The 121896-nt window shown below is 48.4% G+C and overlaps 6 protein-coding genes, 2 long non-coding RNA genes and 1 other non-coding gene across 26 annotated transcripts; 2 read left to right on the forward strand and 7 right to left on the reverse strand.

Annotated features, from left to right (window-relative positions):
- Nucleotides 1-29133: 29133 nt before the first annotated feature.
- On the reverse strand, nt 29134-32095 carry LOC144388307 (uncharacterized). The gene is made up of 2 exons (XR_013452632.1): nt 31372-32095; nt 29134-29196 (listed from the first exon to the last, which is right to left on the reverse strand). It is a non-coding gene; the product is annotated as an uncharacterized LOC144388307 (long non-coding RNA).
- Nucleotides 32096-40457: 8362 nt separating this feature from the next.
- Nucleotides 40458-76947, reverse strand: fcho2 (FCH and mu domain containing endocytic adaptor 2). Of its 15 annotated transcripts, XM_078088864.1 has the most exons (31): nt 76676-76947; nt 70863-70954; nt 68533-68607; nt 68299-68440; nt 66584-66736; nt 66251-66355; nt 65282-65380; nt 55250-55346; nt 52753-52797; nt 52580-52649; nt 52469-52493; nt 52200-52256; nt 51915-51974; nt 51601-51774; nt 49791-49815; nt 49425-49463; nt 48984-49023; nt 48787-48872; nt 47747-47830; nt 46725-47144; nt 46236-46351; nt 46025-46157; nt 45786-45869; nt 45522-45581; nt 44955-45066; nt 44155-44310; nt 43544-43676; nt 42916-43115; nt 42770-42834; nt 42487-42651; nt 40458-42394 (listed from the first exon to the last, which is right to left on the reverse strand). In XM_078088864.1, exons 1-31 carry the CDS (start codon nt 76706-76708, stop codon nt 42372-42374), a joined length of 3168 nt encoding a protein of 1055 aa, XP_077944990.1. In that variant the 5' UTR covers nt 76709-76947; the 3' UTR covers nt 40458-42371. The 15 variants fall into 15 exon arrangements, with proteins under 15 accessions (XP_077944990.1, XP_077944991.1, XP_077944993.1 ...); XM_078088865.1 differs by lacking the exon at nt 49425-49463; XM_078088867.1 differs by lacking the exon at nt 47747-47830.
- LOC144388308 (uncharacterized) lies at nt 58331-62073 on the forward strand. Its single transcript, XR_013452633.1, has 5 exons — nt 58331-60129; nt 60316-60462; nt 60582-60729; nt 60913-61014; nt 61342-62073. It is a non-coding gene; the product is annotated as an uncharacterized LOC144388308 (long non-coding RNA).
- A 686-nt stretch (nt 76948-77633) lies between the features above and the next one.
- tnpo1 (transportin 1) lies at nt 77634-96938 on the reverse strand. 2 transcript variants are annotated; one of them, XM_040197086.2, is made up of 25 exons: nt 96758-96898; nt 96505-96621; nt 95404-95479; nt 94909-95058; nt 93513-93619; nt 89115-89248; nt 88623-88704; nt 88271-88393; nt 87827-87945; nt 87497-87557; nt 87181-87349; nt 86832-86984; nt 86532-86757; nt 86156-86327; nt 85977-86063; nt 85775-85882; nt 84381-84539; nt 84193-84280; nt 84020-84118; nt 83828-83923; nt 81984-82059; nt 81001-81100; nt 80852-80926; nt 80527-80668; nt 77634-80424 (listed from the first exon to the last, which is right to left on the reverse strand). In XM_040197086.2, exons 2-24 carry the CDS (start codon nt 96607-96609, stop codon nt 80561-80563), a joined length of 2673 nt encoding a protein of 890 aa, XP_040053020.1. In that variant the 5' UTR covers nt 96610-96621; nt 96758-96898; the 3' UTR covers nt 77634-80424; nt 80527-80560. The 2 variants fall into 2 exon arrangements, 1 of the variants encoding a protein (XP_040053020.1); XR_013452634.1 differs by lacking the exon at nt 81984-82059 and having other exon boundaries at nt 96758-96938.
- Nucleotides 96939-97686: 748 nt separating this feature from the next.
- LOC120831569 (lysosomal membrane ascorbate-dependent ferrireductase CYB561A3) lies at nt 97687-99921 on the reverse strand. Of its 3 annotated transcripts, none has more exons than XM_078088879.1 (6): nt 99817-99921; nt 99215-99412; nt 98651-98859; nt 98392-98546; nt 98091-98247; nt 97687-97989 (listed from the first exon to the last, which is right to left on the reverse strand). In XM_078088879.1, exons 2-6 carry the CDS (start codon nt 99399-99401, stop codon nt 97963-97965), a joined length of 735 nt encoding a protein of 244 aa, XP_077945005.1. In that variant the 5' UTR covers nt 99402-99412; nt 99817-99921; the 3' UTR covers nt 97687-97962. The 3 variants fall into 3 exon arrangements, with proteins under 3 accessions (XP_077945005.1, XP_040053025.1, XP_040053026.1); XM_040197091.2 differs by having other exon boundaries at nt 99695-99854; XM_040197092.2 differs by having other exon boundaries at nt 99761-99821.
- A 539-nt stretch (nt 99922-100460) lies between these two features.
- LOC144388309 (uncharacterized) lies at nt 100461-101766 on the reverse strand. Its single transcript, XM_078088880.1, has 2 exons — nt 101464-101766; nt 100461-100953 (listed from the first exon to the last, which is right to left on the reverse strand). The coding sequence occupies exon 2, from the start codon at nt 100932-100934 to the stop codon at nt 100587-100589; it is 348 nt and encodes a 115-aa protein (XP_077945006.1). The 5' UTR covers nt 100935-100953; nt 101464-101766; the 3' UTR covers nt 100461-100586.
- Nucleotides 101767-103435: 1669 nt separating this feature from the next.
- On the forward strand, nt 103436-105980 carry LOC120831567 (uncharacterized). The gene is made up of 2 exons (XM_040197089.2): nt 103436-104632; nt 105226-105980. Exons 1-2 carry the CDS (start codon nt 103436-103438, stop codon nt 105535-105537), a joined length of 1509 nt encoding a protein of 502 aa, XP_040053023.2. The 3' UTR covers nt 105538-105980.
- Nucleotides 105981-106100: 120 nt separating this feature from the next.
- On the reverse strand, nt 106101-121331 carry tnfrsfa (tumor necrosis factor receptor superfamily, member a). Its single transcript, XM_040197090.2, has 10 exons — nt 121029-121331; nt 112975-113143; nt 112451-112582; nt 109986-110097; nt 109473-109612; nt 109284-109385; nt 109161-109207; nt 108783-109076; nt 108667-108703; nt 106101-108281 (listed from the first exon to the last, which is right to left on the reverse strand). Exons 1-10 carry the CDS (start codon nt 121059-121061, stop codon nt 107980-107982), a joined length of 1368 nt encoding a protein of 455 aa, XP_040053024.2. The 5' UTR covers nt 121062-121331; the 3' UTR covers nt 106101-107979.
- On the reverse strand, nt 116524-116597 carry trnan-guu (transfer RNA asparagine (anticodon GUU)). Its single transcript has one exon. It is a non-coding gene; the product is annotated as a tRNA-Asn (tRNA).
- Nucleotides 121332-121896: the final 565 nt, after the last annotated feature.

The following is a 121896-nucleotide window of genomic DNA, read 5'->3' on the forward strand; positions in this document are numbered from 1 at the left end:
GAAAATATATTAGGTGCCGGGTAAACAGATGAGAATATAGGTGAGAGAGAAAAAAGGCCCCCGTCTGGTTCCTGAAGGTCATCTGAAGAAGGTTTCCCGTAATGAGTGATACGCTGGAGGGGATCTTCAGACTTTCTCCGAGGCTTAATTGATTCACCGTCTCCATCTGGTGGTCTCTCCATCGTCGCCCGTCAATCTGCACTCAGGTGGGGGGACGGGGGTTCCAGGTCGGGGTCTCGCGGGCCGCCGTGAGCACATATGCTACACAGATCAGCGTGTGGGGGGGGGGGTGGATGTGGTTACGGCGTGCCGATGGAGGAGGAGAGGTGAGATCCGAGGGCCGGGTGGCGAACCCTGTAAATCTGTGCATCTGAACACTGGTCATTTGTTTAGCTGGGGAGCTTTTTCCTCCCACGTGCACCTCACACTCTAAAGCTCCTCTTCTCAGATGTCGCCATCTTGGATTTTGGTCATCTGCATTTTTTTGGGGGTCCCGCCCTAAAGCCTACCCTGCTTTATGGTCCATCTCTCTCTAAGTGGGACTATAATTCGGCCAATGGGGCCATCAATCTCTATTTCATCGTCTTCTCCAATAGGGGATGACGTTCATTTGGTAATCGATGGTCCACTTAGAGTCAAAGACAACAGAAGGACGAGTATTCTTTAGGGCGGGGCGATTGGGATTGACAGGTAGCAGAACCGAAAAGGGACCATCGACTTCCCTCCTTCACAAGCCGAACAAAAAGATTATGGCGCAATAACTACATACGGAGTGGCGCCTTTCTTCTCCCCCTGAAGGCGGACTAACCTGACCCGTGTTTCCCTCGGTGCAGAACGGAGCATCTCGTACAAACCAAACAAGCGCCGACGTTTGAGCGATTTCCACCATGTTGGCGGTTTCTTGTTCGATGTACCTGCAACACTACGTTCCCCTCCCTCTGCTTTCTAGGTGAGCGTGAGGCCGCCTGACAGACTGATTCGCCCTTGTTAACGCCTAATGACTCTCTGAGTCTACACAAATAGTCACTCTCTCAGTAGCCGAGCAGAGGGATCAATTCTCTCTTAAGGGGTGAGGGGGTGTGTGGGGGGGGGGTGTTGGGGGGGGGGTGACGGGAACGAGGGCTGACGGGCAGTGGAGGAGCAGAAGAAGGGGTTTACCAAAGAATTTATCCTCCCTGTCTTCGTCTGCTATGAGGGCGGTCAGTGTGGTGACCTCTCCCCGGCAGGGGGGCTCCACCGGTGACCCCGGTATCCCCCCCCCACCAGCCCCCGGCTCAATGCGGGCCATTCATGAGTGCATGTTTATTCTAGTGATGCTCCGCAGGGACGGCCCGCTATCCGCCGCTGCCATTTTTATGGAGCCCGATGGGGGGGGGGGGCGGGGGGAGAGAGAAAGGGAGAGCAATGGAAGCGTTTAACTACCTCCACTCACACTTACTCACAATAACATCACTATTCACGCCGTTCGCTCCCTGTTTGTTTTTCTTCTCCCCGCTGGAAAATGGCGCCGCCATGCACTCGGTTCCTGATATTCCCTCTTTCAGCGAGGCACCCTTTGGCCCGCTTAAACGTAGAAGGATTGATATGCCCCGAAGAATAACACAAACTTTCGCTCTCTCACACTGCCTAAGACAAACATACAGTGGAGCCCCCCCCCACCTCCCCGCCTCCCCACCACCTATGGAGTGAGAGAGTGGAGGGAGTGCTGAAATATGTCTTACGGCGCTCAACCAAGTGAACCTTGAAGTTATTCAGTTCCCTCCATACCGAGCATCTGGGGTCCCCCCCCCCCCCTACCGTTAAAAACCTGGATCCCGCAAACTCCCCCCTCGCCAGCGGCGCCCCCCCCTCCCCCCCCCCCCGGGGGGACCGGCCCTAGGACAGGGCGCGGAGGAGGAAGAGTAGATGAGTGCGCGCTCTGTTTGTACAGCTGAGGTCGGTGAAGTTGTACGTGCGGGAGCAGACGAAGAGGAGGACGAGGCTGGTTTGCATCATGTTGTGAGCGCAGCGTGTGTGTGTGCGCGTCCGTGTGTGTGCGTGTGTGAGTGAGGTAAGGGTGCACAAATAGACCATCCACACTTGGATATGTGCCAGCGCAGGTGATTTAATGCACCATGAATCCTGGAGCACCACTAGTACTACTGCCAGTGGACAGGTGACGTGTGTTCTGGTTTGTCACGTTTCACACTCGCTCGGACCGTTCTGATTCAGTGAAGACGGGAGGCGAAGCCTCTAGGAGCCATGTGGGTTCCAGCGTCTTGCTAGAGGACACCTCAACGGGCCGATTGTCCAAGTTGTCCACATGTCCACTGGGGCTGGTTTCAGGTGATGAATAGAACCAAGTCCTCTCACCGGACGTGAATTTCAAAAGACCAAAATGAAACCTACGGCTGTGTTGTGTGTGTGTGTGTGTGTGTGTGTGTGAGTGTGTGCGTGCGTGTGTGTGTGTGCGCACCACCAACAACGAACATAAGACTTTTGACAACATAAAAAAAACAGCCTGATCATATTACTCACTCTCATTACACTGGCGCCAGCTCCATATTAAAATGATTTCTTTAATTATTTTAAATCACCATTTCTCAGCAAAGCCCCCAGAGTGCATTTGGTCTGTGGTCACCTGACGCAGGACTCCGAACTGTCTCACCAACTGAAGGAGCTTTCTGCGGTTGCGGCATCTGAAGCGGCTCATCTTAGAATTCTGTTGATCTAAATCCAATTAAAAATGTCCCTTTTAGTGGAGTTTGGCCCGTGTTTGTTAAACTGTATTCAGCTGCGGTATTGTGTATCTTTCATTCCTTTTCTCCTTGGATATCTGTCCATAAATTAACATTTATTTAGAATTTATATTGTACTGTTTTATTATTACAATTAGGATTTTCTTTCCTTCCTTTCCCGTGTTGTTACTCATCGTGGGCTGTGTGTAAGTCACTGAGGCGTCACCCGTCGCCATGTGGTGACAACGTTTTGAAGCATCCATTTGGCCATCTTACAGTCTGTCGCAATTTTATTTTTTGCAACCGTACATGTTAAAACCTCAATTCGCTAACCAGCAGTTGCTTAAGCCATTAATCACACAACCGATTAGGAAAAAGGTGCATTTTTTTTAATTGTGAAATCATGTGTTTTTTCCCGTAAACATCCAAAATTGTCCCATAACAATCAGGAAGGAACAACGTGGAAACGTTCTGCTCCGTATGAAGGCGCTGCGGTTAAAACGATGCCCCAGGACAGTGGTTTTAAAAGCCCCATAAGTGAGGAGAAACCACAAACAAAGCAGAGCAACCTGCACTTTGAGGACGTTAAAACCCAGAAGCAAAACACCCTCACGACAAAGTGTAAAGTCGGGATGCTTGTTGTAACGTCGAGGATTTTTTTTTTCCTCCGTTTTCTCCTCGGTGCCGACAATATCCACTTTATGTGACACCAGGACCATTTTTACAAGGTCACATAATCAGAAGGTAATAAATCAAGGTAAAAACAATGGAACAGCCCTGATATTTTACGTAGCTTTCTGACGTGCCGGTGCTCAGAGCTCTGGGCAGGTCTTTGTTGTGCTCGAGCCTTTACAACCCTGCTATCTTTAGCTCCTTTGGGAATATCACAGGAATGCCGAAACTGGCCACTTCCATAAAAGCTCCTGGTAGAGTCCTCCCACGTTGAGGTTTCTGGCTCTGACATGCTGACACGCTTCAGTGAACGTACTTTTTATTTTTTATGATTATTTCTATACCAAGCCTTTGCACTTCAAAAAAGGTTCAAATCGTGTTTGCCAACCTCTTTTTTTAGTAGTTGAGCTCATTGCCAGGGAGCAGTGACCTCATGCTGCAGTTTTAGTCTAATTCCATTTGGGGGGGGGGTGGCAGGCCCTTGATTCAAGACCAAAAAGGTTAAGAAACTACCACTGGCTAATAGCAGAAGTAAGGATGCTTAAGAAAATGGAGATCACTTTTTGACCTTCTTTACTTCCTCTTTCAATTGAGGCTCTCAATCATTTTTTTTTCCCCATCTGAAGCTGCATATGTTTTTCATTTATGAGAGATTATTTCGAGGTGGATTCTGCTGCAGTTCAGTTGCTGTAAAAGAATTGTTTTGTTCAGACAAGTAATTGATACACATAAATAAAGACAAAATGTGCACTAAAAATGAACGTATACAGCTGTCAGCTGAGCGTTGGCACCGAACAGCAACGTCTTTTTGGAAGGCAAATTATTATTATTATTATTATTAGTTTCAGCTAAGAGGCACATTGTTAAAGTGTCTTGTGGTTGACCTTGGTTTTGTGCAACATAGTTGGACATTTAATTTATTACCAGTACATATGAAGTTTAGTTATACCAGCCATTAGGTGATCTTATACACATCCATATATTAAGCTACGCTTAATTTAACAGTTGCAAGGAGGGTAGAAAATTACTCGGAATGAGCACGTTTCCCGAAAAGTCGACCCTTCCTTTAACAAAACCAGCAGATCGATAACACTGACCTACAAAACCAGAGCATTCCAGTGGAAATGAAAAGCTCTCCCCGGGGTGGACGCAGCACAAACAACCTGACAGCACTTTTAGGAGCGGGTTTTATTTCCTGCTTCAGAGGTCACAGACAGGAAGTCTCACACCATCATGGCAACAGCAAAAGAAGAAGAGGAGGAGTGGGGGGGGGGGGTGTAGGGGGGGGGGGTGGCGAAGGGGGCTGTGAGGTGTTCGGGTTGAAGTCTGGGTGTTCGTCTGCTGCAACCGATTCACTGGTAATGAACCCGCCGCTCGGACAAAGTGCCAGGGAATCTGTACCAGCGCATCGCCCCACCCTGGACCCCCCCGAGGGGCTGCAGAGGGGAAACCTTGTCATTATCAGGACACATTCTAATGCCACAAACATTTCGTGCTCCTCAGGAGCGCAGTGACTATTGCCGGGGGACACGGAACTCCCCTCTGAGCGTTGTTGTTGCCCCGGTGTGTGAGCTTTCCCCCTTTACCACTCCGGTTTTCTAACCTCCCTTTAGCCCCAAATCATCCGTAATCACATAATGTGTCTGCTTGTCTATTTCCATCTGAAAGACACGCACACACACACACACACACACACATCCAGGACGCAGCCCTCCTCCCTACTTGTCAGACAGCCAGTCCTCCCCTCCCAAATCCATTTATCTCATTCCTTTGTCACTCCTGTTTCTCATGCCCTCTCATCAATCGCATCAGGTGCTATTTCAAAGGCGTTTTCCATGGAGGAGAATCCCTTCATCAGCATGATGCAATGTATCCATTCTGCAGGACATCAGCACGATGATACAAATGTATCCATTCTGCAGGATATCAGCCCGATGATACAAATGTATCCATTCTGCAGGACATCAGCACGATGATACAAATGTATCCATTCTGCAGGACATCAGCAGGATGATACAAATGTATCCATTCTGCAGGACATCAGCACGATGATACAAATGTATCCATTCTGCAGGACATCAGCAAGATGATACAAATGTATCCATTCTGCAGGACATCAGCAGGATGATACAAATGTATCCATTCTGCAGGACATCAGCAAGGACAAAACAGCAGAGATCATGTGAAAGATGCGTTCGAGTGACATCACGGACGTTCACGTGGTCGTAGCGTTTATGTTTACTCGACTCACAGGGCGAGCCCCATACGAGGCATCTCGTGCGGAGAGCACTCTGGGACACTAAAGCCACACGCAGGGTTTGTGAGGGATTATTAGAGCGAAAGATATCGAGTCTGTCGCTCGGGGAGGAGGTTCCTCGAAAGATTGAGCCAATGAATGGAGACGGAGCCAGTATGGGTTGAAGCGTGTATGTGTGTGTGTGTGTGTGTGTGTGGGAGCATGAGGGGGTGGGGGGTGGTAATAGTATGGCATTCAGATATATAACAGTAACAACACATACGTTTCCATTGTGACAATATGGTGGCAGTGATAGATTCAGTACCATTAAACTACATAAACATCCAGCTGATGCACTAATAAATCACTTGGTGCAGAGCAGCGCCTGCTCAGCTTCATCCTGGAAAAACATCACAGTGCTGAATTCTAGTTTCATCGTTGGGGTCTCAGCTTATCTGAAAATTCCAATTTTGGTTGAAATGATTTATTCAAATAAATCAATAGTGGTCAACACATGAAGAGAAACAGCTCATGAACAAGTGCTATCACATATTGGGGCGAGGTTAATCTTCATAATGTTTTTTTATTCTTGCTCTTTTTTTAAATTTATAAATAAGCCTCCCAAATTTGTTTTAAAAATATTTATTCAGTTAAAACGGTTGTGGAAACAATCTGTAAATTGTATTTTTGGGACGCTTTTAATTTGCAAACTTCTATATATATATATATATATATATATATATATATATACACACACATATATTTATATATATATATAATCGACAAATGTAAGATTACCCTTGTAATACATATGTATATATATATTACAATATTATATATCATATCAATAAATAAATACCTTTGATGTAGATTTGGAGTTGATTTAAAATACTGTTTAATCCAGTGGTTTCCATAGTTGTTGTTGTTGACAAAGTGACCCAATTCATTCCGACAAGGTTGGAACCACTTGTTTAATCTGCAGCAATATGTTGTAAGATTATCATACGTTGTAAATGTAAAATATCCCAAAAATGTAATAAGTAATGTAATAAGTTGCTGTGAAATAAATATAGTAGAAAAACAAAAGTTATATATATATATAAGTCAAACGTGGGCATTAAATGGAAGTAGGAGTAGCTTCAAATTCAAACCCAGCGGGGATTTGACTGTTTACGCTGATTTTTTGTAATCAGTTACTAAAGAAAAAAGTGTAATTCAGTGACAGTTGGTTTTTGTGTCTCTTGTATTCGTTTCTCATGTTTATGTGTCAAATAAAACATTCATGCTCTCATGGCTCTGATGCCGACTTAAATCAAGTTATATTTAAGACATTTAATTATTAGTTTGACAGCATCATCATTGAAGACACATAAGTAGTTCTTAGAAATATAAAGCGTTAATCATTAAAGTGTTTACCTGTGATACTGCTGGTGCAACACGAGCCTCACTTTTTACTCCAGCTGGGGGGCTGGAGGAGCAAAGGCAAAAGTACATCAGTAACACAGCTAAATACACAAAAAACAGCCTTTGTCTCTTCCTGCGCGCACACACACACACACACACACACACACACACACACACACACACACAAACACACACACTCAGTCTGCCTGCACAATACTGGTCGACATCTGTTCATGTAAAACCCGCTGAACGTTTGTTTCTCTCAAACCAAAGGGTGGTTTGGAAGAGGAACTACCAATGAAACCCAAAAGAAAAGGAAAACAAGGCCAACTATGCTTGGAGGAGTGGGTGGAGGTGGACGGGTGGGGTTAAACGAGCGAAGGTAAACGACATTGGAAAGCTCGGTCCCGATTCCAAGGGCCCCCTGCTTTGAAAAGTTTGCGTGAGGCGACTTAACGGAACGTCGGGTTGTTTTTCCGCTCCGCTGCTCTCTGGACTGGACTACAAACCAGAGACGACATCCTCTCATTAGTCTGCGCTCTGTAGCAAAGCCAGGCCATTTAGTGTACCCAAAATCCCATTGTTTAATTGCGCGGGTCAAGTCAAAGGTCAACCAAAATATTGATGAACTTTTTTAAGGAGGGGGGGGGGGGGCGGAGGGGGGGTGCAGTGAGGCTTGAAGCGGCGGGGAAGGCAGGCGAGGGCAGGAGGTGCAAGGGCCACAAACACAGCTGTAGTGCATGCAGAGCCAGCACTGGGGAGGGAAAGATACAGAACAACCAGCAAGTTAGGAAGCAGGAAGGGGAGGGGGGGGTGGTGGGTGTGGGGGGGGGACGATAAGATTCAAAAGTCACTGCTGCACATACACTTCGCAGTGAGAAGAGGGACGGCGGCCGAGTGTTCTGGGTTACACTGTTTGTTTAAATCCATGTTAGGTGGCGGATTATGCTCCTTCACTAAAGAGGGCCGGCCCGGGGTCAAAGGTCAGTGAGGCAAAGGCTGCTAAGAAGGTCCTCAAAACACAGCTTTGTCTCCGACGTGAGGGAATTCCTGCAGACACCCATCTTTGGGACTCGTGACACTTAAACCCGGGGCGAGAGAAGGAGAAGAAGACGGAGGTGCGTGATGCACCGGGATGGAGTTATAGGGCTCATGGGGGAGGGGGGGGGTTATCAGATGATTTAATGTGAAATAAATTTGTTATATTGTGTGAACAAAAACCCCACATTTTGATGAACTTTAAAAACAGCACGAGAGGTGAATAAAAAATACTTTCTAGTTTGTAAAAATTCGAAAAGACTTTTGCAATAGTATTGATGATTAAAGTAAAAACGTTCCTCCAGACTGCGCCGCGCTGTGACGTCACAGGCCTCGTACAGCAGAGAGGCACTGAACAAAAACAACGTGGTCAGTCTTTGGCCCCCGGGCGCGTTCCTGGGGACATTTAACAGCGAGGAAAGCGATTTCCTCAAACATTCAGCGACCAGCGCTCCTAATTGCTCCAGAAGTCTGCTGGTTCCAGAAAACACTTTGTGATATTCCCCGAGCTTGATCTCTGCGGTTCACTCGAGTCTGTGTTTATTCCTGTGTGGAGAAAATTGGTTTACTCGAGTTGTAATTTTGATATGACACTAAAATATGCCCTCGAACGCGCACCATTTGGGAGCCTTTGTAGTCCTAATGGCCGCTCATTATGGGCTTTTCAAGATAAGTTGATGTCGTCATTAAATGTGACTAAACGCAGAAACAAACATTTCCCGAACGCACCTTATTCCGCCGCGGGGACCGACGCGCTCCGGCTGCGCGCCCGCGGTCACCACGGTCACCGGGGGCCCCGTTCCGCCGATAACAGCCATGGGAACAGGATCTACAGCGGATCGCTCCACGCGAGGCTCCCACGCTGCGGGGCTCCGCGCGTGTAGCACCACGTGCACGTGCACGCAAGCACGTGGGAATACATTTAAAAAAGAAGCGCATGTTTACAAGTTATTTTAACGTGTGACCCACTTTTAAAAAGACAAAAGGAGAAACCAGCAAGGTCGCCGCTTATTTTATGCGTTTTATTTCAATTAGAAAGATTTAACAACGTTTAAAACCAAAACTCGCCAAGAATTTCAATTTTCTTCTCAAAGTTTGAGAATATTACAAACCACCAGAGACTTTTCCTTGACTGTAAACTTGAATCTGTAATATTTGAAACGATCTCCTCACACTGCGTGATAATTATTCACCTCTGACCCCGTGAGGCGAACCTGCTGACTGGACTCATTCCTGGATGCACACTATTATTTTGAAAATCCTCCACAACTTAAAAACATTTCTTTTGAAACGATTTTAATTTAAACATTTTGGGATTTAAAATTCGTTTAACCAAACGTATTAAAATCAGAATTGTTATCACACACAAACATTTGATTGACCCGACAGACATTTGAGGATGCAGCAATTACCGATTAGTATTTAAAATACAGGCATTTAATTCGCGCTCACTCGCAGTGGTGATTTGTGTACTTCTTTAAGTGGGAAAACTTTTACTTTTGCATTTAAGTGCAGCCTTTCTGACGCTCCTCGGGTCATTTAATGAGAATAAACTATTGCACTGATCGGCTTATGCACGCTGTGCATTCATTATTGATCGTTGCAGCTGCAATATGGTTTATGGTCTGGCATCAGCGCAGGTCTCTCCTGGTGTCCCCTTCAGCAGGATTGTGTGTTTGGACTCCATTTATTCATAATGCCCCTGAAGGAGGAGAACAAAGAGAGAAGGAAACAATCCTTTCCGTGCAACTTGTTTGGCAAAATGTTGCAGTTTTTTAATTAATTGAGGAAACTCGCTTCCCGGCTGATGAGATCTGACTCTTTTGTTTCTCCATCGCACCTCAATTATTAATGCCAACCGTCGAGGTGATGAAAAATGTGTTTAAAAATGGATGTTTTGTTTTTACACCAACTGTACTAAATATATGTGTGTGTGTGGGGGGAAGAGGAGGGGGGGTCGGTAAACTCCGTGTGGGGTTCAGTCGTGGTGGGAGGTAATTGATGAAAGAGACGAGTGTGTTCTGCCCCAAAGTTCCCCTTTCTTTCACTGCCAAACACGATATACATATATATATATATATATATATATATATATATATATATATATATATATATATATATATATATATATATATGCAGTAAAATATATGCATATATATATATATATATGCAGTAAAAATATTTAATTGAAAAATCTATGCGGTAACTCAGAAATATTTATTTTGTGTTGTTTAAAATGCTTCACACATACATATATTAAAATGAGCATTTTGCAGAAACCTTTCGGCACATGTGGCTGGCTTGTGTACCTAGAATACAAACTGTTGCTCCTCTAAACAACAACATAATGGTTTTCAAACAGAACGAGTCAATCAACAATAAAAAATAAATAAATAAATAAAAAGCTCTTTCATGAGCATGAGGCGAACAGGTCAACAAGTAAAGCCACATGTTATTGATTAATAATAATTTATTTATTTAAAGCAATGCACCAAACAAAACAAATCATGGGAACTTTATGGAAAAAAACCGTTTTTCGTGTTGTGAATTATTTTGGCGGATGGTGCTTAACTTTAAAGAGTTAAACTTTTAACTTTTAACATATTTGCATATTAATATTTTCCACAGGCGGAAGATTGTCGGATTCTTTTTTTTCCATTTCAAACTGAACTTTTTTAGCAGAGAAACCATTGACGGATAATCAACATCCCGAACACCCGCAGGGGATCGTGAAGATGCTGTTTATCCGGACGGGAGCGCTCGGATCATTATTCGCGCTTTATGGAGTCGCTTTCTTTTCTTTTCTTCAACGCGATGGAACGATGTTTGCCGTAATAAACTCGGCGTCAGCAGCAGCATCACGTCACGTCACATCGGGCACGGCGGGATCATTGAAGCAAAGAAAACAATACGCGAATCGTGGTGAGTAATATAAAAGAAAAGTGATGCAAATAGCACCAAAGTGTTGGAGACGCGCGAGGAGCCGCGCTGCGTTTGTTTGTTTGGCTCCAAGCGGCTCGTGTCTGCAGCTACTCTCTGTTTTCTCTCCCATAACTGACTGTCAGGTTCACACACGGCCCGGTGTCCGCAGGGGAGGCTGCGAATGTGGGCCAGGGCCACAACCCCCCCCCCCCCCCCCCCCTCCCCGGAGCCTTTGGGGGGGGGGGGGGGGGGGTCGTCTGCTGCAGCTCTGAACGCGTCTTTACAATTCATTAAAGAAGTGTTAACAATGACAACACATAAAACTGTCCCTCCGCTGGGGCTCATAATGTACATATGAATATATAAACACAAGCTTACGACGTAATCAAGCATTGCACACCTCATTTAATCATTTGTAAATTCACATTTTAGTGCAGGGTCGTATCGCTCATTCAAACTGTAACTAAGCGGTGATTTTAGGTCTCGATTAAGCCAAATAATTATTCACCTGGTCTACAAACCCATAAACACCCAAAGTGCGTTCTAAAGGTCACTGAGAGGAGGAAGCTGCAGTTGTGATACTAACGGATGGATGCATTTATGATAATCCTTCCCTGCGTCCTCAGTCGGCCCTCAATATGTCGGCTTTTAACGCGTGGCTGTATAATGTTAGCAGGCGGACGGAGCGATGTGTTGGTGTTCGGTTCGCAAAGCGATCGCACAGCTACGCACACACCAACGAAGGCCGAGGGATCGCATTAAAATGCTGGGACCAAACACTCATTGCACAAAAAAAACAAAACAAAAAAAGGGGGGGAAAATGGCGCTTTAACCTCCTGAATGAGGTTGGAAACATGATGTCAGACTTCCACACATCCAAATTAACCTCCAGCCGCGGGCATTGATTCGCAAATCGCTGGCGTATCCACCTCCGGTGACTCCTCGTGCCATTCAGCGCATCCAGTTCAACAAGCGCCACGGTGCTCACCTGCCACTGCTTTGACTGCTGCCAGCTGCCAATTAACACCTACGGCATGTTAATTAGGCCGCGGAGTCTACCACTTCAGGAGACCTTTCAGACCCTTCACCACAAGTGCCTTTATTTTCACAAGAGCTCATGTGCAATCTGCATATGCATCTTGCATGGGGAACCGGGAGGAGGCCGGAGGGGGGGGTTCGGAGGCGAGGAGCTGCATCACGCGCACCTCAAACCGCTCGGGCCAATTAGACAACTGCGGGCACCGGGGGTAAAGTACACAAAACGAAATGCAAAGTATTGCACTGACCCACGTGATCAGCGTGCAGCCGCTTTCACGTAAATCCCTTTTGGCAAATCCTCCAGGGGGGGACAGGCAAAAATATTAGGTCAAACTTGTTCAGAGCAACATGTTTATTAACAAGGGAGTTTAGAGAATACACACATGCTGATCAGATTCTGCTGCTCCCTCACACACACACACACACACACACACACACACACACACACGGATGAGTAAGACAAACAAACCTGGCAAAGAATTAACAAACGTCTGGCGCTTCTCACGCACCGGCGCGATTCCTCTTTCCGGAACTCCGAGCATTACGTACAGAAACCTGCTGGACGGGTTAGACAATGCAACACACGGCATCATTAGTGCCAAAAAGGGGATGCTGGAGGTGAAGTGGGTGTTTAGGGGCCGGGTGGGTGTCTCTGTTGGAGGGGGGGGGGGCATGAAACGTTACTCAGAAAAAGGAGAAAGCACCTAAAAAGGCTCGAGCAACACAATGACACATCAAAAGGAATGAGCTGAACACCGCGGCATAATAAGACTCATGAATAAGCGCCGATCCCAAAGGAACAATGTGTGTTTAAGTGTGTGTGAGGGAGCAGAGGAGGTACTGGAGTGTGTGTGTGTGTGTGTGTGTGTGTGTGCGTATGAAGCCGTCTCTCCCCTCTTAATAAAAGCCATCGCTTCCCGTTACAACATTAAACATGTAACGTTAAACGTGTACTTTTGTGTGCGTGGCGACGTCGAAGCATCTGTTTGGGTGCTTCGGCAGTAACTCCTGATGTCGAGTGTGAGATTATCATGGTGTCACACGGGGAGGCGAATTTGCAATTTGATGATGCACAGCGGCCTTCCGTTTATTTTTATTTTCATGATTAAATCGCAAAAGCCGAAGACTCCCTTTAACTTGGTGTAGAAGCACCTTCAAAAAGCCCCAGAAGGCTCTCCGGGGGATCGTTTTTGATCCGAGTGTCGGCGCCCTGAATAAACACTTTTGATTAGACGTCGGTTGCGCCAGATGCCGTCGAGGAGCGGATGCAGAGCTGCAGAGGAGAAGCCGTCATCTGGGTTCTGTTGTGTTCTCAGGCGGCGCTGTGACTCATTAGCCGCGTGCTTCATTGTGTTTCTCGGCGTTCCTTCCCTCCGTTTTATGGTTCTGTCCACAAATAACTTGTTCGGAGTGGCCCTTGCCTATTGACCCCCCCCTCCCCTGCATCGTATGACATCATTTTCCCCCCATTGTGGGGCGCGTTGTGCTTTGAATCCAGAAGGAAAGTGATCCTGTGGCAGAAGTTAAGGGATAGCACTTCGCTCCCTGCTGTAAACAAGGAGAGGCCAAGAACCCGTGGCCATGTCGGCTGGGAAGAGCCTCCTTCTGTTGTGCACACGGAGAGTGAAGCAAATTGCCCCGAGTGACCGGATCTTTCACGCGTTTACTGCACGTGAGCGCTGCGGTTTTGTAGAAACGCGACAAATTATGGGCGAAGATGTTGTTAGCGACTAAAAGCTTCAACAAAAGAGGAGCTGAAAGAACGTCACTTGTGTATAAACCCAAACAGAACCGTGACCTTGGCTTAAAAGAGATCCTGTTGCATGCAAACGGGACACATTGTAATTTGCTGCTGAACAGAAACCAGGAGTGTGTTTTTTGTGACACACGATAAGTTGTGGAGTCATCGCTAAAACATTCAATTTGCACGCATGACGCAGCTGATACGCATCTGTTCTCCAGCTTTGTTTCATGTGTTTCAGACTGTAATTCACAATTGGCTGTAAAAGCAAACGGGGGGGGGGGGGTCAGATTAAGACCATTACCTGCAGGGCCAGTGAGGGCCGTGATGTCAGGTGACCGGCACTGAGGAAAATAAGGTTGTTGCAGAGCCGGAGGGAGTGGCTTTAAAATTCACATTTTAAGAAGCGATAAATGTCCAATGTGGAGTCAAGCAGCTCAAGTGACAGTAGAGTGAAAGTCTGTTGGCAAAAAAGCTTGATTTGATGAGATTCGCTTCGATAAGTCGCCCGGTTGGGTTTTTGAAACGTCCAGACGGTGATGTCACGTCACCTCAGGACCTTTTCTATGCACATCTGGACTTTAGGAGGCTTCTGGCCGAAGCGGTCCAGCTCCTGGTGGACTAACAGATCTGAGCTGGAGCTGGAAAGCAGGTCTGACCGAGCTCCAGGAAACCTCGTCTCAAATTCAAGCATAAAGCTAAAACCGACAATTTAAGTAATTGGCAGTGCAATAAAATCTCAATAGGGTTTAAGCAATTCTAGACCTCATCCACCTTTAAATGTGTAGCAAATTGGTACGTACTCATTCCCATACTTTCATCCTTCCCAAAAATGTATTCCAGCTGGATTTTTACCTCATTTAGAAGATAAATTATAAATACCTTTTTGTTGTTATTGTTACTTAACACGATTGAAGGAGAAACACTCTTGAAAATTGGTTTATGTTACGCTCTGAGATCTGACAGCATGCATGGTGTGGAGTTTCCATGTCCACGCACACACACACACACACACACACACACACCTCCGAAGCACAGCACCAGGGTCTTAAGTGGCAAACACTCTGCAGGCCTGCCCAATTTTCAAGGCGATTTCCTGACTTGAAAAAGAGCAGCCTGTGAATAATCGCGGCGCTCTTCATGCTTGTGATAATAATGTTATTCTAACGGGGTGAAAGTGGTACCAATAGTGGAAAAAAACACTTACGAAAAAAAATTACTCATCTATTATGGGGTTTCATTTACTCTGACAATTAAAGCAAAGTAAGTGCTTCAGTCACACACAAACACACACAGGCCAAGTGGGGATGAACGTTGGTGACCTTGGGAAAAGAAATGTTGTGTTTGTGGGGTTTGAGCACAACGTTATGCGTAGATGTTCATTTTTAGAGGACTACAGTAAGTCAATGAAGTGTTCGATAATTACTACTTAGATAAAACACACTCACTTTAAATATGTGCTATTAGTCATTCATGTACTGCGCTCTAAAACCCCCAAAAGTAGTCATTTAGACGTGTAGACGTTTAATAATCTGTGCCCTTATTGACAATTAAGTCCACGTGGTTGTTTATGTCGAAGGCCGCTGGCTTCTGCAAGAGATGCGAGATATTCTTCAGTCAGTTCATATGTTTTTGTCGAGCGGAGAGCTCGCGGCACATTAAGATGCTGCCGCACACGTGAGCACGACGAGTCGGCGGCGACTGTTGATTTAGTTCACAGGTTGGATATTTGAGTGACGCCTCAAACGTTCAGTTTGACAAATCTGCTGCAACGTCATCTTCTAATCAAGTGATCCCACGACACACAATCACATCCTCTGATTAACTGTGTGTGTGTGTGTGTTCATCACATCCCCTGTTAGTTAATGCTTTCATTGCACTGAATGGGTGAACAAGCGTGTTGCCCTTTGTGTTGCTGTGAGCGAGTGTGCGTCTGAGTGTAGCTTTGTGTGACAACGGGAGAGAGGAAGCATGTGTGCAGCCTTACAATGTTTTGTCTGTGGTTTGTGCGCCCAGACTGATCTCCCACCCTGTCTGCGCACTGTACGCCATGTGTGTGTGTGTGTGTGTGTGTGTGTTACCCCAGGGAGTGTGTGAGCTGAATAATGCATCAGGAGATTCCCTTCCTCTCGTCTCGTCGGCGTCACTCGTCTTAACCTTTAAAATCTCTCAACCCGTCGCTTGTTTTCTTCTAATATTCACCCGGTTACACCACCTTTGTTCTGTGTCTCATCCTCCACCATCAATCTACACCCTCCCCCTCCCACCTCCCCACCTCTCCCCTCCCTCCATCACTCAGCCCCTCCCGAGCCTACTCATGCGTAAGGCAGCGGGGTGAAAACGCTGTGCCCTCCGCACGCAATAGTGCTGGGATCGTGTGAGCAGCGCCCCCCCCCTCCTCGCCCCCCCCCACACCCGGCTGCGTGGTGCAGCCACGGAAGAGAGGACCGGCGCCGAGGGGAGGGGTGTAAAGAAAAGAAGAAAAAAAAAAAGGAAAGTCCACCGCTGTTCCCGCTACTCGCGACGAGGGGTCTCGGGCTCAGCCGAAACCATGGCAACGCTTCACACTGATGAGGTTTTTTCACCGCCATCGCCAGGGTCAATCAGGCGGGTCAAGGTGGGATGGCTGCCGAGCGGCAGCAATGCCGGTCTTAAGGAGGGAGGGGGGGACGGGGGGGACGGGGGGGACACAACGCACCAAGAAAACACAAACAAAGCCGAGCGAGGCTGCTGGTGACGTCGAACACGTCGCTGTAAAGTGGCGATTGGCACGGAGGCCCGAGGGAGGCGCGGCTCTCAGATCGCACACATCGCTCATTTCACTTCATTCACGTCTCGTTTTTAGGCACCCGATCCTCAAAGCGGCCACCGTCTGGTCGGAGGTCTGGTTCCAGGGGTGCGGGTCGCCCTCCGATGTGTGTTCCTGCGGGGCGGCGGGCCGCGTGGGCCCCGCCCCGAGGCCTCTCCATCACAGACGGGTTAACGTCTCGTGTCAAGCTTTCGGCCGCCACCCTGCAGTTGTGATAACAACGTAATGACTTTCTACCTCTGATTACCGGAGTCAGAAACATGCAGGATCAAAGTAAATAAAGCAGAGTAGCACCTTTGGCTGGAATAATAAACCCCTTCAGAAGTGGTGCATGCTGGGAGGATTACTCATATTTTTTCATCTAATTGGGACAATACATCATTTACATTTCATGCGGTGGAACGGGGCCAAGTGGAGGCCCGGGTTGCTCCACATGGGGTAAGCCAAAGAAAACGAATTGAACACAGGAAATACACGGAGCAGTTGAACAAAGACGCGGCCGTTTTGCTGATGGATGCATGTAATTGGAGTTAATACAAGACAGGAAATCAGGCAAAAAGCATCGCGGCTTCTACTTTAAATAGACAACCGAACCGGGAGAGTGTGTTGTGTGTGTGTGTGTGTGTGTGTGTGTTCTCCGGAGGGTGCAGGTGTCTGTGTGTGTGTGGTCCCTTCAGCGGAGGTGCTGGCGCTGTGTGTGGGGGGGGGGGCTTTGAGTGAGGCGGCCTCTTGGGGAACCATCGCTCGCAGGGTTAATATCTGTTTCCCGTCTTTTCCAAGTGGCTCTTGAGGAACCGCGGGTTTCCCCCCCATTCCAGTTTTTCAAAAAGTGGGGGGGGGGGGGAGAAAAGGAGGAAAAGAAAGACCACTCTTATGAAATTACAAGCACTCGAAGAGATCTAATGTGGTCTTAATTGTCTTTCTGCGTGTGACAATGGGCGCGGAGGGGAAGCCGTGGCGTTGTGGGGGATGAGGGGGGGGGGGGTTCTCAAGCATGTTTCAAATTACAATGGGGGACTTCTACAGAAACCGTTGTGCGTCTTTGTTGTCTCGAGCAGGATGAGGAGGTGCAAGGCCGGGGTGAGGCACTTTTTACTCCATAAAAGAAACGACTTGAATGGCGAGCGCGAACACGGAGCAGAATCTGGCCTCATCGCGAGGTGTCAACGCGGGCGAGCTCGGCGGATGAATGGATATTCATCGCAGCCCGGCTTTAAAGCGGGCCAAGGCTGCTAACAACAACAACAACAACGCGGAGCATTTGTTGTTGTTTCAAATGAAGGATGTTCGGTTCACCCGACAAGGACCTCCGGTTTGGCTTCTTAACAAAAGTGAAGAAGCAAAACATTGTCGCAGCTCAAAATCTCACACAAAGCGGTTGAGGGCGACTGATGTCAAAATGATGCTTTAAACACGGTGGATGAGAACCAGCGTGCCGTGGGGGGTTGGATGTGCGCTCTTCTTATTTTAGTTCACTAAATCCCAACATTTTAAAATACAAATTGTGAGCGGTTGTACCAACCAAGTGGAACATATTACACCAGATTTATCAGATATACGCAAGGTAAAAAAAAGAAGAGTATTGATGTATATCTCTTGCTCCCAATCCATCACCACGAATCTGCTGGCAGCAGCGGTTCGTGTTGCAGTTGTAGGTCTGATGTTGGAGGCATAAAAAAAGGCACAAATCTAAATATTTCGTTTATCACCGGCCAAAAGAACAAACTCCTCATCATGCATCGAGCAGATGTCGATCTCCGCACCTCAAACGAGTGATCTTTCCCGAGGCGAGCTCGCGAAAACCCACAGAAACCCGAAAGCCGGGGGGGCTTTCGGGTTTCTGGGGGGGCGATCCCCAATACCGCGCGCGGCCCACCCCTGCTGACGGATTCCTCCTCCGCCAGCTGCTCGGGCCTAATCACTCATTTCAAGAATCACCCTGCCAGAGGAGTCGCGTCTCCCATGTATGTGAATTTCCCCCAGCGGTCGTTCGCTGCAACGCGTTTCCCACCCTCCACGACTGGGAATCGGCATGTGGCGCACATCTGGGCCTTCATTTCATGGCTATCCAGGGTGCTGAGGCCGTTATCTGAGGAACGCGCAGGGAAATCTGCTTACTGTGTGACCGGCTCCGTGTTGACGCAGAGACGGTTTGAGAAATAAATGTGTCCGCGACCCCCCGCGGGGCTGCAATCACATTGGTATACACAAAGTGCCTTTGTTATTTTCCTGTTTAACTGTGAGAAGTGTCGCCGTTGCATCTCGTAGAAACAACGAGGAGCCTTTGTACCGTTTGATTATTTGAAAAAAAAAAAAAAAAAAAAATCAGAGACCGGCCTTCGGTTTACGGCTCACAAAAATAAAGAGACAAACGCACACGCAGTCACTGACACACAAACAAAATCGTCTAATTGGATTAGGGCAGCTCTTTGGGCCGATTCACTGACCACGGAGGCCCTGTCCGCTGGTAAGTAGGGATCTAACCAGCGCTGCTCGTCCGTACGCCGACCTCCGCGGCCGCTGAGTGTCCGCTGACACCTGACACGGCCGGCTTATTTCTCCCCAGCGGAGCCTGATGTCTGCTGCTGATGGCGGAGACCACCATCGCCTCCTTGGTTTGGGTGCAGTGGGCCGCGTACACATGGGCCAAGCGAGCCCGTCGCCCTCCACCCGCCCACCTCTCATTAGGACGAGACAACCTGTTTCTGCGCAGATGATTATTCTATGCGGGTGGCGGCTCAGGGTTTTCCTCCCCCTCGCTGTGTCTCTCCGGACGATGGGTAATAAAATACCCTCAGAGTCTGGTTTGGGTTGGATTTATACAAGCATTTAACATTGTGTGGCTTTGAGAACAATTTAGAAAAGAATTACGCCCCACTGTTAGCGGCCTTAAGTTGTGGTTTTCCCCCCATTACGTGGAGCATGTGCACGGCGAGAGCACGCAGCAGCAGGAGGCCCGCGTGTATTAATAGTATGCACGGCAGCAAATTTGGCAGAGAGCTCAGCGACGGCGCTGCAGACTTCCCCGGATCGGAGTTCTGTTGTTTTCTCAGGGCTCAGATGGAAGGGTGGGAAAAGAATGAATCAACCTTCAGGGAAAATTGATAAAAACATTTTGAAGTGAAGTGGAACGCGTGTTTTATTACGTAAATTGAGCAGTTTTACACCTAAGCGTTAACATATCGTTACTTTTCCCTCCCCACTTTAAGTACTTTTGACTGATAATACTTACATATGTTTCTGAAAGACTCATTTTATGGAGTTGTGTTTGTTATTTTACTTCAGTAGACTATCAGAGAACTTCTTCCGCCAAGGACGGTGATGATTAACCATTTTTACTTTGGTGTTTTCAATTATAAATCTTTTTTTGTTGCTTTGTTTGAGATTGTGCGTGTGTGTTTGCACAGAACCAGAGCCGAGAAGCCTGCAAATCTCCCACCGAGATGGTGAACCAGACGGTGGTTGAGGTTGGATTCAGGTTGGTTACTATAAGGTCAATGGAAGGAAATCATTTTTGCAGCCTTGCAGACTTTGGCGTTGCCGCGCAGCGCGTCACATTTCCAGAACCGGACGCTGTTGTTGGATAAACGGGAACGGAGAGACGTTTGAGTCCAAACGTCAAGAGACAAAAGGCGGCGCGTCAACAAACCAACATCAAATGTCGAGTGTATTTTGTTGTTGAAAAAGGAAATCAATCACGTTCCCTTCATTTGTAGCTCACCAACTAAATGCCACGGTATCGATCTCCCTTTCTGCACATGCACATGTGTGTGTGTGTGTGTGTGTGTGTGTGAAGGGGAAATGCTCGTTATGATGGTTGCAGAAGTTCTCTCTTTTGGACGGATGCTATGAATCATGATGCGAGCGGAGGACCGCTGCGTGTTAGGCGCAGAGCGCAGGCCCTCGCTCTCATTCCACTTAGCTGGTGGTCCGTCTGAATTACGGCGGAGGGAAATGTTTGGTGCATGCGTGTGTGTTTTTGACTTTTAAGGGACACAAAGAACCACTCTCGGCGGATGCCGAAGGCGTCCATTACGTCCTGCCTCATGTGCCGTGTATGAGCACCACATGTTGCTGGTCAACAGCAAGACAAATATGACTTTGTAAGTCACTGGTGGCAGGTTTACGGGGTACTTCCCTCGCGCCGTGTCTGTCCTGCTCCCCCACATAAACACTTTTATAAAAATCACACACATGCAGCGGCCATCATTCAAGGAGATGAACGGACTGTCGCCGGTGGGGGGGGGCAACAGTGTTGTCTTTTTTCCCCCCCCTGTGATCGGATTCATTAAAGCGTCCAATTTGCACGCTGCATAATACATTTTTATCTGATTTATAGAATTAGAAGGGGCAGTAGTATTGAATAGTTGAATTGCCTCTAAACTTTAGATTTGATACTGAGCAAGATTTGCTTCTTTTTCTCTTAAACCAAAGGATAATATTCATATGCATTTAAACCTTACGGTTGAGGACGTACTCCTTATTTATCTTCTAGGTACATATTTTAGGTTATTCTTTGCAGGGCTCTTTTTCTCATTCGCCTTCTGTTCGAGAAAGAAAATCGGTGCCTGTTGAAAGAGAAAAACTGCTTCATGGCTCAGACCAATATGGGATTTAAATGTCCCCCCTAAAGCTGGCTGCTGTGTTTGTACTCTACTTCTGAAGAATGGATCATTCAGTTGGACAGATACACCGACGTCTATGTAATTGCAGCTTCCATTGTTCCTTAAGCCAAGAGCTTTAGTCACCTTCACTGATCCTTTCAGAAAAGTCTCTCTTCCCAGCAGAATAAGTAAAAAACGTGTGAGTTTGTGACCTCATAATTGGAGCCAGACCTGCTCATTAAACCTAAGAATAAAAGTTCAGCAGAACTGATGATTGTTTTAGTTCAATTTTCCACCTAAACAATGTTTTGAATCAATCGTATCAAATATAATGTGTCCGCAAGAGTCTGTTTGATCGGCCCCTGTTGAAAGAGAAAAACTCCACAATGCCTCAGACCGATATGGGATTTAAATGTCTGTCACCAAGTGTTGTTAAAATTCTCCACCAGGAATACAGAGCCAGAAAAGCCAGAAATGACCACACGAGTTTAAGAATCTCCCGCATGTTCTTCCCTCCTCACACTGCTGCCTGATACTCACTCGCCGACCATCATTTCCAGACAGTTCAGTTGTTGCTTATGATGCTGCTGATATGAAACCATGGTTACGAAGAGCTGCGGGATCCTGTTTGGGGACAGAAAAGTTGCCCTCTGAAGCTTGTATTGTATTTGTACCCTACTTCTGAAGAACGCATCATTCAGTTGTAGGGACGGTGTCCCGGAGCGTCCCTGTGCCTTGCTCAGCGGCACTTTGCAGCGACGATAAGGCAACGTGCACATACTAGCTCACAGAATGCTTCCTTTGTTTGCCCCTCGACTTCTTTAAATCAACCCGATCCATTGGAGGAAAGTATGACTACATTCTCATTCAGAGACAGAATCCGGGTTCAGAGTTGCTTCTCAGAAAGGACAACTGTGTGTTACTGTGATAACAAATCGATCAGTTCATGAGAGACGCATTAAGTATCTGTGGATGGAGACTAAATGTGCTCACACCAGGGACATATGTGCATATTTCCACAAACATGAACTGGAAAATGAAACTGTGATGGAGAGCAAATGAGGAAAAGGTGGGTTGGTGAAGGAGACAATGTTTCCCAGCTGAGTAACGCAAGTGGCAGATGAATTGAAAACAAGGTCCCATCTACTTGGCTCGCCAAATTCACTTACGGAGTTCAGCTTTAACCTATTGAGTCCCTGGAGCTGTTTTGGAGGGAGTGAACAGGAAAGCAAACAGTATTAATCCTCAAAAAGTTCAAAATATCTTCCTGTCATAACAAAGGATCGAGCCCTTGTTCTGTCTGCAAAATGATATTAAGTGCAGATGTGAAGGAAGATGGAGGCATAAACACTGGGCCCTGTCTTTTCTAAATGTTTAAAAATGAGCCCTAATGCAGAAGGGCTGTGGGTATTTGCCCAGCTGTTGGATAAATAAGCAGAGGGATTCAAAGGCTGGATAACCTCCGCCAATGCCCATCAAACCAAACAGATGAGAGAGCACGGTGATCTGCCCCGTTCTGGAATAGGACAACACTGACTCCAATTAGCCTCCGTTCCCAGATCCACAGGGGAAGGAGATCTGAGCGAGAAAGGCTTCCTTCTTCTCACCGGACGAATGAAAAGAACAGAATCCACTCCACTCGCTCCTGAAGGCCCTTTAACGTACAACGTTTAACTACACGGTCTGGTCATGGCTGCGTTGCCATGGAGCCCTCGCTGAATACATCTAGTTTAAATAATAAAAAAGGGGCAACAGAGAGAAGCAGAAAAGTCTGCACAGTTGGTTTGAAGGTTTTTTTCCAAAGATGTCAAAGATATTTAGCTGCAAAAAGCATTAAAAAGGATAATGGTGGAGGCTGAAGCTACAGATGTGGCTCACATGTGGATGACACCGCTGTTGTTCTTCATCACTGTTTACATTGTGTCAGTGTCAGTAGCTCTGCGCTAACGCTAGTTAATGACGTGCTTCGCTAATGCTAGCGCCAAAAGGTTCTTCACACAGACACAAAACGTTCTAGAAACGTCGGCCTGCTTTCAACCTGTTCGGGTAACAAGTGTCACTGTGACACAGCGTTTAAACCGCGACCAGATCCCCAGAACCAGCCCCGGGAAGGATTGCACCAGAACACGGCCGGTGAGATCAAGCGATCCGCCGGTTTCCTTTACGGACGCCGCGGTCACATCCGCGCTGCACCGCGGAGCTTCCTGCGCTGCGGTCGCGCGCTGCAGTCGGCCCGGCCGGCGGTCAGCAGATGAGCGACCGCACCCGCAATGTCAAGTTCGCGGCCTTTGATGTGCAGGAATAACCGGTGGCTTGGATCCCTCCCGGGGGAGACTTACGGGACGTCCCGAGAGAGGTTTCCAGAAATGTCTCCATACCGTTGAGCTGACTGCCGCTCATTCCGCGCACTATTGGAGGGGACGGAGAGGTATTTAAAGCTGGTTGGATGAAGTGAGCTGACATTCATCGGGGGCCGGGGGGCTGATGCCGAGCTCAGCGCCAAACCGACGCTCTAATTCTTCGTCTCTAGTTATTTTCTTCCCCTCTGAAGTTTGTTTTGTCGCGGCACGGCCAATTCTTCAGTCCAATCTCACACTTCCACATCTAATCCTCACTATTGATTTTACAAATACAATTTTCTAAAGTTATTATGTCATTAAATGCATGTTTTGCTGCTGGCAAACTTCAAAAGGTCCCGGCTGTTTCTGGACACGTCGCTCGCCGCTGATGTAATCATTTCCTTGGGATATTTAAAACAAACACATTAGACCCGAAGGAATTCAAAACTTGTCTCGCACTATAACGCCCGGCTTCTTGATTGGCATGTGGCGTGGAATGCCACCTCCAGTGGAAACCAATGGCCGCCTCTGAAAGCCGGCGCTTCCAAGCTCCCATGCAGTGTAAATTATAGGATAATAGGGTGCAGGCGATTGCAGACTCTGTTTATTCAATCCATTTCTTCACACAAGTTCCCATTGACTTTTTCCTACTCTCGGCAGTGTGCGTGGTGGTCCTCTGATCCCGCTGACCCTCGCCATGTGTTTTCACTTTCGGCTCTGATCTCAGCTCAGCGACCAGTGGGGAACCAAATACAAATTGAACAGTAACCATTCACAGGCCAGTCTTATTCATGCCGCCGCTAAACCCGCTTTGTCTCCACCCGGGAGGAGCTCAGGGGGGGGGGGTGGACGTCCCCGCTTTCCGTCCCGAGGCCTTTCCCCCCACCCCCGACCCCGTTTGCATGCCGTCGGGCCTTCTTGCAGACAGCGCTGCGGTTTGCTGCACTGCGAAGCGCGTTTGACGTCTTTTAAATCGCGTCATTCCCCTGCAGGAATCAACAGGCCACAAAGAGGCACGTCTCAAAAAACGGCGCATGACTTTTTCCTTCGCGGGCATCTAGAGTGACGGGACGAGCGCGGAGAAACGCCGACGGAGAGGAACAAATCGCCAGTGTTTGGGTGGTGTGCGTTTTATTATTTCAGTTAAGGTGAAGTTTTCATTACTCCCATAAGCCCCCCCCCCCCCACCAACCCCGCCCCCTTTGGAAAAGTGAACCCCTTTTCTGTGAAACTCGCCGGACAGCAGCCGCTCGCGAGTGGCGGGGTATGTTTGTTCAGCTTTTATTGGGAGACGTGGTTTGAAAGAAGTTAAAAAGAACCCTTCTGTTGTTCTTGGGGGTTCGTATTTTCTCTGGAGTTGCTCCACGTGCAGCGCTCGTCTCGCGCCGGATGAAACGGGTAAAACCTGAGTGTCGTAACTCACTTAAAGCGAAGACAAACTCTCACAAGACTCTGCGGATAATCTCCAAGATAAGACGTAAATCAAAGCAGAGCTGCGTGCTTTTATTGAAGGCGATTGCCGGAGTTCGTGTTTAAACTTCACGCTCCAAAGAGACTCGGCGAACAATCCAGTGACCCGACAGAACATGAGCCCAGACGTCAGATCAGACGATACGGCCCCGGTAACAGCCGGGCTACTGCTGCAACGTCAATCACACCGCCAAAGCGGCACCGAGCGGCTCCGGCATGTTCGCCAGGTGATTTTCAATCATCTGTCCTTCGCTGGGATTCTCTTTATTAGAGTAAAAAACACATTCATCACATGTTTCACATTAAAGTTTCACGCACGCAGCCCCAACCCCGTGTATCTTGTAAACTCTGCTTCGTTTACTTAGCCTGGCTTTCATTGTGGCCATTTTGCACGGTTTACCTTTGTTTAGTTTATTAACCCAGGGGGGGTTACTCAACCTAAACATCGCAGCCGAGGGCGTCGGCTTCGGGTTTCAACATTTCCAACAAGGAGACACGGCTGAAAAGGGACGAGCGGGCGAGGACGATGAGGCGCGCGATCCAGGCTCACCGTCGGCCATGTGGGACGGTGACAGAAACCGTCATCAGTTTGATGCAAAACACTCGGCTCGACATTTAACGCGGGACGTCTCGGATTAAACCACTAAGCTAAATGGGCCTGAAGTGTCTGGAGTGATTCCTCCTTTTGACACGGACATCCTCGTCCCATCAAAGCTCTAATATTCCTGCATCTGCATCGGCCGCAGCGGCACATGTCTAAATCTCCCCGGGGACGTTTGTTAAACAAACGAGCGCTCAGAGCCTCAGAAACCCGCGCGTGCACTCAAAGCGTCGAGCGAGACCCCCAAAAAAAACCCTCCCTGTGCTCCGCGGGCCGATGGCCGCCGCTCGGTTCCCATGCTCCGGCATTGTGTCCCTCCCAGCTGCAGCCGGGGGGGACGGGGAACGGGGGACGGGGGGGGGGTGCACGCTCACGGGTGGTCCGCCCCACATGCTCCCACACTCTGCGGTTCTTTCGCGGCCTGCGTCTGATAGCGCCGGCCCTCTCGCTCACGCTCTCGGCAGGCATTGCTGGAACTGTTTACGGCGCGACGTCTCCAGCTTCGCTGCACCGGGGGAATTCTTCTAGTTCACGTCTGTGAAGGACCTTTATTAGCGTCAATCGGACAGATAATGGTTTTTGGTTTAAGCCACTCGCGCGGCCGCCTTTTCAATTAATACCTCCGGTAATCGACACTTTTATCTACTTTCGTCACGCTCAGTTGAGTGAACATGAGCTACTTGTGCAGCGCCGCGACCATTACGCTGCAACCATTTGGCGTAAAGAGACCCTCACGCGCCTTCGGGGACAGGGGGGGGGGGGTGAAATCGGTTTCGCAACGTTCACACAAATGCCGCTGAAACATTTCAATCGGTGAAACGCCACACGGTCTAGCTAGTGAGTGAGGGGGCTGTTAGACCATTTAGGTTGAAGTGGATTTATTCTCAAGCCCGCAAATACCACATTTTATTGACTTTTATGCGCTGGCAATCTGATGCGAAGAACAGGAGCACAATTAGCTTCGTAATAACATTTTATGGAAATAATCGATATGGGGCAGAGCAGATATTGGTCGGGGCTTCGGGTGTGGTCCTCTGTGCACTTCAGAGACTTCTCAGCTCTTTGCAAAGTTCCCATGAGCAGAGAAGCCAGCATGTTGCAATCATCTTTCAAGCCAACCCACACACATGTGAAGAATGATATCATACAAGAGGGAGCCTTCGGTGCCGATTATAGGTGACACTTTGTCACTAAAACCGTATGATCATCTTGAATCGAAGACGTCTTTTTAAAGAGACGTACGTACCGTTTAGATGTTGCAATGTTTAAATCGCAGCGCTTACTTCATGGTGTTTAATTCAAAGTAATGTAAGTAGTGTGTCGTTTCCCAGGTTCAAACGTGGAGCTGGTGACATCCAGGCCAACTTCCCCCACAAAGGTGCCTAAAAGCTCTCGCTGACATTCTCTCATGGGGAAATATGATCTATAGCCGTGCTGAAGGGGCCGGAATGCAAAACAATTGAGAAGATCCAGATGCAACTGTAATTTCGCCAAGTGTTTTCCTGTTGGGTGTGTGTGTGTGTGTGTGTAACGCAGATGGGTGGTTATGAATTCCTCTGCTTCAGAAGCTGTTTTTGAAATGTTTCATGCACGGACGGATCTGTGGGATGAATTCTTTACCGGGACGGCGTACGAGGTTTGTGATGGAGAAAATGAGGCAAAGACACTGTCGGTACTTTGTGTTTTACTGCAGGAAAATCAGATGCTTTCAAGCCACCACATCAAACCGGGACTTCAGTCCCGTATCCAAACTCAGCTGTACCAAAAACAACCAATGTGGATGGATGGTTCGACAACTTGTACAAACCGGTTTAACATCCTGAACCATGTAGACACATCGGCTGCAGGACTTCAAGGGGGACCATCCAGAATCCAGTCAAACAAAAGAAACCAGACACATGTGTAGTCAGGTGACACGATGGGGCCACATGTCTCCCCATCGAGGACTGCGAAGGCTTCAACGCACCATCTCGAATATGCAGACGCAGCGACGCCGCATCTTAAGTTCTCGACTCACGACTTTGTTAGCGTCGGTTTAACCTCGGGTTTCCAACAGGCCGACAATGCGAAGGATGTCATTATTGTTTCGTGTCGAACCGATACTATAGTATGAATTTCATGTCTAAATATTTTGTGACACAGAACCTTTTAAAAGGTTTTTTTTTCCCCATAATAGATTCATACTTTGTCTCTCAGAGTACTGGAGAGACTCCCAGCCAGCCAACACAGAAAGGCGGTTGGGTGGAGTTGAACACGGTTCCGGTGCCAACAGCCTCATTACGGGGAGAACCCTGATTGAAGTTGCTCCCTAACCGATCAAATAATAATGGAGCGACGGAAGGACAGACAAGTAAATGTCTTCGGCCACGGCAGATGAAACGCCGGCGGTGTTAACGGAGTTCCATGGAAGCGTTACGGCTTGTATTCAGTTTCACTGCCTCCACCCAGTCAACCCTTCAATGATGAAGAGTGATGTCATGCGATGAAGGTGTTGTTGTTAGCACCTTCAAATTTGGGTTCCAAAACGACAGCAATAGAGGAAAATTGGAGAAAAAAAAACAGAAATCACCATAGAATTGACTTTTGGTACTTTGGGTCCCCTGACAGACGGACGTGTTTAAAACTGTGTGAAACTAAGTGAATTCCACATCTGACAGTAATCAATGGAAGAACGGAGGAAAGTCAGCAGTTATCACTTCTATCCGTCTCCTTTCCTTAATTCACAGGCACAGAAGACATGTGTGTGCACAGTGTGTGGGCTCGTGACGAGTTCATCGCAGGGCAAGTTCACATCGTGGATTTTCACATCCATTTGTTTCACACCGCATGACAATATGTACTTGTTCTGTGCCGGCTCGTTCCCAAATGTCCAAACCAAAACACGCTGTCCTCGTTACGTTTCCAGTGAATAAGTAAATAGCAGCGATGTAGTCAAGACCATCTAAAGCCCAAGCAAGTAATGAGCAAGACTGACAGTTGCTAACACGCTAACTGCTGAGTGACATTTAGCACGAACGGTTTTACAACAACACTTTGCGTGTTGAAACATTTCACCTGCTGGGGACGAGCAAGTGGATCATCAGAGTCAATAGGACGCATCCTCTGGGGATCATGAGTTTCATGACAAATCCAGTGAGCCAATGGGGAACCCAGCCGTCTGGACCAATGGGAACACGTACACGTATGTGTGTTTGTGTGTGTTTGTCAGACAAAGCTTTGTTTCTCAGCATGTGCGGGGCGGGGGTGTGTTCGATTTCAAAGCGGGCCAAATGAAACCCTAAACTGGGAAAAAAAAGCTGACTAAACACAGCGATCCCAGGTGGTTAATGGGCCCGGAGAAATGACCAGTTGACCAGCAGCGTAGACGACCCCATTCTGATGTACCAACCCCCCCCATCTGTTAGGTATTACACCCAGAAAACTATCTGCTGTTTGTCCAGCCCGTGCCACAGATGGATGGTCTTGCAATGTCTTACCTCCCGTTCCATCCCTCGCCATCGCGGCGTCCAGCGGCGACCCGGTCATCATCCCTGGAAGGATTCTTTATTTTTTAAATCTTCTTTCAAACTAACACACTGCGGCTCTTTAATCACTTCGTCAGATGCCTGCGGGAGGACACAAAAAAAAGAAAGAGCACGTCTGATTGAGGAAGAAATCCACGCTCGGGGGGGGGGGGGCTGAAGACGTGAGAAAGTCCCAGGTGTCAGGGGTGAGAGGTTGAAGGTCCTGGTAGTGTGGGTGGCTCTGGTGGAGCCCTGTTAGCAGTTAATGAGCGCTGAACAGACACGCTGATCACCCCTTGTAATTTGCGGGGGGGGGATAATCGCTGAATATTCCCTTTGACAAGAGAGATTACACGCCGGGCCCGAGGCCGGACAATGACGGGCCGCCATGTAATGTCTCCGCTATAGACTCCGCACACAAAAAGAGGGTGGATCAGACCCCGGGAGAGAGGAATTAGGGGAGGGAGGGGGCTAGGGTGGATGTGACACCGGCCAAGAGGTATCACCTTTGGGACAATGTGAAAGCGGGTGGTGTGTTGGGGGGCGGAGGGAGACATCGCAGCACAGAGCTCAGCGTCGCACTAGTCGGCGCCGCATCGTCCTGAAACGGGGGTTTCTGTTTACTTTCAGCGGATAAATATCTACTCGAATTGCTGCGTGATACTTACTCAACACGCGTTTATCTTTTTAGGACGCGTGTAGCTGTGATTACCACGTCGCTTCCAGCGAGCGCCCTCTGCAGTTGGAGGAGCGTCACCGTGGTAACCAGCGCCGACCTCACGCGAGATCCACGAAGAAGTCCACGCTGAATGAATGTGTAGCCGTCTCTACCCCACTGCATTGTGGGATAAACCGGCAGGCAGGAACTACGAACATCCAGGACGATTGACAATGACGCGACAAGTGGCACACGAGACACGCGGCTTAAATACACTGGGGAGGTGCAGGTGATTGGACACAGGTGGAAACGATCAGACAATCACAGGGGATGACAGGACCAGGCAGGAAGTGAAGTTACCCGGGGAGACAAGAAGCAGGAAACTACAAAATAAGACAGGAAATAAAACCACACCGTGACAGTTTCGACGTGTGTGAAGGCGGCGTGTGCACTTCACATTTAGAGTGTTTGGGTTCAATGTGACGAATCGGCTTCCCTGCCGTCGTTCTCATATTTCAGAGCTCAACAAATATTATGCGGAAATACAGTTGCGACTTTGAGATGTGACACAGCAACCAGGCGTTGATAGATGCCTGCAGACGGGGAGCTAATGGCTAATGCTAGCACCGCTCTATTATCTCCGTACTTGGCCTTTTGTTTTCTACATAATTTCATTGACTAAGTAGAGGAGGATAAACGCTCTCATTCAGCCAAGCAGTGAGCCCTCAGAGGGGAACACAGACGTCCACGTCTCTTCTGGAGCAGGTCACCGTCCAAAGGGGAGAAGAGGCACAGCGAGCAGCCAGCGGGCCGTGGTCTTCCCCTCCATGATCCATGTTCCTTCAAAGGTCACCGCTGTCCAGACGGCTCACTCGCGTTGTCCACAGTTCATCTCGACGCAAATAAATTTGCATGGATTTACTTGCCCCCCCCCCCCCCCCCCCGCGTAAGCGTTTTCCAGTGAAATTAATGTATTTTCTCCACAAACGTTTGGCTGTTTTAAATGCCTTTACGAGGTCTGGACGCTCTCAGCAGACAGTGAGGGGGCAACATGTGACCGAGGTCGGGCTGGAGGAGGTGAGAGAAGGAGAAATGCAAACTCACAACTGCTTGTTTCTATCTTCCTCCCCTCTTGTTTTCCTCCTCCTCATCGTCTCTTGTGTCACGTTTGAGGCTTTTGGTTTTGCCCCAAACATCCTTCGGCTTTGGCGTGGACCAAAAAAAAGGACGACGTCATCATCACGCTCACATGACTCAGCATCCGGAGGACGCTCCGGTTCGTCTCGCCTCGACCTCCAGCAGAGCGGTCTGCTGGGGGGATCCCGACATGTTGCCGGGGTGCAATTCGTCACGTTACAGGGACGCATCAAAATGTTTCTGCGTCGAGGGAGGGGCGAGAGAGAGGCGGGACGGGGACGGGGACGGGGGGGGGGATTTACATACTGAAGACTTGAAGGTGAAGATCCTCTGCCTTGATTTAACAGCTGACGTTCTGAAAGCCCCGTGTGTATAAAAGCGCTGCCATCAACACACATAATCTCTCCGCTGAGCCCATTGAAAGCCGGGTCCCGGAGGTTAATTCTCCCATCACTCCGCGTTTGAATCAACTCCTGACTCACATTGAGATGAAAGCCCGCCGAGTCCCGGGACCGAGCCCGGCCCCCGAAAAAAGGCCCGCTGATTCTGGACGACCGGAGCGGATTACTGCGTGTTCGTCTGGTCGGACCTCCGTCGGGACGGCGAAACTGAAAAGAAAAACAATAATTAGGGATAATTGCTTGTGTCCAAACACGGGCGTTAGGGCCCTCCTCCCTCCCGGCTCCTTTCGTAGTATGTGAGGTGGAATGAAAGGGACACCCCCCTGTTTTGACAGCTGGGCAGGCGAACATAATTTGTGACAGCTGAACTGAAACGTCTTTAACCGCAAGGAGCGAGAGAGCGAGAGAGGAGAGAGAGGGAGGGAGAAGATCACAAGGATGAAGATGGCATAGAAGTAAAAGAGACAGAGAATTGTGCAGAAGGGAGTGAAAAAGATGAGGGAGGTTAAAGGGGGACGGGGGCATTAGTCTCACTCCATAAACTTTGAGGTAGAATTTAAAATAACCCACGCGGAGAAGACAGGGGACGGACCTGGGACGGTGGAAAGCGGCCCAACATGGTGTCATGCCACGTTTGACACATTGGGTTAATTTGCCGCTCCCTGGAGGTGACCCCTGAACTCCGGCGGACACGGGGTCAAATTGAGCTCAAAGTGAGACAGCCAGAATCATGTTAGTCTGAGGGGCCGGGTCACGGGTCAGCGCTGAGGTTCTGGGTATACAGGCCAAAACAAGGACCATATGTGGACGGAAACGCCCCCCACATTCCCTTTGTATCCGCCTCCCGAAACATCTCGACCCACCGCAGACTTTCTGCCCCTGATTCAGTGAAGTGGTAAATACCACGGCGGCAGCAAATTGACGTGACGTCGGCCGCATGCGCTTCAAATCGCCAGTGACAGACGTTTTCCCAGAGGTGAAACATTAATGCAAACACGGCATTTCTTTTCCAAAATAACCGGCTCCCGAACGCTCCCATGTTTGCTTTTCTCCTTGCTCCTAATTTCTGTTAGTGTGAAATGTTATACTTACTGCTGCATTCAATGACAGAGGGAGGGGGGGGGGGTAACCGAGTCTCTCTCTCTCTTCCCGCTTCGCGTCACGCGACCATGCGAGCTGCTGTGTCGCCGTCCGGGGAGTTTGAGTCAATCGCTTATTAATCACCATTCGAACAGTAAATAAACCGACCAGCAGCCATTTGTCAATGTTTGCTTTGTGTCGCAGCTTCCTTCGTTAAACAGTAAGGAGACGTGATTCACCAGCCGGTTCAAACGTGTTCAGCCGGTGGAAGGGAAGCGACGGCGAGGTGAACAGGAAGTAGAATGACGTCATGGCGATAGTATTATTAGTAATGTTCAAATACAAGCTGATTTGGTTTCTGTCAATATGTGTCTAAGCTTTTTTCTGTGCTAAATACGTCATCTCCGTTATGATGTTTATTGCACACTATTTAAGCCTTGTGTGGTTATTTTACATATTGCTGGATGTGATCCTGCAGCCTACGAGACGACACATAATAATAAATAATAAATGATTGAGATGGCGTTTTAAAAAGTGTGTGTAAAGACGTGAAAGACGTCAGGTAGAACTTCTGCAGCCACAATGATGCAAGCAGTACATGTTTTATAGACGACATTATATAGTGATGTAACAAATGCAACGTAATGTAAACTGTGTTGGAACGTTTTGAAAGTAGGAATAATATCTGGGCATTTATAATTGGGGTCAAATTGCAGTTGAAATTGTTTTAAAGTGTTTTTTTTTAAGAACTGTGCAGCTACATTTTTATGTTTCAGTGTGATCTGAAGTTTGAGCAGAATGTCACAACCAAACCAATCAGACTGCAGACATTTAATAGTAAATGCTAAATGTACAAAGAAAAACACAGACTTCAGAACAAGAAGAACTTCAGTCGCCCTTTTTTCCTAATTGGCTTTTTTTTGTTTTTTATGTTTTAAAACTTGTGAACTTACGCCTAGAATAAAATAATCGAGTTCTAAATGAAGCGCCGCTCCTGGATGTCACATGACGTGTCACAAAGACCCTCAGGCTGCAGCGAGATCCTTCACCGACCAGCTGAACACCTGCTCCCCCAGGTGAGCCCCCCGCTCCTGGACGCTGCGAGGGGAAAGTTAATAAAGGGAGGAGGGGAGGCAGATTACTTTATTGTTGCAATAGAAGATAAGGGAAAGAACCTGATTGTACCTGATGTCTTTGCCACATAATAAGTGAAAGTGACAAACCGGTTGAATCTCCTTCAGAGTGTCGGTGCACCAGCATGTGATCCTCAGGGGAGCATGTGAGTTCACTGCATGTGTTTGTCTGCAGCCCCCCCTCTTACCTTTTCATGCACAGACCTGCTCGCTGGGTGGTGACACCGCTGGCGAGAGAACTGAAAACTGCCAACGACAAAAGCTGGAACAACAGGAAGATAATTCAGATTTGATCGGTTTCACGTGTTCTTCATAAACAACAAAGCTCCCCGGGGCCTCCAGCGTGTTTCCCTGAAAAACGTGGAATCCATTTGTCACCATGGCCTGCAGTTACAGAGGCAACACACACACACACACACACACACACACACACACACAAGGAAATGCCACCGCTGTGGCACGCGGATCTTTTGATAAACATACGGTCAGGAACTTATTTTGAAAACAGCCACTTTCAGCTGCTAAAAATAATGCGAGGGACTCTGAGAGGAATAATACGTGAATGGGTCTCACCAGATCAGCCTCTCCCGCCAAAATAAAGTCCCGACAGGAAGGTGGAGTTCTTTAGCGTCGCTTCAGGGAAACATTTTCATTTAAAACACAACATGTTTTTCTCTTTTTAACTCTGGAGTTTTATTTTGTTACAAATGTGAGATGTTTGTTTCTGGGATTTCACACTGTAAATGGAAAATTGAGCTTTTATTCTTTGGCACAAAAATTAATGACAAAAATTAAAAGAAATGTATATTTTCCAGAATGTGTATTTGAACTGTTTTCCTTAAACAGGTGTTTCCCAACCTGGGGGGGCGGGACCTTATAAAGTGTTCTGAGATGGTAAAAATAGTTACAAAAGAAAAAAGAAAAAAATGAATTACTGAATATTTTTATTGAAACAAAACCATGTTTAATGAGGAACTTTTCGACTATTTCTTGCTGTTTCTTTGTAAGAACTCCCGTTTCTCCTCTTTAAGCCTCTAAAAGTTCTCCAAAGTAAACAATCTGAGGAGAGGTAATCACTCTTTTCACAGAACTACTAACAACGTTTATGCATACGACCTGTGACGAGAGGTCACGAGCACTTTGTGTTACGAGGTCAAACACATAAACCATCTGGGAACCAGTAAGTCATCCTTCTTTAGTTGGTTGTTTGGGGTGGACTGCCCCCCCCCCCACCCCATAAAACAAACACATTGCTTGTATTTCCCTTAATAAGTCAGCAATTAAAAACAGTGACAAGCCAAAAAACACAACAAATTTACTTCATTTGCAATCTTTTAAGTGCACAATGGTCTATTTGGGACTTGAAGACTCGACTCAGGACACGATGATCCGTCAGACTCGCGTGAGCTAACATCATGTCGCCCGAGTAGAAACAAAAGCGGGACATTTAGTTAAAAGGTCAAACGAACACACGTGAGTCCGTCCGTTGAAATGTCGGACGATTGCTGAGACGAATGTTAATCAACTTTTTCCTTTGTGCGTTTCTTTTCCGCCCTGTCGGCCACGTGCGCCGAAGCTTTTTTGATATTTAGGCCCAATGGGTCTAAAGTCTTATTAGCACGCAGCCTACATGGTGTAACATTGCAAACACAATGGCTGAGTGAGCTCAGCGCTCGTTTACTTTGGTCTAATCATGATTCCTGGAGATTATCTGACCCTTTGGTATTTTTCATTTTCAAAAGGAAAATGCCCTTTCAGATGTAGTTTCCAAATCCGTCCACTAATGCTTAGCTGGGAGCACATGTGGTTTAGTGAGAAGCCCCCCCCCCCCCCCCACACACACACACACACACACACACACACTGCACAATCACGCTCATCCTGGAGGTAAAGACATAAAAACTCAGTTGGTTCAGTTCAGCAGAAAAAAACACCTGTTGCCTTCAGAGAGATTTTCCTGATTCCTTATTTGCAGAAAGACACATTTCCGACTGTCTAATATTGTTCTTATCGATTGTTTTTTTTGTTTTTTTTGCCGTTTATCAATAAAGGAGCTGCAGCTGGAAATAGTAACGCGGTTTTCCTTCATCATCAACCGCACAACTTACAGCTAATATCCTCGCAATGAAACTCACATCGGGACTCGCGTCCTCGTGGGACTTTGTGGGCGAACGTTTCCACGTGCAACGTGTTCCGTAATATAAAGTGGGGAAATAATGTGAAGTAATGTGAAGTAATGTGAAGTAATGTGAAGTAATGTGAAGTAATGTGAAGTAATGTGAAGTAATGGGCCCTGGCGGCCACCCGCGTTTTACTGCGCAGTAAAAATAATGGAGGTCATATTGCGCTGCGGGTTTTTTTAATCATGTCTGAAGGTCCTGAGATGTTTTAAATTGGTGTGAATCTTCTTTTTTAAAGTGCTGCTCACAGCCGGCAGTTCGTTTGGGGGGGTTAATTCCGTTGTGGGGGGGTATTCTTCAGTTATGGGGTCAGTATTTACAGAGCTCAGCACACCTACGTGTCATCAGCAAACCTCCAAATAAAAAAGCGACCAGCTGAGAAGAAACGTCTCACTTTGTGATCCGTGAAGCTTAAATATGCGAATGTCAAAAATGTATTTGCTTCAACAGTAATTTATTGACTTTTAATCATCATCTTTAGAATAATAGTTAAATCTAATCTTATCGGATCATTTTGAGAACACAAACTTGAGTAAAAGGAAGTGCAGGTTTTATTCGCAAATGTATAAACTAAGAAAGTTTATTCAGTTTCAATAAATCATTTTGTTTACATTGCTTGTGTTAATGTTTTGACAGTTAGTCGGCATGGTACAACTTTATTAATTTACTTATTTATCATAATTAGTTATCGATTTTATTTAATTTACATCCACGGACCTTAACTTCGGAAAAGAAAAATCGAAAACAACACGTGAGTTAGTTGATTATTATTAATCAAGATTGTTTGGGACAACAAGGCGATTTAAAACAACAAGGCAATTACAATTATTATTATTTTGTATCTCACAAAATATCTCTAAAAAAAGGAAAGATGAAAAGTTATTTGCAATGAAAATTGAAGGAACAATCAACATAATTCATGTAATGAAGCAAATTGCTATATTTATTATAAACAACGTAATTTTGTCATTATCAACATTACACCTGTTGTTACGAAGTCACACCTTTAACTGTAGGCGTCCATAATCCCGGTGAAACCCACCTGGCCCGGTGAGTGAAGGTGCGTGGATTCCCTCAGTGTTTCTGCCCCCGTGTGGCGCAGAAACACTTTGTCCCGCAAACGCAACAGACAGTGAACGCATCACCGGTCCAGTCTGTGTCTGAACGAGCGCGCAGGAACTAAAGGGGAAGTAAACTGATCACTTCCGCCTAATCGGAGCGGAATACTGGCCGATTGTGACCGCTTGTTATTTGTATCATTAGTAGTAGTTTTTACGGACGTTTATGCTTTTATGCGAGTGTGAGAACAATTACTACTAGATTGACTTTTGGTTAACTGTTAATTCTTCAGACTATCGATCTTCGAAATAGTTCCCCGTGCTTGTTCAAACGTGTCTCTGCGGCTGTGACGAACATCTGTCCAGAGGTGTCTGCAGCTATAGAGACTAAATGCGCGCCGATATGGGTTTTGAGATGAGACGGACAGCTGAGTTTGTCCACAAGTCTCCATTCATGCATGATGATCACACCTGTGAGCTCCCACGAGGAGTTTGTGTCGCGTGGAGTTAAGTTGGAGGAAGGATGAAGGCGGAGAAGAGGTTGCGCCGCCTCCATCAGCCTCCTCCACCAGCCTCCTCCATCAGCCTCCTCCACCAGGCTCCTCCACCAGGCTCCTCCACCAGGCTCCTCCATCAGCCTCCTCCATCAGCCTCCTCCACCAGGCTCCTCCACCAGGCTCCTCCACCAGCCTCCTCCACCAGGCTCCTCTACCAGGCTCCTCCAACCTGCGCCGTCCGAAGGAAGCCACCGAGGTTCCTCCACGTCTCCAACCTTGATGCTTCCTCCGTGTGGCGCTAACCGGTGGAAACGGGTCAGAAGTCGTGACAACACAAGTGCGAGGTGGTGAGCAGCGCACGTGCTCACTTGATGAGGGCAGCAGCTCAGAGTTATCCCGGTATATCCCGGGTTAACTGTATTATTCCCGCTGTCTGCTTTTATTAACGTGAAAGGAAAGGGAGCGCTAAATGGGATGCGGCGCGGTGTCTGTCCGGGGGGGTTCGGTTGGGTTTTTAAATGGTAAAATTCGTGGAGAGAAACTTTATTTGATGTGATAAAACATTAGAGTACCACCCCCCCCCCCTCTCCTATATAATTAACCTTTCAGGTATGAGACACGTCACCGCGGGGCGTGTTCAGGGGAGGGACGCGTGACAAAGCCTCATTCCTGCGTCTCCCCCATGGGCTGCAGCAGCCTGCGCGTGCGCGCGCGCGCGTGCACAGTAAAAAAAAAAAATCCCACCTGTGTTTATGATTTTTTGTTTTTTTTTATCCTGAAACGCAAACACGGTGACATGCAAACATGTTTTTCAGCAGCAACGTGCACAACACGTGAGTTCCTCAGAGTGGAAACAACACACACACAATGCCAGTGGCCCTTTCAAGCCGTCCCTGTGTGTGTGTGTGTGTGTGTGTGTGTGTGTGTGTGTGTGTGCGTGTGTGTCCTTGAATGTGTGTGCAGACTCTTTTCTCTCTGCATTGATGCACAAAGGAGCAGATGCACGAGGACTCTGCGTGTTTAGACGACCGAAGCTGCGCAGGTTCTTTCAATTAGAAAAATCCAAATATTTAGGAACTGAACATTTCCTCTCTGGACGGAAGGGGAGTTGTGTGTGTGTGTGTGTGTGTGTGTGTGTCCTGTAGACTCACATGGGGCGTACTGGTCCTCTGGGTTTACGCTTCGTCCGTCCAACGTCTCATCAGAAAAGCTCTCGGAGGAGCGAGTCTCACGTAGAAGCGATGCCACCTGATCGATGTCCTCATTTAAAAAAGGACGCGATGATGACGAAGTCCTTCGCCCGCCCCCTTTGGGCACATCGGGCCCCGAACTCAGCTCTGTTCTCACCTGGGTGGGGGGGGGGGGCCCGAGCTCTCAGGGGTCAGGAGACGGGACAGTCTACCCTCGTCCCTCTGAGTAATGACCTCGTCTCTTATGTCTCTCACTCAAAGGTGGAGGTGGAACATAATGTCATAAGATGTAGATTTTAAAGCCCTTTCATGTGTGATGAGAGATCATATAATCATATATATATATATATATATATATATATATATATATATTATTATTATTATATATATATATATATATATATATATATGTATGCAGGCAGTACCGTTTCCATGCAGAGAAGAAAGGATCACAGTAGGAATTAAGACCATTTCTCAGCGATCCCCTCCCCCAAAACACACAAACACACAGACACACACACACAGACACACACCCTTACCAAGACAAATAGCCTGTGACATGCCTCTGTGAACATGGCACGGAAGGGTCTGCCCCCCCCTCCCCCCTCCAGGGCAGAAGAGGCAGTGGAGTCCTCCAGCGGATGGAACTCCCAGTGTCTCCTCGCCGCGTCTGAACCCCGCTGAGTCGTTTGACCTCGGTGGAAAACGGCCCCTCGGAGACGTCCGGGGACGCGTTTCCGCGTCACAACAGGCCCGCCTCCCGGCGGCCATCTTGTATCACTCTCGGGTGCGCTGGTCCCGTTTGGGTTCGGCGTTGTTTATGCTGACGCCCTGGAACACACTAAACGGAATGGCGTCTTCATTAGTTTGATCAATTACAGCTGTGTTTAGCGCCCTGATGCGTCCAAAAGGCCGAATGGGAGCCAGATTAAAAATGGATTTCTTTTGTTCGTTTTGAGCAAATTAATGTCACCCAGCGGCCGTCAAATGAAGGCCAAAAACACACTGGGGTTTGTTGGGGTGAAGCAGTCAACCACTGACTCAGTTTGAAGAAAAAAAAGCTGTGTTCTTGTTTTTATTGCCGGGAGGAAGCAGTCGACGGCGCTCAGCCTGCCGAGTGGAAAATGTGACGGACGCCTTTGAGTTATTCTCCAGAGGTCGCCGGGGGCTTCGGAGAGAAACGGGAGTAGCGAGGGGAGAAGAATCCGCATTAACGCCATAAACTTACACCATCCGTGTTTGCTCAGGTGGTTTTCCTCGTGGCGAAGAGGGGAGATCAAATATGGACACATCCATTTGAAACTGTCCACGAAGGGCTCGTTCTCCGGACGGCAGAACAACTGGGCTCCGTGGCTCCGGTGGGCCTTTGGACAAACCAGACGGTGATGGTGGGCAACAAAAGGCTTCACGCCTCCCCTTTGGCGTTCAGACCCCCTCAATCGATACCAGACGCAGAAAGGAACGCTGTGCACTTTTAGCATTTGGAGGAATCTATTGGCAGAGATGGAATATGGTATTAATAAGAATGTTATCTTTGGTTCACACTCGCCTTGACAAGGTTGTTTCACCGACATCGAATCACGTCCAATTAAGAGATTTACTGCTTTCATGCAAACTTGAGACTCTCGTCAGTCAGGATTTAAAGGGCCAGTCCTACTTTTTACGTCAGTGCCACGTCCGTGTGTTCAGGTCACGTCGGTGTGATTTCAACAGCTCAATTCTACCAAAAGCACAAACAAAAGAAACAAAGAGTTCAGACTAATTTAGTAGATTCAAGCGTTTCTCATTGTTAAGTCTCTCAGATGTGATTTGTGCTGCTCACAGTCACACAGACGTCGCCTGAATGGAGATTCTTTGGAGAGGACGGAGCCGGCGGGTCACCGTGACGTATTCATCGGACTTATTGTGCTTCCACACGGCGTTTACTGTCCGATTAAAGCAGCAACGCGCCGAAAACAACCTAAAAGCAATGCGTTAATCCTGACACGAGATACTTCTTCATGATGAGACTAAAGGAAAGGACGCAGGACACGTTTAGTCATTTTAATATATTTGTATATATTCATATATTACACATTTAATACAAGCACGATGAAAAATCATAAAGTAAAGACAAAAGTGGCTGAGATATTGGTAAAAATGTACAATTTATGAGAATCATTTACATAATTTTGCACTATTTAAACTCTCTTCAATACAACATATAAAGAAACAAAGGATGTGAAAGTGACAAAAAACAAGGACCCCTGGAAGCTGATTTGTAAAGTTTTCTTTTAGAGGCAGCAAGAACCAGCTTGCTCGTCCCATCTGACGTAATTAAAAGAAAACCCAGAGAGACGTGCTGATTTCTAACTGTACAAATGTCCGAAGATACAATTTAAGGATTTTATGTAAACGCGTTCATTTCAAATAGCTTTAGGATTTGGCTGATTTAAGTCCAGAGCGAGATACAACAATTTAGTTTGAGCGAATGAATCCATTCGAGATTAACGTCTGCCTCGAGATTATTATCAAAGTCTTAAACTTGAATCACACACACAACTTTACAAACTGGACGACCCTCCCGGCCAGAGATGCTGAACGACATCGAATAAATGATCGAGTGAGACATCGACGAGTTTCACCCTCAAACCAGTCGGTTAAAAATGACCACCAGTCATTTTTCCGAAGCCGGGCGGACAGTAAAAAAAACAAGCAGAACAAGCCTGATGTGAAAAGTCACCTTTCTTAGTCAGTTATCCGAGAGGCCACACGACGCGCAGCGTGTGAAACGTCACAGCTTCCAGCAACTAATCGCATCCACTAATCCGTTCACCAATCAGGGATCATCTCATGGTCGAGGTCAACGGGTACAAAAACACAAAAACACGAACCTGCTCCGCCAAGAAGCACGACACAGCTTCCAGAGCAGCAGCCTTCCGTCGGGAAAAAGACACGAGAGCATCCGAGGGGCCTTTCCCAGCATGCACCGGGGGGCGAGAGGCAGGGCGGCGTCACAACAAGGCGTTTCCTCGCCGCGCTACGAGGCGATGGGGTCGACCCCCCCGTAGAAAAAGAGGAGGTGTCAAAGGAAAGCGGGACTCGTTCGGCGTTTTGGAAGACAAGCGGCTCGTAAAAAGAGATTTTCCCTTCAATATCCTGATGAAATCAAACTGGCACTTTGTTGTGTTGGTGCTTTTCTTAATAAATGTGCTGTTTACAAAAAGAAAAGAATTAGATTCAGGCACATTGCTCACAAAAGTGTGATGTAAAAAAAGGCTGCGAGTTAAAATTGGGCTGAAATCTCGATGCTTTTTTTCCTTCTTTTTTTTTTTTTTAAAGCCGCTAAACATTTGACAACGTTTTACAGTCAAAACAGCAGAGATTTCTTTTATAAAAGTATACAAACTCAAGCCATCACCGAGAGGGTCAGTGAGATTCTAAAAAAAGAGCTGATCACAGACCCACGAAGACATTAAAAAGCCTGGAGGACGGCGCTGAGGTCAGCTTCAGTTTCAAAGCACTTGGATGTTACTTTAAGAGGCGGCGGCGGCGTGAGAGGACTTTAGACAGACTCCACCTTCGCTGCTTCATTGCACGTGATGAAAAGAAGACGAGGAGGAGAGAGATCAGTGTCGATATGTAGAGATCGGAGGAAGGAACCTTTTCTTCTCTTCCACGCCGACGTGGTTCTGTTTTAAAGTCCTTAAAGGCTCTTGAAGGGTGATTATAGGAGGAAGATTGTTAGTGCATGTCGTTGTTTTACAATATAAATTGATATCTAATCCATCAATTGTTTCTGACTGTACAAAAGTGGATTGATCAGAAAGCATTGTTAGATTTCATTTCCTGAAAGCTCATCTCAGTCTTCTTCTTTCTTTCTTCTTCAGTGTTCAATACTCAGTGCTGTTTTATCGTAGTGAGATCCTCGTGAAGACGCATTTCTTCTTCTTCTTCTCCAGCCTCAGCAGTCCGCCATGTAGCGACCTGCAGAAGAAGAGCAGCTTGAGCCGTCTGGAAGGGGGGGAACTGAGGGGGGGGGACTGGGCAGACTGGTGGGACTGGGGGGGGCTACCTACCGGTGGCAAACCTCTTCTTGTTGAGGGAGAGTCTGTACCCGGGCCCCTGCAGCTCCATGTCCACCCCCGACAGGGTGCTGCCCTCGCTCATGAACTGCACCGCCAGGGGGGTGGGGGTCGACGGGCCGTCCGACAGCTCGAACTTGGCCCTCAAGGACCCGGCTCCTGGCGCCAAACAAAATAAAAAAAACGCTGAGTCGTTGAAAGAAAACAATTTCCCACGTGAACTACAAATAAACAAACCAAGAAGAAGAAGAAGCAGCAGAAGAAGAAGAAGCTTTACCTTCGTTCTCAGATTTCTCCGAGATGTCGCTCAGCTTCCACAGACTCTTGTTCTGCTCCGGGTTCCTAGAAACAAACGGAGAGAAATGAGCCGCTGCCGGGGGGGGGGGGGGGGGGGGGCACGTACGACGAGCGCCGCGGCGTTACCAGATGGAGGGGGGCAGCGACTGCATGTTGGTGACCCCCCCGTCGACGGGCACCAAGATCTGAACGTTGGACAGCGGGCCGGGGGGGGACATGGACTCCGGGTTGTAGCGGTAGTCCACCCGCAGGTCCGACGCGCTGGCCGTGCACTTCCAGTACACGGCCAGGTTGAGAGGAGTGGAATGGATCCCGTCAGACTGCACCTGGGCGTGTTGGAACGGAGCCGCTTTGAGTCTGGGCAGCTAGCGTCGTGGCTAACGTGGCTAACGTGCTCCTGAGCGCCGAGGCGTCACGGGCTTCAATAGGTGAAGCTTTTACAATATCATTTATCTGCACAATGACGAAAAGATGCACCAATGTAACAATGTGAATTAGCATCAGGAAGCAGCCGGGGTTTGTTTTATAGATGATGTCATTTATCTCGCGTGTGAGGCTCTCGCAGGGTTTTAGGGCAGCAAACTCAATTATAAAGCCAGTTAGTGACCACAAACAAATTCAATTCCAGCGACGGTGAGGAAGCGGCAGGTTTTAGGAACATCTGACGTGCATTCTCTTTTGTATTTGCTTCTTTCTCAGACTTGACGGGACTCGGGGAAACACCCATTATTGGATTTGATCTGGATGTCCTGACCTGGTATTTTAGGATGTCCACGTTGTAATAGGAAGCGGTAGGATTCTGTTCTGAAGATTTCCTGAGGTAGGACGTCAGCGCTTGCATGTTGAACCAGAAGTCCTTGGAGTTTGAGTCACTTTGGGAGGGATCACTAGATGGAAAGTAAAAAACAGTCAGAAGGAGACACAAGGAATAATCAGAGGCTCAATTATTCATCGCCGTTCCTTGGAAAGAAAACCCTGTTATTTGCCACCGGAGTTCTATTTGACCGGATGAGTCCGACCGCGAGGTCCTGGGATAACAGGCCGCCATCGAGAAGACGTCATTTTCCTTTTACAAACATGGCACATGGAGACTCTGCTTGTGGGGTAGAAGCTACTTTAAACACCTTTGGACTGAGACTGAGGAGGTGAGAGGAGACACATTGTGCGCTGAGTGAAACAGATGTTGTGTGAGGTGGGCTGCTGAGAACCTGCCTGTTAACATCTGGGGGGGGGGAAATACTGGCCTGACAGCTTAATGACGGGTTTGTGTCACATTACTAATTGAATTTCCTCCCACTGACGCAGTCCCCCCACCTCCCCCGTTTCATTCAGCCAGCTTCTGCCCCTCGGAACCGAGCCGCTCACCTGAACAGCAGCTGCTGGTTGGGTAGGACCTGCTCCAACCTGCTGGTGTTCCTCAGCTTGAAGGCGAGCACGGCGGGGGAGGGGTTGGTGGTGAACACCTTGATGATGCCCATGGGGAAGGACAAGGTCATGTCCCCTGTGATCTTCACGATGCACCTGTAGAACGTAATGATAACTGCTTACAAAGGAAGGGAGAGAGGGGCGGGGGGGGGGGGCTGTCTTTAACCCGTATAACTGATTAAATATATATAAAGATCCAACTAAGGCCCTTTTTTAGCAGGGAAATCAAACACGGTGGCTTTAGGTTGCAGGTGTTACACATCTCCATTCCCCCTTTTCTACACGCACATCTGTATGCTTTTATAGTCCAATATAAATCAGCTTCTTCGTTCAGTGGGGCTTGGCCTGGGCCGCGGTGGTAACGGGCCCACAGCGGGTCTCCGGCTCGCACCGCGTCTCCGCTGCATTGCTTATGAAATGTTCCATTTCCTAATCCCTGCGAAAACAAGCCTGTTGCACAGCAGCAATTTAACAGCAGTTAACCAATAAACGGCTGAATGTTTTCTCTGCCCCAGACTATAATCTGCCCCGCGTAGGTTATCCACTCTGAAAGAATGGTGTCAGACTGATGCAAAAACATTCCACGCACGCAGAGCGAGAGGGACACACACACACAACCGAAGGTAGCACCAAAAGAACGCCATACGTGTTGTGGTTTAACATCAAATATGGACAAAAATGTGCATGCGTGCGGGTCCACGTCGGGCCCTTTGAGCAGCAGGGGGTCATGTGAGACTCACTTAGTGGGATCAGCTCCTTTGAAGTAAGCATTAACCGACTCTGTGAAGGCCACGGCAATGGGCAAAGCGTCCAGGGAGGCCAAGGTCACCGGGCTGGGACCGCGAGACGTCCCTGGGAAGGAGAGAGGCGCACGGTTGGAGGTCTGTTGACTCAGCTGCGGATCAGACGTTTTACAGCGGAGGGGTCCAAAGCTCACAATCGGAATCAGGACGGCTCGATCATGCAAAGATGCATTACGTCATTTAGGGTATTCGTATTATTGCACGAAGTCGGCCATTCACACTTTCAGTGCATTGTTATTTTTCAAATAAAGCAAATAAGCAAAGTCGTTTCGAGGAGATCATACAGCTGCTTCAGCTCTCAGTGCTGTAGACGGACAGAATTACCTCAGGCGGCATATTGGAATTAAAGCCAAAGGACGTATCATTCCTATAATGTTAAAGGAGCTCACGGTGGTGGAGGAGGTGAACGTGGAGAGCAAACAGAAACGCAATCACTGCAAAGCCAGATATGTTAGTCCGGGTTAAATACAGAGGAGGCTCCTCTTGCACGGACTTCCACAGTACCTGCTGGTGTTTCACACCGCTTCTCAAAGGTGGGCAGCTTCCCAATGAACACGTCTTCCTCTTCACGGCCCATTACAAAGGCCCGAAGAAGAGAGGAGGAGATAAAAACAGAGCCAGAGAGAACACATGAGGGGCGAGGAGTCCTAAGATGTGCGCGTGGCAGGTGAGCCGTAAGCTGACGGACGAGGAGCTCAGAGGCTCTAACGAGGACGAATGTGAGCCGGGCGGAGGAGAAGACCGGGCAAAGGAGGGAGGCGGACTCACTGTGGCTGAGCGGAAAGAGGGGGGAGAGGGAGAGACGCTCTGGCTCTGGGGAGGAGAGGAGGAGAGCAAAGGTGTGCTGAGCTCCTGTGAGCAGAGGAGTCACAGCAAGGAAGGAAGGAAGGAAGGAAGGAAGGAGTGAGAGAGGAGGAAACAGAGACAGAAAGGTACGTGGCGAGTTGGTGAAGAAGCTGGAGAAAGAGGAGACACAATGGCCGCAGTGAGCGTCGGAGGCGGCTTACCGATGGTGGGGGTGTTGCCGGCGCCGAGCGAGGCGTTGGAGGACAAGGAGGAGGAGCTCTCCGCCCGGGCGAGAGGAGCAGTGGGGGGAGGGCTGACGCTGTTGGAGGTCTTGGGCGGGCTGAACGGCCGCACCTGAGCACAGCGGGTCACACGGGTTAACCCAACATGGCCGCGCGTATTCTGGACGGGAGATTTGCGGCGATCACTCACAATCTCAGTGATGCCGGTGAGTTTTCCCGAGGGGAGTTTGGGCCGGGAGGAGGGTCGAGGGGGGGGCACCAGGGCGCCGGCCGTCAGCGGGGTCGTCGGCCGGTGTGGCAACGGCACTGCGCGGAGAAACACACGTCGCGCCGGTTAGCGGTGGTGAACATCGGGGGACAAACAAAACAGCTGCGGAGGGGGGGGGGAGCATCATGCACGAAGGCCTCGAGCCCAAAAAGCATCAACGCAAACGGCAACAACATGGAGGTAAAATACATTCCCAAAAAGAAACTCAAAGACAAACGTGTTGCAAAGCAGGCAGTGAGTTAGAGAAGCATTTGTCTGAAAAATAAGATGAAACAAAACAAAAAAACAACAGAATTGTCAACTTGAAATTCAAAAGAAATCCACAAAACGTACAGTTAAAAAAAAAAAGACAAAAGACGTAACTCCAAACTTCCGGCACAAGACACGTCTCTGCAGCGGTAATAATGTTACCATTGAATGCCTTGCTCGATGGAGCTGCTGCCATCGGCCTATCTGACGCCCCGCAGAAGAGCTCGGAGAAGCAGGGGTCGGCGCCCCCCCCGCAGGGCTCCTCGGCGGACAGGAAGCGGCACGACCTGCCGGAGCCGGCCGGGGGCCCCGAGCGGCGAGCCGGAGCCAAGTTATCGCCGAAGGCGATCCACTGGCTCTGGGACCAGGGCGGGAAGCCGCCGCTCTTCGGGGGGGTCCCCGCGGGGTCGGCGGGCGCGGTGATGGGCGCGCTGCGGGCCCTCGCCGGCGGGGGCGCCTGGAAGGGGTCGTCCAGAGAGTCCCGGGGCGAGGACGTGGACGAGGAGAAAGAGGAGACGTCTTTGGACTGTCGGCTCGCCGCCGCCAGAGGAGGAGCGCGTTCCCGTTGTGTCACCGCCTCAGCTGACGGGGGGTCGGAGGGGGGTCGGGGGCGCGATGTGATTGAGGCGATAAATATGACAAATGCAGATTGTGAGAGTGGAAAGTAAACTGCCGTACAAGCGTTTTAAAAACGTGCGTCCCAGCAGGCAGCAGGTATGAAACAGGATGGTTTGTGTCGTCAGTTCTTCATTGGTCAAATTTGACTTTGTTACATGAATCCGTGGCCTTTTTTGGATGTATTATAATTATTGTTGTCGATAGTTTTTTACAAAAATCATACACATCCAACCAAATAACAAGTTATAACAAGAGTTAAAGGGCTTTACGGTATTGTTGCACAATCAGCACACTCAGCATGGTCCCACAAACATATAAACATCATCATTAAAACTGAAATCTACCCTTTTTCCAGCAATAAATGTGCAAAGCGATGAGCCTGATTTTAGACACTCATGACGAAACACTTGCTGATGGTTAAAGTAGAAGCCGGTCTGAATATCACACACAGTCTGCATGCATTTGAACATGAATCAAAGGAGAAATACTACTAATACTATGAGAAGCAGTAGTTGGTGAATGCGTCGAGGCGTCCAAACCAGTTGTCACACACGCGCACGTTTTACCTGATGCCTCAGGCAGAAAGACGTCGGGCTCATTCATCAGAAAAGGTGGAGATGGAGGGATTGAAAGGAAGACAGAGGCGAGGTCTAACGAGAAAGGTTCATGTGCACAGATAAAAAGAATATCACATCAACTCATTGGAATGAAACCAAAAAACCTAAAAGCAAACGTTGTCAAACACATGAAAATGCGCAAAAACAAATAAAAAAAACAAAATGTATAAAACATTTGACAAATAAGAAAGAAAAATAAATCCACACATGTTTTCATCGGGAGCTGGTAACTCCTCCACTGACGCTTTTATCCAAAGCGACTTACAATGAGTTCAACCAGGAGCGCACAGACACACAACAACAAGCGTCAAGGAGGTGGAAGCTATAAGTGAGTGCTAGCGACGTGCTACCGCGTCCAGGTAGAGTCGTAGGGGTGTTTGCGTTGGATTTAATTCCCATCACCGTATCTTAATCGGGGCTCTGGCTGATGCTCTTTTGACATTTAAGCCGGGGACCTTTGACAGTAACAAGACAATGTTTGACAACATACGTGCCATTGGGCTTTAGGGCCCGCCCTCTGACCTCGACGAGGTGCCAATTAACTGTGGATTACGCTTAGCCTAGGCGACGGGTCAGCGCTAATGTCACTCTGTTTAAGCGCCGGTGTCATGCACGTAAAGCCGTGAGATTCACTCTGCAAGTTCAGTGACACAAACACGGTAAAGAGTGCAACACGGAGAAGACAAAGCTGCCGTTTAAACTCCCTCAGGTTGAACATCAAGGGTCAGTTCCTCCACCTGGGAGGAAAAGCTCGGAAAAGGGAGCCGACTACATGATGTACAGAGACGAGATCAAGCTACAGAAATGGCAAAATGAAGGGACTCAAACGCGGGTCCCTCGTTGTAATTCCTCAGGTGTTCATCGTATCAAACACGGCCAGCGGGTTAATTTGCCGTTTCCACCTCCGTGAACCGGGAGTGAAAACCTGAGGCCCTTTAAAAGGACTCACAGAAACCATGTGATTGGTGCAGCGGGGCGGTGGGGTTCACCTGCTGATGAGGACAGGGAGGAGGCGGAGCCTGCCGCGCGGGTCGGGCCGAACGGGTCCAGAGACAGAAGGTCGTTGTTGCTCAGTCTGCCGGAGGAGAGAGAGAGAGAGAGAGATCAAACGTAAGAGTGTTGCCGTTTCCCTAAGCGGCACAGATGCTGTCAACTGAGCGAAGACGGGGGACGGGGGGGTACGTACTCGAATGGCGTCGGCACTCTGGCCTTTCCCAGCTCGTCACCTGCAGAGAGAGGAGAAGCCAACGGAAGGTGAAGACGACGCCAGCGGGAAGGAGGAGGGACTCAAAGCACAAGAAGGTTTCCCCGGCGACAGCGGTTCAATCATGTTTCATCGTGAGCTCACTCACAGTACGATTCAGGTTGGATACACTTGTTATTGCTGCTGAACAAGATGGTAACACTTTACAACTGGGGATGGAGTCGCTCGGCGACTCGCTTTAGGTATCGTGTGCCCCCGTTTCTAAAGTGTTACAGAAGATCCGTACGAGCCACCTGAAGCAGCAGAGGTAAGAGGAGAGAACAAAGAGGACCCGGGATGAAAAGCACACGGGGGGGAATCAGTGGTGTTAGCTGGAGTCGGGGAGGGTTGGAGGCTCACTACCGTAGAGGAAAACATACTCACCGAGACCCTCAGGGCTTAACGCAGGAGCTCTGGTGATCCCTAAGCGTGTGTAGAGTATACATGTATCAATGCAATACCGTGTGATTCATATTCCTCTGGGCCTCATGGAGTGAGATACATGAGCACTTTGACATGTGAAAATATAAACAGACAATAAAGCAAGTCCTCTTATTTGTTCCAGCCCTCAAGAACCAGAGGCTAGTGTGTTGGTTTTGGCCAAGTTTCTGGACTTTTCTATCAGACAACCTCTTTAAAATCAACTGGTGCCAAATAGAAATGTAGTAGAGGGGCCGTAAAGTCGCCCCCCCCCCCCCCCCCTCCCACATCATCCACATGCAGACACGGCCGAGCAGAGGAAATACTCACTGGACTGGTTCCTCCGCATCTGACCCTGAAAGCAAAAACAGACACCGATTCATCAACGACGCATTCGACCCACCGCCAGGTTTCAACTGTTGCTCGGTTTGTTAGAGACAAATGACGGGGAGGAGGAGACGCCGGCCCCCGACCCCACCCCCCCCCCCCCACAGGAAACGCTAAACAGATCAACAAAGTGAAAGCAAGTATGCGAAGAGTCAACACGAGCAGCGTGTGGAGGCTCAGACCTCCGTCCAGAGGTTGGAGACATCGAGCCTTTGATAGTGTTTGTGTAACGATATATTACGATTCAGATGTATAAAAGTAGGAGAGAGAAGAAAAGGGTGTATTATTAATTATTCCCAGTGGAAAAGGGAATTTTCCACTTCAGGGTTGAAGACAGTAAATCACAGGCCTCGCACATACCAGACGTTAAACCTAGGGTGAAGCACTCAGCGGCGCAAAACCACGCAGCTACGAGCGCGCGAAGCCATCAGCCCCCCCGATGCCCCCTCACCCCCCCGACACTTCACCAACTTCCTCTGCAGAGGCTTCTTCTCTGGACAATACTGATCTGCAGCGTCAGGCTACGAAGCACAAGATCTACTGGTAAGGGTCACCAACCCGACGGAGGCTTAGAGCATCATTTCCATAAAGAACAGGAGGAGAAAGGTGGTGTGTGTGGGGGGAGGGGGGGGGGGGGGCGTATTGTCAAGGGAGGAGGACAAAATGGGTTTAAGGATCACAGCAAAAAGCATTTAACCACCGTCGAGCTGCGAGGCCGAGGGTTCGGTCCCACAGGCGCTAAGCGGCAAATGGGTTCAATTACTGCTCCTCGCCGGCCACACACACGACTCCCAGCGCCGCTCCAATGAAGGGAAGACCGCAGAGGAGAACCCGACAGGAGGAGGAATGAAAAGGACAGAAAAATGAGCGCGGAGGAGAAAAAAAAAAGGAAGAAGAAAAGAGAGAGAGAGAGAAGGAAATCTCTCAATAACTCACACCAGATGACGCGACGTTCGTCATCACCTCCGACGTATGTTTTAACTTTTCTGTAAACGTGAAATAGGAAAAAGGTGCGGAACGGAAAGCTGGAAAGCAGCGACGATTTAATGACTTCTGGTATTTAAATGCAAATGAAAGTCGGCGCACACAAACGGCGCTGCGTGTTTTTTTGTGGGTTTGAGTCGAACAAAGTGAAAAAAAACGTCCTCTGTGAACTAAAAACGCATCGTTCATTCTTGGGGTGAAAATGAAATGAAACATTTGTAAAAACAAGCCTTTTTCGACCTCATGAAGAAATCGAGGCTGACGACGGAGGAGATGCCGTGACACTCGTCTCTCCTCCGGCGCGACACCGAGCGCAACAACAACAACAACAACAACAACAGCAGCAGCAGCTGGGTGCACACGCGCTGCGCAACGACACACCAGCCGGCTTTTAAAGTTTAATGGCGGCGGAGAGCGACGCTAAGGGCCGAGCAGAGGTCACGGACCGGACCGGGCCGGGCTCCGTGTGGCTTCCCAACCCAGAAGAGAGCGTGTGCGTGTGTCTGCACACGTGTCTCTTCTGGGTTTCTCAGTTCTTGGTATTTTTCCTCATTAAAAAAAAGGAGGAAACTTAATTTAAAAAGTACAGATAATTCATGAAAGGATGAATGTAAAAGGTCTTAAATAAGTGGGAGTGCTGTTCAGTGGCTCGCTGAGGTTACATCCCCCCCTGTTGCCCTCTTGTGTTGCTGCAGCCACGCTGGTAAGGTTTGGGATTCCTCTGTGTGTGTGTGTGTGTGTGTGTGTGTGGGGGGATAAAGGCCCTCACCGAGGCGGAGGGCGACAGGATGATGTTCCCGATGGAGGCCTTGAGCTGGTCGATGGAGGCCCGGTTCTGGGGGGGGCCGTGGTTGGGCTGGACGGGCTTGATCTCCACGTGGAACCTGCGGGGCTCCTCGTCGTCCTCGGAGTCGCTGGACGAGTAGAAGGAGTTCTCTTTGGCATGTGAGCGCGCCGACAAGGAGAGGAGTCAAGGAGGCAAAGAGCAGAGCGCAGGAGACAGGAGACTCGTTGACCGAGCGAGCCGACGGACAAACGGGGACAGATTACTCGCGAGGTGCTGAGCAGACGGTTGCAAAGGATATCGTTTTCGTTTGCTTCCGGTCGGATACAGAAACCGTCTGCGTCCACCTGAGGAACATTCTACAAAAAGAGAAACGGAACCAGTCACTAAGTGTTAGCAGTAGCTGCTACGAGAGCTACATTTTGCTGGCTAATATTTGAATAACTATTACAAGGATTAGTTGATATACAGGACAACGAGCAGCACGTTTTTCAATTAGTTTATGGATATGAATATAGAAAATACAAATGCACAGAACGTGATATCAATATTGTGTGCGTTTCTGTTTGTGTTCGCTTGCTTACTGCATTCTGGATGTCTATGGCGCCGTAGTAGCCGGGGTGAGCGCCGTTGGCAGCGTTCTACAAGCACCAACAGAGAGAAACGAACGAATGAATGAATGAGCAAATCTATAACGCAAAGCAGAGGGCGCGCACAGGGAGACAGAGAGAGGAGAGAGAGATGAGGATGTTTTCCACCTCCTACTTCTTGAGGTCAATGGAACACGGGGATCGAATATCGACTAAATCAAAGTGGAGGTATAACTGGTTCTTTGGGTGAATCTTTTACTCACAGCAGCTTCCACTTCTGTCGACTCCCTGGAAGACAAAATCATCACATTACGATGAAGTTGCAACTTTTAAACGGGGGGCGCTTTGTGGATTTAAAGGCGGTCTTCACTCACATGGAGTCGGTGTCTTTGTCTTTCCTTCGACCGGGGATTCCAAATGGTTTTCTCTTTCTGGGTTTGGCACCTTAGCAAAAAGGGAATAATGTTGTAAAACATTGGGTTCAACTTGCTTCACTGAAAAAAAAAATATACTTCAGTTGCAGCTTTTATCTTGAATTGAGACTCACCTTCAGTAGCAATGGCTGCATTGCACTCCTCAAACTCAATGGGTCCTAATGACACAACAAAAGTAACCTTTTAGGTTAATGGGGCGCAGAAAGGGTCAATGACCCACTGCTGTGAATGCACACACACACACACACACACACACACACACCCAGACGGTACCCAGACGAGCGTAAACCTCCAAAGGTGCAAACCCCTTCACAATAAGAGCACAATGCAGCGACGTGTTCAGAGACACGCGCGGACACGATGCACGTCTCTCTCTCTGGCTCCGACGTGCAAAGGAAACACACACCTGCATTAACAGATGGAACTAACAAACTGTCGCATCGGTCCCAGCCGACGGTCGTCATAACAACAGCGCTGCCCGTCATTGAGATCCATCATTCGAGTGACGAGGAAGAAAAACAACCAAGTTCACACCTAATTTTAATGCTCAACAATTAATACAGATGTGCCTCCGAGGGCCCCGCACTCGGGACGAGTGTGCACGCCCCGAAATCCAGCGTGTGCGTTGTGTCTACGAGAGAGCGACGCCTCGCCGACGGGATGAAACGTGATGCAACATCTGGATCAGACGGTGGACACGCATCACAGCAGAACCAACCGCCACTTCCTCCTTCACGTGACGTGCAGTCTGTGCTATCAGACCTGATGGATTTAACTAGAAAGCTTAATAGCTTGTAAGATGAGAGGGGGAGAGGGGGGGGGGAGGGAGGAGGGAGGAGGGGGGGAGGACCCTCTGGCCATATCTCTGATACACTAACATGCCATGACCTGAAAACAACAAAGCTAATGATATTTTAACTCAAACTGTATACAGCGGCAGCAGAGCGGCTCCCCCCCCTCCCCCCTCCCAGAGGACGGCGGTCGCAGAGCAGAATCCACGCATTGTTTGGCGTGCGCAGCGCCGAGTGAAGCGCAGGGAAGCGGCGAGTCACGAGAGGCGCGCATCACGCCAAGTGAAGTGGATGAAGTACACCAATGACTCTACTCTACTGTGCGATATCGGGCCTCTGCACACCGCCGGCGGGAAGCGAGCCGGAGCTCGACGCCAAACACAAACTAAAGCGCCACGCGTGCGAGGGGAGGGGGGGGGGGGGAGAACATTTTCTCGCAGTCATCTTGTTTTGGACATCACGTCTCGCTCGCCGCGCCGGAAAAAAAAACAAACACACGCGCCGCTGCGGGATGTTTGACGAGCTCCGTGCGTCTACGTCACGGGCCGGAACGCCGCTGGCATCCCGCGATTGCATCTGACAATATTTATGCACACCAACGGCAACAAAAAAGAAAAAAAGAGAAGTCCAAACACCAGACACATGACTTCTACCTAAACGTGGGCAGACGTGAGCGGTTTGGACGCGTCCTAAACAGACTGGGTTTAATCGGGGGAAGATGTTCCTTCTCTTTCTACTCTCTGTGAGGGAAGCACGCAGTCACGCATGAGCGGAGGATGCGTTTTTTTTATCTAAATTGCATATGCTTCACATGGCACTGGGAGTGGGAGAGGGGCATGGGGGGTAGGCAGGAGGGGGAGGAGGTGGGTTTGCGTGTCTGGCCCGCCGCCAGTTGACAGCTCAGCTGGATATCGTTGAACACTGCGACCCCCCCCCCCCGCCTCGCAGCGTGTCACTTTGAGATTGTTTCCGCAATAGAAAGTTTATTCAACCTCTCTCTCTCTCTCTGAAGGCCCCGGACCGGCCATCCGTTCAGCTATTTAATCAGCGGGCGACAGGTTATTGTCCTGACAGGGCCGGGGGCCGCTGCGTGATCCCTAGTGAACAGCTTGATGCGGGGAGGAATTTTCTGACCGTTTCTTTGGCCTCAATTAATTCTGCTGTCCAAACAAATGACGGCCACCACTGCTCGGACGCGGCGTCTGCGCTCAGGGGTCACCGTTTGTGTACACACAAACGCAGCAGAGGTGAAGCCTTTGTGTCTGCGGCCTCCTCACGTAAAGTGCAGGGGGAGAGAAGTGAAGATAGGGGGTGGGGGGGGACACGGGGGTCCCCAAACTCAGCGATTTCTACCCGTTAAAATAGTTACTAGGGAGCAACAAAAGTCTCTGCAAAAGCATCTGAGGGTCACTGAAGGAGCAGCGTGTGTGAAAGGGAGGAAGGTGGGATGGGGGGGTCGTGGGGGGGGGGCGCTGGTGAGCTAAAGGGCTCTGAGCAGTATTCCCTTGATTATTGTGGCATGGCAAAGTTTACACAAGAGTCATTGTTGAGCTCTGACCTCCTGAAAAGGCCGGTTCTGCCTGCTTAGTCTGCCCCCCCCTCCCTGTGTGTCACATGCTTAGTGGAATGCCAAGCCTGCCCACCTTTACAGCAGATTACTATGATTGACTCTGATTACTCTCCTACTTCTAATTGCCCCTCTCGATAAAGCCCCCCCCCCCCCCCCCCCCCCCCCTCTTCTCCACGCAAGGCCGGAGCAGGCGGAAGACCACAGAAAAGCCCCCCCGACAAACGTTAGCATGAAGCAGAGAAGGCTTACCTGGCCTCTCCTTGCCCGTTCCTTTGCTCTCGGACAGCTTGAGCACTAAGCTCTCCACCGACGTGTTCTCAATGTTCCTCACAAATTCAGTGTGGACCTAGAAGGGACGGAAAGGACAACTGAGGTTGGACAAGAATCAGCAGCATTTCCTCTGTGGTGGTTTCCGTGTTATTCACTGCGATCAGTTACCGAACACGTTTGTTTTGGGTCATTTGCGGTGGAAAAACAGAAGAGCTCCTGGAGGTGTTTCAGTTCTCTGGAACAACACCTGCAGATGTTGTATTGATTTGATTTGTAGGTAAAACCCGTTTATCCATATTGTCACGTGACACTAAATCATACACAGACTGCTCTATTTACCCTCTTAGTCTCCTTATTGTCATTTCTGATTTACATCATGACCATTACGTTTTAAACCACACACTGGAAAAAATCAAAATCTTACCAAGTATATTTGTCTCATTTCTAGTCAAAATATCCCATTACACTTAATATAAGATACAAATGCCTACCACATACGATTTCAGCAAGATATAGGGACTTGTTTTAAGACAATACATCTTGAATATCTTGTTAAGTGAAAAGGTCTTGAAAACATCTAGTTTTGAGTCATATGTCATATGAAACAAGCTTTTTTAACTTTTGAAGAGATTTTTAAGCTGCTGTGTTGTTTGCAAAAGATAAATCATCTTGTTTCAGAAATTAGACTTTTTTGATTTAAGAAAATATATCTTGTTTATAGGAAATCCTTAAGTTTCAACGGATTTGGACGAAAACTCATAGTTCTGGAGTCTCTGCTGTTTGCCTCATGGTGATCACAAGACTAGGGATTCCCAGAATGTTGAACTATTCTTTCAATCAAGTTTATCAGCATCCACAAAAATATTGGCTTGAGCTAGGTAGGGAACTTGTACCTCATAAGATAAATAATGATCATTCCACTCATTTATAGAGAGAGGCTGGCATTCAAAACAATACAGTGAAGAATTTACTATGTAGATGTTTTTCACAAGTCCAGACTCTGGAGTACTATTGATGACATTACAAATAACCAAAGTTTTCTCACATCTACACTTATTTCCATGTTGCATTATCCACTTTACCGAAACTATATGTTGAAGGTTCTGTATTTCTAAGAAGTCTTTAATCTTTCCTTCTACGTAGTGAACATTTTGAACCTCAGAGACTGGGCCGATATCAACTTGACTTGAAAAAATTGGATGTGTCTCATGCACATTCTGACTACATTCATGCATGCTCTTTAACAAAACCAGCATCTGCCCTGCTGACTGTTTCAGTTTATTGTCATTTGATGACAGTGTATTGACCGATATGGGGCAAGGCTTATCTCTTACATCCAAAAGAGAGTAAAGGATAACAATAATTGCACTGTTGAATGCGTCTAACTCCATATGCTCTGAAAGCACAAAATGGTTTAAAACACATTTGATTTCATTTGGGGCAACACCTTCAAGAATAATATGCATGATGTCTTGTGGAGTTTGATTATATCAAAGTGAGGAAATTCTGTTAATTTGCTTCTCCTATTAATACCATATAATACCAGAAAGTCAGTGCTTGCTTTTTTAATGTCTCTACATTGTCGATATGACTTGTCATGGTCCTTTTAACAAACAAATCTTCATTAAATTGCTCCTGCATGTCGTCAAAGTTGCATTCAAGTGTCTGCATTTACTGTAAGCAAATCCTACTCCTTCCTTAAATCCAGCCACTTCATGTTGAGCTAGAGTGTCTCCACACACAGTCATAAGCGCCCCAAAAATTGTCTTCTCACCATTTGCAGTGACAACTTTTAACACTATCATACAGCTCAATCAAGTCACAATTAATGCTCTCAAGCACCTTATCAATACCACAATCAGAAATATCTTTTGATTTTACCATGGCAAGCAGACGAATGGCAGCAAGTCTTGATCTGTATTTAGGGTTGATGTTACCTAAGGTGTAATAAATCAATAACAATTTGTTTTTGCTTGCCCGAGATCCAAGAGGATTGCACAATTCAATTTCATTTGTATATAAAATGAATTGCAATGCTGTGGGGACTCTCAAAAACAGTGGGTGTGATTTTAAAAATGTCTCCATCAATACAATCGTGAAAAAATCCATCCCGGCATGGCTGTGGCCCCTGATCAATCATTGCAAGAACTCTTGGATGCATTAACAGCTGTTCCAAACTTCAACAATGGTATATAATAAAAGTAATGGTGTTCAATGGTAAGAACTCTCATAACATACCGTATTTTTTTATATAATCGTCTCTGGTTCAACTGGCTGTAACAGTTCTTTGATTGTTTTATCCTGCAAATGTGTTGTAGCGATTTGACTGAAAGGGTCATTAAACTGGTCAAATACTCCCATCACATCACTCTTCAGTTGACCAAGGTCCCCAGAATGTGTCTGAATCATGTTATGTTATACACTCATATAGTCACTAGGACAGCCATCAATGCCACACACTATGCGAAAGTCAGGGCTGCGACTGTGTAAAGAGTTGATGTGACTCAATGTTTTTCAGTGTAAACGCCACAAAAATGTAGCATATGAAACAACGGCAGATCATCTTGGAGGAGCAAGGTTCCTAACGTTAAGGCGAGTGCAGCAAGCCAACACGTTATATCCAGCCCGGGAGAAATTACCGGTAGTTTATCAAGTTCTTATTTAGTTATCTTTACAGAATAATTCATCTGAAATGGGCAACAATTTAGTCAAGCTATACACAAATATAACACATTCCTAAAAACACTCAAAAACTAGTTGTTTTTAATTAATTTGAAAAAAATAATTAATGCCATAAACCCCTGTTTTGTAAATGGTAGCAGTCTACGGCTCAGCAGTGGGCAGGCTGTCCCGCTATTTTACGTTAGTCCTCATTAAAGATTAAACAAAAAAGAGAGAGGACACACTCCACTACTATTTCCGTCTCTGAAAAACAACGCGTTTTATTCAAAATCTGAGCATAATACAGTGAGCATAATACAGTCACTAGTTCTTTGAAGGAGTGAGACGTCTTACTCGTTTGTCGTGTCTGTTGAAAGTTGGGCATGCGCAGTACGGAACACAGACGGCTCACTGGAGGGAATGTTACAGGTGCGTAATTAAGCTGCCTCGTCCGAGACGGTTTGAATTCGTATTTCATTGCAGGTTAAGTTGTATCGAATATCTCAGTTTTTTTAGTCCAATACATTTTAAATATTATATTTAATATTATTTGTTGTGTACACTGTTGCAGCCGAGCACAAGCTAACGTTAGCTAGCTATCTTGCTAGCTAACGTTAGCTAACGTTATTTAACTTGCTAGCTAAAACTGCTAACAGCATGGACGAACTTGATGACGTCACGGTGTCGACTTTAAGAGGTAACGTAGTCAAATATACATTTTTAACGTGGTTATTAATTTTTCGTCATATTTATTTTGCACCAGTAACACCAAGAAAAATCCCTTTTAAGTAAAAACCTACTTTGCAATACTTATGATTCATCAGAGAGGTTAAGATCAGCTAAATTTAAACAGATTAAGACTTGCAGTCCTCTCTATAAAATCGGTAGTAACTCTTAATTCTGAACAGATTTGAATGGAATGGTTTTATTATAAATTGGATAAATTTAACTTTATACTGGTTACGTGTTTCAATTAAATCCAGTTACTGGGGTGGATCTACTCTGTTCTATTATACTAAAACATTCGGAATAACCACAACTTAAAATATAAATTATTTAGAATGTATGCTTTTATGAGTTTCTAAAAAATGTAGATTGCTATATACATTCAGTAAATTTGAATTAAAATTGCTTCAGAATTAAGAGAGTTACGACTGATTAAAATGTTTAATTTACCACTCTGATGTGATGCATAATCCACTGAGGTATGTCATTTCTTTATCTATTGTTATATCATGTGTATTTACATTTTTTGATGATGAAGTTCATTCATTTTCTGCTTGTTTAGTAAGTATTTATATCCAACACCATAAGGCAATCACTAAACCTACCTTCATTATCACTAAAAGGAGAATATTAACACAAACTATTTAGGATTATTGTTATAACCTTAGTGGAGTTGTCAATGCTGCATCACAATTTGTGTTAAGACAGTATAAATTAAAAGTTGCTTTTACAAATACTTAATTATCTTTTATTTTACAGGAAACTGTAGACTCAAAATCAACGAGCAGTTCTACTTCTATGATTGGGTCACCCCTATCTCAGACATCCACTCAAGTAAAAAGATGTCCCGCAAAGCACACAACACCTGAAAATGTTGTGAAGTTATCCTTCCCCGAATATGTATTGCACACTGACACCAAACTAGAGCAATGCCGAAAACAATATTTTGAGTTGGCGAAGGCCGGCGAAGAGAGAAACTGCCAAATGTCAAAGGACCTCAGATGTCGGCTCATCCGAAACACCATGACCAGTATGATCGCAATCCTGAGGGCAACGGGGGACAGAGACAGATACCCGTCAAAGCCAGAAATAACAGCTATGGCAAAGCGAACAGTGCTGTACTACCCCATGCTGCAGGGCCGAGACCTGAGCAGCAAGTATGCATGGGTAGGTCAAATGCATCCAGGTGCATGTTTGATGTTTGAAGCATTTATTTGAATTTTTCTTGTCACAGGTTACTGTGTACTCACAGCTATACAAAAGATTGAAAAATTTGAGATCACCCCAAAAGACCAATCCAAAGAGGCGCCGACTCGAGGAGCTAAAGTGCCAACCTGACTGACCCAGATGAATTTGATTCAAGTGACTCAACAGTCATTCTGGATCTCCCCTCAAAAGGGGGTAGCATTCAAGCATTCAAGACTTCCCTTCTGAAGGGAGTAGCACCCCTGACTCGGGCAACAATGCCAGATGTGAGTTCTAACATTACATTTACAAATTTACCATTGTGTGGTGTTCATAGTTTACACTTCTTTTGATTGGAAGACTAATAAACTGGAAGACTCAAACTAATTGCTACCATATTATTTATAAAGTTACTAATTTCTATGAATTAATGCCATGTATTTAATTATGTATATTTCTGTCCTTCATCTAAGATGCCCGCATCTTTGCGTAAGAAGAAAACTCCAAACCGTGAGTCCGTCTCTCAGCTCCTGGATTTGGAATTTTCAGCCAGAAGAGCATTCATTGATTCTTTTTGCGAGGAGGACAGACACAAGAAAATTCCAGAGGACATTGGACATGTAAGTCATTATTGACTAAGCATAATTTAAAACATGGCACCACACAAAACAATGTCTTGTATGCCAATTTCTGTATCCTACCCAATGCAGTCAAATGTCTTTATTTGTATGTTGGATAGGTGATGGAGGAGCTTCAACGCATTCTGGACAAAAATAACATCCATTACATTGATGAGCTGAAGGGAAGATGGGACGACTTCTGCCAGAAGGTGCAGTTTTTTGGTGTGTGGAAAAAGCTGCTGAAACCCTCAGTAGGAATGGACAAAGGTAAGCAATGATGTTTGATGTTATTAGGGTGGACATTAGGCAGGTTTATGTGCTAGTGTCTTCTTTTCATCTGTGGTGGCTATCGCATGATTTGTGTAACTTTTTTTGTATTTTAGCAGATGTTGTAAACTGTTGGTCAGATTTGACCTTGTATTACACATATTATCCTCAACAATTGAACAGGCTCTCAGTATCCTACGTGTGCTGCCTTCATTGTCCCCCTCTTCATCTGCTCCTCTGAAGAAGTTAGGACATGTGAGTGAGGCTCTTGTGCATGTCCTCAAGGTAAGCAAAATGAATGCACTACTTGGTTAATAGTTTTTATTGACCTAGTGAAGACCTAAAAAGACTGGCCTAGCCCAACAAATGTAAATACATTTATATAGATTCAAATACAGTGTGTTAAGCAACACAATGTTTTGCAGTAGACCCACAGACACATTCTGATATTCTTTATATCTGTGGTTCTAAAGCTTCTTAGACAGTGTGCCACCTCAGTAAATATTGGACTCCTCAAGTACCACTAAAATCACTGATGTAAAAGAAAACCATAGCTCCTCCTCTGAATTTTTCTTTATCCTGATGGAAAGATGTCCATTTTATGTGTTTAAGGAAAAAGAAGACCCCAATGACTATTTGAAGAAACGTCGTCTCTCCTGCCCAGTCCTTATTGTGAGTTTGTCCAACTGCCTCCTGGCTGTAGGAGATGTGCTGATAACTACGCTCCCAAAAGACAAGGTAACACAGGGTGTTTTATACCTTACGGCCTACTATTATGCTCTACACCTTACTTACCCCAGGTGCGTAGCCACTCTGCTCTCTGTCATAAAAACGGAGGTTCTCTTGGACACAATCCATGAGCGAGACCTCACACCATCTTTCAAGAAGGGCATGGCTGACTGGAAAGCTTTTGTTGGCAAGTAAAGCCGTTTCCATTCTTATTTAGCAAATGTTTCCCAATGTTAAGGTCGCAATAATAACAATGTTGTTGATCTATTGAGGGACACAGTGGTCAAATATTTATGTTAATGTTAGCCCAAGACCCATAACTTGTTGCAATAATAAGCACATTGTAAGTGTATTGAGGAGACAGAGGTCAGATGATTATGTCTGACTGTAATCCATGTGTTACACATATATGTCATGTTTTGCTATGTTTTTTTACTATTATTAGTATTTTATTACAGTGCCATACACACTGCGCCAAAACATGACTGGTGCTGCAGGCACAGTGTAACTGACTGACTGCACTGTATTGTAAGAATTGTTTGCTCCCTCCTGCATTTCAGAGCTAAAGAGGCATGCTCTTTCTTATGCAAATAAAATATTTGTTTGTTTAATGCACAACTTGTTTTCATTGAAGTATGCGTTTGTCTTAAATTTAGAACAGTATCACTATTGTAGAGCTAACATTAAGTTAAAAGCACTTGAATTTAGATTAGTTATGATACAAAAGCACTTCTTATGAGTAAAACAATGCATAATATGAGTATTTCCAGCTAACTTCAAGACATTTTTTATCCTAAAATGCTTAAATAATCACTTTTTAATCTTATTTCAAGTTGGTGGTGGTCTAAAATCTAGGACAATGTCACTATTTTAGAACTTTAAATGAGTTAAATACACTTGAAATAAGAGGGATGCCATGAACAGTGAAAAAATAAAAAGCTACTTTTGAGCATTTCAAGCTTATTATGATACACAACACTTTCTAATACTAGTAAAATATAGCTCAAAATAAGTTTACCTGGCTAATTTCAAGATCAATTCCTATCTCAAAAGTCCTAAATATTACATCTTATTTCAAGAAATCTTGACAAGCCGATTTTCACTAGTTCCATTGGCAGATTTTTTTGCTTATTTCAAGCAAAAACGTCTCGTATTTGTTGTTTTTTTACTTATTTTTGGAGGGGCATTTTTTCCAGTGCAGGACTGTAGTGAGGAAGAGTCCCCCCCCCACCTGCTCAGGTCTGAACCTTTAAATACATGAAGTGCTCGTGCTCGCTGGGGGGGGCCGACAGCTGACTTTTACCGCTTCTGTTACGCCACATCACACAAGTGAACATCAGCCTCACGCGGCGAGCGTTTAGGGCCGTTTGTTTTCGTGACGCGCAGCCGAACGAACGCTATTAATCCTCGCCGGCGCCGCTTTGCCTCCAGTTGGTGTTTTCTAATGGGTAACGTTTATTTCCTGCAGACGCACTGGCCTTCACTGAGAGGGACGCCCTTTGTGTCGGCGTTGTTGGCGCTGCGTCCAGGCCCTTGCTTTGGGTGATGTGCATGTGTGCACGTGTGCATTTGTGCACGTGTGCATTTGTGCACGTGTGCGCGCTGAGGGGGAAGCCGACGCGCCGCACAGGCAGCGGGCTGAGGAGCAGTGGCCGACTGTGCCGTCTCGCCGGAACCCATTCAGATGTTCGTGATACTGTGAGCGGCTCCACCATCAATCAGACACACATGCAAACACATACAATGTGTGCCCCCCCCCCACGCGCACACACACACACACACACACACACACACACCGGCACAGCCCCTGTAGCGAGGTGGAGTGCATTAGCCTTCTGTGCCCTGGCAGGAGAGGATGTAGGTTGGTTGTTGCGGTTGAGGAAGTACGCTCAGAGCAGCACACGCGATCAGTCGGGTGCTGTTGCCCTGACGGAGGGCAGTAATGTCGTCACACACACACACACACACACCTCGTACCGTGGAGACCTTTGACCACATGCTGGAAACATGCATCTGCCTTCAAGGGATCAACACACACAAACACACACACAGACACGCTCACTTACAAAAGCAAACACAGCACGCTGACCTGGCCGACACACCTGCCCTGGTGTGTGTGTGTCTCTCGGACCCGTCTATATATGGCGCTTTCATTCTCCGGCGCTCGCCTTTCATCCTCTCTAACCCTCTTATCCTTCATGCCCACTGAGCCGATGCCGGCTGAGCCTCGTCTCAAAATACCCGCCAGGTTGACGTGATCCCTCCTTTACAGGTGACACAAGCCCCGCCCCCTCCCCACGAGCCGCACCTCCCCGCATGTTCTGTGGACAGGAGCTCCGCCATTTTCCTGTTCACCTGGAGGTTAACTACCCCCCCCCCCCCCCCTCCCTCTCTGCAGGCCGCTCTGATCGCCGATAGAATATATATATATTTTTTTCCTGGTATTGTATATTCATTTTGTTAATTTGTTGCAACATATGAAAAAAGGCTTAATAAAACCTGAAATATGTATTAACATACACTATAAAAAGGAATTTAAGCTTAGTAAAATTGTAACATTGTAATATTAGATTAAAAATAAGTAACAGTGACCTGCTTTAATCATTTTAATGTACTTTTTTTTTCCTTCAGCTAGTCTGCACTCACCTTGCCCACAAATCAGATTCCACCCCCCGGGGGCAGCTTTGTTTACAGATGATTGTCTCTCGTGCTGCATTCATTCACTCAAATCAGAGCACTGTTTGTCATCACATTATTATTATTATTATTGAAGAGATGCAGTGGGACACATGCAGTAAGTCAGTTTAGTATTCAAAGTTTAAAAGTAAATGGCGTAACAAACAGGGATAAAAAGCCGACGAATGACACGTAGCAGGTGAACGTCCGGTCCTCTGTGTGTGTTTGTGTGTGTGCGTCTAACCAAACAACGACAAACCTCACAGTATTCTACACTTTAACTGCAAACGTATGATTTCTGTGTCAGTGTGAATGCCCGTGAGCTCAGTGACGAGGCACAATGACGCAGATACAAACTGCCCCCCCCTCCCTCCTGCCTCACCCTCGTGTGATCATAATATTCAAGGCCGGTCCCAACCTGGTTTGAGCTCATCAACCAAACCCCAAATTCTAGGCCCGACAGGCAGGAACCGGGGGGGGGGGCGGTAACCCGCGCCGGCCTGTCGCGCTGCATTCTTTTCCGACTAGCAGCGAGGCGCTCTCGGTGGAGCCGCGGCGCCCTCTGCGGGCGCTGAGAGGACTACAGCAGGCGAGTGGGTGAGGAGGGGGGGGGGAGGCACGGAGCAGCAGATTGCAGTCTGTCTCTTGTTCTGTGCGCCGCTGGTAAGTGTGATTGCCGAGTAAATAAACGGAGAGGGAAATCTCCGGTTAACCTCGGGGGCGGGGGGGGGGGGGGATGAATACGGCGGCGGATGGTGTTTGACAGCCTTCACGTGGACGACGCGATCCGCCCCCGATGCCGCTTCCTCAAAAGCCAAAACACACACACACACCGCCGGAAACAAACAGCACGCTCGGCCCCGCCGGCGAGCGCCCTCGACTCCCGGAGGTGTCTCGGATCGGCCGGGGGGGGAGGAGGAGGGGGGAGGAGGGGGGAGTTTTGATCAGCCTTTAATTGCTCGGCATAAAGGGATGACTGGAGCATTTCCTGCTTCTCAGTCAAACGATTAGCGAGATCAAAGACGACACTAATTGACGTGACGCGCGGTGAACCCGGCGAGCGGAGCCCTCAGGTCAACGGGACGCCGACTCCACCCACAGGAATGTTCCACAGCACGTGTGTGTGTGTGTGTGAGCTCGCACTCACCTCTCCTATTTGGATGTGCGTTTCGTCGACGGACTGCGAGTACGACCGGATGATCTCCTTCATGTGCACGATGTGGTTTTCTTCGATGTCTTGGAATTTCTGCAACACAAAGCCGGAGGCGCGACGGGACGCAGTTATTCGGGTGCAAACAGATCTGAGACTCGTGGAGTCAAGTGACACGAAACAGGGCATGAAAACGAGCAGAGAGAGAGAGAGAGAGAGAGGGCAGCGTAGGATACACTTCACCAATTCTGCCCCGGCCACTTCCTGTGTGTCTGTCTGGGTGGTCTGTGTCGCACACACACACACACACACACACACACACGCACAGATGCTTCCACACTGATTCTGTTTTGTGAAACACATCAGCGGAGGTCCGTTCTGCCTTTGGCCGCTGGCAGAGTGCAGATAACGACTTCAAATGAGTGTGTTTGCTCCCCACTGGAGTCTGACTCGGGGCTCCTGGGGGTTAACCGGGGAGACGGAATAAAAAGAATGAAAAGAGAGGACGCGGAGGAAGCGTCGCCACAGATAAAGAGCCGCTCGCTGCCGCCGGCTCGCGGACGCACACACACACACACGCGCACATGAAGGGAACACATGTAGTGATGTCACAGAGAACATGTGTTGGCTGTTTATAACTCACGCCGTAGACTGTGGTGTCTGAAGCTTGGCTTTCTCTTGGGAGTGTGAGGGGGCCGGGGGGGGGGGGGGGCAGCAAAAACAAACGGCGAGCTAACTAGAACCACTTCTGGTGGCGGAGCGGCGGCGGCGGCCGTGCGGGAGGATTTGGAGGCCAAACACTGGTGATCTGATTTTAATTTGGAGTTTATCTAATCAGACCTTCAGATGGATCCAATCAGGCCTTTCCACAGCGGTTTCCGTTCCAGAGGAGGAAAACACAATCTGGAGCGGATGAACACACGCACACACACACACACGGAGGCGGGACCTGGAAAGGGTTCGTACCTGAGCAGTTTCTGCCATCTTCTGTTCAAACTCCGACTTGGCCGCAGCGTATTTCTCCACGAAGGACTTGTAGGTCTCCGTGGCTTTTTTGGCTTTCACTCCGGCCTGCCAAAGAAACAAAAACCCACAAAGTCAACAGCGGTTGTCGCGTTGTGCGCCGCGCCGTGCACACACGCGCACGCCTTGTTTTTCCAGATCGAATTTTAAAACCGACAAGAGGCCGACCTCCACTTAATGCCTGAAGGCACCTCGTCGTGCCTCACTGCCCCACGGTACACAGGTGTGTGTGACCCCCCCCCCAACCCACACACCCACACACACACACACACACACCTTGTCCACATCTCTCTGGGTGGCCCCGTCTTTGCGGAGGCGCTCCTGCTCCACGGTCTTGGCGTTGTAGATCTCCTTGGACTTCTGCAGGGCCTGAGAGGTGGTCTGGATGTTCTGCACGGCCTCCAGGGTGGACGCCACCTCTTCTTTAGTCTGACAGACACACAAATAGTCGGATTTCTGATTCTTCTGTTGTGAAGAAGAATTCCCTTCATAACACATTCACATTTTATCTTATTCTCATCGTGTCTATGTATTCATGTTGAAAGACATAAAAAGAGCTGCGATGCGGTGAGTTTGGGCGTTTGTTTTGCTCGCCCTCGTCTCCGACGACATGTTACGTACACATTGTGAGCAGCCCCTCCAAGACGGGTGTTTACTTTGTGTTATTCACACCACTTTACTGCAGCAAGCGGCGCATCTGTGAGCCAGCCAGCAAACACGGAGCGGGGAGGAGGAGGAGCAGGGAAGTGATGGAGAGACGCTGTGGCAGCCTTTTTCTTACGCTCAACGCACAAACGCACAACCCGGGCTCCTCTTTGGCTTCTTTGTTGCCGTTGTGTGGCTTCATGCGTGAGACGCGAGGCGAAGGTTCCTCAGCAGAGAGGAGCAGTGGAGGAGTGAAGGGTCAGAGGAAAAGAAGCTACGCAGAGCGGCGCCGCACGCTAGCTTTTCTCAGGGTTGAAATCAACGGTTAAATCTACTCCACTTTTCCAGGGGCGTAAATCAACAGGGAGGTGAGAACGGCTTCCTAATCAAAGGCATCCATCACACCTGTTATTAAATAAATAACACTGGTTATTTATCAGTAGTTTGTGGGTTCATACATACCAATCTCAATATGTGTGTGTAGCGCCTGTAATGTAATGGTACTATGGTGATATGAGAGGGGGGGGTGTGATTTGAGGGGGCGTGTGATATGAGGGGGGGGGGGCGTGTGATATGAGAGGGGGGCGTGTGCTATGAGAGAGGGGCGTGTGATATGAGGGGGGGGCGTGTTATGAGAGGGGGGCGTGTAATATGAGGGGGGGCGTGTGATATGACAGAGGGGCGTGTGATATGAGGGGGCGTGTGATATGAGAGGGGCGTGTGATATGAGAGGGGGGGGCGTGTGATATGAGGGGGGCGTGTGATATGAGAGCGGCGTGTGATATGAGAGAGGGGCGTGTGATATGAGGGGGCGTGTGATATGAGAGGGGCGTGTGATATGAGAGGGGCGTGTGATATGAGAGGGGCGTGTGATATGAGAGAGGGGCGTGTGATATGAGAGGGAGGGGCGTGTGATATGAGAGGGGGCCGTGTGATATGAGAGGGGGGGCATGTGATATGAGAGGGGGGCGTGTGATATGAGAGGGGGGGCATGTGATATGAGAGGGGGCGTGTGATATGAGAGGGGGGGCATGTGATATGAGAGGGGGGCGTCTGATATGAGAGGGGAGGGGCGTGTGAGATGAGAGGGGGGGGCGTGTGATATGAGAGGGAGGCGTCTGATATGAGAGGGGGAGGCGTCTGATATGAGAGGGGGGCGTCTGATATGAGAGGGGCGTGTGATATGAGAGGGGCGTGTGATATGAGAGGGGGGCGTGTAATATGAGAGGGGCGTGTGATATGAGAGGGGGGCGTGTGATATGAGAGGGGGGGCGTGTGATATGAGAGGGGCGTGTGACATGAGATCCTGAACACTTCTTCATGAGTTCTTCCGTGCGTCTCCTTACCTTCTTGTGTGCTTTGGCCTGCTCCTCCACATACTTCTGGACCTCTTTTATAAGCTCCTGCAGCTTCCTCACCAGCTCCATGTGACAGCTGGCCAGCTTCTCCGTGGAGGTCTTGAACACATCCCACACCGGAGCGAAGGTCCTGGAGGGAGAGACGACAGCCTCCTCACATTCACTCGCTCGCTCACTCGTTCACGTCTTCGGGGGAACCTGCACAACGACGTTCACACTCACCCGAGCTGAGAAAAGTTGCCGGCGGACTTGGCGAGTTTGGTCATGGACCGGGCGTAGGCTTCTTCGATAGTGCTCCTGGGAGAGAGCGGGAAGAGACCCGACGGGTTATGGAACGTCAATATTGGTGAGAAAAGTCATTTATAACTTTGGTAAGTTATTTCCAAAAGGATTAGCAGGTTGACGTGCGGCTTGGCCTGGCATTTGTTCGTAAACCGTGTGTGGAAGCTATACCGTTTGGATCCGCTGCTTCACACTTTTTTTATTCCTTCGTCCTTCAGCAAAGTGACACATTTAAAAAAAACCAAAACAAATCTTTAAAAACCCGCGGTAGTGTTATAGTGGAAGCTTGAATTATGCATGACTCATTTAGCAGGCCTTCCTCTGCAGTCGCAGGATCAAGGTCAGCCAGGGGAGTAACACACACACAGATACACACACATAGAGACACATCCAGCGTAACAACGCTCAGGGTGGCAGAAGCTAGAAACGCGTGACACGCTGCATCCCTACTTCCAAAGACTTTTAAAAAGCTTCCTTCTGTTGCAGATTGTTGCTCCGCTGTTAAATATGATATATTCAGTCCGATTGTCATTCACATTAATTACAGCCCCTCTTTTGTTGTGTTTAGAAATAACTAGCAGGGTGTCACAGAGTCGATACATAATAACCTTCACTATATTGTAACCATTTTTTTGCCTTGACGACTGAAATTTGGTCAAGATATTCTTGAACGGATCTAAACCCAAAGTTTCCTACTTGCAAACCAGGAGAACTCTTTCCATGAGTAGTATCCCAAATCCATACTTTGGTACATTTATGTTTTTTGCTCAGATGGGAAGACACAATATGAGGTATAACCGTTAAAAAGCACCAGAATAGGCTGCTTCTTCAGTGGTTGTAGCCAGAAACAATCCTCCCATAATGCAATGCGTGAGTGCGGTTGCCTTGTCGTACGGATTTGGGAAAAACTGTGCGAGATGAAAGTGTCTTCCGGTTCTTTTTAGTCTTGTTCGCGTCGCTCCAAGATCATTTTTGGTCCGGAGGTTGCCGCGTTACCTCCTTTCAGAATAAAAGAAGGAGTGAGAGTGAAACAGCAGCGGCCACAGCTCATGAGCTTCCTTCTCCACCAGGGGGAGCCGACGAGCTGCTCTCCAAGAACAAACAACAACAACCAGGAGTCGCTGATTTTAAACCCAGCCTGTGAGAAGCACAACACAACCAACGCATCGGTCTCCTTCATGGGCTGATTCCTTCGTATAGTTAAACAGCAGCGTTCCTGGACGGAGGGTTAATATTTAAGCAAAGTGAAAGGCCGAGAGGTGATTGGGTTTGAAGCGGGTAGGTGAGCGCCCAGCTGCACAGACGGTTTCCCCCCCTCTGGAGCCTCCCGCTAACTGTCTGTCTGAATCGTCGTCATTGATGAGGGTTTTCCAAACACGGCGTACGGAACGCGGGCCGCGCCGGGTGCCGGAGTGAGCGCGTGCAGAGGAATCCGCGGCCGGCCGTCCATCACGCGGCAGGTTATAAACACACAGCTTCAGGGATGCGGGGAGCACTTTGAAACCAAGCTATTATTACGGTATCATCCAGATGCAGACGGACGGTGTGTAACGCGTAGTGGGGTTGCGTGTGGTTACGTTTGCAAAACGTCCTCAAACCTCCACCAAGTCACAATGTTCCACTTATTGAGTAAACCTCCGCTTTGTTTTTCTGAGGAATACGGGGAACCTCCTCAACAGATATGAATCTGCGTAGAAGCGGCTGAATTGATCAGTTTAGTGACAAAATAATAACCGGTTTAGGCTGTGTTTGTTTTCATTTAAATGACTGTGAAGAAAGTCGTGGGAAGAGCGGATGTTTGTTTTTGCTCCCATTATCACATGACCGTGTATTATCTGGAACGACGGCCAGCCGTTTGGAATATGAAAACAGTTACACATGTTAAATACTTCATAGATTGGGCCGATTCCCTCGTCAGTCGAACAAACAGAACTCATGGCGGCCTTTCATAGCTTGAATAGTATAAATAAGCCACAATTATCCAACAAATGGCACCATTCAGGCTCCCTAAGGAAGGCAGATGTTGAACTAAACACTATAGGAGGAATTCTGGGAACTTCTTGGCAACCCGTATCCCAGTGAATATGTTTCTGTTTGGGACGTTTCATCGATTCATAGAAGAAGAGGAAGGTATTTTACTCCGATAAGTTCCCGTGTTTGTTACCACCAAGAACTCCGGCGCGCTGCCTTTACATACCACGAAACAGGTCAGACGGGTGGGGAGGGAGGACGAGGCCTCGCTGCGCGTCGACTACGTGGGAGAGTCTCACCTTTCTCTGATGAAGTCCGTCAGCTCCTTTGAGGAAATCTGCCCGTGCTTCATGTTGTGGTAGAGAACGTCGAAGCCATTGTTTTTGTCCCCCTGCGTTTCACAGACAAAAAAAAACAACAACAACAAGGGATTAGTCCAAAGCAAAACAAACGAGCCCCCCCCCCCCTCCTCCTCCTCCTCCTCCTCCTCCTCCGCCCCCCTCCGGGTTCTGATCCGACCAAATACCGTGAGGGCGTTCTGGGCGAGCAGCGTCCTCGCGGCCTGCATGGCCCCCAGCTGCCGCCTCTGGTCCAGCATCCCCGCCCTCGCCATGTTGGACGGGAACGAGCGCTAACGGATACGCTCACAGTACGAGAGAGGGCCGCGGCCTGTGGTGGCGTAACCATGGCGATAGGTATCCAGTTGCAGCGACGCTTCCAAAAGAAATGCGGGCACCTCTGAATAATTGATGGCTACGAAGAATGTTCTGCCATCCAGCTGCTGATATTTGTACTGAAATATTAGATATTAGATCGCGGCAAATAAAACGTGAATTGGACAAACTCAAATTAAATCAAGGACAACAAATAATCTATTACTAAACCACTTCCTGTTTCAGAAACAGGCCATTAATGTATTTCTAGGTCATCGCAGACACGCAGGTAATTATGCGACGTGATTATTAAAAACAATCTGCAGAACAGAAAACTAGCTTTGAGAAAACGTAGAAACGTTCGGTGGTTTGTTGAATCACTCACGAGCCGAAGGATTTAAACAGTAAAACAAAGACACGAGATCTGAATCAAGATTGTCTCATAATGTCTGGTGTTTACATCATTAAGAATACATAATACTACTAGGATTCATTTGTCAAAGGAGGAGGAACCGGATCCTCGTGGGGCCTTTGGTTTGGTTTGTATTTGGGATTAAAGCTGAAACTGTTTCAGCGCTGACCTCGGTACGCCGACCGCTCGGCTGTGGTGGTCGTCAAGGAAACGCAACAAGTGTCCGACACCGCAAACCGCTGCTGTTTTTCTTCACGTTCCTTCAAGAAAACAAAAAGTCACTTTCTGGGAAGAAAGGAGAAGAAACGTTTCACTTCCTCATCGGCCTCCGTCGGGCTGAGAGGAGCTCCACCAAAGCCTCTGACCACCGGCGTGCTCCACCCAAACAAAGACCAAGGAGGAGGCAGACGTTCAGAAGAGCCTGAGGGCCACCTCTGCGTGACCCCCCCCCCGACCCAGCGGCGGAACCGGACGCCTCCTGGTTCCCCGCAGCCATCCGCCGCCAGCGGTTTGGAGTTCTGCGGCTCGCACAAACCAAAGCAAGACGTGTTGTTTTTCCAACGCTGACACAGACGAAAGGTCAGGACGTCCGTGTCAAAGCGGAGCGCAGAGGTCGCTCTTTATTTACAGAGCAAGTAGACTCTCTCTCTCTCTCTCGCTTCCTGTTGCGACGAGACGACAAAGCTATGGTCGCCCAAACCCCAAACCGCTGCCCCCCCCAGCTCATCATGTGACCAGACAGGAAAGGCGAGACGCGAGATGTGAGCAGTGCGCTCACATGACATCTGCACGGACCCGCGAGAAGCTGAAAGCGAGGCCCCTCATTGGCCGGCGGGCCGGCAGAACAGGGAAGTGACAGAAAGCGAACAGGAAGGTCTGTTCAGCGGCGGCGGTGGCGGCGGCGGCTGCTGCGCCGCTCCGGCGGAATGTGAGAACAATGAACACAAAAGAAGAAAGAATAAAACAACTACAAACACAGGAAGCAGCTCTGGGCGGGATTTTTTGTGGGGGGGGAGGGGGTGGGGGGTGTCGCAGGTTGCAGAAACACCTGAGACTCACAATCAGCCTCTTATTGGTCCAGCAGCCAGTTTGTGCGACTGCGTCTCAGGGGGAAGTGAGACTGGCTGCGTTTCTCCACTTCCTCCTCTGGACCCTCACTGAGGTCTTATTCCCGGAGCCAGAGGTGCTCGCTGCTCTTCAGTTATGATGGAGGGCTGTTGTTGTTGTTGTTGTTGTTGTTGTTGTAGTTTTTCACTCCCCGCACGACCACGGGCCAATCACACCAGAGTGAGAGAGAGAGGTCTGACTTCATCAGACAAATCCAAAACAGGGAGCATGAAAAGCAGCAGGCGCCGCGTCGCCGGGAACGAGGTTTTCACTCATAAGCAGGAGAGACGATCATCATCGAAACTCATTCATTATGAAGCAAACGGAGGCTCCGTGGACGTTTGACTCCCGTTGACTTCTTTCCCCTGAACACGACTTAAAGGGACAGTCCAGACACGACGGAACTACGGTGCCCAAAAGAGAGACGAGGGAAAGCAGGTGGGGATTTCTGGAAAGACGTGTTGCATCGCTTTGAGTGACACGCGGGAAAGATATGTGTGGAATGTTAATTACCTACAGTTCCTATTCATGAGAAACATTATTATATTATATAGTTTGTAAAATCAGAGGAAGGGGAATATCTTATATATGTTTATACACACTCTACTTGTTTAGATGATTACTAGATTCATCCTCTGCTGGATCAAAAGACGATATTGATAGTCAATAAAACATGGAAGTCATATTTCCAGCAAAAGCATCAGATGTAGTTTCTCAAACGGGGGGGGGGCTCGTCTCAGCAGGGAAGCCACACCACGGACAAAACACACAACGCAACAATAACCGTCACTATGCTCAATCTGACCTGAACACCTTAAAGGAGAGATAAAGCAAACCACAGCGCTGCAGCTTATCGGCTAACATCTGGAATCCTCTCTCTGCCTCTGGAGACCAGTTTGAACACCCACTGGCGTCAGTAAGAGAGAGCCCAGCTCCTCGGTGGATGCTTTACTGCCTTCTTCTTCTACAGAAACTGTACGCTGAGCGTTTATTACCAATTCACTCAAAGAGTCTGTTGACTTTAAAACGAAACGTCTCATCTTCAAATTACTTATTTTTTTTCTGCAAACAATCCGACTTTGGAAATATTCAGTCATCGGACACATAGGACGAGCATATTGGGAGTTAAAGGAGCTGAATCAAACGTATCGATGTGCGAGCTGCAGAGTGGAACAAACCCCTTTTCTCTTAAGAGCCAATCAAAAGCCATCATTTGCCGCGGCAGTGAAGGTCGCCACAGCACAGCACGTGTGGCGTTCTTTGGGAAGTCTTCGTCAATACATCTCCACCAACACATCAGATCAACAGGAAACGAGGCCGGGTGGGGGTGGGGGGGACGGGGGGGGGGGGGCTGTGAGTGCAGGTAGCGGCGATGGAAAGACGTGCGGCCACTAAACAGGCCTCGGACCCGGGAGCCTCGAGCACGATGACATCAGAGCGCCTGCCAAAGGGTCACGTGACCAAAGAGGTCCAGGAGCAGCACACAGGCCAGGCTTTGTTAGCGGCGTGGACCATAAATGTGGGGGGGGGGGCAGCTGGGGGCAGGGTGGACTTGACTTGACTGCCACTGGGTTCGGGGTTGTGACATCACGCGCGTGGTGATGAGATAAACCCCCGGACCAGTTACACATGAGCCATTTCACCAGAAATATAAACACAGCATGTGTTGACAACAGTCAATGTTTACCAAAACCTAAGGGGGGGGGGGGGGGGGGGGTTGTGCGTCATCATTGTCCATCTCCTCTTCTTGCTTCAGTCTTTGCGGCGTTGTTGTGACATTTTGCACGTCAGACAATAAGTTGTGGGAGTGTGACTGTGAAATCTGCACACAGTGGAGTTGTGAGAACCACACGCACACACACACACACACACACACACACACACGTGCAATGCAAACAGCCGGGAGAAGAAGGCCGCCCCGGGGCTGTTGGCTGTATCAACACTGTTTGCTTATCACGCTGCCATCTTATTTTCCCATGATATGCTAACGGCTAACAGGCCCCACATTAAACATGACCTCTCAGACGCCAGCGTCTGCAGCAGAAAACGGGCGGTTAACAACTTTTAGTCGCTCTATATTTTGAGCGTTTAAGAAGCGATGCAGAAATATGTGTGCGTTTGATAATGAGAATGTGACATGAAAGAATTGAAGCTTTGTTACAGAAAGCGGCCTAAATTCTTTGGGAGTAATCCAGCGTCGGGGACACTTGAGCAGACTCACATTCAGACTTTCATCAGCAGGCCACATTACACACACACACACACACACACACACACAGACACACACAGACAAAAAAGGGGAAATGGACATTTGAGGGTTGCACACTCAATTTGTGCGCAGAAATGCTGCAGCCAGAGACCAATCACAGTGTGTGTGTGTGTGTGTGTGTGCGCTTATCTGCCAATTCATGAAGAGCTATTATTCAAAGCAGGGCTGGATGTCACATCCAGGGAGGAGCAGCAATGTCTCCAGCGTGAGACAGCAGAGCGCGGGGACAGGTGGAGACTGGGACACGAGTGAAGATGTGTGTGTGTGTGTGTTGATTTGCAGTCAAGTCAAAAGCCAAATGGATGCATCCTCTAAGTGTGTGTGTGTGTGTGTCGTGAATGTTAAAAACACAGCTGATCCGTCCCCATCACTGGATGCTCTTGTGTCCCGCTGCAGGGCACAAAGGGCAGATTGACTAATCAAGAGTGCCTCGGCTCGCCACTTTCCCCATTTAGATAATGATGCAGTCTCCTTTTAGAGGAAGGGGGGGGGGGGGGGTCGGTGTGACAGCAGCACTTCCAAATGACTTTTGTGATTTTCAGGAATAGAGTCTCTTTGCCACCTGCAGCCAAAAGGTCTACTGAGTCGGTGTCCACCTCAGAGAGGACAGGAGCGCAACACCAATCACCGGTGGCGATTTGACGGCACTTTATACGGCCAATGCACCGCCGTAACCATGGTGACAGTAGATTAAACGTCATCCATGCAGTTCCAAAAGCTACACGGACCCTTGATGATGGCAGTAACACACTGGACCCTGTTCAGTCACGGCGGCTATCGATGGCCGCTGTCCAAAAAGTATTTGTGACAGCTCAGACGACAGTATGAGACAAATCAATGTCTCATACAAGACAGAAGTGCTGTTTTTACTTTTTAATAACAGCACGCGTCGCTTTAGTGTTTGTCGGCAGTAGCAACACAAAGGAAAAGACAAGCAGGACCTTGTAAAGTAAGAGACATTTTACTGTCCAACCTGCTGCTCACGGAAGGGGACGAGAAATGACCTTTGGTATGGAAGTAAATACACTGTGCACAACGTAGTAGTAATACACGCAGTACAGCGCTGCCTGTGTACTAATATGAGCCATGTCCAGCACAGGGGGAGGGGGGGGGTTACATGTTTGCTGTTTTTAAGGCTGTTCCATGACTTACTAAAACATCTGGCCTCTCACTAAAACTTTGTTACGGAAGAAAGAATGACGGCAACGGCCGAGCGGCTGTGAGTGACAGCTCGAGCGTCCAATGGCGTTCGCGGAGCTGACCAGGAACATTCCAAGGAAGCCCGGGAGAGCCAATTAGAGAGGCCGAAACGTGGGGGAGGGAGAGGGGGGGGAGGTGTGTGTGGAGGGGGGGGGGGGGGGGGCTGAGAGGTTTCAAGTTAACGTTAGATGGGTTCAGAGGCCCGAAACCCCGCGGTGGCAAAATAACACACGCCGAGGAAAAGAACCGATGGCCGGGGGCTGGGAAGCGGACGGTGGGGGCCGCTGACCACCGCGTCTCCCCCCCCGGTGACCGGACGGCGCGCGAGCCGTGACGGTCGCCTCCGCGCCGTGAAAGCTAACGTGACTTCCGGCTGACACGAACGTAACGTTAACAGGGAAGGGAACACAGCGGGAGAATAACAAGGAACCGCAACCGGTGCGAACACCGAGAATAAAAAGCACCACCTACCCAGAAATTCTCTAGGAAGTAGGGCGTTATCATCTTGTTTTATTCCTCTCGGCCGCAACTCTTAAATGGGTTGTAATGCAACTTTTACGGCGAAAATCATCCACCGTCCTCCCCCCTGTTTCTGTTGAATCTGCCTTTCCCCGTTTTTTCGCTCCTCTCTCTCTCTCTCTCTCCCCTTTCTTCTCCCTCCCCATGCGGAGACTCCACCTCCGCTCGCCTCCCGGCTTCTCCCCCGTCACGCGTCCAGGCGCTTCGGTCGCAGAGGAGGAAACAGCGCCGCCGACGGCGGACGACGGCGTCGAAAAACGACGCGTTCAGGGGCTCGACGTAAACCTCTGTACTCGACTAGATGGCTGGAAAAAAAAAAAAAACCGTTGCGCGGACGCATCTGGCGGTTTTACATATAGGATGAGACGGTGAATCTGCGTTTGAATTGGTTGGGACAAGATAACTAAAACTGAAGCACATGCTACACCACGTAAATAAGAGATTAAATGTAATAATGCTGTATTGAAGCATACAATGTAATATTCCAAACCGGCGGTGAACGCAACTTGGGGGAAAAAGTGCTCCCAGATTATCCAAACCAAAAATTAAGTTTATCATATGCAAGTGTTATGCACGCATAAAAGTGAGTGTATCCTTCCATGAGCCCATCTTCTGAAATAGATCAGTGTGTGTGTGATGCTCTATATGCACTAGATTCACACGCGATCCCAATGGAGAAATTATGGAGATGCGTTTGATGTTTCCTACAGGCACAGCCTGCATAATAGTGATAACTGATGACTGTCAGGTATGTGAAGTAATACGATGAAAACAGTTTTCAATTTAAACATCTTGGAGGTCACAAGAAGCACCTGAGACCGACCAAGTTTATACACCGCCTCTGGTTTCCTTGTATGTTAGTATTGTGCAGCAGGAAACCTGCTCTAGATGTCCCAAAAAAAACACCAAGTCTTAATGTAAACAGTTTATTGGAACATTGTACAGAATCAAGCAATGGTAACCAGTCACATCCACTATATCATCTTACAAATATTACAAAATTACTACAATACAATATAGATTCTTTGCATGATCCAAAATATTTGGTGGCCCCAAAAGTATTACTTTTTGTATTTTATTTTTTTTAATTCAGCAGCTTATTAAAAAAAAAGAATATTTAAACCATGTCTATCAAAATGATGTTCTTGCTTTGATTAGCAAAAAAGAGGAAGGCTAAATGCGAATACGGGAGTTTGACTACACATTCCTTAATATTGGTGGGTGCTTTATAAAATACAATTTTTTTCAGTAAAGCTTCATAAAAGTCCAACTTATATTTGCAAATTATGTTTACAACCCGACGTTTGAGTCCTTAACCCATTTCCTTCCTTTTAAATTCGGTTTCTTTAGATACAGTATACATCTACTGCAAAAACACCAACAAAACCTCAAAGTACTTGCTCTCAAGGCATCGTGTACAACTCACACTAAATATTCACCGTAGTATGATAACAATCACTTTTGACAAAAAGTACATGAAGTATGTGCAAGTTACCATTTTATTCTTCCCTCTGCATTGCAACTGTATTCACATTTCACAGCTAGCGGCGTCGCGCACGAATAAACATTGATGTAAATCAACACCCACGGCTACCCCCTTTAAACACGAAGGGCGAGAGTCTTTACTAAGCTTCAGTTGTGGAGAAGAGCTGCATAAAAGGCGAACATGTAGGGGAAATCATGACAAATAACACTGAAACACAGACAACCTGAGGTAAACACGGAGAAAACACGTATTCAAGTAGTGAAACACAACTACAATGTGTAGCAGCAGTCGAGTGGGAATTACAGCACAGTAACGGGGGGGTTGTGTCGCTTGTGTTTTAAGGAACGACCCTCTTTCAGTGAAAGAATAACAGGACTGTGTACACACACACACACACACGCGCACACACACACACACACACACAGATCCCATCGAGCCTTGAATCCTCCATTTCTTTTGCATGCCAAACCGCTGGAATGTGACAGACAGAATCCCTTCCTAACACAAAATGAAGTGGCACTTACAAGTATTGGCCTCTGTATTCCATGATGAATTATACCCCTGTTTAGCTGCTTAACAGATCCTTTACATATTGGTATGCTGAGAAAGTTCCTCTAAGACACAGAAGTACTTCTGTCTTCTAATAAGCCCGTTGCATCGGGACACTTATTGCATTAGGTAAATACATTTAAGCAGCAGTACTTTAACGATCCGTTACAACTAAGTCGTATTCTGATCGGTTTGGCTACGTCATTCATTTCAAGCGCGAGCCGTTTCAACCTGACGTGCACGTCAGGCTCTGGCAAAGGGTTAAAATACTGCAGTAATTACTCTGGCCAGCAGAGGAAAAAAGACTGGCAGGGCACAAAAACACCTAACTTAAGCTCTCCAACCCATCATGGAATACGTTCAGGCTCCTTCTAACTCAAAGACTTACACACTTTATAAAATATAACAGCGCAAAAACAACCAGAGACGATAACAACGTTGTAGTTTCACAGTATTCAAAGACAACACATCCAGCTATGGGGGTCGACGTTTAGGGAGAACACTCCAGCAAGAATCATGTTGAAGTTAGAAAAGTGTTGTGATACATTTGTAAAACCTTTAAATGAAGCTCCCCTCCCTCCCGTAATCCCCCCCCCATGCATTGGGCTGTGAGGGGCCACCAACATGCAAGAGATGAAAGTACCCCACGAAACACAACCACCCCAAACGTTACGGTCGACCTCGGGATCATGCTTCACCCCCCCGAGGACGAGGATGAGAAATAAACAGGTGACATTGTGGCTCCGGGCAGCCAGAGACTCACGACCTAAAACAGACCCCTAAGACGCCTCTCTGTGTCCGACGGTATAAAACATGGCGGCCGACGTCGGACACGCCCGCAGAGCGCGGCCGGTCATGCTACGTGACGGCTAGTCGCCGCCATTTCTCAGGTTAGACGAAAGCAAACAAAAAGATAGATAAAGTACAAGGTCAGAGAAGAAGCTCATCGCGGGGGGGGGGGCGTCAAACGCAACACACACCACTGATGTTCCACAGCTTCTCACAACGATACAAGCATGCTACCTATTCCCAGAAAAGCCTGCTGCTCTCCGGAGACAGAGCGAACAGAAGTGATAACTGTATATGTGATAACGTATTCTTGGTGATATGCAGCATTCTACAGTTAATAAGATGCTTTCTGAGCATCGGCAGCCGTTTCTGAGCTCTAAGTCTTCCTTTTATTGAGACAAAGAGCTCTTGATGAAACATCATCTCGGCTGCGTTTTAAATGGACATTCTTCTACTCAGCTGCAACTACCGGCCTGACATGGTAATGGAAGCCTGTTCTCTCTGTGCCAACTGCTCCTCTAACCAAAACGAAAAGGGCAAAAGCTTCTCAGGGTCGTGTGCGACATTTTCTTCTCAGTAGTTCAGGTAACCGAAAGAAACAGAAGTTTGGGGAGAAAAAAGCTGATCGATTGACTATTTCTGATTGAGATAACATGAATATTCCTCCTATGATAAGGTTGTTTTCCGGCAGACCCCCCCCCCCCCCCCCCCACCCCCTTGCCTGTGCATGGAGGCACTTGGCACTGCAGCTGCCACCTCCCTCCCACCCCGCCCTTCAGGTCCGGTAGGAGGGGTACGCGTCCCCTTCCCCCCAGTAAAGGGTAACATGTTCCCTGGGTAAAAGAGGTTCCCCATATTGTCTCCCATAGCGAAGGACCTGGAGGGAGAGAGAGAGGGAGAGAGGGGGGGACCTCGTTAATGAAAAAAGGTTTGGTTCATTTCAAATGTTTGCGAGTGGGTTCTCCACGAGGAGACTGACCCCTGCGATGAGGCGTGTGCTGCCGTGGAAACGGTTACACCCCGTAGAAGGTCGCCAGTCGCTCCTTCAGCGGCATGGGGAACTGATCCGAGAAGCGCCTCCAGTTGTCCTCGCCCACCTGGTTCTTAAACCCGTGGAGGATCTGAAATTAAACACCGGGAGAAGTTCACGCACGAGTAGCGAGGGAATGCTGCCGTTCAAAATAGCTCTTGTTCATCGGGTCGGGTGGGGCAGAGGGTGGAGGGGGGGGGCGGGGGTGACTGAGTGCATCGTTCATTCTGTTGGAACGCGACTCATTTAGAATAGTGACGTTTCCCTCTTTTACCTTGCAGAACATGTCTCGGAGGTCGTCGTTTGGGTTTACCCAGGAGGCCACTGCGTCGCAGAAGAATATAAAATCCTGTTCCAGAGAAGAGAAGTGAGGCAACATTTCAACGCGGCAACACGCCGAGGGCGGTGTCGGCTGCACCTCACCTGCACTACGCCGCCCGGGTTCACACTGATCATAGTGCAGATTCCTCTGAACGCAGAGTCTTTCTCCTCATTGTCTCTTATATTTCGTAGAGAGGTGCACCTGACAACGGGGACGACCAAATTCCACATCAGACAGATCAAAGAATGACAAAAAGAATGCTTGACTACACACATGTAAATAGCTATATGAATATCTACATAATACACTATAATCTATTTCCATGCTTCATACAAATGTAACGTTTAGGGTTTTATCATTAAAACATGGTAGTCTGCATTTCTACATCCATGTGAGGTGACAATTGTGTCTAATGACAACAAGTCAGGCATGCACACAAAACTGATTCAAATAAAACAAATGCAACATTTTAACTCTTAGCAAACTACTCTGAGCACTAAAATCTCCACTGTTGTCTACGAGCAGTGTGTTTCTTAAAAATCTCATGTACAGCACCTTGAAATAACATTACTTGTTTAGAGATTGACTAGAGAAGGTTGGGCTTCTATTTATTTAGGGACAGGCACATGCAGCTGGGCGACTACAGTCTGAGGAAGGGATTCAGAAATGCTCGTTTGCAGCAAAGTCTGCACCCTTTCTCTGTAGCTGAACCAGCAGCCATGTGGCAAATCTGATCCCATGCATCTTTTAGGCTAGCGACAGTTAACAACGACAAAAAAAAACAGCTAGAAATTAAACAAATCAATGTAGAATACATGAAGGTGCTACTGAGGCAAAAACAACAGAATCACAAGTAGGACCTTAAAAGAGGACAGGGTTAGTCACATGGTCGGCAATGACTACAAACTAATAAGAAACAAGAAGAAAACAAGAACTGAAAAGACTTCTTTTGAGAAGGAGAGAGGAGAGGAGAGGAGAGGAGAGGAGAGCCACAGGGGAGGAAAGGGGGAGCAACAGGAGACAGGCGAGAAGATAGGAAGGAAGCAGAGGAGATGAATTAAATAAAAGATTGAATAATACACACCAGGGTCTTATAAACTGCTGTAGCATGGGTGCCACCTCTTGAGGACAAACGTAACCAAGACGACCAATTGTTATTGCTAAGGTAACGCAATCACGGTTACACACCACCAAACGCCAACCAAGACATGAGCAATGAGGAGGGGGAGGAGAAAAAAATAAAGAAAAAACAAACAACTCAGAGACATAAATCAACAGAATCTGTGTGTGATAATAAACAGAAGATTTCACTAGTGTTGATTATTACTGCCCCTCAGTCAAGGGGGAGGAATGTAAAATATGACACTCTAAAAAAAACATACAACACGTTTAAGGGAGAACACATCGACAACTTTGACAGGACATTCATAGAAAAAAGGCAAACAATGGCATCTGCTTTCACGAATCATTTGGATCGAAAAGCTACTCACTTCTATGAGGAAAGGGATTTAAAATGAGGGTCTCAATGCGGAGACACAGGCTAGCCGTGTGCGTGAGACCGGCCTAAACAAGAGCAGTGCACGCTGAGATCTCTCCCTTAAACTCACAAATGTTATATTTCCATAACAAGCAGAAATCTTTTTGTTTCGTTGTGTTCTTTTGAAAGAAAAATGACACATTACTCCAAAGGCAAACTACATGGAGGGAGACTAGTATCCAGCACAGCAGGTTTCTATGAGGCAGAGAGGAGGGAGGACCTAAGTTTAAGAGACACAAAACTATGCAACATTCTCATTAACAAACAGGCATTTATGAACAGTCCAATGACACATGCAGAAAGCAGATGGTATGCTCATCAGAATCAAGTTCAGTGCAGGATAAGCTGACCACAGGTGAAAAGGCCGGCGTGCGTTCTGCAGCCACACCCACCTGGACGTGACGGTGGCGTCACGCGGCTGTCTGCTCCGATTTAGCTCCACTGATCAAGTTCTCTTAGGAATCACCGCCACGGGCATTAAGATTTCTCATATATTACATAAAGCCAATGAAGGTCTTGTTGAGATATTCTGTCCATGTCGTGTTTTTAATTAACAAAACATTCGACAAACGGTGAATAGAAAAAGTTCACTGGCCAGATGCTAACAGTTCTCGTGAAGCTAGAATGTTTAATGATGGTGTATCCTGCATCAAACGTTGGCCATTCTTAACAACATTAAACATCTATTGGCAGATATGCATCAACATTTAAAGAACAGTAAATTAAAGCAACAAATAAACTGACAGCAAACAAACGGGAACACGTCTACAGTTCCTAGGTCTTCTTTCATTACGGCGGGTTACACTTCACACTTTTTGGTCTCTTTGAATGATCAAATCGTTTAAAATCCAATTAGTAAAAACAAGAGCTCGGTGTAACCCCCCCGGTTTAAATGCTCTAGTCCAGGTGTCCTACATTTAGTCCGCTGAGGTGTCCTCTCAGTCATTCAGTAGTTATTGTTCAAGTGACTATGTCTGTCTCATGGTAACAATGCGAGGCTGTGGACTCCTCGATCTATCTCTCACACCGCCTTCCGTAATCTACGACACCTGACGGAGCGCAGTCCGCCCCCGTCAGGTAACGACGGAGCACTTACGCGGCTCGCTTGATTCAAGTGGCGGGCCTTTTCCAGCGGGACTTAATTTTTCTTTCATCTCTGCCCGTAAGGGCCACGTCGCAGAAATGTAAGCGGACATATTTTACATACTTTGGGGAAACCAGCTGAACCTGAAAGGCCCGCGGGCCACGGAAGGCTTCTTTAGATACACGCTAAAGGGGCGGGACTGGCTTAACGCCTGGCTGAATGACTGGCTGAACGACTGGCTGAATGGATCGCAGCGGCTCCCTGAGTGTGGCGACCTGGCTGGCTCAGAACCGCCGCCGAGTGGTACCTGTGTTCTCCAGTAGAGTCTTTGGGGTATTTGGCCTGTTAATGATCTCCACCAGCTGGTGCAGCACCATGGCAATGTACGGCTGCATGTCAGAGCCTACGGGCGGAGGAACGGCGGCAGGAGACAGGTTTACTTCATCATGACTGTTATTGCCGACATATTGTGGTGATTTGGCGAAATTGAGGCACTCACCCATTTGTATGGATATCTCTCCGATTGCCCAAGTTGCATTGTTGCACACTGATATTAATTCTGGGTTCAAGTTAGTACCCAGTATGGGCATGAAATCAGCTGGAAGAAGGAAAGCGAGTGAACTTAGCAACCTGTTTCCCAACGTGTTTGAGGGTGAGCGGCTCACAACGTACCGATGCACGGTTTGACATGTTGGAAACAAGCCTTGGTCAGATCCCCCAGCAGAGCAAAGGAACTCTGACGCACCTCCGGCATCTTGTCCTGAGCAGTTGGAGAGGACAATAACAACAAAAAAGGACAACGATGTTAGTCACTTTATCAGTTTGTCACAGAAGCAGAGTTCTGTGGTCACTGTGGTCACCTGCATGCACTGGTACATGAGGGTGAGGATGTTGCTACGGGCAACCAGCTCCTCGATGGTGCCTCCCAAACCCTCCGCCAGGCCACTCAGAAGATCCAAAGCCACGATCATGAAGTCTTTGTCAGGGGCTTCGTACTGGTCTGGCTGTGACTGATAAAGCTGGAAGAGGGAACAACCATTCATGATTTAAGAGTTGAATTAAATTAACACAATTCACTAATAGATTATCAAATTGTAATTACCCATAAAACTGAACACTAGTCCGCTCTCCATCCTAAAATAATAGTTTTCCCGGTTTGCCTGTCCATTAAACCTGCAGTCATTTGTTCTATTTGGCCACTTGGGGGCAGTGCAACAAAACGTCAACACAACGCTGACATATTGAGCCCCATCTTCCAGCCAGAACAAAGGCGGAGGCATTTTCACAGCCACTCTGTCTTTGTACATAGTAAATGTACTTGTGTCCAACCCGTGAGCCCTTAAAAAGAGGCGTGGTCAGGCGCATCGCTGCAGCACCGAGCGATCACGCCATCGACCAACAAAGACCAGGTCTGAGGGCAAAGAGCAGTATTCTCCTGCTGTGTGAAGGGCTTATCATTCAGATAGTTATGCCCACATAGGCGGGGTCATAATGTGTGTACACAGCGTGGCTACACTCTCACTACTTGTTACACACGCAAGAGTGATTTGGGGTATTTGACCACAGGCGAATGGGGGTTGTTGATGGAACAGACGCAATGTGACACAGCAACACTCACTCTCCATAAAACTTCACTAATATAAGGATGATAAAGCTAAATGCGTATTTGGAAGCTGCATAGTTTAATTCATATTGACATTCATAACATCTAAATAAACATGTATATTTGATGTGTTTGAGCCCAGTATTTCTGCAACATAATCAATATTATACTATTTGTAGAATTAGTGCCATGGGGTAGCAGCTTAAGATGGTTTCATACAGGTGTGATAAAAAATCCCAATAATTCCAGGTTCAACAGTCAGAATTCATTAAAAGAATATTTGATTATTTCACAAATCCACAACAGGAAAAAAAAAAAAAAAAAAAAAAAAATATTACATTACATGTCATTTAGCTGACGCTTTTATCCAAAGCGACGTACAATAAGTGCATTCAACCATAGGGTACAAATATATATATATATATATATCTGCTACATTATGCTTAGATCCATATTTTCTGGCGGTTTGCTCGCTCGCTTCTACAATATGTAAAATATTCCATCTAAATAGCGATGCAGAGACCGAATACATCCCTTTGCACCATGAGCCTTACTGGGAGTCTGGTTTATGTTGGCCCCGCCCTAAATGCTTTAGGGCCCACTATGACCGAATACACACGATACGTCCTTATAACCCCCCCCCACACTCACCATGTCCTGAGCAAGCGTCTTCTGCACCAGGTTGACGCAGCGTTGGTACACGGGCTCACAGTAGGGCAGGAAGCCGCTCTGCAGGGCCGTGGCTACCGACGACAGACACTGAGGAAGGACGGCAGGGGTCAGTTATCGCTGGGGAGGGACTCTACAAGCGCCAAACGATTTGTACAGCTGCTGCTTCAAATCCGCGACTCACTTCTAACAAAGGGAACAGATCTTTGTCTTCGTCTTTCAGCTGGTTCCATTTCTGGATCAGTGGAGGCATCAGCATCTGGATGTATTCCTGTTAAATGACACACATCGAATGAGTCAGGACAAAACAGTGGGATTTCTTTCCTATTCACATGAGCCAAAGTACGTTTCTGTTCTGCTTACCGGTTTGTTGAGGTGATGCCCCACCGAGTCCGCCAGTGTCCCGATGGCGTCGTAAAGAATGAGCAGATTTTTGTGCTGGTACTTGTTGAAAGCGAACACCAGTGTGTCGAGAATGAACGCAAGGTAGGGAACCAGCTCGGTGCAGGCCTCCTCCTCCAGAGTGGCAAAGGCACTAAAAATAATAAAGGAGGGAGTAAGAAAACATGAAAACCGGAAGCAATTTGTCAATTATTATTCTCAACAACACGGAGAAATCCTCTCCATACGCATTTTAAAGTGTGGTGACCAGATTTCAGGGGCCGTAAATACAAAAAGAAGACACTTTTGAATGTAGAGCACCTTTAAGAAACGGGTGCAGCGCTGCGTCGGGTCTTACCTGCACGCAGCCTCCTGCACACGCTTGTTGCTGTCCAGGATCCGTTTGAGCAGCTCCGTCATTAGAGGCTTCAGGTAGGTGTCCGGCGGCTGGCCCACCACCCAGTGCGCGTAGCGGCTCAGCGTCCAGCAGGTGATGGAACGTACCAGGGCCTTCTTGTCAGACAAACACTGCACCAGATGGGGAATGAGCTCCGGCAGGTAGGGGATCATGCCCTGCATACAGCCTGGGGGAGGTGGGGGGGGTGAGATCGCTGTCCTTCCTGCTCATTCTCACACCCTGATGTCTGTCCCCTCTTACCTTCAGCTATGGCCCCCAGCACGAGGATGCCAGACTCTTTGACGACCCACTCGGGGTGGAAGAGCAGCTCTTTGAGGAGGGGCAGAATGTGCAGCAGCAGATCGTCCCGGAACACGTTGGCCAGCACGTCCAGCGCCGCCGCCGAGCACTTCCCTAATGTTGGGCGACACGCGAGGAGAGGGACACAGAGGCGAGCGGACAAACATCGAACGGACAGTCACAGGTACAGTGGACACAAAGAAAGGACAAAGGATCAATACAGCGCGTGCTTCCTGGCTCTCGGTAAAGGTCGTGTGGGGGGGGGGGGGGGGGGGGTAGCTGGCTTCACAGTGGGGGGCGCTGGACTCACGCAGGTTCCAGTCGGAGATGGTGTCGTCGTCGTCTTCGTCATCGTCGTCGTCTTCGCCGTCCTCGATGCCGTCGCCCTCGTGCTGCTGGGCGACCGTGCGGGAGCGGTGGAAGCGCGGCCGGATGTCCTGCTCGTTGTCCGGAATGGCCTCGTCTTCCTCCGTGTCCCCCTGGTGGCGTGAGACAAAGTCACTGAAGTGACGGCAGAAATATCGGCAGATCGCTCCACGTGGTCACAAACACGTCAACTGCGTGACACGCGGCGATTCATCCCCCCCCCCTCCTATAAGCACAAATACGAGGCTACACAAACTGACCTTGAGCAGGATTATGTCAATCTCAGAGTACTTCATCCCATTGACAAGCACCGGAATGAGCCTGCAGCAGAAGGGCAAAGGAACAACGATGAGGCAAAGGACAAGGGCAGGTCAGAGCCCCCGAGCCATCACTCACACGTGATCCCTGCTGCGGGGGGCAGTTCAACGACTGAAAGATGAAAGATGTTAGAGCGAGGCCAACTGTCAGGGTTCTTAATCAGCCGTTACTGGGAAGGTTGCTATGAATCAGACGCTTGCGGTATGACCATTGGAGTGCCAGACTGTGTATTGAGTGTGTGTGTGTGTGTGTGTGGGGGGGGGGGTTCTTACTGGGAGAGGTGTCCACAGAGCACTTCCTTACACACCGGCTGCTCCGCCAGAGTGAGCCAGAACTCACAAGCTTCCAGGGAAACATTTTCATCTTGGTCCTGAGTCCTCAGCAGCATGTACTGAAATCAAACGATGGGCCATATTTATCGTGTGTACTTTATATCTACTAAAACACAATATGTTATTCTGAAAATGAGGATGCAAATACATCCAAAGCCTAAAACATGCATATGTGCCCAATGGGAGTCATCAGAGGCGCGTCATTAAAGAATACGAGGGGCAATATAATGTATTGTTTTTCTTATTCTCAACCTATGAAAAATAAATGGGAAATCCAGCGTTTATAGGATGTATTATGATTATCAAGAAGGACCCAAGAGCCAGAGTAATAGTGCAGATCACTAAACCGTGGACGTCTGTGACAAATAAAAATGCAGCTCTCACCTCCACGATGTTGTGCATGTGTGGCAGGAGACGGTCCAGGCGAACTTCCAGCAGCATGACCAGAGCTCTGCACACGTTCTTCCTCACTTCCGGTTCCTCATCCGTGGCCAGAGCGAACAGGTTCTACAAAGGACAGGATGACGCCGGGGTCAGATATCAACAAACAATAACAATAACCACTGCATAGCGTCTGAAAGATCTGATACAAAGTCAACACCGTTATATCACATGACATCCATGTGTCATATGAATGCTACCGATATAGAGCCAAGATTTGATTGTGTATTTGTTTTTATATTTCCTTTCCACAAAGAGGAGGACAAAGAGCACGGTGCGTTACGCCGTTACTTGCCTCAATGAAAGGGTCGATGTGCAGCATGAGCGCCTGAGTCCTGCTGATGATGAACTGATTCACGCAGGCGATGGCGTGAGACCTGCAACACAGTAACCGCCACTTGAGATCCACACGCACGTTTTACCAACGTGCCCGCACTATGAATTCAGCACCCGTCTTCTCCTCTCCTCCATTAACGCGGATTTGACCTCCAAATGTGAGGCAGTCGTTCCTTCTTTCGTGGCTCTGCTGCATTACGGCAACAACTATGTGTCCTTTAAACACACCGGATGTGCCTCCTAAACTACACCAAATAAACTATACTGGCAACACGTACGCAATGTTAACAGAGTTTATGACTAGCTTAATTGCAACGCTTTACGTTGCTACAAACCGACGATAACAAACGCGCTGGTTGGCCTCGTGGGGAGAAACACGTTTGCTGCTGCATGGTGGAAATTCTGCTTCATTGTCAATAACAATTGAAGGTTTGGGAATGAAGCTTCATACCTGATCTTAGGACTGCTGTGCTTAAAAAACTGCAGGAACTTGGGGATCATGATGTTCAGAGGGCGATCCAGCACGTCACTGTCCAGGACCTCAGCTGAGTCCTCGCAGATCTTCTGCAGGGCTCCAAACGCTCCCTGGGGGAGTAGAACAAAGAGAGGGGGAGAAAAACAACAAGAGAGAGCATTATGAAATGTGCACTGCTGCTGTAGACGCTGGGTGTGGAGGAGGAATGGAGTCAGCTTTTGCTCGTTTTTCTTTGCCTCTATATTGTACCAATGTTCGATCATAATGCGTTTAAACAAGTATTGGCGATTTAGAGGATCTTATTCTCACAGAGCGAGAGCTCAAAAATGTCTCCTCTCCTCCCTCATCCACGATCTTCAAAGGGTTCTTTCCCTTCTGCTCTAATAACCTTCATAACAGTTGGGGAGCGGTCACAATTATCTCACACACACACACACACACACACACACACACACACACACACACACACACACACACACACACACACACACACACACACACACACACACACACACACACACACACACACACACACACACACACCTCTCTTAATACTGGCTGCTTGATGGATGTTAGTATGCATGTTCACAATATGCTGCAGCCTCCTCTGTCTCTCACATAAAATACAGCCTGAGGAGCCGATAGGAGGGAAACAGCACGGCGCCGACACAGACGCTGTCTGAGATGGGTTTCCATGGAAACCGTTCCCATGTCGGCGTGCCTCTCAGATGACATGTACCAAACGGTCTCAAATAAAATGTGGAGGAGCCGAAAGGGAGGAAATAAGACGAGGAGGAGACTGTCAAGGTCACATAGAGGAGACAGACGCTGCCATGCTCAACGCAGACATTTCCCTCATTAGGAGACACATTTATCCAATTCCATCTTGCAGGGTGGTGTACATTAGGAAGAGGACTACATTCGGGTTCAATGACATAAAATACTCAAACAACATGTAATGTGCACCAGATTTTGCCGATTGAACCGTTATGTTGGTTTTTTGAAGCCAAAATAGCTTGTTCCACTTAATAATGCACTGCATTCATCTTAATATATCTACATAACATACATGACGATTATAGTTTATCAGAAATGATCCGACATTTTCCCAATTTATATTTTATGGAAAACAATGATCAGATAAATCCATAATCTTGGTTGCCGCCCTTAGTAGAAGTACAATGTTATATGTTCATTAATAGTTATTGTGCAGCACACGGTTGGACATGGAAATGCAGCTATTTTAAAAACATGACAAACAAAAACAATAAAGCTCCTTGTAGGATTTTAGTTTCATCTGCATCAGGAGGAATATTTCATTTAACTCATCACATGTGGCAATGTACGGAATCGTCCCCCCCGCTGCCCCTCAATAAACTGAGAATGGAAACAGAGACGTTTGCGTTCACACAACCAGACGTCTCCTCTGGAGATGTGAACAATGTCACGGAGCAAACCAGCGCCGAGGTGACAGAACGTGTTCAGCAACTTCCTCCACAGAAACCCCCCCACTGCCGTTAATCACAACAGTGAAGCCTATAAAAAGCCCTCCGCCAGCATCCCACACCTGCTGCTGTCCGTTTTAAAGAGCGCGTGGAGAGAGGGGTACAAGGTGGTGCCGCCGCAGGGGGCTTTTCCTACAACCGCTGCTCCGTCATCAACAAGAGCGGGCCGACGGTGCAGTTTAATTATGTAGAGACGGCCACAGTGAGAGGAAATACCTCGGCTGTCACTGGGCACAAATCCCATGCTTTTTATTTCAGACATTCAGGGAGAAAACCAGACCTCAGCATCTCCTCTTGGCCCTGTTTTCAAGCTTTAGAGAATCCAGCCTGTGCCCGTGAAATCGGCCAATCACAGGTCACCTCAGAGAAAGGGCCACTCTGTAATCCTTTCTCGATGCAAACGTGTGGGTCTATAAAGCTAAGAAGAGATGATACACGGGGATCCGGGGCCGGATTTTGCAGAATATCGGCCGAACAGGACGGTAATAAAAAAAAGATAAGTCCCGATAAACCGGGGTCACAATCACGATGCAGGTTTGGGATGATACTGTGCAGGTTACAGTGTGAAGGAGTGAGGAGAGAGACCAGTACGGGTTACTGAGTGGTATGAAGGGCGGTGTATAAAATGAATGATATGGTGCTGAACACTGCTTGAAGCACGTGACCAGGCCGATGCTGGTGGTCGGGGGCTTAGGACACATTCCTGCTTTTTTTTGTTTGTTGCCTTGTCAGAAAGCTTCCTGCCGTGCTGTACTGCTTTATTATTACAATACGCGGAAGGGCTATTTCTGATATTTTTCCCCAATAATACCAAAAATAAGCTCCCCACCCGAGATAAGATGACAAATTTACCCAAAGCTCACCGCAAACACGGCCGGATTCCACCATTTACCCAGCTCTGCTCCTCCTGACATCGATTAAATCACACTTATACAGCAGCAAACAACAGCAGAAGTCATCTCAGTGGGCGTTCCACGAAGAGTCTAGACGGTGCTCTTTACTAATTTGTAGACAGAAATCCCCACGATGAGCACTGGGGAAAGAAGGGCTCCATTAGCCCGTCAGCAGACAGACCGTATGGATGCACTGTAAATGCTCCACCCAGAGGACGTGCTCTATTGATCCAGTGGTCCAAGGACATCATGCATGCGCACCTTTTCCCGTCGCCGGGGCAACGGACTGCGCGCGGTTCTGAAACTGTACACTGGCAGCCGCCAAACCGGCTCCCAAAATAGGCATCCAAGTCCCGTGACAGTAATGGTGCGTGTTATTTAGGGGTGTCCATGGCGATGGTCAACGCCTTTAAAAGTGTATGTGGCGTGCCGTGGTTTTTTGCTGTCTCCGGTGATTTTACGGCGTCTTAGACATCTGCAGCCTCTCACATGCATTTGAACTTTTATAAATAAGACATAAATTAAATAAATTAATAAATTGAGTGTGGTAATTAGTGGATTGTGCTTTTGTCCACAGCAGCGTACATAAAGAGGTAGAACGCGGGCCACATCAGATCAGGGAGCAGCTTACAGGCTTACAGGTTCAGTGTAGTGAAACACCAGCTTTCCTCATGAAAACATGACCGTCAGTCATATGATTGTAGCTCCACGTTTTCTAAGTGGAACATTGTCCATTTTCCTTCATTTTAAAACAAGCCCAGCTTCACAAAATACATTTCTTATTGTACCAGTTTAAATTGATGCACAAGTATTGTTGGTGTTATCATTACTTGAAGCATTCAGATGAATTATGTCATTTTGAACGCTTTGTCACGTTGTGAAAGTTCTTATGAGACTTAATAGAGACGGCATGGAAAAGGTCCAACAATGTCAGAAGAGCCAAAACGACTGAAAGCTAAATTAACATTTTGTACCTTTAATCACAAGATTAGAAGACCCTTTTTTTCTCCGTCTGGCACCAACCTCTTTAACATCAGGCATTAAGAAGCTTTCCTGCCTTATGAGGAGTTGCCCCCGCGCTAAGCCCTGTACACACATACACTTCAAGCTCCTCTGCGGTAAATAGCTGACCTAAATCTGAATGAGCTTTATAAAGAGAAGCCAGCGCGGAGCGACATGTTGTTTTTTTCTGTCACATCTTCTCTGCAAAGAATAAATTCCTGCTGTGAGGGACGAGTAATCCTGGACCTTCTCAACACCCCACCTGGTATCACACGCAGCTGACTACATATTAATGACCCAGGAGTTTATGTGCGTGTGGGCGAGGCGGCTGATCAGATGATCCAACCCCCGCTGCAGGCTCCCGTACTGGAGCACTTATCCAGCATTTCAGTGCAGTTACAGGAGCTGATGTGACTAAGAACTCACAAATTAGAGCTATTTTGCTTGATGCAACGAAGAAGTGATAATAGGCCAAAAAAGCAAAGAAATAGGATAATATTAGACTGCTAGGAAAAGAGCCATACTGCAGTTTTTCGCTCATAGGAAATTGGGTCGTAATGATTTTCTGGTGAAAAGGATCTAGAGAGAATAAATTATTCCATGTCAAATAATCCACTGTTGTGGCTGCAGCTCCAGCTGTGAGGCTTCCTTTAGCTCATTTGGCAACGGGATGCCATCCAGATGCTGCTTTGTAGCTGACCCAGCTCTACTCCCTTACCACAATAAATAGAAAAACAAATGGGCAGCGCTGTGTGGCCAGACAGGCCTACTTGTAGCCATAAGTGTGCCACGCCACATGACCACAAATACCTCCCTCGCACACCGCAGTGACAATAGATCAAAGTGATATTTGAATCAAGGAAACAGTCCATCATCATCATCATATCCAAATATCGCCGGCCCTGACTGATGAGCAGACGTTCAATTCCCACAACCACAAGATCAAGAGGTGAATCTCCCGCGTTCCTCCTCACCTCACACGTGTTGTAGTCCTCGGAATCCAACAGCTGGCAGAGTTTGGGTAAAAGTCCCGGCCAGTTCTGTAGCTCTCCCTTGGAGGCGATGGTGGTGATGAGGATACCTGTGGACAGGGCGGATGTTCTGCTAGTCAAACGGATGTAGAAGCCACTGGGGTCCACAGGCACCGCTGACTAAACTCCTCGTTCATGATCCTACTCAGCAGCCGTCAGAGGTTTGTTTTGTCTCTCTCGCCTCTGGGAACAACTAGTTTCATACAGTAAACACTTGATTTTTGACCTTTGGTGGAATGGAGTTCATCACCAAGTTAGTTTTTTCTATTTCAGAAAGTAATAGGACCTGATTAAAGTCCAGATTGTAGATATGATACGGATGTAGAGCCATCATCCCACCAGAACAGTGATTTAGTGCATGAGTTGAAATCTTTCTCTAGATCAATATGGGAGAACTTTAGCCGAGCTTTGATTTAGTGCTGCGTGTTGTGCGCCTCAGTGCTTGTGTTATGCATCAAGTGTGAGGATAAATGTTACAGATGTGCATTGATGGATTTTCTGTTGTCAAAGTATCAACTGAAAAACAAGGGAGGGCCGTTACTGTGGAAATACAACAGCTAACAGGGGGCAGGAGGTCTGAATAAACAGGAACCAATCCAGGAAAGAAGGCAGGAATCCTTCCAGTGGACTTCAGAATCCATTTGGGGGGATATGCTGCATATAGACAAGCACTATGGTGCAAATGAAGGCTTTAGGTAGCTGTGAGTTGCACATGTTTCTGCATTGTTAATCAAACAGAAAGGATAGAAGACAAGCGAGATGTATTTCTAAATGTGTCCTGTTTCACTGAGGGCCGAGTCATTAGAAGCTGGTTTAAATATGCTCATGTGTTTTTGCCGCTCTGTGCTAATGAGACTGTTTAGCATCTCTCAGTAAAGGAGGTGCTGTGTTCAATGCTGCTCTAAGAAGAACTGACACCCACGATGCAGACTGTGCTGTTTGTGTCCAACTATAACGCTATTACATTTAAAACACACATTTACAGTATTCATCTCAAGTCATAATCAAATAGAAATGGTCAAAAATGTAATTTATTTCATGGGTATACCTTTATTCCATAAGCTGCGTTGTCTATGTCTAGTATAAATAATTTACATTTCCTCAATAATTGATGTACTCAGCTGTAGGTTCAACAGTGGGTTGAGTCAGCAAACAACTAAATCTACAGATAACTACAAGCGACACAAATAATACCAGTTACACCCCCGATAAAACCGCCTTTTTTAATCCCTCACCACAGCACGAGGGTGGACGTCTTCCTCCGTGGACACGAGCGCACGAGACGCGACGATCAACTGATGCATAACCCTAAAAATGAAAGCGAGCGCCTTCCACTTACCTACGGTGGCTCGGATGAGGGGAGACGAGTCTCCGATGTTCTGGAGGCACTCGCTCTTGATGAAATCAGACACGCCATTGGGGAAGTTCTGATAGTGGGCTTTCACATTGTTCTTCAGTATCAGCCCGCTCAGAGACCGCGTTGGTTCGTCTTGGCGGCGAAGAAGAGGCAGATTGTAAAAATAACACAATAAAAAACCTTGAGTAACTTATTATTGTACTCATCTCGTTGCATTGGACCTAAGAGCAATGGTGCAACAGCATCCTTAAATGTCTTAACACCACTTAACATTGCAGTCATCTACAGTGCACTGCGGTCCAGCCAAGAGTTGAGTGGTGCCAGGAACAGGGTTTAAAATTAGAGTGACCCATATTCAGAGTGCCACATCATCAAGACGCCATTGGGTCACTGGAGTCGCGGCGTAAGAGCCCCCGTCTCTCAGCCGTTACATAAAGGCGGCATGTCTGAGCGCGGCGGTGCCAACAGAGAGCTTACCTTCTGACTTTAACTTGGTCAAAACGAATATCAGATAGTTGTTGAAGTCGGGGTACTGGTTGAGCTGCTCGAGTCTCTGTGGACGGTGGTTGAGGAGGACAAGGGGCTGACTGTACACACGGCAGGTTCAAAGGTCATAAACGCGTCATATGACCGGACTGAATACGGTCAGTACCTAGACAGATGGCGTAGTCAGCGCTAGAACAGCAGGTTTTCTAGGAGTTAATGATGCAAATTACATAATCAAACCTTTGAGAACCATAAGGCCCGGCTGCATAGAGCCCCTCATATTAAGCGTTCTCCAATACAAAAGCACCGGCCTATTAAATGTTACGCTGCTGTAATTAGTAAACAAAGTCTCCCAGGTAGCTTTATTTTAGGATTATAACATTTGTGTGTGGAGCGAAATGCAGCAAATAATGAAGTAGTTTCAGTTTCTCATTTGTGTTTAATGTTAATTAAATGTGGATGTGTCTGATTCAGATATCGACTGAATCTATCATTATTATTTTTGCATGAACATCAGACATAATTCATGGTCTTTACACACAGACCATCCCTTTGGAGACCGATGTTGTGATTGTATGCATCCGGTTGAATGTATCATAACGGCATTATTACTAAAATCCCGTGTAGATTATTATTACATTACACATGATCTTATTTATGTATGTATATCTAAAATGTAAGGGTAAAATGCGTTGCTCATTTAGCTATTTGCAGAGGAAACCTGAGGTTTTCTTGTTGTTATACAGCTGCAACGGCTCATGGAAGCCGCTCGAAGGACCGTTTATAGACGTCACACTAACCCGGGATAAAACACAACGGTACACCTCTAACGCTATAAATATCCGCGTATGCTCCGTACAGCCCGGTAGCGGCTTCGCTAGCGGCACGTTGGGCCTGTTAATTAACCACGAAGCCCCCCGACCGTCCGGCACCTGCCCGTCGTTACCGGCTCCTAACGGTAACCCGCCCGCGGCCAGCGCTAGCTGCCCGGCTAGCTGCCTGCTAGCCCGCCGGGTGTACCGGGTGTCTAGCGAGCGCCCAACAACCGAGACACGCGCGTCACGACCCGCGCCTCGGCTTCGGGAAGGATACTTGCTGGACGGATCTCTGCGTGGACGTGTCCGGCGACTGAGACTCCTTCAGCAGCTGGAGTATTTGTTGAAGTCCCTGCTCGTCTGGCTTCCACTCGCACTCCATCTTGCTGTGCCGCTGCGGATCGAGACACAGCGTTTAACGATCCTCCTCAACGGCCGCCCCTCGTGACGCTGTCGTTGACGCGTTTTTTGTTTTTTCGGGGTTTTTTTCTTTTTTGTTGAAATAACGTTAACGTTAGAAATGCGTTCACCCGTCTCGACTGGGTCGACCGTGTTCGAGTGACGCGGAGCCGTCCGTTGAAAACGTGACCGTCCGTCCGGGCTCGCAGACGTTGGGCCTGTTACAGCGGCCACATCCGTTTTTACGCAACAAGCTGGAGGGGGGCGGGGGGAGGCGCGCGGGCGCGGGGGCGCGCGCGGGGCGGTCGCGGCAACGCGTACAGAGCCGTACATAGAGAGAGTCGCGTCGACGGAAATTACACGTGCGCTCGATCGTCACGTGATTGACGTGATTCACGCGAGCCGCTTGAGATGTCGGCGAATTCGGTTGAAACGGAGGAAGTGTTTTGCAAATTGCATTTCAATGAATGTATTGATTTGCTTTGATATTGATTGATACGACATCCACACAAACGCAACAATATGTTACTACAACTCTTCTTTTCTTTATCTACATCTTCGTTCGACACCTTTTACATTATTTATACTATTAATGAAATCATAGAAAGTGGCCTTGACTGTCGGCAGGAATTCAAAAAGGTGAATCTTGTGTATAACTGTGCAGCTAAAACCACCTGTTTGTCCAGTGCGAGGGAAGCCACTATCATCTAACCCACCTTATTATTGTCTGAACACCCACTTAGCCTTCTGGTTTTGAAAGAAAGACTTTATTTGAATGTAAACCTTGTTATTTTCCATGGTTATTCCTCTCTCTAAACCTAAGGAGGAAGCCCTGAAGTTAAACGTCTCTATGTACATTCTGTACCCTGACTTACTTCTAGTGGTCTGGGCCTCATTCAGCTGTAACAACACTGCAGCTCAAGTTCAGAGAGACACAGCTATACATTAGAAATAAATACCATAACGACGATATTAATAAATGAATCCATCGGATGAACGAATATCGGATGAGCTGCTGAAGAATAAGATCCAAAGAAGAAGTAGGTTTTGACCAAAACAAAATGATTTTCTCCAGTTTATTCAATTACACACGATAATATTTCATATTGTCTCGAACAAATCATGAAGTCTCACAAAGCCTCTTTGTGAGACTTTTACAAAGATACAGAACATGCATTTGTTAGAAAATAAAGACAGACTGAACGTTTAACACGATCAATCACCCGTTCGCTATGACGCAGAACAAATTATCCATGAAAGGCCTCAAGGAATGCTGGTACTTCAGAGAAATACGAAGTTGTCTTCTGGTGAAGAGCTGCTCACTGTCCTCCTGTTTTCATGTGCTGTTTTCATTGAGCATGATCTGTAATTAAAAACGTCTTTGTCACCTCAAAGCAAAAGCATCTCTTTGTTTGGTATTGACTGACAACAATGTGATCACTGCCCACGTCCCCCAGTACTCACAGGGACGGTTTCCCCATCTGTCTCCGGCCGCTGCCAGCTGTTATTGGACAGGAGGCCGAAGACGACCAAGACGAAGGCCGCGAGGAGGAGGCCGAGGGAATTTGCGAACTTTGCCTCCACAGGCAGCGAGCTGTAAGACTCGCCAGTGACTCCATCGCTGCAGCAGATGGAGACATTCAGTCACGTTTCTTACCAGCGATACCGATTTATAGTCATGTAGGAATTTCACGCGGCCGCCGTCCTGTTGGGAACAAAAAAAGAAGACACTGCGCCGCCACCTGGTGGATATCTGAGCACTCACAGGTTGAAGAACAGTTCCTCTGTGATCCCGCTGATGCAGGAGGTCAGACTGAGGATCAAGATGGCTTTGCCCATCCAGACGTGGACGGGCTTCAGGTTGCTGCGGAAGCGCGGCGGAGAACACGGGAGCAGGAAGCCGGCCAGGCCGAGGAGCCACTGCGAGCGGCGGGGGGGGTCAGACAAGGGGAGCGGCTTAGCTCGGAGCTTCTCGCGGTTTCCTCACCTTTTGGCCGCTGCGCTTCCCTTTACCACTGCCTCACCTGGAGAGCAAACAGTGCCACGGTGCAGAGGCCCACCCAGCTGTGCAGAGAGTACACGTCGGGGATCTTCGAGGCTCTGTGGTAATCGAACACGGCACACAGGCCCAGGACGGACAGGAGCAGGGCCGCCAGCATCAGGCCGCCGTGCACCAGCTTCCAGGTGAGCTTCCTCTGCTTCCAGGTGAACGGCAAGCGAAACACCACGGCCGCTGCGCAGAACACAGCCAAAAGGCAAACAGGCTCTTTAAATATATATACACAATTCTAGTCTAATTAAAAACCAAATCCTCGGAGCTCAGTCACACGCAGGGGGAAGTTCAGACGGGACGACCACGAGGAAGGATTCTCCTTTAGTAAACCACACTAGATCAACCGCTGGAAGTGATAAAAACTAAAAAACCTAATCCGAGGTGACTCCGATGACGTCATAGAGGTCATTTTGCTCCAGTCGGAGGCACTTTAGACATCGAGCTGCTCCTTTAAATGTTGTGTTAAAGTCGGAGGTAAACAATAACACCAAACTGCATCCTCCGAAGGACTCGTCGCCACGGTGCCGTTGCCTACCGAAGCCGTACAGAACCACCAGGCCGGTCACCATGAGGACGGGGTGCCAGTTGAACTGCAGACCCGAGCCGTCCCAGGCGAAGCCTCCGTGCCAGTGGGAGGTCCAGAAGACCACGAAGAGCAGACAGAGCAGGCCCAGACACAGGCAGGGCACGTAGGTGAACCAGAACCACCCGGACGGACTCATGTCTGGGGAGTCTGGGAGGGAAAATGAGGGAAAAAGAGAATTGTGGAATATTCAGTTGATAAGATGGGAATTTTGTTACTGGCTTCAAAAACTGATGAGCAGCTTAGTTTCTAACAGTGATAAGATCCCCTAAAGCGCCTGAGAAGAAGTGTTTCCACTAAAACACGGTGTCAAAAAGTGAGAGTGTTTAGCATTAATGAATAATGCTCTGTAAAAAAATAAAGAAAAATTATAATTGAACATTTCAGTCTGAAGTAGTTTCTAACTGAAAAATAGTAATAAGTGATATTTACCTTTAGAAGACGAGTACGAAGCTTGAAGACGAGCGAAATGAAAGATCGGCCTGACGGTATACTTACTTATTCCACCGTCCCTCTACAGCCACACACTGTCCATGAGCCTCCCTCACACTCACCCTGTGGCTCGTCCCTCTTTGTCCACTCGGAGACAACAAGCCTTCCTGGTGACGCGCGTCGGGAATCGTTTGTGGTGGTTTTTAAGTGTGACGACGTCCGGAGGCTCGTGACAAAGAAAACTTCAGCTTTTCATAACATGGCTCACTTTTTGCTCCGTCATGTTGACTCTGGATCTTTGTATTCATCCCACGGCCGCCCGGCTGTAACAATCAAAGTGTGTGCGAGACATCTGCAGCACAGCGGTACAGTGACTAAACATCCTGACCAGGCATTCAATCACATCACACCCAGATTATCATTCATTTTAAAGTGACCTTATATACACGACATGTTCTGTGGATTAAGCCGGCACAAAAACACGTCTTCCATCAGCTCCTCCCGGGCACGTGCAACACGCCGGATCACATGCATTGTTCTCACAAGTTACTACGAATGGTCTTCTTTTTCAAAGCGACCACGTGGGCGAAGAGGGACCTCTTTGCATGTCATCTAATAACGCACAGCCCTGCAGCGGGAACAAAGCCTGCGCTGTTCAGCAACAACCCTGAGCTCGGGGAGCGAGGCGGGTGATCACAGATGGCCGGTCACGCAAGGCCAGTGACGCCGCGGAACATCATTTTACCTCCGAAATGACAGACGGGAAGGCGGGAAAAGACATTTATTTCATGTCGACAGCAATGCACGAAAACACCCCACGTGTGGTTGCATCAACAAGCTTTATTTAGAGCCGCTACAGGTAGCAACGCGGTGCACGAAGGCGGCGGTGGACCTACAGGTCGTAGAGCAGCACGGTCACCGGGGCACTGGGCTCCATGTTGTGCATGATCTGCTTGGAGCAGATCGCCTCGTCGTCTGCGTCCTCCACGAAGACGGACACGAAGCGGCGAGCCTCCCAGGGCACCTGCTGGGTCTGAGAGGCCAGCACGCGGACGCATTCCACCTCCGCCCGGAAGCTGAACTTCTTGTCCCCGGGGTGCACGGCCGGGACGGTCTGCTCGCCTCCGGCCAGCGGCGCGATGAAGGCGTCGAGCGGCAGGGCCTTCTCCGTGACGTACACGCGCACGTTCCTTTTGCTGTAGTTGCTCATCTGGCACGCCGTGTTCATGAGGTTCCCCATTTCGTTGTTTTGCTTGAGGCTGTAATAATAAAATAGACATATGAGAGTTTTGTGCACTGAAGAAACAACAACCTGAGGCCAATTTTATGATTTATTATTTATAAACATTTAGCGGTGAATATTTTATATTCCTGTTCATTTCTACTCTTCTCACTAACAAGTATTGCACACCGGCCTTTTAGCAGCTACTCATCACCTGTCCCCTGTTCTCCACCCGTCATTGTATCTGCACATACAAAGAGCTCGTATCACAACATTTGAATTTTACTGCACATTACAGCCGCGGCTGTCTTCAGGGTACAATGTGGCATCATCTATTTTATTTAACGCACCGTCCACTCAAGCATTTGATGGATTGACCCTCTACATTAACGGAAATAAAGAGACATCGGCTACAATGTTGCGTTTCCATTGATAATAAATGAAATTGTTCTTTTGGTTTTGTGTGAGCCCCGTGGAGACATGGAGGGCACTGACGCAAAGGACTCTTCTTACGGTTTAGTTTGATTAAAAAAGAATGAATTCTTACCTGCTGCTTCACCGAAGGCACGGAGACAATAACGCACGGCGTCTGTCCTCCGGAGCTCAGCAGTAGGTGTCTTATAGATAATATCTGATAAAATGCAAAAACTCAGGACCCAGCCAGGGTTGGGCAACGTACTGTGGAGATGCACCTGCCCCAATAGAGCCGCCTCTCACGCCCCGCGTCCCTGTTACTGGCCAATCACATTTCTGTCAGTGAATAGACATTAGTAGTACAAATAAATACATTCCTTAATCGTTATAAAAATGGAAATTGTTTTAAAGTATTTTCTCACTCAGTTTCATACCAATAAATGCATTTTTTTATTTGAAATATGATGTATTACAACTGTCCCACTAGACGTTACACAAAAACAATCAAATCTGAGGTGGACGGGTTACAAACTATTCTTTCCTTGAGACAGAAAGTTGCCTCTTTGTCTGCACCTCCAGAGAGCAAAGGCCCCGCTTGCTGTACGGTTTGCATATTCAAAGTGAAATGAGAAAGCTGCAGTGCAGATAACAGAACTCAGTCTCAGCACGATGAGGACGTGGCTGCTGCTCGTGTTCCTGCTCGTCTCTGACTTGAGTCCCCCCGGAGAAGGGGGCCGGGCCTCGGATCACGACCGCCGGGCTTCGGGCAGGAGACTGCTTCTGATGACCCCTCTGCTGGAGATACGGGAGAGCCAAAGCAAACACCAATGCGTCTGGAGAAACGTGTGTGTGTGTGTTGCTGTGCGGCGCAGGCTGAGGACCTCCCCCTTCTACTGGACGCACACGCTCCATGATGGCAGCAGATGCACTTTGTCCCATCAGGAATTTACAGGAATAATCCAGAGGAATCATAGAACAGCTCGGGTATGCTTATTTCAGTGTTGGCAGAGTTACAAAAAAGCAAAAGGAGCTTCCATAATGCTGATTTATTAACGAAATGGCTTTCTCCCTATTGCATATATACCCTGCTCATGTACTATTGTGATTACAACCATTGCCACTGCAGTCCTCACTTTCCGTGAGCACACTATTTATTTGTTACTTTTTCCTTCGTCCTGCAGCTGTGTGCGTGATCAGAATGACAAATTTACATGAGCTAAACGCAAGAAGCCGATCGTTGCATAAACGCAAGCAGCCTGGCTTAAATACAAACGCTGTCCATCATGAGAACATCTGACACGCGGTGTGTTTTTCTGCTGTGAGACTCTCCCTCTCTCGAGCTTTAGGGCAGAAAAGACCTCGGAGACGTTCAGAAGAGAAATACTACGAAGGGAAAACTCATTTTAAAGCGCATGGTTTAACACACATAAGGGATTAAACTGAAAGAGCAACAGTTGCAGAAATGCGAATAACTCCCTCTGAGATTTCCCCGCCATTAAACCCGACATCAATGAGTGCCGCGTGGCCGACGGCGCGTGCTAACGCGCCAAAGGGAACCACACGGCCTGTAAAGTGGGAAGCTGCACTCGGAGAATGACGCGCCAAAGCACTTAAAAAGGACCATTACAAGTTGAAGGATGTAGCGACGTTAGCAGCTCTTTGGGCTAAATGCTAACGTCAGCTCGCTGCTACGCTACAGCAACGATGCTATCGCCCTGATAGTTCAGTGCAGCGGATCAGAATTTGCCAATTAGCTTGAAACATAAAGTGCAGCAGAGGCTGATGCCGTTAGCTCTGCGGATACCTGGTCATCAACCAGCGCGGGGGGGAGGAGCTTAATACATCACCTGACAATGGCGCCAGATAAAAAGCTCGCCGTGAACTAGTTCAGGGAATGACTCTGTCTTCTCCTTTCCCTCCAGGTTGTTTCTCTCCTTCGTGGAAAAGGAGTTGCAGTATTTCTGAGGTCAGACACGGACGTAATAACAGGTCGGCCCGATCCACGGACACTGCGTCCGGTGTTAAATCAAACCAAGAGCTGGGCCTCGGGCAACAGTCTGCTGAAAAAGAGATTGTGCGCTGCTAGTGTGATTATTTCCAGTAAAATGAGACCAGCAATGAACATCGAGGAAATGCCCAAGGAGAGGATCGCACAACCACGAAGGAGACGAAGAGAAGGCGCGCGGAGGCCGATGGAGATTAAAGTTCACACAAAGTACGACAGACAAGCCGCGGTCCGTCGTCACCAAGCTGCTACTCTGACCTCTGGCAGCCCTGCGAGGAAAACCCCTCATGTGTCCCAGTTCCACTCGCAGAGAACTTTACAGAAACATGAACACTTCAACTTCAACTTGGTGCCAAAAGGAGCTCAGAAACCAGACCTTTCAAAAGCTGCGTCTGGTGTAAACGCAGAGGAGCAGCTCTTGGTGGTCTCCAGAGGGGACGCGGGATCCTTCCGTAGGCCGCAGTCTCAGAAAGCGGCCTCTCGGGGGGGCGATAAAGCGGATGTCAATGGCGACGCAATCCCACAAAGAGCACGACGGCGAGAGAGAGAACGAACACATATCGATGGAAACGGGAACCAGAGGAGATTAGCAGGCGTTGTACACGAGGCGGGTAATAACGACGGCGACGGCAAACAAGTGTCCGCTGAGGCGGAAGGAGAAGTCTTCATCACGTCTTTCCTCCCAGACGCCGGGTGGGAGACACGAACAGAACCATGGTCGTGTCCGAGCGCAGGGACTGTAAAAACAACGGTGAAGTTGCTTTATCGCCACCCACCCACGGCTGAAGTTATAAAGACCAGATTTATTATGGAACCAGGGAGCTTGAAAGGAATCCTGTTTTCGTTAGGAGTGCATGTGCCGGGCGGAACAGAGAGAATAGTCCTGAAAGCGGCGGAGAGAAGAGCCAAAGTAACCACGGTGTCACCTGGTGGACATATGGGCATAAATCCTACTAAACAAGCGCCCCCAGAGGGGTCCGTCAGGCCGTCACCCCCCACGCTCAAAGCAGCCGAGACGACGACGGCGTCGAGTAGAGACGCAGGCGGGCCGGCGAGCGCCGAGACCCCGAGGACGGCAGAGGCCCGCGCCGGCGCCGAGCCCGGAGCCGCCAAATGCATCGCGGCCGACAAAGGGGCCCCGACGCCGAGCCCCTTCTCGGGCCTCCGGATGAGAGAGGACGCCCCGGCGGAGACGACCAACCCTGGTGGAGAGACCGAAGGAAGACCTGCGTCTAACAGGAAGGCGTTGCATGACGATCCAGAGGAGAACTCGGTTGCGTTTGACACGATCCACAAAGTAAGTCGACCCGCTTTCTGTGAGAATCTCGAGGAAATTAAATAGGAATTGTTTGTCCTTTTTGGGAAAACCCACCAGACACTTTGTTGCTTAAGTGTGAGGCAAGTGCCGGCGGTCGATTAGCTTAGCTTAGCACAAAGACAGTGGAAACAGCCAACAAATGGCCAGCGCGCAGTTACCAGTTTACTTATTGTGGTTTAATCTGTGAAAAAACAAGTTAAGAACCTTTTTTTAACACGTGGAACAAGACGTGTTAATGAGTGAGCTCTCAGATACCTGGACTTTCCATGTTTCCAGTTTGCTAAGCCAAGCGATGCTAAGCTAAGCTAATTGGCTGCTGTCAATACAAGTATCAATGAGTGAATAATTGTTTACAAACTTTCAATTTAAAAAAAGTTATAAAACAGAACAAAATGTGGGTTTAATTTAATCTTAAAGGAGTTCAAATGATGCCAGGAGGAGAAAACTAATCCAACAAGGGACGACTGATGATCCCAGAGAGCAAAAATGTTTGCATTGCAAAAACTAAGCCACTAGAATAAATATAATACTTCGTAAAGGGAGTGAGTCTGAGTCCCTTTGCACCCCCACAGACTGGGGAGGACAACGCGCCGTGCTGCGGAGGTCTGGTCCACCGCTCCCAGGCCGATGGACCCGTAGAGACCGCCAGAGACCGTCTCCTCGATGAGGACGAGGACGAGCATTTCTATTATTTCGATGGAGTGCTGAGAAGGGTGAGGAATAATTTGTATCCCCGTCAGGAGAAGGAAAGGAGGCGGAAAGGCAGCCGCGGCGACTCCGAGAATAGTGTTCTGGGAGTGAGAGACGAGGGAGACACTAAAGAAAATTTCCTCCGATACATCCGACGTCTTACTCCCGGGAATAAGGCCGGTCACCTCAAGTGATCCACAAGGGCGCTGCAGGAACCGAATCAACACTAATGCATCACACAGAAGCGCTAACCTGCGGATCCAGCCGACGAAAGGCAATATTCTGACAGTGAGGAAGACGCAGTCTTGCTGCCGGGCAGCTGGATGAGATTGTCATTTTCTATTTTCCGCTTTAAGAAGGACTTGGCAGGTTTACTAAAAGGTTTCCCCCGGCAGACATTTGGATGAGACATTCATAAAGCATGAACCTTGTACAGGTACCACACACACTATTCATAATCAGTTACTGATTATTGGTCCACATTATTGCACAAGTTTATATAATATTTATGTTGCTATTCACACAATTCTCTGATTGGAGAGAATTCTGGTAATACCCACTTGAAATCAGAGAAATATTAAATGTGTGATCCTCTTCCTCCATGCATGTATATTTGATAATAAAAGTTTTCATGGCACAGCGATTGTTTCCATATTTGTGTTTGAGCCACAAAACCCAGAGAATGAAAATACGACTTGTGTTTAAATGAAACCAAACACAAACACATCTGTTATTTTCAAACAATTCAAAGACGCTCATCTGTACAAAACATTTATTTCAAATAAATTCACATAATAACAGCTTTGATGCATTTACATAATTTATATCTGAAATCCATGAGGAGGAAACAGTAACTAAGAAGGAAATGTCTTGACTGCGACGCTGGAAATAACGTTTCTATTTTTCTGAACAGCTCAGGACTAGAAAATAAGTAAAAACACAGAAATGATTTTAGAAAATGACAAACAGGTGAAGTGCCACAGAGTGAACAAACCATGCATGATGCTACTTCAAAGGCCTGGAGGAATCTTAAAAGAACAAGGGAGAATATTAGGTGAGAGAAGTTAAAGGTCCCTAGAGACGGATGCCGGCTGCACTTTTCATTGTCTGTCAATAGATGGCAGTGCCAGCACTGTAGCATCACTTCAGCAATAATATAGAACTCTGTAACTCTTTCCTTTATACATGCTGCAGAAAAATGGGCAAAATCGAGATTAAAACGTGTCGACAGTCAACTGCAGCGGTTGGTGCTCTGAGTAGCTTCACACCTCACGGACTATATTCATGCTGGTTTGTGATACAGCTGCACAAAAGGATCTCTGGATCTTCCTACGCACGTGCGACAGAATGAGGGAGACACATTTGAGCTTCCTTTGAAAGCTAGAAAAAAGAAAAAAACCCTTCAATGATTTCCTTCATCCGGTCTGAGTTTGACCGCAGACGGAAAGGATGCTGCTCGCGTGCACGAGGGCCACTGGTTCATCCAGTCGGCTCTAGCTTTTTCTTCTGGGATTGGGCGTCACCTCGATTCTTAATTTGAAAGGACACGCTCTGCGTTTAGCATCGAGGAGCAGCTTCCCCCCCCCTGCAAACACACGTGGTCTCTCCCGCCAGGAAACGGCCCGTTGGTAACATTGACACGTGCACGGGGGGGGGGACCAAAAACCACTCGGACGGCACCTCTGAGAAGTTTGAGGTCGGTCATTTCGCCCCGAAGCTAAAAAAACGTTTTATTAGGGTCGAAAACGGTATAAATAATAAAAAGTTATTATTCATTACAATAAATATGTCAATAAATAGAAAATGACCTTTGAAGTTCTCCAAGTTACATGGAAACGTCGTGGAAACGTTTGGACAAATAAAAGCCGCTCCGACAGGAACAGCCGGTGAAACTCGGGTGCTGCAGAAAAAAGGCCGCCCCCATCGCTCAGCGCGTCGACGTCGCTAAGCACATTTCAATGACCGGACGGCCCCGAAGAGGCGAAACTTGGATTAGTAAAGCTGCGATTTGACCGCCTCGACAAACCAACAAAAATAGCAGGATTTTGGTTTGAAATCCCACATGTGCCAGAGGTCAGTGCAAAGAGGCAGAGTATTAGCGACACAGCTGGCGCCCCTCCTACAAACCAGTGTATATCCTCGTCTCCAGGTAGCGCCTTGTGTGTGTGAGATGCGAGGGCCGGATGCGTGACACACACACACACACACACACGCTCAGAGACGCTTTCAGTATTTGGATGCGTGTCGCTCCATCCGAGTCAAAGCCACGCAGCCACGTCCGCCCGTGGAAGCGGACACCTTCACTCTATCTTATATATGTATGTATATATATTTAAAAAAACAACACAATTTCATCGTCGTCTCCGGCGGCGACGTCGTCGAATCGGACCACGCAACCCTTTCTTCATTTTTCGATACTACGCCCTGGGCTTTGGCCGTAGTGGTCGACATCGTCTGCGCTCTGGTAAATACGGCTCAACCCCCTCCCCCCCCATACCGCCTCCTTTTTAAAACTACTGGCCCTTTGAGTACACGGCCGCTCAGCCACGGAGAGGTCAGAGAGGTCAGCCTGTCCGTCGCACGTCCACCGACCGCGTCCTCTTAAATAAGTTTCTACTTGGGGGGCTATTGGGCCTTCAGGGCGCGTTGGCGTGTTTGTAGTAGCCTCTCCGCAGGGCCTCCGAGGCGATGCTCTCGGCGGAGCGCCGCTGGTCCATGGTGAGCAGGGCCTCCAGCAGGTCGTTGATGTCCGCCTTCAGCCCCCGCCGCTGCATCCAGTTCTTCAGCAGCTCGTACACCTTGTCGCCGGGGGGGCCGCTCTCGGCGATCCGGATGTGGTTGTCGCTGACGCCGATCAGCCTGAAGAACTTGTTGTGGATCCGCACGTCCAGGTACTCGTCGAACAGATCGAAGCTCTTCTTCAGGGATTTCTCGGACCCTTTGGGAAGGTCAAAGAGATGAGAACAGATCGGGCGATTGGAAACGGAACGTTAAGCTCGGAATATCGCTCACTTGGATCTTTCAGCCCACGATCAAATAAATCTCTTTAAGACGTGTCCTCTTTGATTCGGCATGAGAGAACAGAAAAACAGCACCAAAAAAGGGCAGCGTGTTCCAACCCCCGAAAGGCTCAGCGAGGGCCCGACTGCCACGAGGCCGTTAATCCATCACGCAGATAATGCAGATAATGCGAGATCCTCAGGAGATGCACTTTATTACATCTTATTACCTCCCTGCACAGCTCGCGCCGCTCAAATCAAGTGCCGTGAGAACCCGCCCCCCTCACCCAACGCCCCCACCTCCCCCTGAACATGAAATCTCACCTTGTACAGGCACCAATCGATGCTGCAGAGGATCGTCCTACAAAAATCAAACAACACACGTAAGGCATGGAGGGTGAAACACAGACGGTTTGAACGTGTCAGATCGGTTCCCGCACCGTGTCCGGCGGGGGCAGGCGGGCGGCGGCGGCGGGGCTCTGCTGGGGGGGGTGCGCGGGCTCATCGGAGGAGGCGGCGGCGGCGGTGGGCAGGGCCGACAGGCTCGTCTGAGAGGAGCTGGTGGTGTTGGGCAAGCTGTCTCCGAGCCCGCGGTCCTCGTCTTCCAGGGGAGGGGAGGCCTTGGTCATCCCGGTCTCCTGCAGCAGGGGGCGGGACTCCGGGCGGCACTCCTCGCCCTCCAGGCCGGCGTTCTGATGGTTCTGCCGCTCCTCGGCCGTGGAGCCGCTCTCGTCCTGAGCAGGAAGAGGAGGGTGGAGAACGTTGACATATCGTATCACAGACTCCTGCTACAAAAGCTAAACCCAAAAGCAACTTACGATTGGAATCTTCACAATTTCACTGGAGTCACAGTGGCTCCTCGAGCCTGTTCAACAGACAAACAGCAGTAAGAACACATACGCAGTAAGAAAACCATGCCAGAGAGCGCCGCGTCAACTCACAGGGTATCTCGCATGAACGCCGCTTGACCAAGAGCCACCAAACAGCCAGCGCGGCGGCGATGGCGATGGCGATGACGATGAGGGAGATCCATACGGGAGCAACTGGAGACGGAGAAAAATCAGTACAGAGGAAGATTCACGCACGAACAGAAGCTGGGATGTTGAGCAGGAGGCTTTCGCGTCGGTTACCGATGTCTGCCGGAGCGGCGGCGGCGGCGGTCGGGGTGGGGGGGACCGGCGGGGCCTCCGTGGGGGACAGGTCGCGCTTGCGACACTCGGTGTTGGAAATCGGGGTGCACTTCTTCACCTCCTCCTCCCCCGACTTACACCTGCAGTGTTAATAAAACATACAATAAGGGGGGGGGAAGAGTTTGCCGGTTGCGCTGCTCTTCCTGCTGAGCGCTTTAGAGGAGAGGAGCGTTCTGCCACGTCGTGCACGAGCGGATGCTGTGCACGACATTCGCTCCTTGAAAAGTCGCGCCGGCACTAAAACGCCTTGGCGCCACTATTCATGACTCCTCTCATACGTTTACTGTCTACTGGGACTGAATTAGAATCAAGCGAGGACGAATCGGATTAGCCAACAACGCGGTGGATGCTCAAGAATTATCCCGTTATCCTGAAATTACATTAAAAAAATGGACGCTGCCGATACTCCACGAACTGGAGGCTATTTTGGGGAGGGAGTCGCCGGGGCCTCACTTGGCACAGCGCTTGCAGACTTCGCAGGCCTGGTCCGGCACGCAGAAGGTGCCCTGTCGGCACTGGCAGCTGGTGTCCGTGGTCGTGGTGCAGGAAGCGGTCCGGATCTCATCTGCGGAGAGCCAAGATGTGAGAGGAGAGACGGTGAGTTTGTTTGTGACGTGTCAATCACGAGGGACAAAGGAGATGATAAAACAGTCTGACTGCATGTTGCCAGGTCAAATACAGACAGGCAGACATCAAACAGTGAATGATGCTAGATGTCATAAAGTTCAGCAATTATTCCTTTAGCAATTATGTGGTCAATTAAAAAGAAAGAGAGATAAGAGATAGATAATAGCGTTACGTCTCCCCTCTTTGATAGAATTTGCCTCATTTTAGCAGAATAATGAGGATGGAAGATCTGGAACGGTACATTTATTAAATTCAGATGAAAAGAGCGGAACTGCAGCTCTTTATATCAGATCAAAAACAAGCCAGCGGTCCATCGCCACGGGGTGACCTTTCACACGGATCTCATCTGCAGGCTCGCCGATGCGGGGAAAACTACACTATTAGCTCGGGTCGGTCGCAAAATGTGAGCGATGCATTCAGACGATTCACGTTTAGCCGTCTGCCAGGTGTCCGTACAAGCGACGGCGAGTATCAGATCCCAGAGCCGGCGTTCTTTCTCCGGCCGACCTCACGGTGACGATCGCGGCCACCGAGATGTTGCCGGGTAGACCGGGGGGGGGGGGGTGGGAGGGGGGAGCTGACACAGCTGTGGCTTAAGCTACGCTATGCCCGGCTATATGTGGAATCGGATCGCATGGGCAGAAACACGCGGACGTGCATCCCCGCTGGATGAACGAAAACGCCGCTCGCTGGGCGTGTCGTGGCTCACGTGGCGTCTGAACCCGTGCGGCCCCCGTCGGGTCCTCGGAGCGCAGGAGCCTCCGGTGAGTCAGCTCGGAGCTATTTTGCGGTCATGAGTCGCTGAAAGAGCCGGAGGATCTGAGAGCAGCTGGACGGCCGCGGTGACTTAATACGAAGTTGGAGGCTCCACATTCAGAACCCTGGTGTTCTTTTTAATTCTGTTTTGAATATTAAATCAATTTTCTCGTTGGTTTAGAAATTGTTTTCGTTTGCCGCGTCCGCACATGAAAGACGCACATGATTCCGATTGTTTCTGCTCTCGCTACACAAACCTACTTAACTGGTTCCTCTGGCGAGCTACGGCGACAATGGGCTCTGTTGTCACAAATCAAATGTTACACAACAAATCAACACGTGATGGCAACTTTCCAACGCGAAGCCTTTTTGTTCTCTTCCAAAGACACTCGGATTAGAACACTTTCATCTCTTTGAGATGTTCAAAAACCTGGAACCTGATAATGATAAAACATCTTGGACGGTTGGAACATTTGGGAAGTTTTCCACAAGAATCCTTTTGATTGTTCAAAAGCTGCTCTCTGACCGCTCGCTCCGTCACGTTTGTTTGTCTTTTGATTCCTTCGCCTTTTATCAGGAAACGGGGTCTTGCCGTTGCGCGTTCGGCTCCCGCTCGCGGCGCCGACGTTTACGCGTTTCCTTCGAGCGGAGCTGAAGAAGCAGCACGTTTCAGGGCGACAATAGAATGGGTTCGTTTTTTTTAGGACGGGCCACGAGGTCAAAGTAGGAATCCATTTTCACTGCCGCCACGGTTTCCCTGAGATATCAACATGGCCACGCGAGCTTGTTCCCATGGTAACACACACGGGACATGGAGACAACATGCAAGACTTCAAGAACTCACATTTGACATTAAGAGAAAATTCCTAAACAGGAGGAACTCTTTAAAGCTTAATCCACATGTGCTTTGCAGCGGCTTTCCTAATTATTACATGGTTGCAACTGCTGAAGAACCGGAGCAAAGAGGCGCACAAAGCCCGTCAAAGCGCCATGAAAGGGCACAAAAGCCGTCCCGTGTAACAGAAGTCTCTTTTCTGCAGCGGCGGCCCTTTCAGTGGACACAAAGACGCCCCAGTGCGGGACACAATGAGACGACCACACCCAGTTCAGCCAGCAGGTAGCAAAGACACACAAGCGGCTCCCCAGAGACGGGCAACGCGCTCACATTCAGCCCACGGGACAAAACCACGAGGACACGCCCCGCACATCACAGTGTGGATCTCATCTGAAAGGCGCGGGGGGGGGTGGGGGGGGGGCAGACAAAAAGGTGTTCAATTTCCCAAACCGTGTACATTCCACACGGCGGATTTTAGATGACCAGTTTGCAAATAACGGGGAAGGCAGTTTAGGGTCATTTCTTTTATTTTCTCTTTTGCTAAAACACCCGGTCCGCCCGAAAAACGGACACATTCTCAGTGTTTGTGAAGGATTTCTAAACGCACACATGCAGGTCTCGTTACAATGTGAACTGGTGGTACAAATGTTACGCTTGAAAGCATCCAACCAAGTGTCATTTCAACGATAAGCTAAATTACCTGAGCGGCAGTGCGTGCAGGGCAAGCAGCGGCTCATGCCGTTGGAGTGCTCCGTGTAGGCCCGTCCGTCCTCGCAGGCGACGCAGGAGCCGGACTCCTGGTCTCTTTCGCATCCCTTATGCACGAAGGTTCCTGCAAGCAACCGCTCAGGGGAATGAGACACAGGTCATAGGTCAAAGCTTTCTCGAACGTGGGAGAGGACGCCTGGAGGCTAAAAGAGTCTGCAAAGTCGGTCTGGTTACACGCAAGCTCGTGTTGACATAAACAACACGGGAAAAGTGAGCTTTAAAGTATCGGTTACGCACCATTTGATGCTGGGACATGTGTTTTGGGATTAAAACAAGCAGGTCAATCAAGTGGACGTGAAGCAAAACTAGCCAATTAAATAAAAAGAAACACAAGCAGCAATTGCATCTTGGCTCAACATGAACGAATAGAAGAAGGTTACGACATTCTTCACAGAATAAGTGGACACGGCCGGTGGGACTTAAATAGCCGCATGTCCCTCGCGCACCTCCCCTTACCAGCCGGGCAGTTGTGGCAGCAGAACCCCTGGTGCAGGTACTGCTCGTTCTCCACACACGCTCGGTGCTGCCGCCCGGTGAGGTTCTGGAAGTCACCGCCGGACAACTGCGACGCCGGCGGCTCGGCCGCGCGACACACCAGCACGAGGAGGAGCGCGGCCACAAACACCTGCGTTGTCGGGGTCATGGGGAGAAAGGGGGGAGGTGGGGGTGGGGGGAGAAAACACAAAAGCTTTGCGTTAGTTTAGGACTCATTACGTGAAGGACAGTCCGTCTTCAGAGGGAACCTGAACCATCTGATCTCAACGTCTGCCGCGGGGAGGCAGTTACGGGAGCCGGTCGGAACTAGCTAGCTACAAGCTACACGCTAATTACGCCACGCTCGGGTCGTCGGGTGGGCGGGGCCTGGAAGGAAGAGGCTCCACTGTGGGTGGAACACAGGAGGCGCCGATAAGGTATCTCCGCCCGTATCAAATGTGATTCCAGAGATGCATTCAGGTGCTGGGTAATAACAGGGCCTGTGCAGGTGGGGTTCTGAGAAGAATACAGCCCCCCCCCCCCCGGGGCGCTGGTGTTTATTCACACGCTTTTCACCATGTCAACGTGAGAAGCCCCCATTCACTGGCAAACAACACACTTTAGTGCCTCTGCTTCAAATGACCCACATTCTTAAACCCAGAGCTCTTTGAATGCCGCGACACGTGACACCGCCGTGCAGCGCCCCCCCCCACCCCCACCCACGCCAACGCAACGCGACACCTCCTGGGTAATCGAGAGGCCTGGATTTGGAGGTTTTTGTCTCTCCCGTGCAACCGGGCCCCCACCGCAACCTCGGCCAGACCAGGAGAGAAAGGAACAGGTTACGGGTGGAGGAGATTGTAGAGAGCGAGCTGAAGATGGACAGTCTGCAGGGAATTGGTTTTCTAAAAAGAGCGTGTGGGAGAAAGAGGGGTATAAAAGGCTGATGGAGGTGGATGGAGGAGAAGGGGTACAAAAGGCTGATGGAGGTGGCGAAGAAGGGGTACAAAAGGCTGATGGAGGTGGAGGAGAAGGAGTATAAAAAGGCTGATGGAGGTGGAAGAGAAGGAGTATAAAAAGGCTGATGGAGGTGGAAGAGAAGGAGTATAAAAAGGCTGATGGAGGTGGAAGAGAAGGAGTATAAAAAGGCTGATGGAGGTGGAAGAGAAGGAGTATAAAAAGGCTGATGGAGGTGGAAGAGAAGGAGTATAAAAAGGCTGATGGAGGTGGAAGAGAAGGAGTATAAAAAGGCTGATGGAGGTGGAAGAGAAGGAGTATAAAAGGCTGATGGAGGTGGAGGAGAAGGGGCATAAAAGGCTGATGGAGGTGGAGAAGAAGGGGCATAAAAGGCTGATGGAGGTGGAGAAGAAGGGGCATAAAAGGCTGATGGAGGTGGAGAAGAAGGGGCATAAAAGGCTGATGGAGGTGGAGAAGAAGGGGTACAAAAGGCTGATGGAGGTGGAGAAGAAGGGGCATAAAAGGCTGATGGAGGTGGAGAAGAAGGGGCATAAAAGGCTGATGGAGGTGGAGAAGAAGGGGCATAAAAGGCTGATGGAGGTGGAGAAGAAGGGGTATAAAAGGCTGATGGAGGTGGAGAAGCGGCATAAAAGGCTGATGGAGGTGGAGAAGAAGGGGCATAAAAGGCTAATGAGCGGCGGCGGGGAATGACGCGGCTCTCTGGAGGGACGCCATGCCTTGTTGTTCAGGAGAACTTTCCCCTCTCGCTCTCTCTGCTCACGTCACACTTTCCAAAGGCGGCGAGAGGCAGACGTGGACGGCGTCACAATCACACCATTTAGATCCCTCCAAACATTCTCTGGCAGGGGGGAGACAGCGGAGTGAAGGAAAGGGGAGGGAGATAAAAAGGGAAGGGAGTGGGGGGGCTAACGGCTTGCATGGTGCGAGTCTGTAGACCTGGATACAGCGAGTGACACCCAAGGTCACCCAAACCCTCCTCGGGTCCAATGTGACGAGGCGCCGAACGCCCAGAAGTTGACTCATGGAGCCGCGGGACGAGTCCGAGAGTCCGAAGCGTCCCGGCGACGCAGCGGTGACATCACTTCCAGTCTTTGTTCACTCCCCAGCGGTGCAGCCGCCCCCCCCGGGACAGGTAACCGGCGCCGGCCGCGTCATCAACGGATCCTTCGCTCGACGGATTGTCGGACCATCTCTGTCCAGCTTTTACTTTGAAATAGTGATACCGATAACCTCGCCGCGGTCTCCTGGCTGCTGAACCACAGCAGGGAACATGTGCACATAAACACTCTGGGCCGCCACAAAGTGGCTCGGTTTGACCGCCGCAACCGAGGAGGAGGAGGAGGAGGAGGAGGAGGAGGAGGAGGAGGAGTGAGCGTGACCTCAGTGTGGAAAGCTCTTCAACCCCCCAATACCTAAAAAAAATAATAATAATAACGGGCTTCAGCCCACTTGCGGGCTCAAACAGCGTCCTATTGTCCAGCTTCCGGTCTGCCAGCGCGATGGGTCAGCGCTCCGCTTGTGTGGATGAGAGTTAAACTAATAAAAAAAAAAAAGTTACAATAAAATAATGACGGGTCCCTGTGTTTATCTAAACAGTCGCTTCCTCCCAGCACAAACCGCCACACATGCCCGGCGCACTGAGAGCGCGCGCCTGTGACTGAATGACAGGACATCCTTTCAGCTGACTTGTGTTATCAATGGGCCTCTCAGAGGGGGCCGATAACTCAGTCTCCCCCTGCGGGACTTACAGCCAGTAATGAAGAAACCGGGGGGGGGGGGGGCAAAAAAAAAAAAAAACAAGCAATGAACTCTTGGGTGCACAAACAACGCAAGACAACGCCAGCGCAGGGAGGTTGTTCGTTTCGCATCGTCGCCAGGGGCAACGTGATGTACCTCATTACAGACGCATCACGCTTCTCTTATTTCGACTATTTATTCCTTTAACCAATTTTTTTTTATAGTTACGGTATTGTGCAGCGTGACAGAGGATTTATTATCAGTATAGTAATAGTATTACAATACAGTTTAATGCGCACACAAGTGTATTAAAGCCTCGTGCGGCTCATAGAAAACTCGTTGTGGCTTTGTAGTTCATTCCCTCCGTGTAATCCGGTTGTTCGGCGTAAACCAAACTGCACGCTGATTTGTTGCTCTGACAGAAGATTAATGAGTTCATCGCATAATAGATGGTCGTCGGCTCGGTGGGGTGGGGGGGTCAACGACCAAGTGGACAGCGATTATCAGCCGCTCCGGCTTTGTTTATAAGTGTCTTTTTTTTCAGAGCGGTTAGTTAGATGACCCATGTATGGAACTCATTCCTTCTTCCTCTGAAACGCCGCGGCCTCCCGCAACCACAGGAAAGAAGAAACGTCCACCGCGCCTCACAGCCGTCGGCGCCACAGCTGATCAGAGGCTCAACCTGCGGCGGATCCACAGGGATCATACGGCCTCTTCGGCGATTAAAAAGAGGAGGCAGAAAGTATTAGTTCAACGGGTTAATAAGTCAAAGTGAATCGGCCCACCAGAGGATATTTCACGTACACAATCAAAAAGCGTCCCTGGGTGGGCTTGAACCACCAACCTTTCGGTTAACAGCCGAACGCGCTAACCAATTGCGCCACAGAGACATTAGCGTCAGAAGGTGCCTTCATGTGGCTGTAGAGGTGAAGGTGTTTTCCACATATATAGTTTTGAAGGTGTTTTCCACATATATAGTTTTGATGGCCCCTCCTACTACTTTTGTGTGCAAGTTAGTACCTTTTACAATAAAAAAAAAAAGAGGTCGCCCAATTTTCCCATTTGTACTATTTGTAGGATTGTCACGTAGGATCACAACGGCGTTTTTACCAAAAAAGGAGTAACAGAGGGTTTGAGATTTGTTCCAAAAGTACCAAACTCAAGAGAAACGCTGACCTGTAACGTACGTCTTCCATAACATGATTAGTGCATCAGTGAAAACTAATGTACACTACTAGTTTGTCGTCGTTTTTTCATTCAACTCAAATCTAATTTAACCAACATTTTTAACTTAATTTAACCAACACACGCTGCTCTTGTCCTTGCGTTCAACTCCAATCCGTCCGGGCCGACCTTGACAGGACAGTGAAAGCCGTGCGCCCCACCGATAAGACCTGACGTCTTTCCTCGAGTGATGAATCACGGCGACATCCTGCCTCGGAGGAATAGGACGCGGACAGGCCACGAAACTCGCTGCGGCGAACGTACATTCGTCACAATAAAGCATAACGAAAGAAAAACGAAATGTGTGAAAAACGCGTCGCGCAACCACAAAAGCTGCTCTCACACACACACACACACACACACACACACACACACACACACACACACACACACACACACACACACACACACACACACACTCTCTACAGGGTTTATGTGTGGGAGCGTGTGAAAAGCGGCGGCCCCCTCCTCTCAGGGAGCACAGGAAGCTGGAGACAATACCGAGGCTTCATGCAGGGTTCAGATCCACAGCAGCCTCAGCTCGCCCCCCCTAGCCCACCCGGCCCCCCCAGCCCCCGCCGGCCCCTCATCGGACTGGCGAGCGCATCCGCCGGGGCTGGATATTTATAAAACCTGCAAACTCTCCAGCTTCCTCCAGGAGGGGCGAGCGTCGCTGATTAGACGCGAGCGTAACAGTGTGTGCGTGTGTGTGTGTGTAGTTAGTGTGTGTGTGTGTGTGTGTGTGTGTGTCGGGGCCTTTTTGGATCAGAGAAAAACAATCCGCGATGACGAGTCAACCTGCGGCCCCCGAGCGGTTGAGACGAGAGACGTAACGCGCCCGACCACATGAGAGCCGCCGTGTTGTTGTGACGTCAGCGCGAGGGTGGGTGGGTGGGGGGGGGGGGGCTGCTGGGGTTCTCCAGGTGCAAAAAGGTGCAGCAGCATTGGAGCGGGTCTCCAGCGTAGTTTCCAAAAGGTCGGCGCTGCTCGCACAACGCCGTCACGATGCACGCACGTACCCCCCCCCCCCCCCACCCTGTCACAGTAATGACTAATAGCTTCAAGTATGCGCAGGAATCAATCACCTCGCTCCAGACAATCGCATCAGCTCCATTAAAGCCCGTCTTTGTGTTAAAAAGGGGCGTAAATAGAGTCTGACAGTTAACAGACGTCTCCATAAACACATCGGTGCAAAAATGTAGAATATGTGGCTGCTGCAGCAGCTCAGCGAGGACCTAAGTGAGCATCAATAGGTGGATTTATGTCTTTGTAAACAGAAGTCCATTCTAAACTCGGGACAAAGGTTGGGCTTGTTCTTTAAGTCTTTAAACTTCTGTCATAATCCGCCCATTCATCCAGAGCAGCAGGAAGTCGGAGGCCGTAGCGACCTCAAGCCGCTCTGCGTCACGTTGACAAACCCAATCTGTGAAACCTCAATCGCTGAGCAATAACGCCGCTAAAGTTCATAGGATGGATCCTATCAAGTGTGGATTTTCTCGGCCTTCTCTGAGAGCAAACGACCGTTTGGGGTTTTGGAGCTTTGGACCTTTGGTTGGCTCAAACCAAAAAGTACTTTAACCCGGGCGGTGGAGAACAGCCGTGGGCATTTAGCACTACTTTCTGATACTTAATGGACCTATTGAGGGACTGATAATGGAAAAATAAACACTCTTTTGCAATGTGATCTTTTAAAGCTGCTGTAGGGCTTAACAGAAAATGTTTTTCATTCTCAGTGAATCCACTTTTTTGATTAATGGGTTTCTGACTGATTTTCCCACATTGGCTTTTGGGAGATAAATGCATGTGAGGGGCGACTTATTTCAGCTTCATGGTTTTCTCTCAGTTATATAAATATAAAAAAGTCCAACTCAGGCTGTAACTAAAAAAATTGCCAATGATAATCACCATATGGAAATGCAATGATAAAGAAATAATTATATAAAAAAACAATTCTCAAAACCATTACAGACACCTTTCTGTTGCAGCTCAAGTAGCATCAGGGGGAATATAGCGTACACACTTTGTAAATAGGAATGGATAACATTTGGGGGGGGGGGGGGGGGGGGCTAAGAATAACTCAGGCAGTCCCGCTGTAATGTCCTCCAGCAGGACAGTAGACTCATGTGATTTGATCCGCGTGGTGACTTGTGGACACGCGGGGGAGCAGCAAGAGGATCGCGTGTGTTCCATTTGGAATAAGTTGCTAAGTGAGTCATAAATGAAGCACATCAGAGCGGGTTGGTATGCAGGCCAGGTGGTGGCGCCCCGCCCCCCCCACCACCACCACGAGTCACCAGGTGCCTGACAACCCGGGAGAAGGATCCACCTCGACCTCTCAAACACAAGGAGGCGCTCACAGTCACCGGGGGGGGGGGCTTGGTGTTGGGGGGGCGGGGTTGTGTGTCTGTTGCACCACATTGCATCAGTCGGTGTCCATGTCGGTGTCCCCCCCCCCCCTTCAGCCACCGCTGTGACCGCTCACATGGTCGCCACAACATAACAGCAATACGGCTACAGTTTGACCCGAGACCCGCCGCTTTTTTGTTGACCTCTGCTTAGCCCCGCCCCCTCCCTCCCTCCCTCCAGTGACAGCTTGGCCGCCGCTCGTCCCAGATGTCCGTCCTGCCCCTCGCCCGCGGAGGGCTATTTCCTGTGTGAACCCAGACGAGCCGTCGCAGATCGGAATCTGGTGAGCGAAGTGAAGCGCCTGGTATCTGCATATCTGTGTATTCCAGACAGGAAGTTTACTGGACAGCCCGGCACGTACTCCCGGGGCAAATTTAAGGGGTGTGTGCGTGTCGGTGGGGGGGATTAGAAAAGGGGGAAAGGGAGTGGCGGGGGGGGGGGGGGGGGGGGTGAACTTTCCCCACAGTCCCTTAGCAACAAGACCTCCAGAATGCACTGCGGTTTACAGAAGAGATAAACATTGACTTTGCCACCCGGAGACGTAAATCCGATTCCAGTAACGGGACACGGCTCCCGACTTCAAAACACAGCAGAGGACCAACGAGGCAGATGTTACAGATGTTACATTCACCTCAACAGCTCAATTAGAGCGGCGCCACAGTAGCCCCGCTGCTACCAAAGGCCTAATGCCCCCCCCCCCTCATCGACCACCATGAGCTGTAATTTGCCTGTTAGGAACTCGGATTAACTTCTGTTTCCTGTCTCACTCCAACACGTAAAAGCTGTGACCTTAAAAACAAAAAAAAAAAGGGTTGGATGGGAGGCCTCGCCGTGGGCGCCATGTGACTTGCTCGCACGCGTTCCATCCAGAGAGCCTCCGAGGCATCGGCTGCGCGTCGAGGCCTCACAGTGAGCGCAGTATTTATAGTGTCAGCCCTGGTGCTGCACAGATGGAAAAAACAACAGCGGGAGGAATGAAAAGACGTCTCTGTGAGGCTCCGAGAGCCCAACGAACCTCCGACTCTCGGCTTTAATTGGCTAAACTGGCGAGGTGAATTCTGGGCTTTTTGGGGCACAACTCGAGGGCTTGTTAACGGAGCCCGGGGGGGGGGCCCACGGACCGGGAGCCGTCTGAACACTGTGACCACATGATGTTCAACGCAGATGGCGGCTGGAAGGCGTCGAGGCTTGGAGTGGGGGGGGCGGGGGGGGGGGGAGACGGAGTGAACGACGCCAGCACATGGACCTCAAGAGCGGGAAGACAGGAGCCAATGAGCGCCCGATGCGCCGCCTCCTCCACGGGAATAAACACTTAAAGAGTCGAGACAGCGAACAAAACACAATGTTGCTTCTTGTGAGTGTGTGTGTGTGTGTGTGCGTGTGTGTGTGTGTGTGTGTGTGTGTGTGCGTGTGCGTGTGCTCTTGAGGGACAATGAGCGTGCTTGTCTCATCTTCTCAGAGTTCACAGGCCTTCTGGTCCATGTGAACTGCACAGCTTCACCAAAAAAAAAAAGAGAAAAGAGGCAGTGTGTGTGTGTGTGTGTGTGTGTGTGTGTGTGTGTGTGACAGAGGACCGGTCGGTACTTTTGATTGAGCCTCTTCTACACTTATCGGTAGAAATAGATCGATAATGACGTAATAAAGCCGCTATTAAACCGGTGACGAGGACACGGAACGCGCGGTTTACTTACAGGAACTTTCCCGACCGCCGGATCCAAGTTCATCTTGGGAGGAAATCCCGGCGACTCGGCGGCACGAAGCGAACCGGCTCCCGGAGTCTTTTAAAGTACACACACGGAAAGAGGCGCAGGGGTCCCAGCGGTGAAAGTATCCGATCCCCGGGACTCTGGTCCGTTTCCTCCCGGCTGACACCACTTTAGACGTGTTTTTCTTGGGGGGGGTGGAGGGGGGAGAGAGAGCTGAGAGTCGCACAGCCGCCGCGCGCTGCTCAACGCCGTCTTCTGCTTGCTGGTTTTTTTTTTTTCTTTCTGCGTCTGACGTCAGAGGAACACCGGCAGCCAATCAGAGCGCTCCAACCAGAATACTAATGAGCTGCTGATCGCTGCAGTAACAATGACGCCAGTGGTGGAATTCTGCTCAGGAACAGACAGCTGCTGCAGTGCTTGTTCTCACAGGTAAACATTATACTAATATGACAGTCTACAGGTTGTATTACTTTAGTATATATACTAAGTATGCTACATTTACCAGTTCACACTCCTTCCTGTCCTCTGTTGACAACAAAGCACCAAATAATATAAAGATCTCATATTAAGCTAACACACATTTTATAAAGAAATTAAAATCACGGTAACCCTCAAAAGTGGTGATGTTAAATAAGGAATCAGATACAGCAGTAAAACACTGACAGGGAACATTTCACTGTACTTTTCATATGAGGGAATTTAGCTGATAACAATTACGTACTTTTTCAGTAAGATTTGTATATGTAGTATTTTTGAAAGGGTTGTATTAGTACTTCTACTTGAGTAGAGGACACTTTTTCTTCCACAGTGTATAAATAATGTACTTAAGTCAAAGAGAAAAAAGTACGACCAT

This window comes from Gasterosteus aculeatus, chromosome 14, assembly GCF_964276395.1.
Source record: "Gasterosteus aculeatus chromosome 14, fGasAcu3.hap1.1, whole genome shotgun sequence".
Taxonomy (NCBI): Eukaryota; Metazoa; Chordata; class Actinopteri; order Perciformes; family Gasterosteidae; genus Gasterosteus; species Gasterosteus aculeatus.

What these genes read in the sequence shown, in the direction of transcription:
- fcho2 (XM_078088864.1), bottom strand. Translation starts at nt 76,708, where the DNA reads ATGATAACGCCCTACTTCCTAGAGAATTTCTGG. An exon ending in GGCAACTTTTCTCAGCTCGG is followed by an intron (nt 68,441 to 68,532) that starts GTGAGTGTGAAC and finishes CTCTCCCTCCAG; the next exon opens with GACCTTCGCTCCGGTGTGGG. An exon ending in CGGAAGCAAACGAAAACGAT is followed by an intron (nt 51,775 to 51,914) that starts ATCCTTTGCAAC and finishes GCGCGCTCACAT; the next exon opens with GCCAAAGAGAACTCCTTCTA.
- tnpo1 (XM_040197086.2), bottom strand. Translation starts at nt 96,609, where the DNA reads ATGGAGTGCGAGTGGAAGCCAGACGAGCAGGGACTTCAACAAATACTC. An exon ending in TCATGTACCAGTGCATGCAG is followed by an intron (nt 84,281 to 84,380) that starts GTGACCACAGTG and finishes CCAACTGCTCAG; the next exon opens with GACAAGATGCCGGAGGTGCG. An exon ending in ACCCGGGCGGCGTAGTGCAG is followed by an intron (nt 80,927 to 81,000) that starts GTGAGGTGCAGC and finishes TCTCTGGAACAG; the next exon opens with GATTTTATATTCTTCTGCGA.
- LOC120831569 (XM_078088879.1), bottom strand. Translation starts at nt 99,401, where the DNA reads ATGAGTCCGTCCGGGTGGTTCTGGTTCACCTACGTGCCCTGCCTGTGT. An exon ending in GGTGGTTCTGTACGGCTTCG is followed by an intron (nt 98,860 to 99,214) that starts GTAGGCAACGGC and finishes TGTTCTGCGCAG; the next exon opens with CGGCCGTGGTGTTTCGCTTG. An exon ending in GAGGAACTGTTCTTCAACCT is followed by an intron (nt 98,248 to 98,391) that starts GTGAGTGCTCAG and finishes CATCTGCTGCAG; the next exon opens with CGATGGAGTCACTGGCGAGT.
- LOC144388309 (XM_078088880.1), bottom strand. Translation starts at nt 100,934, where the DNA reads ATGGGGAACCTCATGAACACGGCGTGCCAGATGAGCAACTACAGCAAA.
- LOC120831567 (XM_040197089.2), top strand. Translation starts at nt 103,436, where the DNA reads ATGAGACCAGCAATGAACATCGAGGAAATGCCCAAGGAGAGGATCGCA. An exon ending in CGTTTGACACGATCCACAAA is followed by an intron (nt 104,633 to 105,225) that starts GTAAGTCGACCC and finishes GCACCCCCACAG; the next exon opens with ACTGGGGAGGACAACGCGCC.
- tnfrsfa (XM_040197090.2), bottom strand. Translation starts at nt 121,061, where the DNA reads ATGAACTTGGATCCGGCGGTCGGGAAAGTTCCT. An exon ending in CGCCGCTCCGGCAGACATCG is followed by an intron (nt 109,386 to 109,472) that starts GTAACCGACGCG and finishes CTCCGTCTCCAG; the next exon opens with TTGCTCCCGTATGGATCTCC. An exon ending in GCGTTCATGCGAGATACCCT is followed by an intron (nt 109,208 to 109,283) that starts GTGAGTTGACGC and finishes TCTGTTGAACAG; the next exon opens with GCTCGAGGAGCCACTGTGAC.